Source organism: Thamnophis sirtalis, unplaced genomic scaffold (genome assembly GCF_051295495.1).
Source record: "Thamnophis sirtalis isolate CommonGarterSnake01/CBP01778 unplaced genomic scaffold, rThaSir2_p1.2 scaffold_3, whole genome shotgun sequence".
Taxonomy (NCBI): domain Eukaryota; kingdom Metazoa; phylum Chordata; class Lepidosauria; order Squamata; family Natricidae; genus Thamnophis; species Thamnophis sirtalis.
In genome coordinates, this window is record NW_028261383.1 from 122,452,880 (window position 1) to 122,588,456 (window position 135,577).

The 135,577-nt window shown below is 41.7% G+C and overlaps 2 protein-coding genes, 1 long non-coding RNA gene, 1 other non-coding gene and 1 pseudogene across 6 annotated transcripts in view; 1 reads left to right on the forward strand and 4 right to left on the reverse strand.

The window, feature by feature from the left end:
• Positions 1 to 3,674: 3,674 nt before the first annotated feature.
• Positions 3,675 to 52,360, forward strand: ST6GALNAC2 (ST6 N-acetylgalactosaminide alpha-2,6-sialyltransferase 2). 2 transcript variants are annotated; one of them, XM_014065248.2, is made up of 10 exons: positions 3,675 to 3,913; positions 29,075 to 29,167; positions 30,917 to 30,956; positions 34,546 to 34,720; positions 45,560 to 45,725; positions 45,914 to 46,052; positions 48,507 to 48,610; positions 50,055 to 50,138; positions 50,894 to 50,993; positions 51,357 to 52,360. In XM_014065248.2, the coding sequence occupies exons 1-10, from the start codon at positions 3,792 to 3,794 to the stop codon at positions 51,522 to 51,524; spliced, it is 1,191 nt and encodes a 396-aa protein (XP_013920723.2). In that variant the 5' UTR covers positions 3,675 to 3,791; the 3' UTR covers positions 51,525 to 52,360. The 2 variants fall into 2 exon arrangements, with proteins under 2 accessions (XP_013920723.2, XP_013920724.1); XM_014065249.2 differs by lacking the exon at positions 3,675 to 3,913 and adding an exon at positions 4,321 to 4,436.
• A 5,123-nt stretch (positions 52,361 to 57,483) lies between these two features.
• LOC106547968 (uncharacterized) lies at positions 57,484 to 72,462 on the reverse strand. The gene is made up of 6 exons (XM_087708250.1): positions 72,204 to 72,462; positions 63,215 to 63,360; positions 62,324 to 62,400; positions 61,936 to 62,081; positions 60,625 to 60,739; positions 57,484 to 58,852 (listed from the first exon to the last, which is right to left on the reverse strand). Exons 1-5 carry the CDS (start codon positions 72,460 to 72,462, stop codon positions 60,693 to 60,695), a joined length of 675 nt encoding a protein of 224 aa, XP_087564376.1. The 3' UTR covers positions 57,484 to 58,852; positions 60,625 to 60,692.
• LOC148048154 (small nucleolar RNA R38) lies at positions 62,147 to 62,229 on the reverse strand. Its single transcript, XR_015696178.1, has one exon. It is a non-coding gene; the product is annotated as a small nucleolar RNA R38 (small nucleolar RNA).
• Positions 72,463 to 101,133: 28,671 nt separating the features above from the next.
• LOC106557290 (pseudouridine-5'-phosphatase pseudogene) lies at positions 101,134 to 121,162 on the reverse strand (annotated as a pseudogene). Its single transcript, XR_015695803.1, has 2 exons — positions 121,111 to 121,162; positions 101,134 to 102,175 (listed from the first exon to the last, which is right to left on the reverse strand). The product of XR_015695803.1 is annotated as a pseudouridine-5'-phosphatase pseudogene (transcript).
• A 14,268-nt stretch (positions 121,163 to 135,430) lies between these two features.
• LOC148048155 (uncharacterized) overlaps positions 135,431 to 135,577 on the reverse strand; it is an 18,299-nt gene continuing 18,152 nt past the window's right edge. The window contains exon 4 of the long non-coding RNA XR_015696003.1: positions 135,431 to 135,577. This exon is cut by the window's right edge and continues 115 nt beyond it. This is a non-coding gene — a long non-coding RNA (uncharacterized LOC148048155).

Sequence of the window (135,577 nt, forward strand, 5' to 3'; positions counted from 1 at the left end):
CTAGATATCTTTTAAAATCTTTTAACATTGGGGCTTCATCTCCTTCAACCAATGGTTCCATCAAAACTACCTTGAAGTTCATGAAATAGAGCAGAATATAATATGCCCAGTAAAAGCATGATTTTTTTTTTTTAAAAAGCCAAATGTTATCCAGGCAGCTTTATTTGCTATACCCAGTTCTGGAAAGTACGGGATATTCCAGAAAATATCATAACAGCTGACTGCAGAGTTATCAAAGCTAAACATGGGGGCACCAGAGGTGGTATTCAGCAGCTTCTAACCACTTCTAGAGAACCAGTAGCAGAAATTTTGAGTAGTTTGGAGAACCGCTAAATACCACCTCTGGCTGGCCACGATTCCATCGATTCTCTGCCTTCCAAGTCCCAGTTGATCAGGAGGAAATGGGGATTTTGCAGTAACCTTCCCCTGGAGTGGGGAGGAAATAGAGATTTTATAGTATATTAGCCCCTGCCATGCCCACCAAGTTACACCAAACCCATCAAACCACACCCACAGAATCAGTAGTAAAAAAAAATGAATCCCACCACTGGGGGGGCACCCTATTTCCAGACCTATACTGCCTGCCCCATATTGAAGAAAGTTAGCACCCACCTTCTCCTTAGAAGAATGAAATATTTTGAGAAATATTAAAAAAGGCAGAATATTATATTTCCCTACAGGAGAAATTGAGAAACATGTTTTTTAGAGGGAGAAAGCAGCCCACAGCAGATGTCAGCACTTAAGAGATAAAGAGACAGGTAGCTCTATTCATCGGCAAAGCAAATACTGTAGGCAGAAATCTATTCAAGACAGGATATTTTGAAATTCCCTGCAGCAAAAAATAAAATAGGATTAGCCCTCAGCCACAGTAGGAATTGCCCTTCATTGCATCAGTAGTCCAAACGTCAACCAAACGTAGCTCAGGCAAACACCTAGAGTTTGCCTATAGAGCCAGATATGACCCCTACATGGCCCCATGCGAGTCTGACAACAGGCAATAGAACACATGTTCTTGCACAGGAACAGGAAGCTCAAGTGCAAAGCCCAAGAGAAGGTATAACCCCCACCCAACTCCATGTGGTCAGCTGCCCAGAGCCCATGTGGTTCTCCATCATTAAACCCTCTTTTCAATCAGCCTCCATTTTGTCTCCAGTGCCGTTCTCCCAGCTTGGAACTGAACCAGATAGATACATTTTTCAACAATATGAAAATACCCCCCTTTTACTCTTTCATAATCCTTTTAATCAATATTTAAGTCTGTCTGTTCTAGTTATAACTAGCTCTAGAGTTGCTTATTTCCCTCAAATCGAGGAAGACTATTTTGCCATTAACTTTTTGACAAATATATTGAGACTGCATTTTATATTCTGATTCCATGCTTTACTGTAGTTGAGAACATCAGCAATTCTTACCATCAAATAGAGGGTGAAACACTCAGTTTTCTTCAGGATGAATTGAGGAGTGGATCTGATCCTTAGAGCACTGGAAGCTTCCCTCCCCATAATATATAATAGGAATATTCTACCTGTATTCATCTGCTTGATCTATCCAATAGGACTGTGGAGGGAAAAAGCTGGAAGAGAGGATCTTATGTATACTATTACACACACACAATCTTCCCCTAATTTTTGAAAGGGGCTTTATTTGACTTTAAATATGTGCAAACATATTTAGAAGGAAACAAAACAACCTGATAATGATATTGATTCTGTTATTAGAATCATCCAGAGTTGTTGGGAGTCAGGCGACAGACAAGTTTAATAAATTATGATTATTATGTTACTGTAATAGTTCTAAATGCAAGACTGGTAGAATTAAAATAAAAAATGATCATCTGGGAGGCTGTGTCATCAGCAATCTGACTTCTGATTGAGGATAGGACATAGCCCCTCAGCTCCAATTTAAGATCCCACCCCTTAGGCAATATTAAGAACACCTTCATACCACATCCTTGGCACAGGTTCAGAACCAACTCTATCCTTGTGCAATACACAGCAATTTTAGTAAAAGTTGGGTGAATCTACTGAAGTTTATTTGAAACAGTCCATTGGTATTTTCTTTGTAATGTGCTGGCTCTATTGATCTTCTGTAATGTACAGTATTATCATCTAATGATCTGCCAAACACATGCAGACTCTCACATCTCCAGGAAAGTGTTTTGCACATCTCTCCTGTTTTCCTAATTGGTGGGAACTGTTGGCTTCATTCTGCCTCTTGATTCTTGGATTTTAATCATTTATTATTTATTGATTATATTTATACCTGTGATGGAATGTAGTGAAGAGATGGATCCCCAGGAAAGAAGAGGTGCATTCCAGAGAAGTAAGAAATACTGTAACTCACTCTGTACATCATGCAGGAGAGTAAGAAGGTAACAGCAGCCCAATAGTTCACAGAGTATATTGTAGATTCAGTCTTTAATCTGGGACAATTTTGTCTATAGGTGTCAACAATAAAGCATTGAGCTTGGAAGAATTTGCCACATTTCATTCTTGCTTTTCTGTCTGACAACACCTCCTTCCACTGAGATTCACCTCCTTGGCCTGCTATTTATAAGATATTCTTCCTCTCTACCAGATCAGAACAGCAATATTAGCATGCACCCATTTGCAAAATGGTTACCATGCCTTCATTTCCTTACCGCCATGAAGAGTTTATAAATGCACAAAGAAATAAAGCTTTGCACCCAATTTCCACTCAAATCAACTTGGGGTGGCAATTTTGTTTTTGCAACCAACGAAATACACCCATAAAATAAAAACAAGGTTGGAAACGAGGACATGAGCAGGATATTTTGTTTTTCTTTTTTCTTTCTTGGAACCCGGATTTTTCTTACTCCAAAACAGGTGACAAGTCCAACTGGGGCAACTTGAGTGATGTTCTTTGCATTCTCCTATTGGTCAGTTGTATTAGGGTACTGATTGGTTCATAGGGTGTTTAAGTTAGAGGCTGGCAGAAAATCCCTCAACTTCCCCTTTTCGGCGTTAGGCCTATACGACCGCCGTTCGTTGTTGGGTTTCTAATGACTGCTCTTTTGGGCAAGGCAAGCCGGCATTATAGTATCGGATCATTCACTAAATGACTGCCACTAAGTTTCTCTCCACTGTCTTCTCCCCACCCCCACCCCAACTTTTATGCACTGTAGTAGAGAAGTTGGGTGAATTCACGGCGCAGCTTTCCCTGTCTGGGTGTACCCTAGTCTTGTTTTGTATCGATCCGTGCAAAGTGTGGGTTAAACGGGTGACTCTAGAAAAAACCGCCCGGTTTCTCTCCCAGTGAAATATCTTATTGTACTACTTCTTTTTCAAGGTCGACGTGAAAGACTTCGAAGGGAACGTTTTAAGCCAGCTCCCAGGAGCGTCGCCCCTCTCCACCATTGCAAACGAGTCCGAACCAGTTACTCAGGCGCGGCGTTTCTCCCCGCTCCAGCCCCCCATTTTTTTCGCTCTCTTAGCTAACCGGCAGAAGGTGCATCAAGCAGCGAGCAACAGATGGAAAGGGCAGGGAGAAACCAGGCGAGTCCAAAGTCTTCACTGCGGCGCGGCAAGGAAGACCTTTATCGGCTGAGCTCTGTAACTTTTCCAAAGAGCTGGGAGGAGGAGGGAGGAGGAGGAGGAGGAGGAGGAAATAAAGCCTCCGCTGTTTAAAGCTGGGGGGGGGGGCGTCGCTGGAGAGTGGAGGTGACTTGATTTCTTCCCTAGTCAGGGTTAGGGTGCTCCAGCCTAGCTAGCGAGACGAGTCCCCGCGGCGCAGGAGGCGCGTTTTCCCTCAGCGCGTCCTCCTTTTCCTGAATGGGGTCTCCCCGGAGGAAGAGGCTCTGCCTTTTGTTCCTAGTAGGATTAGGGCTCTCTGTCATTCTCCTCGGACTTCACTACACGGCGGATTCGCCCCTCTGCGCCGGGACTGCGGCCAGGTAAGAAGATTTGGGAGAGACTCAAAAGGGAATCTTTCAAAATCAAAGGCTGGTGGGGGAAAAAAAACCCTTAACGTTGTTGGTGGCTGAGAATGGGAGACTTGTTCGGAAGCCAGGGCAGCCATCCTGGTATTCTGATTAAGATGAGTGAGGGTGGGGAAACAAGGTGTAATTCATTTTTATTTTTTATTTTTTATTGGTGAAAACAAACACATGCACAATCGTGCCATTGAAGTAGCACTTAGCATCTCTGTGGAAGAACAAAGCGCCCAAGGCAGCCAGGAAGGCGGTGGAGCTACTACTTAATGTTCTTCCTCAGCCTCCCAAGGAAGATGTTAAAAGTTTCAAAGTAGGCAGACCCGTAATTCAGAGGGCCCGTTTCGTATTTTTCTTTTCAGCTGAAGGGTTTTGAATATATTGTAAGAGTAATCGGCTTTCCCCCTAACTCTGCGTCCTGCAGATGTGTGTGGACTACAGCTCCCAGAATGCCCAGCCACCATGGCTAAGAGCCCATAAACAGCAGGTAAAGAAAAGATGTGGTAAGGGTTAGAATTGTATTACCTCATATTTGTGGTCTAGCCCTGAGCGAGTAATATATTCCATGGTTTCTTTGCTTGTAATCAAGAATCCATGTAGGTTGAGAAGTTACAAATGGATTTAACACTAAAAAAAACCTTCACCTCGGTGTTGGGAAAAAGATGCAGAAATGTAATAGGATGTGGCTCATGATGTTTCAAAAGATATGGTCAAGGAGAAATCACACATGTATTATCGATTACTTTAGACATATACTTTTTGGGGAAGGATGCCTATTTTATAAACCACGGAGAGTTTAAAGTTTAGACATTTAGTTCAGTACTTCCCAAACCTGGGTAAATTACCCCAAATTGGGTAAAAGAGGTACCCTATGTTCTTTTGGGTAATGACACACAAACCCATTAACCAATCACAACATGGATATTTAAATGGCCTTAAAGTGTTTTGCCTACATTGGGTAAAAAGGAATTTCTGATAATGGGTAATGAAAGAAAATATTTGGGAAGGTCTCCTTTCCTCTAAGATTATTGCATTGTGTATCCTCTTATACATGCCTTCCTAGATTTTGAGCTTCTGGAGTTTTAAAATGAGTGAAATAGTTGATCCAGCATATTTGGAGATCACTAAGACAGGAAAAAAGCCTGAATGGTCTGTGGAGGTTCCTTGTGGACAAGTTAGTCATGTCAGTTGGGTTTTTTAAACTTTGTAAATGACAGTGGCCATAATTAAAATGTTACCATATCCACATAAAGATGTATGAATGAATACTTCCATCTTTCCTGCCAAGATAGCATATGGGAGCAGTGTCCACTCTTGATTCTTAACACATTTTAAAGCAGGATATTCTGAAGAGTGTTATTTTACAAAATGAAAAGTTTGTGCTTGCTCTGATAGACACTATATACATAAATGAATAAAACCACAAGTAGACCTTCATTGAGCCTTTTATTTCCTAGATTTCAGAAAATCTTTCTGTACCTGTTTGCTGGCTCCTGAAAATACATTCAGAGAGGAAAGAATGTCCTCATTCTTACAAAATATGCTTATAGCAAAACCTATCTCAGATCCATCCTGGCTGTACTCTAGTTGTGCCAATTGCTTATAAACTTGGTTTCAACCTATCTAATGGAAGGAAATAACTACAAAAAAACACAACAGCACAAAACAATCTGATCCTAGAAAAACTTGTGAAACAGTATCTCTGAGTGGATTCCAAACTAAAAATGCTTGAGCTTTATGGGAGAAAATCAGTTAATGTAGTTTTGTAATAGCTGGGAAGCACCTACCTTTGAGAGCAATTGAACTTTCAGACTTTGTCATGCTTATCATGTACAGTCTCCGATTGACTCAGACATTTGTCATAGAATACAGAGTGAGTGTTGGAAGGGACCTTGCAGGCCTTCTAGTCCAAGCCCCTGTCAAGCAGGAGATCCTGTACTGTTCCAGAGAAATGGCTGCCCAATTACTTTTTATTGATGGAGCACCTACAAGTTTTGGAGACAAGCCCTTCCACTGGTTAATTGTTCTCTCAGGAAATTTCTCCTTAGTTCTAGGTTGCATCTTTCCTTGATAATTTTCCATCATAAAGTCTTTTGTCTTAAGGAACACTGTTGTCCCCCTTTGAATGGACTTATCCTTGTGGTTCAGAAGAACTTGAAATCATGTTGTATTGTAACTTTTATAGGTATTTTAGGAACCCATTCATGCACAGTGGCACTGGACTAAGGGGATGGCTCATATGTACACAAAGAGGGTGCTGCGTACTACCTGTGGAATGGTTGCCATAGGTTCTCCATCACGGATTAGGTCATCATAGTTTGATAGAATCGAAAGGAATTCATGATTCTTTTTTCAATGTAAAATGAAACTTCTATTTTAAAAGGTCATACAAGCTCATAATATATTTGAAGCTTTGGTTCACTCTTCTACCATTCCATTTTTTAAAACTTCTTAACTTTTAGTAGTAAACAAAACTATTGAGGAGATATGGGATTTCAAGGATGTATTGCATAATCTTCTTATCAAAAAGTTACAGCAAAGCCTCATCCCACAGTTGTCTCAGAACAACGGTAAAATCAGACACAGTATTTATGAATAACCTTGCTTTTATTAAGCTTAAAGTATGCTTCTTTAAATGTGGGAAAATGAGAGAAAATGAGAGTTTGCAGATCTCTGTTAGGATCTTCTGCGAGACTCATGCTTGTTTATTTTCTCCAGGAAAATGAAAAACTTGAAGCTAAGAGCAAGGCTGGGCAACTAATCCAGCATCCAAAGTGGGAACATTACATATGAAATACAAATTGCGCAGGCAGGTTCTTTTATAGGGCTGAAATGCTGCTAAATATTCCATGTTCAAGCCCTACTTAAATAGTCTTCTCATTTTGTTAGTGGTCATAGTAATTGTCATTTTTGGATTACAATCTTAATTGCACTAAAAAAACCTTGCAAAATAAATCAGGCTGAAAGATAGTGACTGGCTCAAACTCATCACTGACTTTCCCTAGTTAAGTATGGATTTGGACCCGCATCACTTTATTCCCAATCTTACATTGCAGAGGACCTGGATATATTTACAGGACCATCTATCTCCAATTATCTCTGACCACCCCACAAGATCTAGCAGGGTTGATGTGTTTGAAGTCCATCGATTTAACAGTGTCACCTAATGGGACTTATTTTAAATAAGGAGGTTAATAGATAAGCAGATAAATAAGCAGGGATTAATATCAGACAAACAGTCAAGCAGAAAACAATACCCTAATTTAGGAACTACCAAGGAGAAGACTACCCCCTTACTAATGCTGGCAAGGCAGGCCACTGTAAATAAACAGGGAGCAAATCCCATACTTATGTTGCTTAGTTGGGTATTCAAATGTCGGCAAGGAAACAACCAAACACAGAGAGCACCAAGGGCTCGCCTTTTTAAAAACTTTCTTGTAACTTCCTAGAGTTATTTGGTGAGTGACAACCATGTCATTTTAATTCATAATTAGAATACATAAAATAAATTACTCTTATCACCTCTCTACCTTTCAGTGTAATATTAAAAAAAATCTATTGCTGAAAAGGTTACAGTAAAATATATTTGACTTCAGTTGTGTTATGTTGAAGTTTAAGGGTTTATAGTGAAGTTAAGAATTGGGAGTAAAACAAAGAAAGTCAACTTTTTTTTGTCTCTTTTATGTCAAAACTTTTAAACTGAAGAAGGCATACAGATTTTGCTAAAGCCTTTCCTAAAGCCTTCTGATTTTTTTTTCTTTCCATAAACTATTCATGATGGATGAAGTAAATTTGGCTCAGAAATTCAGAATTGCCTGAGGTCTGCTAAGAAGTGATTTATTGGTAATTCTTCACTTTGCTGACAAAAGTTCTGTTTTTCCATCTTAGTTCCAAAAAAAGTGTTTTTCATTGTACAATGCATACTTGAAATGTAGAAATCATTGCTATCAGATGTGGGGTAGTGACCAGTCAAAATAGTTTTAAAAATAGGACAAGTCAAGGAAGAATGATCCGCTACTTCTCTTGTAGAACAAACTCTTCAGTAGCAGTTCCTGTTTGTGAGCTTCTTAAAAGTATCTGGTTGGCAATTGTATGATGGGCTGTTGCTGTATTGCAGTTGGATTATTGGAGGAATTATTGAGAAAAAGATCAATTCTTTCCTTAGCGTCCCCTCCCCATGGAGTTCTGTAGGTAAAAGTACAAAGAATCTTACAAAAGCTAAAAGGCAGCCACAGGAAGAGGGGGTTTGAAGTAGAAAAATACTCCTACAGAAGCCCTTTTCATGGAAAGATAAATGATTGAAGTTAATAAGCAATTTCCCCCAACTCTCTAGTGCATTGCTAAAGATATTGGCTAAGGCTGCATCTCACTGCTTTATATACATGATCCTTTCTCTCGCTCATGCATACCTACTTAGCAGTGACGTGCGGTGAGGTTTATGGCTGGTGAGGCAGAAATTTTTTTAGACTTGTGGACTTCAACTCCCAGAATTCCACAGCCAGGCATGCTCAGTTCCGATTTAAAGCGACAGCATTTGTTTTTCTCCTTTGCTAAATAAGTTTTCTTCTTCTTTTTCTTTTTCTTCTCCCTTCTCCTCCTTCCTCCCTCCCTCCCTCCCCCTCTCTCTCTCTCACACACACACACACAAAGTTGCACCAGGGGGATGAAGTTTGAATTCCTCCCCCTCCCTCCGACCCACATGTATCTTTTCCAGCTGTTTCAGAGAGGATTTCAACTCTGCTCTTGCCTGCCATGAAAAGAAAAAAAATGTAAAAGGAAAAAGGAAAGAGCTGAGGTCAGGCTGGGCTAGTTGCTGCCAGAGTCACCGTGGATGACTCTGCTTAACTGTTTAAAAAAGCCTCTTAAAAAGTACCCTCTACAGGAAGAGGCAGGAGAACGACATGCCTCATCTACATCAGGAATTTTTCAGCTTTTAACCCTTGCTTAACTCTGCTCGAGTGATCATAAAAAGTCAGACTAAGCAGTGAAAGTCCATGGTGACTCTGGCTGCAACTAGCTCGCCTGACCTCAGCACTTGTCTTTTTCCTTTTACAATTTTTTTTCTTTTCATTCAGCTTACAATATCCAGCCATCCCATTCTTTGATTCCACCCCCCCATCTTTCACTTTTAAACTTTCCTAAAACCTCTGTTGGTAGAAATGTCCTTCTGGGTTCAGCTCCAAGTGGGGAAAAAGACACTGGAGACAGGGAGGCTGCTTGGAAAGATGGTTTAATGGTGGACAGGACCACATGACTTGAGTTCCTGAACAGAAAAGGAGGATCACATGTTTCAATGTTGGGTGAAGAAGAAAGAAGAGACAGAAGCCCTAGAAGTTCCTGGCTTTAAACACTCTGTTTGGCCCCACCTCTGTTTCCTGTTCCTGTGTAAGAAATGTATTCTGATTGGTTGTCAGGCTCCCATGGGTCCAATTTTTCGTTTCCAGATGCCATATGGTGAGTTTCTCTGGAAGGCTAATCCTTCCTTTATTATGTAAAGTACACTAGCTCAGGCTTTAATGGCTCCTTGACAAGGGGGGAGGGGCAGGGAGCTACTTTGCTTTAAAAGCATATTTCTCCCTTTTCACATCCAGGGAAATATAATATTCTGCCTCTTCAATATTTCCTAGGATATTTAATTTTTCTAAGAAAGTGGGGTTGCTAACTTCCTACACCTTCATATGCCCAGAAACAAGCACATGGCCTTTTGCCAGGCGTGCCATTCCTTATCTATTGCTTTTGCAGACGCCCTGAGCTATTGCAGCCCTATCTTGGTCTCCCAGCTTACTTTTTCCATTCCCTCAAGTCATCCCAGCCTGTTTGCCTCACTGCCATTCTCAAAACCTTTCCTTATTAGGTAGTGGTAATGAGACCTGCCTGTCCTTTTTTTTGTATGTCTGAAAATGCTTCAGAACAAAGCCTCACCTCCAGATGCCTATCACCTTTGCTTCTAAAATGGCCTTCTGGTTCCATTTGGGGAATAAAATAACTGGTGGTTAGATGCCAACCTTTCACTTTGGTGGCATCCCTGCCACCATTCTTTAAAAGAAAGTGTGTATAATGCTTAATGGATTCACAACTAATGGTTAATGGAAAAAATGAAGGAGATGTATAGTTTTGTTTCCTTTGGGTCAACTGTTGATAAATACTGATAGAGTGCTAGAGAAGTGAGGGAGATGAGATTGAAAAATATAATATTTCTGTTAAGGATAATACTTTTATGACAGCAAGAATAGTAAATGTAATGCTTTTTCCAGTGAAAATGTAGGGCTATGAATGGTGGTCATTGAGAGAGAAGGAGGGAAAGGAGATGAAAAGCTTTCAAGTTTTGGATTTAAAGATGATGAGTTCATAGTTCATTGTGTTAAAATATTCATGACTGGGAGAGACAGGAAAGCAAAGTTAGCCAATGAATAGGCATAGCAGCTAAGTCAGCCAATGGGAGCTGAAACAGATCTGAGTCTGTGCAAAGAATTGAAATGGAAACTTAAGCTGTCTGCTGCTCTGAGAAGAAAACTAGCAGTCTGTCTGGGCTTGTCTGCTGAAACTAACTGTGTTTGCCTGTAACTCTCCTGCCTTCTGTTTACTTGGAAGAACCACCTGTTGGTATTGTACATTTATTCATCTATTCATATGTATATAAAGAAGTTAATGAATCCAGCTGAATCAGTTATCTGCTTTCTGGATTTGAATTTATGCAACAAACTGACACATTGGCTATAGGAGGACTGTAGACTGCAAGATGTAACATCCAGACCCTCCTAGATGAAATATGAATAAATACTGGTTTTCTGATTGTGCTGAAGATATATGGCAGGAACTAGCTAACGTACAAAATTATGTAACATTATTCTTATCTGAACTAATTCACCATATTTAAGGTGACCAGATTTTCAGATTGGTAAAGAGGGACACCATTGACCGGGGTGTGTGTGTTTGATTAAAAATTTTATATTTTGTCAAAAGCTCATAAAAGGCGATTAATGACCCCAGGACACTGAAACCATCATAAATACGAATCTGTTGCCAAACAAAATTTTGGTCATGTGACCATAAGGATGCTGCAACGGTCGCTAAGTGTGAAAAATGGTCGCAACGGTCGCTAAGTGTGAAAAATGGTAATTAGTCACTTTTTTCAATGCCATTGTAACTTTGGTCACTAAAGGTTTTCCCCCTCCTCGAGACACCTCACTTCCTTCCTTCATTCCTCTTGCTTATCTACCTTAGCCATCTTCTGCTCTTTCCCTCTCTTCCTTCCTTTCTCCTTCTATTCTCTCTTTCCTCACTCACTCCCTTCCTCCTTTTCTCTTCCTTCCTCCTTCCATTCTTTCAGCTTCCTTTCTTTTGCCTATCTACCTTCTCTGTCTTTCTGCTCTTTCCATCTCTCTCTTCCCCTTCGCTTCTGTTCCTTCCATCCTTTCACCTTCCCTCCTTCCTATTTCTTCCTTCTTCCTTCCTTCTGCCTATCTACCTTCACCTTCTCTGTCTTTCTGCTCTTTCCCTGTCTTCCCCTTTCCTCCCTCCCTTCTTTCCTTTCTAATTCCATCTTTTCTTCTTTCCTCTCTCTCCCTTTTTCTTTCTTCTTTCCTTCCTCCTTCCTCTTGCCTATCCAACTTCATTCTCTTTCTTTCTGCTCTTTCCCTCTCTTCCCCTTTTCTTCCTACCTCCTTCCCTCTTTTCTCCCTCCCTCCCTTCTTTTTCTTCCTTTCTTCTTCCATCTTCCTCCTCCTCCTTCCTCCTTCTTCCTTTTATTCTTTCTCCTTCCTGCCATCTTTTCTCCTTCCATCTTCTCCCCCATCCCTTCTTCTTTTCCTTCCCCCCTCCCTCCTTCCTTTCTTCCTCTCCTTCCCACTCTCTCCTTGGGAGGGGACAAAACCCAAAGGCTAAGGGGGCGGGAGTGGGGGGCAGCAGAGACCAAATAAAGTCAGAAGATCTTATTAAAACTTTCCTATTTGTTGGATCGCATTGCTGCGAATTTATAAACCAAATCAGGGGAACATTTTGCAACTGAGGGTGCTGCAAGGAAAGGGGGGAGGGAGGCAGCCCTGCCATTTCACCAGTTTTGCAAGGAATGAGAAATGGTGTCAGCTCTTCTTCATTCAAAAATCAGGAAAGAAAACCACAGGACTCCATTGGTAGAAATCAAGTGTACTTTTACTAATTATAAATGAATAGAAGCGAAGCTAAGCTAAGTCTGAATATTTAGGCGCGAAAGCGAAGAATATATTATATAATTCATTCCCCTCCCCTTGGCATCCCATGCACAGTCCAATCATAATTCTCCCAAATGTCAGGTGTGAGATAACTTTGAAAGGCATCACCAGGATGGAATGCTGGTCCGTTGGCCTTGGCAGGAAACACGCCTCCTCCTCCACATGCGCAGTAAGGTGGACAGTTCAAAATCTAGAATCTTCCTCCAGCACAACAATGAGCCCCCTCCCAAATACCATGCCCCCCTCCCCGTTTCAATGGCAGCCGAAGCAGCAGCAAAGCGGAGGCTGACAAACGCTTTAATCCGAAGCAACTGCAATCGGAACCGCAGACAGGGAAAGAAAGAAAGATCCTTGTAGCACAAAACCCATCTTTGCATGGTTGTGAGAACATGGGTAAAACAAAACAAAAAAGCACAGCGTCCCTCCGCCCTCTGAATGGGACTCAGCGTGACTCCGATTTGAATAGAAGGACATGGAGCCAGGCGGGGAGATAAGCACCTTCATTTGCATTCTCTGCGACCATGATGCTTTGCGAGGAACAATTCCAGGGCCTCCCCATGACTTTTTGCAGATTTTTACTTTTGTGCTTAAAAAAAAATGGGACTTTTTAAAAACGCCATAGAATGAGCTGTCAGCCTGACAAAATGCAACCCCTTCCTTCGTCCTCCTCCTCTTCCGTCACTAACAGCTGGGGGCTCAGAAATCGGAGCAAAAAGCCAGTCCTCCATCTCTTCCTGGATTCACTCCGAAGTTTCTTAAATCCCCCTTCTATGCATAAACGCTCCTTCAGCCTCTCTCTCTCTCTCTCTGTATCTGTTTGTCTCTCACTCTCTGTATGGCTCTTTGCCTCTGTCTCCCTCCCTCTGTCTCTCTCTCTCTGTCGTTCTCTCTGTGTGTCTGTCTCTCTGTGTCTCTCTCTCTCTGTCTCTCATCCCTCCCGTGTGTGTGTGTGTGTGTGTGTGTGTGTGTGTGTGTGTGTGTTTCTCACTCTGTGTGTGTGTCTCTCTGTCTCTGTCTGTAAGCTGCTGTCGCACCTATCATCCTGGATCAGGCTGAGCTGCCTGTCTTTCTTCAGCACCTCCTGGGAGTGCACATCCATCGTAAAATCCATCGGGTCGTCCAAAGTAGCGGGGCTCAGCAGGACCTTGGCTTAATGCGTGCAAATGCTCAAGTCCGCTGCTCACCGCTCCTCAGCTAGTTGTAAAGTTCTCTCCAGAGATTCTGGCAGGCGGAGGCAGCGCTTGCCTCTCGAGTTTCAGCGAAGGAGATTTTTTTCTGCAGGACGGAGCCTGGGGAATTTCCCCGCCGAAGTAGAAGGTGAGGCTTTCAAACTAGTCTGATCCTGCTTGAAAAGGTTGCTGTGGCAGAGCAAAGGGTGCCCTGGCTGAGGATTCCCTCTTTCAGTCGGTCTCTGGAATTCCCCCCCCTTTTTTTTTCTACAGAAGGAAAGGGTTTTTTGACTGGGCAGCTCGACATGATTAAGGCCGTTCTGCTCCTCCTTTGCGCTGCCCTTCTCTCTCTGATAGCCGCCTGGTTAAAAAGGAGGAGGAGCCCATCGAGGAAGACAAGGAATGCGAGGGGGATCCCTGCCCCCGCGGATGGGCTCTGGACTAGCGGAGCCTCCTCTTCTTCCTTTTTAACCAGGCGGCTATCAGAGAGAAGAGGGTAGGGCGTGCCCATGGCCTTGTGCAGTACCTGAATTCTCGCCTCCTGTTCTTCAGCTGTTGCACAATCCCAAGGGCACGTGCTGCCTGGTTTGCTGAATCCGGCGCGGCTTCAGAGAAAAAAGGCATGCAAGAAATCCCCCCATCCCCGCTGTCTGAACATTTGAATGAAGGAGGCTGCAGGCTCCTTTGTCCTTGGCTATGTGATTTTCTTTCGTTTTTTGCTGCCCAAACGAGTGAATGAGGCAGAGGGAGAATGAAAGGAGATTGCGTCCCTTCTGTCTCGTTGCTCAGAAAATTAACTCTGGGAAGGTCCTTTGGTGGCGGCAGGCGTCCTAGAACCTGCCTGCTAGCAAAGGACCTTCCCGAAGTTGCTTTTCTGAGCAACTGGGAGACAGAAGGGACAAAATACCGGCCGGCTGGGATGGGTATACAGGGCTGGGGGCGGGGCAGGCTTACGTCCGGGTCCGGTCACAAAAATCGGGACTTTTTAAGAATGCCCTGGGATGCGGGACAAATTGTGCAAAATCGTGACTGTCCCGCCAAAATCGGGACGTCTGGTCACCTTAACCATATTGCATCTGTTCAGGAATAAGTTGTACTTCAAGTAACAAAGCAAGATCTGTCTGCGTTTCTTTACTTAGTCATATTTGGAAATGTGCCCTCAAGGATACTTTGAGGCCCTTTAAATATGAATCAGGGATTTTTCTCAGCTACTATATTTTGTAGAGAATAATAGGCAATATCTCTAGCATATCGTCTTGTTTACAAATTTATTTCACGGCCTTCATTTTATCATCTGGCATCACCAAAATTCATAATTTCTACCTACTTGCAGTGATATAATCAGTTCTCAAGAAAAACAATAGTTAAGTATTTAGACCGAACTTTAAAGATGCAAAGTGTGTGTGTGTGTGTGTGTGTACATATGCAAAGTGTATGAATGAGGTAGCTTTTGTTTCTTGGTCTCATGGTTTCTTATGAAGAGAGTTTCCCGCAACCATTTTTAAAATAATATTTGAAGTGCACACTTTAGGGCAATCTTTTGATCTGAGGTACATAAGGTGCCGGAAGGGAATTCAAACTAAAATAGGGTAGTATTAAAACATCCACAAATGTGCTTCTGGTGTCTTGAGAGTAGAATGGAGACTAGAATGTTTCTTAAAAGTTTTAAATGCCTTTGATGTGGTTTTGGTGTTTCTTATCTTCTTATGAGTCATTTAAATGTGTCTCTGAAACATTGACAGCCAAAATGAAGTGTGTTAAGAACTATAGAATCCCCTTTGGCCATGGTATCCGAGTATCTTTAGTCTCTTGCAGCATAATAATAAAAGTCTTGTAGTACTTAGAGAGTTTAAAAAGTCTTTTTTTTTCTTGGTGCTGTAACTTATACTAGCATTCTTCAAGCTAATGTCTTCAGATGATTTGGACTACTACTTGCCCTTTACTGTTTTTCGCCTTCCAACACCTTTTCCCTAGTCTAGATTACCCAACATGTAGAGTGGCCATTTTTGAAAAAGTCTTTCTCTAATCCAATCATTAGAATATATAGACCCAAGTTTCACAGTCTAATTTAAATAGATCTCTTACTCTGTCAATATAAAAGTTCCATTTAAATTGGGAATGGAACTTTTATCTACACTTCTTAATCTGGGAATCACATGTTTATACTTTTTAATTCAATTACTGCAAGTCAAACTGTTAGTTTTCAAATCGCTCTTTCTTCCTGTCAGCTAGAAACCAGATTTTATGCATTTTGGTTATTATCAAGTTCTCTCTCTTTGTGTTGTGCTCTGTTTATACATATATTTCACCAGCAATTACTGAAGTTTCCACATTGGTTCTACTTGGGTCTCATACATACCTATTGGACAGCTTCAACACATTATAGAAGATTTGATTACATGCTGCATGGCACACATAAAGAGTTTTATTTTATTTTTTTATTCATAAACATTTTGAATACAGTGTATTGTCAGGGTCTATCATTTACAAAAGAAAATTGGAAAAAAAACCCAATAAAAATATTAACAAATACGGTATCTGGTAACAATAGTAATAATATAACAGAATGGTTTTGCCTAGATTTCTTTTTATATTACTTATTTATAATTCTGTTGAATATATTGGCATATTTATAATTATAGACCACCTTTATATTTAGTTCATACATAGCAATAATCTTTCTTCATCTAATTTCTATCTCTTATCTCTAATGACTCATAAAATCTATTCCATGTCAAGTAATATTCTGTGTCATCTTGTATGGCACACATAAAGAGTTTTAATGTGCCCTGAAGTGTATCATTTAGTGGCCCAGGGGTCAGGTCCATAGTTCATAGTAGGTGAGGCTCAATCACCTTCATTCACTTACCCACCATTCAGGTTTAGCTTGCTATACATGTAGGCATTGGACTCTTCTTGGAAGAATACAGAAAGAATCCAATCTGGGTCGGTCACCAGGACCAGAGGTTTTGTCTTCCAAGCGTTTGGACTTGTGCTGGAGCCCATCCTCAGGGAAACTAGAGAGAGGATGGGCTCCAGCATGAGTCCAAAAGCTTGAGAGGCAAAATCTCTGGTGCTGGGGACTGACCCAGATTGGATCCTGCAACATTATCCTGGGACACATATATTCGCCTTCATTCATACAGAAAGAAATCCAGGAAGAGGAAGTCATGGAGGAAGAGATATGATACCTTTCTCCCCTGCTTCCATTATAGATAGTCCTTGATTTATGACCACAGTTGGGATCAGAATATCTCTTACTAAGCAAGGTGGTGGTTAAATGAGTCGTACCCAATTTTACAACTTTTTTGTCACAGATTTGTTAAGCAAATCCAACTTCCTTCCATTGATTGTGCTTTTCAGAAGCTCTGCTTTTGAGAAGATTGCAAATGGTGATCAGATGACCCAGGGATATAACAACCATTGTAAATTAATGCTGGTTGCCAAGTGCCCAACTGGGCAAAGCACCACTCACCAACCTAGTAGTATCCCAAAGGCGGCAAACAATGTGAGGGCCTTTGCCCTCCCTCCCTCCCAGCTCCCGGCGCCTTCGGGATATCGCTAGGTTGATGACTGGCGCTCTGCCTGGCTGGAGGGGTGGGTTGTCCAGGGGGCTTATTATCGGGGGAGGGCATATATTTTTGCCCACAGGAAAAATATGGCATGGCCTTATTATCAGGACATATCGTAGTTTCGGGGAAACACAATAGCTGTGTTCCTCGGACATACGGATAATCGAGTGAGAGAGGAAACCAAATCTTTCCATAGATTCCACTCTCTCAGGTTTTGGGAGAAGTAGATTAAGATTTCTACCAAGGCTTCAGTGAAGCAGATGGGGGAATAACAGAATAATAGATTGGATAGACAAATGTTGTCCAATATCTTCTTTAAAATCTCTAGTGTTGGAGCACCCCATAACTTCTCAAAGAAAGTTGTTCCAATTGTTCTAACTGTCAGGAATTTTCTTCTTAGTTCTAGGTTGGTTCTCTCCTTCATTAGTTTCCATCCATTGTTTCTTGTCCTGGCTTCAGGTGCTTTGGAAAATAGTTTGACCCCATTTTCTTTATCTTCAGGGGCTGGAAATTATCCGTTCCTCAGTAATTCTTGCCTGAGTGTTTTAGGTTTCATTTTATTGTCTAATTAAACTGATATGATTTACAACACAAACACTGCAAGAAGAAAAAACTTCCATATACTAACTGAAGATGCAGATTACTTGGAGAGTACCATGCTGTGAAATGATGCCCCACTATAATTAACTAATTAGATTACCATTCTTGCCCATCCTCATTTTAGGATCTGCTAAGTTTGTTTCTGACTACAAAAAATATGAAAAAGTTGATAGATTTCAGATACACTGTTTATCACTAATCATTTTATCTCTGGCCTGTATTTGTTGTGTAATTCTAAGAATGATTCTGATGGAGCAAAACTAATTAGGAATACCAACCTTCCATCTGCCCAGACTCTGATCTCTCTTTACAGTAAACGTTAATCTAAGCGTTTATATCAAAGTTTAGTAGTTCATTCATAGAGTGATTTTTGCAAATGTGTTCATTAAAACCAGTCAGCAACTTAAGGTAGAATATGTGTCTCATTAAATATTAATTCAAAGCATATATTTTTGGGAAGGCTAAGAACAACATGGAGTCAAGAAATATGTCTAAACCAAGTTTTAACAGTATATCGGTGGACATTTTTTCTTAATGGAGATTCTGCTAAAAATCTTATATTTTAGTTCTCGTTAACTTTAAGTTCCCTCTAAAAACATGGAAATGATATGGAAGATACTTGAGAAAGTCAAATTACATTAAACTCTGTTTGCTATCCTAAATAAATTTCTCAAACATTCCCTTTAAGCAGTAATTCTTCCTTCACTTTTGTTTCCTCCAGGAAAAAGAACTTGATCAACTCTGAGAATCATTGGCAACACATAATATCCAGAGGTTGTACTCCAATTTGTATATTTCAACTAGTTGTAATTAACATTTTTCTTTATACATTTGCATAAAGGTGAAGCATACCATCGGAGCAGATGAAAATACTGCAGTGTTTCAACAAGTGTGTGTGTGTGTGTGTGTGTGTGCGCGCGCACACACACACTTGCTTTTATCTGGTGTTTGGGACTGGAAGTCCCCAGAGTTCAAGCCACTATGTTATTGGCCATACCAAAAGCTACCTGGAAAATATTTGATTGGGAAATAACTACTTTAGTGTACCTTGTAATAACTACTGCAGACTACTTTAAACTTTCCATGACAATGAGTGGGAATACTGTGAACTTCCTTGTGTTGAATCAGTAACAAGGCAAATGTACATCAAGGAACAACATCATTGTTTAATTTAGCTGGCTTTCTCTCTGTACCATTTAACCCTTCATGAAATAACCATATCACATATGGAAGAAGCTGGAAGGTCATCATCTTTGAATAACTCAGCATGAAACATGTGTTTGGAGTAGTTAGTTCTCAAAAATCAGATAATTTAGAAATAAGAGGAAATCCTTTAATGGATTTTGGAGCCAACCAGAGTTGATTATAAGATAGCAACTATATAAATATTTTAAATAAGCAAGCAAACAAGCAAGTAACAAAAGGGCTAAGCAATATCTGACCTCCCAGATGATGAATTCCAAATTTCCAACAGCCTCAAGCCTTATGGGCACATATTACTGGCCAATAGAATTTGGAAATCTACTGGTTACTTTCCTAAAATCTAGAGAGTACTTTTGTGTTAATACTTTATACGTTATACATTATAATACAAGTTATAATTATACCACAGCACCATTAGTTAAAACTAAAACTTATTGGTGGGGATGGGTACTTGTTTCACTTTTAGCATATTTTGATAATAATGCCAAGACCTCTGGGAAATGGCCACCCTCTTTTTATAAAAGGGACAGTATTGAGCACTAGCTATAGATCTTTTAATCTCATGGACTAAATTAATTAATTAATTAGCTCTATGCTAGGCAATTAAGTTGAAAATTCCAAGATTGAATCAGGAAAATAGAAGAGAAGCAAGATGGATTTAGAATTGATCAATCCACCACTATTGACTGGGGAATTGGATCTGGGTAAAAACATTCCATCAAGCCTAGAACTTTGTTGATTTCAGTGATAACTTTAGATTTGATCTGAAGAGAAATCCTATAAGAAAAATGAACTGTACTATTTGTATATGAAATATAAAACAATTCTGATGTGACCCACAAAGCCGGCTACATGATCAATTTTCAACACAGAAGAAAGCTAAATATGTTAGTGTGTTAACACTCCTACTTTTTCAGATGCTTCATTTATTAGGCATCTTAAAGATGCCACTACTAACCTTTGAATTAGTTATCAAAAGGTAAAAATTAATGGTCTTTGTTAAAAGACCAAGGATATGTAAACCCAGTATCGACGGTAAGGTTATTGATCTGGTTAGATGTTTAAACCCCCCCAGGTGCAATATTTCATACTGCAGGAAGGAAGGAAGCTCAAGTCAATTAAGTGACCTTGTTGACCAAAGAGAAGTCAGCAGCTGTTCTGCACTTTTTCCACTTGAAAGGAGTTGATTTTCTACCAGCAGCTATAAAGTTGTTTGTGACTAAATCACTAGCTCGGTTTCTTTGGGGAGTCCAGATAGAGCAGTGTTTCACTTTTGCCAACATTAAGAGAGGTCAATTTAAATTTGAAGGCTATCCTTCAAACCAGGGGTGAAATTCCACAGGTTCTGGAGAACCAGTAGCAGAAATTTTGAGTAGTTCAGAGAACTGGCTTGCCCCAGAGTGGGGTGGGAATGGAGATTTTGTAATATCCTTCCCCCAGAGTGGCAAGGGAATGGAGATTTTGCAGTATCCTTCCCCTGCCACACCCACCAAGCCACGCCCACAGAACCGGTAGTAAAAAAAAATGAATTTCACCACTGCTTCAAACCCCAGACTTCTAGTATCTGATACAATATTTAATTGGAAGCTGAAGTGCTGAATTTGCCTGTCCTAAGTTTGTCTGGCTGGTTAAATTTATGTCAAATGCTGTCTGCTTTTGAATATCTTGGGTTTTTTTAAAAAATAAAATAATTGAACTGTTTCCATAGCAGTAGTTGTTCAAACTTTGAGGGGAGGGGGTATTACGGCTTTCTAATTGCTCCTTTTCCTCATCTGTCGACAGGTTTGACAGCCTAGATTTATGTTATTCATTTCCTGACTCCCAACAGTCGACTTCAACCCATTCCCTTCAAATCTATGATCATTCTAATTTTTATACCACACTACTCATCCTATGTTTATATGGACAAATTTGAGAATTGTATTATTGGCGCTATATTATCATTAGCCTATGTTCTTGAAAATTATGATTTGTTGGAAAAATATTGCAGTTTAAAAAAGGGTATTTTGTGGGTATTAAGAAATTTAAACTGTGTGTCCACCTTCTCCCTGTTTGTCCTCCTTTCCAATTGCTCATATCCTCCTTTGCCTGTTCAGATATATAGGTTGGTCTGTCTTTTTTAACATTTACTGGTGGTAGTCAATTCGAATGAAACTTTGTATGTATGCTTGTTCTCCAGAGCTCCTACTACCTATGAGTCATGACTGGCCTACATGCTTGAGTTTTGGATTGAGAAATCATGATTTATGCAGAGCTCCCCCCTCCTCCAAATCCAGAAGTTGGAAGTCCAATCCCAGCCGAGAACCAGCCTCTTGTCTGTTTTGATTGAGCCTAGATACTAGAAAGGGGCCCAGTGTAGTCTAATAGTTAGGGTCTGTCTCTTAGTCCTAGGTAGCAGGCAAGGGCAAACCATTTCCTAAATCTTGCCAAGAAAATTACAGGGAAGACAACACTGACTTGAAAGCACATATACAGATACTAGAAAACCATTGCAGGAGCATGTTTTCATATACTGCCATTTACTTTATTTCTTTATTTCATTGCAAATTGCTCAACAACAATATTCAATAATAGATTTAATTATTCCCTTTTTCATGAACCCATTTCCCCTTGTGATTCTGGAATCCTGGAAATGGTTGACTCTATTGTCTTAAGCTGTGATTTTTTTAAAAAAAAGTGCAGATAGAAACAATGGCTTGATGTTGCCTTTTTAATGGTCTCTTTCTGGATATTCATATGAGTTATTTGCATTGTTTATTTTCTCTCAGTTAAGCAGCCTGTTATATACAAGGTAGCTGGATTCACTAGTAAACAAGCCAACTAAAAATTATTGCAGGTTCACCCATTATCTGTTAATAGGTTGTGTGTCTGCTTTGTGTTTTATCTCTGGGATAAATTTTGCTGCTGTTCTGAGGTTGTAATTACCATCTAAGTGATAATAGAGTGAATTTGTGTTCCAGAGTGAAAACATTTAAATATTCTCTCTAGCTGAGATTAACTTCTAGTGAGCAACACATGAATGTGATTTGGCACTCTGTTCCGGTGTGATATTTTTAACTTCACAGCCTTATAGTCCTGATTCTTCCATTTTTCATCCACTTGGGTTTACCTTGCTTAGATCTAGGAAACTCTATCAAATTTTAATGTATCTTAACTTGAAATAATTCTCAATTTTTATATATTTATAGTCTCCAGGCCTGTGGAGATGGGTTTCTTGAAGTCCATTCTAACTGTTACAGCTTAGGTACTTGACCTTTTGTCAATGTTTGTGTAGGTAGAGCTAGACCAAGTTGTCCAGAAAACCTTTGTGATGGCCAGATGGAAATGTGCACATTATTGTACAAAAATAAATATATTTACATGGGCTTCTGCACTGAAGGCTTAAAACGCTAGCTTAACCGTATCTGAAGCTTTATATGAAGAATCCATGCAGTTACCCAGCTAGGCATGACTTGTCTTGTAAAGCATAGTATCCTTGGTGGAAGTTTTTTGTGTGAAAGGCAAGCTGCCAGATCACTGAGGTCAAACACCAAAGCAGTTAACCAGGACATTCAGGTTTATAAACTAGCTCAGTTGTGTTAGGATGTAGAAATATTTCCCTTAGAGCCATTTACTGCTGGCTCCTACTTATGCACAAATATTCCCTAGCAACATTTTAAAAACGTTGACACCATAATATTGCTCCAGGTATAAACAGCACAACCTTAGTGTAGTGTAGCTTAACTCAGCTTTGCTCAGTATATTTAAAACTTGGCAATTTTGCAACGTGTGGACTTCAACTCCCAGAATTCCCTAGCCAGCATGCCATGTTTGAGAAACCCTGACTTAGCTGTGCCATTGATAAAATGGTATTTTTCCTCCTTAAACCAATAGCATCCAGTGAGAACTATAATATGTGGAAAATATATTCAATTTCACTGTTCTTTATGTTGAAGATCAAGACAGAAGATTGCTGGTGAATGGGGTCATAGCAGTATTTATTGACTACTACCTGATAACCCGCCCTTGTCCTGGTATTTATTTATAGGGGGAAAATGTCTGGACCAAACATAATTTCTAATGTTGGATTTTCCCCCTTGTGGAGTACTGTGAAGCTGCTACCAGGGCAACTCCACTGCACTGTACAGTAGAAGCCATTTTATGGCAGTATAGTAGAAGCCATTTGAAGGCACAACAGGCTATCGTAACAGACACCCCCCCTCCCCCCGGAGGGCTGTTACAACACCCCCACAGTATTTGTTTCCAGAGAGTAAGTCATCTGTGTACCAAGTTTGGTTGAAATTGCTCGAGGCATTCCAGCATTATGCTGGAACATACAAACACAGCCACTTCTATATCTATATAGATTTTAGGCTAATGCAGGGCATCTACCCCTGTCTGGTTCCCAGTGAGCCTCATTTGCAAATGCCACAATTCTGATCTTGTCTCCCTAAAAAGTTGGACACAGTAACATTGTGCTGGAGTTGCACAATAATGCTTCATTGCTCAGCTGGTGTTATATATTCTTTCACTATACAACCGAAGCAGTGGAATAATGGGATCAATAATGCTTCCCTACTCCGTCTCCCAAATTTGGAGGTATGCAGCAAAGAAATGAAGAGGGCAAAAAAATTCAAAGTGTTCTTGTGGCTCGGCTTCCTTTTGTGACTGATTTTTTCAACTTTAGTCAACTTAAATTACAACAGAAAGGGAGGTGTTGATTCATTGTTAGAAAAAGCTTTTCAACAATAAAAGTGGTGTAATCAGTCACTAGGGGGAAATGGTGAGTTCTTTTTCATAGTGTACAGGTAGTCCTCGACTTACAACAGTTCACTTAGTGATCTTTCAAAGTTACGACAGTGAAAAAGTTAATTATGACCATTTGGCAGATTTATAACCATTGCAGCATCTCCAAGGTTACGTGATTTTTCTGATGCTTGACAACTGATTCACATTTATGATGGTGGCAGTGTCCCTGGATCGTGTGATCCCCCTTTTCCGACCTTTTGGCAAGCAAAGTCAATGGGGAAGCAGATTCACTTAACAACCGGGTCACTAATTTAACAACTGAAACAATTCACTTAACAAATGTGGCAAGAAAAGTCTTAAAATGGGGCAAAACTTAACTTTAAAAATTTCTCACTTTGCAGCATAAATTCTGGACTGAATTGTGGTTGTAAGTTGAGGACTATCTTTAATTTTATTATTCTGTAGTAGTGTAAAATATTGGTGGAGAATTAAAATGCCATTCGTTTTTTATTACTCATATCCAATCTGTCAAGCACAATGATTTTACAGCTTTCATGTGGCAATATATGAATGTCTATATGGATTGTAGACTTTGTTGCTGGCCTGAATGGGGTGGGGTGGGGTGGGAGGGTAATCAATGGTGACAAACTGGTAGGCATAACTGGGGTTATCAAAGCCTTACCTCTTTGAATGGTGTGCATGCAACTCACATTAAAAAGGAGCAGGGCTTTGATCACTTGATTCTACCAATCACTTTGACACTGTCGATATTCTCTACTGACGCCCCTGGCTCTGATGTCCGTAATCAGGGAATGGGCTATTGAATAATAAATTAACATTGTTATTAGCAATCAGGTCTCACCAAAGCTAAAAAGGAGTTGAATGCTAAAGCACGCTATTTGATGCTAATACTAAAGAGTGAGCAATGCTGTGCAGCTGGACATGAGAATTCTGTTCACATGCATTGTGGTTTAGTGTTTCTGCAGAATGCAAAATCTCAGATCCAGAGAACCTGACTTGCTTCTCAGAGTGTTGTCTATGGAGATTCTCAAGTCATCCAGGTCATGGTTATCCCAAAGGTGCTTTTTTCAAGAGGCAACTGGACTTTCTGGTTTTTCTTTGAAGACGTTTTGCTTCTCATCCAAGAAACTTCCTCAGTTCTTCTTCCCACCATCCAGTCAGAGCTGAAAAAGCTTCTTGGATGAGAAGTGAAACGTCATTAAAGAAAAAACAAAGACCAGTTGCCTCTTGAAAAAAAGCACCTTTGCGATTCGCAGATTGTTGTGTTTGTATGTTGCAATAATGCTGCCAGACAGCGTTATCGGCTTTGCCAGTTCTGTGTTTAAGTCTGTGTTCTTCTACAGGCAATCAGTGATGCCTGAGCTGAGAATATCAATTATTTGGGTGATGGAGAGCAGTGGTGGGGTGCAAAACTTACTGAATCAGGATTGACGTCTCCCCTTTGTTTTTATCCTTTTCAGCATGATGAAGAGTGAAAAGTTGTGCAAGGCTTTTAATTCTGCAACTTACCGTATTTTTGGAGTATAAGACGCACTGGAGTATAAGATGCACCTTAGTTTTTGGGGAGGAAAATAGGGGGAAAAAATCCTGCCTACCAGGTATTCATCTGGCTAGCATCCTTAGTCTGGTCAGCTTCAGCACATAAGTTTGCTGGTTTTGAGCACGCACCTGGTTGGGGATAAAAAACAGCTTGTAAAGCACAGCTGATTGTTGGAGAGAGAAGCAATGAGAAAAGCAGGGGAAGCCCGGAAGATCACTTCACTCACTAGCGCCTCATTAGGGCTGAAAAACAGATTCTAAAGCACAGCTGATCATCAGAGGAAGCAGCAATGAGAAAAACAAACAAAGCACAGAAGATCGCTTTGCTCATTAGCGCCTCATTAGGGCTGAAAAATAGCTTCGTAAAAAGCTACATTCGGAGTATAAGACATACCCCAATTTTTCAGCCTCTTTTAGTAGGTAAAAAGTGTGTCTTATACTCTGAAAAATATGCTATGTGTACTATCCCATATTAGTAGGTGATTGTGCAGGACAGAAAACTTGGTTAGTTATGGCTTGAGAGATGTGGTTTGTAAATTTCATGGCCTAATGGCATAATGACTTTTTGTGGTAACTGACATTCTACACCTCTTTTATAAGTTAGCCTCCCATGTTAATTTTGTATGGCATGCCTTTTAAGAGGTGAATTTCATTATTATTTTTTAAATTCCACAATACTTTTTTTATAAACTGCTTCAGGAATGTGTGCTATGAGAAGCAGCATATAAATACTTTTGTCAAAAAAAAATCAGTAACAAGCTTCTTTCCTGTCATATCTGCAACCTCAGGAAAATTTACCTTTGAATGTAAATTGTTAAAATTGACGTGTTTCAGATTGTTTCTCAACAGTTGTGCATGCCGTTTTTGTGAACTTGGGAAGTCCTTGGCAAGTTCCAATCATGATTAGAAAGGGAGGCTTGTAAACTTAATGTTCTTTAAAGGGCATTACTGCGAGAAAGTATGTTGAGAAAGAGTTACCCTGTGGTAAGATAGGTAGCCAATAAATAGAATACATAAATAAGATGGTTGATGCCGTCATTTCCCGGGGCTCAATCCTACCGGAAACTACTGTCCTGTAGTCTGCTTGGAAGGAGTAGCTGGAGTACTTATACAGGCGTTCTCCTTTCCTTTCCTTTTCTGGAGAAGTTCTGTCTAATCTATCATAGAGAAGGACTACAGGTAACCCTTGACTTACGGCCACAATGGAGCCCAAAACGTCTGTTCCTAAACAAGACAGTTGTTAAATGACTTTGATTACCTTTTTTGCCACAGTTGTTAAATAAACCACTGTAATTGTTAAATAAATCTGGCTTCCCACATTGACTTTGTCAGAAGCCAGCTAGGAAGGTTACAAATGCTGATCACATGACCCCGGGACAATGCAGCTGCCATAAATGCATTGCTAAGCACCCATATTTTGATCAAGTGCCCATGGGGATGCTGCAACAGTTGTAAATGTGAAAACCAGTCATAAGTCACTTTGTTCACTGCTGTTGTAACTTCGAATGGTCACTAAATGAATACTTTTAAATTGAACACTATGTGCATGCCAGCAATACCAGAAGCCTGTCAGTGGCCACTTTCCAGCTCACCAATAGGGTACTGCAGAAAATGTTAATCGGTGAATGTCTCATTCTGAGCTGTTCAGTTCTCAGAGCAAGAAAAACACAATCCCTTCCCCCCCCGCTTCATTTAGAAAGAAAATTGAGTTAATTAGCTGCTTTGATATGTTGAAAATGTACTACGTGCATTTGTCTGTAAATGTCTATGTTTATTTGCTATAAATGAGAGGCCATCACGTTCCCATTCCTTTGTAGCACTTAAAAGCTTCCTGGAAGTTGTGATGATGAAAGAGAGAATGCTGGTAATTGTACAATCAAATGATTTCCCCAGTGACACTAATAGGGGTTGCATTTTTTTTATAGTGGAGATAAGTCTAAATCAGGGATGTGCAACAATTTGACTTGCCTGGGCCACACTGAATGAAGAGGAATTGTCTTGGGCCACATATAAAATATGTAGTTGATGTATAGAAATCACCTATTCATGTTAAAGGTTTACATTCTTGTGGGCCCGCATTACTGGCTGTCCATGGCAACGTGTGGCGGGCCATGGGCTGGACATGCTTGGTCTAAATAATTCCAACAGGCAAGGTGCCAAATATTGCTAGGGCGAGGGAGAGACTGATATCCCCTCCATACAGAAGGAATTGTTCATACACATATCCCAGACATGAGGCAGTTCCCCCCTCCCCTTTTTTTAAAAGCAACTTGGGACAGTGCAGTCAACTGGTCCCTGGCAGAGACAAAGAGGGAATAAAAAGGCCCCATACGAAATTCACTCTAACTTTACATAGGCTAATGGCATATTGAGGAACAGTTGTAAGGATCATCCAAGAGTCAAGCACCCCAAATCCATCCTGGCTGCATTTTAATATGGAACCAGCAGAATGGTCTACACTTGCCTGGTTCTTTCCAAAGTAAAATTTTTAAAAGTTAATAGGAAGGGAGACTTGTGAAGCCATCAAGAAACCTTTACAGAGCCTTCTGCAGGATGCTGCACCTGTGTTGACAGTGTGGAAATGGGAGGGGGGAAGAGTTGCCAATGGGAACGACAAAGAGCTCACAAATTCTGCAGAGCCTCAACGTTACAAATGGAAAAGGTGTGTCAGTAAGAGAGAAATGATTTCAGCTGTACCATAGTTGAGCCAAAATTAATTAGCTTGGTCAGTGATAGTGGCATGGAAACACAGCTCTGGAACAGAGGATTTGAAGAACAAGAAGTGGCATGGAAGCAGCTTTTGTTTTGATCTGGTCAATTCCATTCCCTCCTTAGCAAAACACTTTATAGACAGTATCAATTGACTTTAGGGAGCCATAGTCAAGGTGAAGTTGACTCAGGCAGGTGTGGTAGATACTAACAAAGTGTTTTTTAGAGTCTAACTAGCTGATAACCCGGCATAGCCCGGGTATGCCTTTTCAGTAGTAGCTCCGACCCTTTGGAACGATCTCCCCGTGGAGATTCGTACCCTCACCACCCTCCAGACCTTCCGCACAGCCCTCAAGATCTGGCTATCCCGTCAGGCCTGGGGTTAAAGATTATAATCCGTCCCCGCCCGAATGATGAATGTTGCTCTATTTTTTTAATTATGTATTGTTCTATACGTCATTGTATGTATCCCCTCCTACATAAGTTGTAAGCTGCCCTGAGTCCCCTCAGGGAAAAGGGCGGCCTATAAATAAACTTATACTATACTATACTACTACTATACTACTATCCCTATCCTACATTAGAGGGAGTCCCCTTGTGGAATACTGTGAAGCCATTACCATGGCAACTCCACTGTGCTGTACAGTAGAAGCCATTGTAAGGCACAACAGGCTGTATCTTAACAGAACCTGAATCCAAAATACACATTATCACTGTCAAAAGTACTGTGACTTGACACAATAGATATAATTCAGTCGTTTTCATTTCAGTGGCCGGGTGTTCTGGAGTTATGCTGTAACACACAGACACACACAGACACCCCCCCTGAGAGGTGTTAGGGGTATCTTACTCCCACAGTATTTGTTTCCAGAGAGTAAGTCATCTGTGTTCCAAGTTTGGTTGAAATTGCTTGAGGCATTTTCCAGAATTATGCTGGAAAATACACACACACACACACACACATACACACACACATACACACACACACACACATATGTAGGTTTTAGTACATTTTCATGGGTTGCTAGCCACTATCAGATTAATTGTTATTCTATAATTGTTATTCTAAATTACATTTGCATATAGTTTGGAGGAAGGAGATACAGAAACATAATTTGAGAAGGGGGTTGTAAAATGGGAGGTCAGAAATGTATGCAGCTACAGAATAGCATGGCTATTTTTCTAGAAATTTAAACAATATTGCTTATCCAGTGTTTATTTTAATATTACTGCCTCTCTTAATTTAATCCATGCACCAATCCAATGGGGTACAGCTGTACTCCATTGTTGTTCACTGCGAAATGATTTCTAACATCATACAAGCCCTTGTGGGTTGCTTTGGTTAAACTTTCCCTCTTGCCTGTTATTTTCCAGAACACAGCAGCAAGAAATATGGGACCTAGAAGATGCAGACATATTGCAAGACGTAAGAAATCGTGATTTGATTAGAAGAGCCATCATGAAGAGGTTAGGCTTCTCATAGAAATGTGGTTTTCTTCTGATAAAATACCATAGGGTTTCAAACTTATCATTTTGGGATAGCAAGAGCCTGCAGCTGACTTCGTTAGCTAAAACCAGCCTTGCATGTTAAATTTTTGTGATCTTTCTATATGGTTAACTGCTACTGTTCTTGTTGCCAAGAGTGACCCATGTTTGTCCTTAGAAATTGATGATCAAGAATTGTTTCTGTTGGAGTAAATACACAAATACGTTATGGAGGCAAGGCATGCTTTCAATAGCTGATCTGATAGAAATCTACAGAATTACACAATTGTATTTCATATTTACTCTCAGAATGCTCTGGACAATTTTAAAGGCTGAAGCCACAGATCAGTTTCCAGTTTAAACTAAACAAACTAACAAGCAAACTAAAACTGGAGGAGAGGGAGAAGGCAATTTTCAGGACCTAATCCAAAGCATAAACCTTTTGGCAATCAACCAACTGGTAAGAAAGAAAGGGAACTCCGCTACGAAGCAGGAGATGTAGGAAGCAAACCAGTGGTGGGATTCATTTTTTAAAATTACTACTTCTGTGGGCGTGGCTTGGTGGGTGTGGCATGGCTTGGTGGGTGTGGCAAGGGAAGGGTACTGTAAAATCTCCATCCCCCCCCCACTCCAGGGGAGGGGTTATTGCACAATCCCCAGTTCCTCCCGACCAGCTGGGACTCGGCAGGCAGAGAATACATAGGGGCAGGGCAAGTCAGAGGTGGTATTTACTGGTTCTCCGAATTACTCAAAATTTCCACTACCGGTTCTCCAGAACTGGTTAGAACCTGCTGAACACCACCTCTGAAGCAAACGGGTCAATTAAAAAGGACTCGGATGCCTATCCACTAACGCTCTAAGTATGAGGAACAAACAGGGCGAATTTGAAGTCCTAGGACATGAGGGCAGATATGACATTGTTGCCATTACCCAAACTTGGAGGGGTGAAACCCATTTCTGGAATGTACTGCTAGAAGGATTTAAATTGTTCAAAAGAAACAGACCTAAAAAAAGAGGAGGTGGAGTTGCATTATATGTAAGAAATAAATATACCTCTAAAAGGATGAAAACCTTCATGAATGCATGTGAGTTAATATAAAAGGAATGACATTGCCATAAGTGTTTACCAAAAACCACCCAGCCAAACACAGAAAATAGATGAACTTTCTGCTAATAAATTAGTTAGATGTTCAGGAAATATACCACAATAATAATGGGAGACTTTTAACTACCCTGACATCAAAAGGGAGACAAACTCTGCACCAAGTGGGAGATCAAACAGGTTCCTGATGAATCTGGCAGACAGCTCTTGTCACCCAAAAAGTAGAGGAAGGAACTAGAGGGACAGCTGGACTTCATTCTTAAATGGTTAAATATTCTGGTTGTTCACCTTGGTTTGAGATTACCACAGGTTTCATCTTCGCAAGTACAATGCAAGCAAATGCTGAATGTATATGATTGTCTACTTAAAAATTAACCATTGTGGGGGTGGGGGGAGATAACAAAATGTACCAGTGTGGTGGATTTTCATATTGCCTGTCTTTTAGCCAATGCTTATAACAGGGATGAGAGTGAAATCTAATATTGCTATTTACATGCAGGTCTTTTGATTTGAATTGTAGGAAGCATAAGTTCCTCAGAAAATGTTATTGTTTCTGTGAATGCAGAATCCATAGTTTTTGAACAATGAAATGCAAGTTTTACTCCTTTTCCTTGTTATTTTATTTTCAGGAGAAATTCAACGAAAGATGTGTCTAGCCCCAAGGAGAAGGTAACAAGCATATCAGCATATCATGCATATTAAAATATCTTATTTGTCAGTTTGTTGTTTCAGTGATAATGCTCAAATGACCACTTTGATGCATTAGTAACCATTTTTTTTTATTATTCTCTGCTATACCTCCTTTAGTATGTACCTCTAGCACTTACTGAAGAAATGAAGGACTTGGGTCCTCTCAGACCCTTGCATATAGGGCTGCATACAGATGTAATTGTACTTTTAAAAATGCATCAGGACAAGGTTCAGCAGTCCATCTGCGTTTAAAAGATAAAGGCCACCCTTTTTAAGACAGCAAAATCCATATTTTGGACAGAGAGGATGGCTGGCTTGAAAGAGGGGTCAAAGTGGCCATCTATGTCAAAACTGATCAGCCCCTGCTCAACAGAGGGAGAGGCATTTAATGATACTCCTTCTCCATTTTACATGGATGAGATGCTTATTGCCCTATATGGTTCTTTTAACAGCTATCCCTTTTCAGAAATCAAAGTCACATTGGTTATTTCCCAGTTCTTGGGAATTGAGGTGTCAAGCTTGAAAAAAAAGTTTCTTTTTTTATTGTAGGAACTGGGATTAAGATTATTGCTTGCAGTTGAATAATATCAGTCTTATCTCTGTGTTAATTAAGCAGATTAATTAACTTTAAGTATGAGTACGGCCTGGCCTAGACTTGACAACTATTGTCCTTGTAGATTTTAACAAAAAATGAAGGCCAACGATTACTTCTCACATATAAGAAAACTTTCCAAGTAGCAGTAGATACCTACCTTCTTAACCATACCAAAGTGAAATAATTCGTTGGGTGATGACCACTGTTCCCTCTAAGGTGTGCGGCTGCGCGGCCACGCACGTGGCTAGAAACCCCCACGCAGAGATTTCTAACTGCCGTGCAGAGATTTCTACCAAAGCAAACGTGAGGAAGTCCTTTGCAGGCGGCTAGAACTGGCCGCCTGCAAAGGACCTCCCCAGACTTGTTTTGATGAGCCGCCCGTGGCAGTGGTGCCTCTCTCCCCACGCGGAGCACCTGAGCTGGCCCCCGCGTTATCCCTCCCCCTTCCTCTGCTGTGCTTTTGAGGCCGCGGGAGCTAGTAGGAAAGCGGCGGAGGTGGAGGCGACGGCAGGGATAACCCAGAGCCCAGCTGAGGTGCTCCGAGCGGAGGGGGAGGCACCACCGCCGCTGCCATGCAGGAGCTTTGCCGGTGAAGGAGAAGGAGCAAGAGGACTGGCGGCTTTGAAATGCAACCCCCTGGTCCTGCCGGCCGCGGATTTTATTCAGTGTAAGCGGGGGCCAAACACATGCTGAGGCGACTTTGCGCAGTGAGGCGGAGTAATTCAACCCCCCCCCCCAAGAACGTGTGTGTGTGTGTGTGTGTGTGTGTGTGTGAGTGAGAGAGAGAGAGAGAGAGAGAGAGAGAGAGAGAGAGAGAGAGAGAGAGAGAGAGAGAGAGAGAGAGAATGAGAATTGGATCAAAATTGGTGGCCAAAGGAGTGGAGGGAGAGAGGGAAGGAAGGAAGGGAGGGAGGAAGGAAGCCCTGCCCCCTGTAAAAAAAACTGAAGATGGAGCAATGAATGAATAAACCATAAAAGCAACAAACAGTTAATGCATAAGTAAGCTGAGGAGCAAGTTCTCAACTAAGGAAGCAATATAAGAAAGAAATATAAAAAGCTCAATATGCCAAAACACTTATTTTAGTCTTCATTTAATTACTTGTATTGTAGTCTGATGTAACATCTTTTTAAAGTTAACGTTAGTTAGAAAAGATAGGGTACAAAACTTAAATATGACTTAATAAAATTGTACATTCATTTTGAAAAATAAATGCAATACTTGATTAATTTCATATCTTTATTTAAAATAGTTTTGGCATGGCATATAATTTTATTGACTCATTTGGAAATGATGTGGATGTTGTATCTGATTCTGAGGTATATATATTCTTAAGTAACATAACATATAGCATATTGTCCAAACTTGCTAGACTATTTAATTGATCTTACTACTTTAAAGGGGGAGAGTTTCATGATAAATTATTTTATTACATTTATGTTGCATTTATATATTATATTTATTACATTTATATTCCACATTATATATTTGTATTGTTATTTTAGTGTATATTGTCAATTTCGATAGATATTATATTGATATATCAATACTGATTTTAATCATACTAAATAACAATTACTGCTATTATTTATCAGCATTACATATTTACAGTTTTTAATATTGAGTTAGTCATATTTTAGAATAATAGCGTTATCTTTTAATAGGATAATTGACAAAATCTAATTCACATGTGATGGGTTGCATTCCAAAGGAATGTGAGAGGACAGGTTGCCTGCAAAATGCCAGGACCCAGGACCCTGTTGGTGCCAGTCTCTCTCTAGCCAGTCTAACAATCTAAAAGCTGAGCAGAGAGCCTTTTTTTTTTCAGGGTGAGCGGAAAAGTATAGTGTTTGAGTGGCACTTTTCATGTCTGGCATTCATCGGGCTGAAACCTCGCTCGCAATTGGCGCTTGACGCTTGGAAGGTTGCGCAAATGTCCAGCAGACGCGACAGCAGTTCAAACTGTGGCTCTCTTAGGTGCTCAGGCATGAAACTGTGCAGCTCACACACTATACTTTTCCGCTCACACTGAAAAAAAATTAGAGGGAACATTGGTGATGACTCGGTGTATTGCATGATCTTTCCAATGTGATTTATTCATAAAGTATGGTTCAGCACAACTACAGCACAATGAGCCTAGAATCGATAAACAGTTAATAAATCAGTGCTATTGTTCCTGTACATTTTCACATGATTTAAACACATTCGGAATATTCTCGCACTCGGTACTGCTTCTATATACTTTTAAGTATGCAGTATACGTTCTGTATATTTCTGCCTACTTTAAGTGCAGTAGGAGATTTCCAGAGATTAAAAACCAAACTCCTGGACAATCTCAAATACTCTGAATGTGTCAAAATGGAATCTATCTTTTAAAAATTTGATCACTTTATTCTGAATCAAGAGTTGGATTTTCTATTATTTACAACAGAAATTGCATTTGGGGTACAAGTAATCCTCGAGTTACAACCAGAATTGAGCCCCAAATTTATGTTGCTGAGACATTTATTAAGTGGGTTTTGCCCCATTTTACGACTTTTCTTGCTACATTTGTCAAGTGAATTACTGCCATTGTTAAATTAGTCACACGGTTGCTATGCGGATCTGGTTTCCCCATTGACTGCTTGTCAGAAGGTCTCAAAAGGGAACCCATAATCATACTGCAATTGTCATAAATATGAGTCAGTTGCCAAGTTTCTAAATTTTGATCACATGGCTATGGGGATACTGGTCATAAGTGTGAAAAACAGTCACAACTCACTTTTTTCAATTCCATTGTAACTTTAAACAGTCACTAAACGAACTGTTGTAAGTCGAGGACTACTTGAATTATAATATAGGTATGCTATAATATATTTGGACCTGTTGTATGCACATTGCTCTGAATGGCCAGTGAAAGTGGTCTTTCCACAAAACTATAGATAGATTGCAATGTTTCCTGCCTTTCAAATTTACTCACTTCTAATCTCTCTCAGTCTAGATCATGCCTCTCATCATTAAAATCCAGAGTGAAGCACAATCCCACATTTGAGAAGCAGTTTGATTTTGATATCCCTGTGTTTATGTGGGAGCAGCACTTCACTCCTGAGACTTGGGGGAGACTGAAGGATCGCAGTGTTCCATATGGTTGGCGTGATGTGCCATATCCAGGTATAGACCCATATAGAGCTTTAGTGGTGGAAGATGGGGCTTTGATGAACGTTGTGTCTTGTTGGACCAAATTGTTTGATTATTGGCCTAACCTCATTGCTGCAACAGATGTCAAAAGGGTTAGCAGACAAACCAGTGTTCATGATTCACGTAAATTTTTCAAGAGTTTTAAACTTTCCAAATTTACAAGACACAGGGCCAGGAGTTTCATATTATATATTTTCTTCAGGGCATCTCCATTCCCTTTTAGAGATTGCGGGGAGGTCTCTCGTGCATACGCAGGATGGGACACATGGGAGGGTCACGTGCGCATTGCATTATGGGTGCAATGCCTTGCCTTATTCAAAAAAACCCATGTACTTTTAAAAAATAGATGCATATCAAAATATCAAAATTGATATTTTCATTTGAAATGATATAGATCACAGAGGACTACTATCCCTAACATGCATCAGAGATCATATTAAAGATTTAAACCACTCTTTGTATTAAAGATGAAGTCTGTCATCATCTGTCTTTGCACATGGATGTAGTTTTCTCTTAAAAGAGAAGCCAGAGGGGCAATGCTTCTCAACCTTGGCAAGTTTAAACTGTGTGGAGGACAATTCCCAGTTTTTCCCAGTCAGCATTAATCACATTTCAAAGTTGACTAGAAACACTGCACAGGGGTCCATGATGAGGCCAGCAGGAAAAGGAAGTTAACACTTTTCATTGCCTGGCTGCCCTAACCAAAAATCCCTCTTCTCAAGAAAAGTTGCAGCTTGAGTCTGTAATGGCTGCAATATAAAGGATAAGGTTTAGCATCCTGCTGTGTACAAATTCAGATTCAATAACCTTGCAACTTTTTAAAACGTGCAGTGAGTGGAAACATCCAGTGGAACTTCGTGTAGATTAAATAGCAGTGGGGCAAGGTAGACTTGTGCTCATACTAGTTGCAGCTCATGCCCCAACTAAGGATCAAAAGAATGTGACACGTGGATCTCAACATAATGCTTTGCTAAGGTATTGACTATTGCAGTAATGGCTAACCTTTTCAGCACTGAGTGCTCAAATCATGCGCGTGTGCACCCATAATGCAATGCGCACATGACCCTCCCATGTGTCCCATCCCACATATGCACGAGAGACCTCCCCGAATGTCCCCCCGTGCATGCACACACTCCCACCTATAACCCCCTCCCTCAGGGGCATGTGCAACACCCAGTGTGCACCCCACCCCGTGCATGACGTACATCTCCCACATGTGCCTTGCCTTCCCCACATGCATGCATAGCAGAGACCTTAAAACCAGCTGGCCAGCGGGAGGCATGCACATACCTCTGTGTGCCCCCTGTGGCATGTGTGACATAGATTCGCCATCACAGTACTATTGGATTCTGGGAATTGCAGAATAGCAGACAGTAGTGACTGGGATGGGTGAATGTGGCTTGTCAAATCAGATGGCTGGTGGCTGGTTGTAGCATACAATTGAACCCCTGCACCTTTTGTACACATATTGATCTGTTGATGGGTAATGCTTTGATCACACTGCCCTAGGCATTCCCTTGCCTGTTTTCATCCCCCTGTGGATGCTGCTACTTCTAGATCCATAGACAAGAAATTGGGGGAAACTCTCAAACTGTGTGCTTTTTTTTCTGAGAATTTTTTTTATTGTTTTAGTTAAACAAAAACACACAAAAAAAGAATCATCTTTCGTTACATCTTGTAGAAAGTGTATCAGTTGGTTACAAATATATTCCGTGGGTTTCTTCCACAATTCTTACATATACTTCATTCAAATCAAGTTGTACATTTTAAGTCAAGAAAGAAAAATTATGTATTTTACTATCCCTGTACCACAATTCTCATTTGGTTACCATTATTTAAAGATGTTTTTATCTAGAATAATTTCTATTTAAAGACATAACCACCTACTGGCATTCATTTGCAGTATCAATAGATCTCCAATAACATTACACTTTTATGACATGTTCTAAAACAAATTGTTTATGGTTCCCTAAAATGAGAAAAGAATGTGTTCAATATCTCTCTGATGTGAATAAAGCTTATTATTCAGCTTAGGCAAGAAATAAACACGCTGCCTTTGATACATTTTAATCTATATATCACAGAGGGATTATAGTACCTCAGCCCCGTGTTGTGAAGATGCAAAAATAAAGTTCCCAGCTGAGCAAGTCTTGCTGCTATTTTCTTTTTTTTTTTTTCTTAATCAAAGATTCTTTTATTACATTTTCATTTTCCTTTATACAATCACTTAAATACTGTGCAGTTAAAAAAAGAAGAAGCAATAAACAAGTCATAACACTTCTATCCTCTATTTGTTTTGTACTAAAACAAAAGGAAAATAAAAGGAAAAGAAAGAAGAAAAGAAAAAAAGAAAAAAAAGCAACAGTATCCAAGTGCATTCATTGTTCTGAAAATTGAGTCTATACTTCCACCCTCCCCCCCACCCACCCCCTGAACCCCCCTCCCTGACCCCCTTCCGACTTCCCAGGTCCCATTCCCGGCATCGTTCTTTATCAAGCAAAGTCTGGAGTATATTGAAACTAAATAGATTAGAAGTTACAAAATAATAAAAAATAATAAAAAATAAAGAACAAAAAAGAAAAGAATAATAAAAAGAAAAAAAAAGGGAGGGGGGGTAACCCCCCCCAAGAAAGAGAAGTCAATATACTCTCTAACATTAAACTCAGCTTCTCATTATTTTTAAAATTTTAAACAATGTCTTTACCTGCTTCCGCATATAAATTCTATACCTCCCATCCTGCCTTTACCCGTGTCCGCATATATATTTTATCCTCATCCATTGCTCCTCTCATATTTACTCCACCCTCGTGTAGACTCTCCAAATAATCTTTCTTAACCTTGTATTCAAATAACAATTTATACAAAAATCAGCTTACATTCTGGATCAAGATAATCTAATTGAACTTTCACTACCCTTCCATCTACCCCACGCACCCGACTCCATTCATCCCAAACCACAATCCAAGAAAACTATGATCTCCGCTCTCCTCGCCCCAAAGAATAGATCATGCGCAGTTTAAATTAAGATTCAAACAAGTCTTATATAAGTCCCATATAATATATGTCCAAATTCAGCACCGCTTCTTTCAGTCTCAATATCTCTTCATCGGTATACAGCTTTGTCATTTTATACCAGACAGGAGTCCTGAAATTTTATTCAAATTAAAAATTTAAGAAGTATTTTAAAGGCATAGCTGGATCTTTATTCTTTACTCTTCTGCCCTTCCGGAAAGGGAAAGCAACACCCGCCGCCTTGTAGCCACGTGTCCCGCTGCTTATCTTCTCCTTGTCTTTCTCCAAGTCCAGATGAATCAGGAAGTCCCACCTTCAGGGTTTTTTAGTAAAAATCTCGGGCTTCGCAAACAGAATTGAGACGATATTTTTGGTTCTCAAATGTGACTGTGATACCAGATGGCACTTCCCATTTATATTGTATCTGAGAATCTCTGAGTTTTTCAGTTAAGAAAGTGTAGTCTCTCCTTGCTCTTAATATTTGAGATGGTATTTCTTTAAAAACAATCAAGTCCTGTCCATCGATTCGCAGCCTGTTATTGTAAAACTTCTGTATTATCGCATTTCTGGATTCTCTTGTGGTGAAATATATAATTATGTCCCTCGGAAGCTGTCGTTGTTTTGCTACACACGAGTTCTGGCGATAAATTTTTTGAATCTGCCAATCAAAGTTAAATCCCGGACTTCCCACCGAACGTCTGAAAGCTTCCAAAAAGGTCTGTTTCAAATTCTCCTGTTCCTTTTCACGCAATCCTCTGACTCTTATTGCAAACGCAGTCTTATTGTAATTTATCATAACGAGTTGTTTTTGAGCATTTTCAACTTCCTGTTGTAACGTTTGAATTTTAGATGTCAAATTAGAATTAGTTTTTTCCAAAAGTTCCAATTTGTCCTCCATTTCAGAAACATAGCCTGTCATAACAGTCATAACTCTGATCGTATCTTCCCTTGTTTGAGCAATCTTGGCGTCCAGTTTATCATATAAGTCCGATAAAAGTTGTTTAATTTCCTGTCTGAACTCTTTAAGGGTTTCAAAAAGAAATTCTTGCGTTAAGAGATCTCCAGTGGAGGGCGTGGGAGGCAAGGGCAGCGATTTTGTAACAATTTCTTGAGATGTATTATTAAGGAAACGCTTAGACTGCTTCGATTTGGGAGCCATTATAAGAAACGCACAAACAAACAAAGTCTCTGCTCCCCTCGGTTTTAAATGGGGTACTATTTATAGATTTTTAACAGTTAATAAGGAGAAGTCTTCAGGAGAATAGAGCTGATTGAGTGTGTCATATATCAAACACAGAAGCTATAAAATCGGCATCTTGTAACGCAGCTGGATAAGAAAGCCTTTTACAAAATTGAAGCTGGTATTTTGAATAGTAATAAGAAAAAAAATTACAACTTCAAGTTAATATTTGGTTTTGAAGCCATTTCAAAATTTATCTGCCTGCTGTTAATAAAACTCTATTGCCTGAATATGCAGCTTTAGGTGAAGAGGCTGAATTCCCCTTTTATTTTGAAGTTAAGGCTTGGCAAAACTTTCAGTGAGTAAACATTGTAACAAGACCGTTCAGCAGATTCATCGCCATTTAACTTCCAGATAAGCAAAGTTAATGAAGGAGTAACATTCTTGTAGAAATAAAGCTAATTAAAAAGCTTCTGCTGGCCTATTGTGAAACCAAAACATGTGATAAGCAATCTCTTTTGTTTTGCATTCTTGTGAATTCTTGTGAGGATTAACAAAAAGTGTTCATTATTACCGGAGAAACCAGCCTGCTCGGCGCCATTTTAAAAGCCTCTAAGTAAATAATTTTTCGGAGGAGAAAAAGAAAAGAAGCTAAAATGTTGATAAACAATTATTGTGCACGGAAATGGATTCAGCTCGTGATAAGATTAAATCAAACAAAACTTTGAGCAGAGTGGGGGAGTCTTACTTTGTCCTGCACAAGGCAGTTTGAAGTTCCCAGCACGGACAGCCGTTCTGCTTTGGGCTAGCCCCCCTTTCCTTGCAAGCACAAAAGCTGCAAAAATCGAAGAGCATTTGCCAGCAAAACAGTTTCTTCTTTCCCTCTTGCCTGAAGGATAAGAAAACCTGATAAGACGTCAGATGGAAGATCCTCTAAACAGGTACGTAGCCAGGAATTCGGAGGCAGCTGATTTTTTGCTGCCACCACCAGCAAGCTCCTCCCAGGAAGCCTTGCTGCTATTTTCTAATGTCCAATTTGACCCAAAATAGATAAAGGGAGCACTATGGTTAGGAATACACCATATCTTTGAAATGTGATCACTGTAGTTTCTGGGCACAAGAGGGAATATACTTTGCTTTACTCTTTATAAGTTCATTTGACTGGAAAAACCTCTTTCTCTACCTACTTGCAGCATCCAAAATTTTGGATTGCTTAGCACCATTTTTGTGTTCATGAAAGCTGTTGTTTTTCTTTAAAGTCTGAGTTCTGGGAGGGGAGAAATCGTAATTGGAAATGCTGGTACTATCCATGTCTTATGACATTTGCCTGTATCAAAGATCCCAGTGTCTTTCTGATGAGTAACTTGAAGAAAAAGGCTTTGACACAACCCACTCTATTGTTGCTTTTTACCCAGTGACTTCTGGGAATTATCTTGCTTCCTGCCCCGTGCCCATTCTTAGTTATTTGCCAAATATCTCTGGCTCATGCCCTGCATCTCTCAGATGGGAGTGAGCAAGGGACTTTGAATGAAGGAGAAGTGAAGCAGCGTAGAACTAAACTAGAGATAGACAACTTTAGGGAGAACATGTGAGAATCCCCAGTGTGTCTGGAGAACTTGGTAAAAGGATTATTTGCAAGGTTGCTACTTTCCCAGACATTTCTTGTGTAAAAGTTATTTGTGACTGATGTACAACAAAAAGAGGTAGCCCCAGTGCCAAGAAAGAGTAGGAAAGAACAAAGAAATACTTTTCACCACCACTCCTTGCAGGACCTCATGCTAATTCAAAAGGAATTATTAAAGCAGTAAAGCTGAAGTTCGGCGCCTGACATTTTAGAAGCAGGAGTGGAACCATTAATCATTTTTGAGACATATAATTCATCAAAGATTGTTACTCAGACTTAAAAAGATTCTTGACACAAAAAGACTGTTCATAGTGGACATCAGTATATCTTTGCTTTAGTAAAAATAGTACTACTTATGTTCATTAAATATGCTCAAACTGTGTTGTTCAGTATGCAACATAGATATATCTGTATAATGTACATTCATGGATGTCTTGTAGGGTCACATAGGAATTAAGTGTTCATTTCAATTATGACTCACACCATCATTCCTAAACTACTTCAATATTACAGGATAAGAGAGTTGGAAGGGACCTTGGAGGTCTTCTAGTCTAACCTGGCTCAAGCAGGAGACCCCATATTCTTTCAGACAAATTCTTAAAAATCTCCAGTGATGGGGACAACTTCCAGAGGCAAACTGATCTACTGATTAATTGTTCTGTCAGGAAATTTCTCCTTACTTCTAGGTTGGTTCTCTCCTTGATTAGTTTCCATTCTTTGCTTCTTGTCCTGCCTTCTGATGCTTTGGAGAATAGGTTGCCCTCTCCCTTCTTGTGGAAGCTTCTAAAATATTGGAACACTGCTAAAATGTCACCCCTATTCCTTCTTTTCACTAGACTAGAGACACCCAATTCTTGCAATGTTCTTCCTTTTTTTTAACCTCCAGACCCCTAATCATCTCTGTTGTTGTTCTCTGCACTCTTTCTAAATCTCAACATCTTTTTTGTATTATGTTGACCAAAACTGGATGCAAGATTCCAAGTGTGGCCTTACCAAGACATTATAAAGTGGTATTAATACCTCCTGTGATCTTGATTCTATCCCTCTGTTTATGCAGCCTAGAACTGTGTTAGCTTTTTTGACAGTTGCAGCACACTGCTGGCTCATATTTAAATGATCGTTCACTAAGACTCCTAGATTGCTTTCACTGTTACTGTTATTGAGCCAGGTACCATCCATTTTGTATACAGGCATTTGTTTTTTCTTGCCTAAGTGTAAATTTAACTTTTCTGCACATTTCTCTCCATGTATATATGGTATATATACCATATATGGTGTGTGTGTGTGTATTTGTGTGTGTGTATGTATGGGCTTAAAGTATGATTGGTTGTGTGGTTGTATCATGATTGGTAGATTGGAATTTGGCAAGATTCTGTAGAGGTGAGCCTATGGAGCTGATTATGGATGTGAGTGGTGTTCCTTCTTTGTGTATCTTGGGGAGGTCATAGAGTTTGGGGCACCTGGAAGATTTCTCTCTGGGGATGATTCTTCGCTGGATCTCTTCACTGATGGGAGAGGCTTTTATTTTGGATTTGGTGGACTCATAGTCAGCTCCATAGGCTCACCTCGACAGAATCTTGCCAAATTCCTCGCCAAACAACTCCAACCCTACGCAGAATCCATCACCTCACACGTACAAAACTCACTCCACTTCATAGAAACAATAAAGAAACAAAACCTACAACACAGCAACCTACTCGTGAGTTTCGATGTCATATCCCTCTTCACCCAAGTGCCTATAAAAGAAGCCTTGACAGCTATCCAGAACAAACACAACCCCCTAAGCACATCCTGGATCTGACCAACCACTACCTAACCAACACATACTTCATCCATAATGGACAAAGATACAAACAGATAGAAGGAGCACCCGTGGGATCATCCCTCTCACCCGTCATCGCAAACTTATACTTGGAACATTTTGGAACTAACGCCTTAGATAAATCTGAACACAAACCCAAACTCTGGCTTAGATATATTGATGACACTTTCATGATTTGGCTACACGGGAAAGAAAAACTGGACAACTTCCTCACACCTCTCAACAGCCTACACCCCAAAATACAATTCACCATGGAAATAGAAGCAAACAACCAACTTTCCTTTCTGGACGTCCTAATCTACAAAAAACCCAATGGCTCCCTAGGACACACCATCTACTAGAAAAAAACACACACCAACTGCTACTTAAACACACAATCCTATCACCACCCTGCACATATCAACTCTGTAGCCAAGACCCTAATCTCCAGACTAGAGAAACATCCCCACAACATGAATAAATGTGAGGATACCTCCCGCCTACCAGACATCTGAAAACCAGCCCTAGTCAACAAATGAACCCCACCACCACCACCACCCAGGTCGCTACAACACAAAAGAACAACGGACACACAGCCAGCACCTCAACTACACAGGATGATACGAAACAGCCGACCAATCTACAAACATCAACTCCGTCTACCAATCAGGATGCAACTACACAGCCAATCAACCCACTTACAGCAACAAAGCCAGCACTCCACCCCCCCACCAAGATTTATAGAAAGATGACAGCTCCAACCACGCCTTACTCGCACAAGCACGAAGCCGAAAATACCAGCCTGAAATGGCAAGTGGGACCTCGCCGAAACGTTGCCAAGACAATCTCAATCTTACACGGGAAAAGACCCAAATACAACAAGACCAGCATACCTACACCAGTGAAAATCTACGAAAACAAACATATATACAAAAACAAACACACACATACACATACATATACACACACATACATACACATACACATCTACATGCAGCGGCATGGGCGTTTCACTCGCCTTTTATTAGGACCTATAAGTTAGATAAATTTGCATCGGCTGATGGCAGTGTTTGGGTGCAGAGTCTTGCAGGCAGTTCATACCAAGGGAACACATTTGGAGCAGTCAATGTCCCATCTTTGAGAGCAGTCAGGCTTGGGTATGTCCCAGACATAGATGCTATCTCCACCCTTATTCAGAAAGGGCGTTGGTACTTACCTGATACGCCTCTTCTAATAAGGTGGAGATAGCATCCGGTCCCACTCGTCTTGGGTGATATATGCTTCATGTAGATGTATCAAGAAGTAGGTTGTGGTCTACTTGGTTGAATGCCTTACTGAAGTCCAAGTATACTATGTCCACATCATTTCTCTGATCCACTAATTTAGTCATTTTGTCAAAGAATGCAGTAAGATTGCAGTGGCCTGTTTTTGACAAACCCATGTTGGCTTCTGATTATAATGTTGTTATATGAGTTTGCCTTGAAACCAACTCTAATTCTGCCATTGATGCAAAATGCAACAATCTCACCTACAAACAGAGAGGGATAGTTTTAGCTGCATTAACATACGTATCTTGCAGGCACTGCATTGTTGCAAATGATTTCATGACTCAATTCAAGGTTCCGGTTTTGACTTAAAAATATTCCTCAATTTATAATGGCAATTGAGACTGGAATTTCTGTGATTAAGTAATAGCACTTAAAGTTATATACTGCTTCATGGGGTTTTACAACCCTCTCTCAGCTGTTTACAGAGTCAGCATATTGGCCCCAACTATCATTTTACTGACCTCAGAAGGATGGAATGCTGAGTCAACTTTGAGCCAGTGAGAATCGAACTGCTGGTACTGCATTCTAACCACTGCATCACAGTGGCTGTATCAATGCAGTCATAAAGTGCAACTACCTAGCTTAGCAACAGCAATCAATCCCTGAAGTAGTCTTGGCTGTTGTCATTAACTGAATCCTGTTGTTGTTAGGTAAGGCAATTTTCTGCCGGCTTCCTACAACCAAATCAGTGGACAAGCCAGCAGAAAGTTTCAAGTCCCAGGCTGGCAAGCAGATAAATGACTAATTCTGGATGGGATAGGGAGCATGGTGAAGCACTAGAGATGTAGTGTGGGTCGGAGAGCATGTGCAAGGGTGTGTGTGAGAGGCCTGGGTCAGTGAGAATGTGGCACAGGCCAGGCAAGTTACGTGGGGGTGTCTTGGGTGGCTGTGTGGAAACATAGAGGGACTGGGGGAGGGTGTTCAGGTGGGGAAGACTTATCTCAGTGACTTGGCGACCTTCCCTGCTGACTTCCTCTTTGACTTTCTGGGGAAGCCAGTAGGAAAGGTTGCAAACTATGATTGAAAAATACTACAGTTGATCATAAGTAGGAACAGTTTGCCAAGTGCCCTAATTACAAACATGATGCTGAGATGACACAACTCCAAGGACCAGTCATAATGTTCAACGCCATTGTAATTTCAAATGGTTTCTGAATAAATGGTCATAGATTGAGGATTACCTTATAGAGCTCAACGCAATCCATAACCACAAAATGGTCTTTCTCTCCCTCAGATTTAGCTTAAAATGTCCCATTTCCAAATGAGATGAAAGGCGTGGGGGAAAATGGTATAAGTGGTTAGATGATAGAAATAGGAAATAAGAATTTGAGAAATGTAATTTGTATTATAGAAGAAGTAGGAAATAGAGATAAGAATGTAGGAAAAGTAGGATTTGCAAAAGTAGGAAACATTATATAGTAATAGAAGAAGAACAAAGACTGTCTGATACAAAAAACGAAACACAGGCTGATAAGCAAAAGAGTGAGAAATAATAGGACTATAAGTGTAAAATTAGAATGTATTGAGAGGGAAATAGTGTTTATAAAGATCCACTGGTAGATATCTGCTGTAAGAAGGAACACGTAATTCTGATATTATTTGTAAGTGTTGTGTATGTTTTTTGTCAATGTGTATAAGTGTTTATAATAAAAAAAATAAAAAAGAAAGGTGTGGGGTCCTCTGAATAGCTTGTATTCAGCTATTGAATTGAGTGTTTTGCTTGTCTCATGGTACTTAATCTCAGTGTAGTTCCCTCTACTTACTTCTCTTGCTGCCTTGAATCTATAGATAGTGTTTTCATTCTCTTGCTGGAGTTGTTGCTCAAACTTTTTCCTAACTTGCATTATTGCATTGTTTTAATCTGCAGTTATTGCATCCACGGTGCAGCTTCTCACTGAGTCTGTCCACAGTCAACTGGTCGATGAAACCAGGTTCCTTAACTGTTGCCTCAGCTGTGCGGTGGTTGGGAATGGAGGAATTTTGAATGGGTCTCGCCAAGGGAAGAAGATAGATGCTCATGATTTTGTCTTCAGGTAGAAACCCTCTTCCTTTGAATGGGACAAAGGCACCATTTTGGGGAGGTTATGGAGATTTAATAAACCCACAAGATCCATGCTCTTAAACTTTCAGAATAAAATCTCAGATGTTTGAGTTATTTACTTAGTTGTGCCTTGTTGACAACTATAAATTCTTGTGTCTTTGCTTCTGTCGTTCCTTACAGGCTTAACGGGGCAGTCACCAAAGGTTTTGAGGAAGACGTTGGGACGAAGACTTCCTTCTATGGCTTTACCGTGAACACTATGAAGAATTCCCTTGTTGCTTATGCAGAATATGGCTTCACACAGATCCCACAGGGAAAAGTAAAAGCACAACTACATCCTTTTTTTCAGTTGCAGGATTGAGGAGTCTTTGATGCTTGCTGAGCTTGTTTGTTTTCTTGCAGACGTTTCATTACCCTAACTAGGTAGCATGTTTTTTATGTTTTATTAGACATTTATAGGCCGCCCTTTTCCCTGAGGGGACTCAGGGCGGCTTACAGTCAAAAGGGAAGGGAGTGTCAGACAATACAAAAAGAAATGTGCACAAAGGTAAATTAAATAATAAAACTCAACATTCACTCAACATTCGGGAGGGGCAAAAGTAAACTTATCCCCAGGCCTGACGGGCTAGCCAGTTCTTGAGGGCTGTGCGGAAGGCCTGGACGGTGGTGAGGGTACGAATCTCCACGGGGAGATTGTTCCATAGTGTCGGAGCCGCAACAGAGAAGGCTCTCCTCCAAGTAGTCGCCAGTCGGCACTGACTGGCGGATGGAATACGGAGGAGGCCAACTCTATGCGATCTGATGGGATGCAGGGAGGTAATTGGCAGAAGGCGGTCTCTCAAATAGCCAGATCCACTACCATGGAGCGCTTTATAGGTGGTGAGTAGAACCTTGAAGTGCACCCGGAGATCGACAGGTAGCCAGTGCAGCTCACGGAGGATCGGTGTTATGTGGGCGAACCGTGGTGCGCCCACAATCACTCGCGCGGCCGCATTCTGGACTAGCTGAAGTCTCCGGATGCTCTTCAAGGGCAGCCCCATGTAGAGCACATTACAGTATTCCAGCCTGGAGATCACAAGGGCTCGAGTGACTGTTGTGAGGGCCTCCCGATTCAGGTAGGGCCGCAACTGGCGCACCAGGCGAACCTGGGCAAATGCCCCCCTGGTCACAGCTGAGAGATGATGGTCAAAAGTCAGCTGTGGGTCCAGGAGGACTCCCAAGTTGCGGGCCCTTTCTGAGGGGTGTAAGTTTTGTCCCCCCAGCCTGAGTGATGGTATGTTGGTCAAATTTTTGGGAGGAAAACACAACAGCCACTCGGTCTTGTCTGGGTTGAGTATCAGCTTGTTTGCTCTCATCCAGTCTTTAACGGCTTCTAGACCCCGGTTCATCATGTCCACCGCTTCATTGAGTTGGCACGGGGCGGACAGATACAACTGTGTATCGTCCGCATATTGGTGGTATTTTATCCCGTGCCTTCGGATGATCTCGCCCAGCGGTTTCATGTAAATGTTAAATAGTAGGGGGGATAGGACCGATCCCTGCGGCACCCCATAAGTTAGGGGCCTCAGGGACGATCTCTGCCCCCCCACCAACACCGACTGCGACCTGTCCGAGAGATAGGAGGAGAACCACTGCAAAACAGTGCCGCCCACCCCTATCTCCCGCAGTCGTCGCAGAAGGATACCATGGTCGATGGTATCGAAAGCCGCTGAGAGGTCCAGGAGAACTAGGATGGAAGCATGGCCTCCATCCCTAGCTCTCCAGAGATCAGTGCTAGTAAGGAGTGCTGTTTGCTGTCAGTTTATATTCTGGTGACTTGCTTGTTTGTGTGGGTAATCTTGGAGTGTTAGGGGTTGGGCTGTTTACTGATGGCTCTTTGTCAATTTCTGCAATGAAACATCTGCAAGAAAACAAGCAAGCTCAGAGAGCACCAAGGACTCCTAAATTTTAACCCTGAGCTACAAATATTCTCCTTAATTGCAGAACTAAGATACTATTAACTTCAGTCACATTTGCTTTAATGTGGGTAGCTGGTTTTGCAGATTATTGCCTGTAGAATGCTTTTCAGTCCAGGAAGGTTGAAGGCAGAACAACAAGTCTTTCCAGCTTCACTTTTAAAAATCTTGTATGATTTTCAGTGGTAGGCTTGATGCTAAAACAGCATTCCTAAATTAAGTCAGCTATTTAAGCATATGTGAAAGCTTTCAAAAACAATCAAATCATGGCTATACAGTGCCCACTTAAGTATTTATTGTACAAGGAGTAAAAACTGGGAACAGAGATAAAGGTAAAGGTTCCCCTCGCACATATATTCTAGTCATTCCCGACTCTAGGGGATGGTGCTCATCTCCGTTTCAAAGTCGAAGAGCCAGCGCTGTCCAAAGATGTCTCTGTCTCTGTGGTCATGTGGCCGGCATGACTAAATGCCGAAGGCACACGGAGCACTGTTACTTTTCCACCAAAGGTGGTTCCTATTTTTCTACTTGCATTTTTACATGCTTTAGAACTGCTAAGTTGGCAGAAGCTGGGACAAGTAATGGGAGCTCACTCTGTTACGTGGCGCTAGGGATTCGAACTGCTGAACTGCCAACTTTTCTGATCGACAAACTTAGTGTCTTAGCCACTGAGCCACCACGTCCCTAGGGGAACAGAGATAGAAAATGGTTTATCTGGGAAACGGTATACATAAATGGCTGGAATTATACATGCTTCACTGCAATATATTTTCCTTTGCCAAACCTCATGCTTACATTTCCCTTTATGTTGATTGTAGGGCATACAATACATTTTCATTCCATCAAATGTACGAGACTATATCATGCTTCGGTCTGCCATTTTGGGCAGTCCTGTCCCAGAGGGCTATGACAAGGGTGATGCGTAAGTAATTCTGCTTGCAGAATTCTTATTCCTCTACTTAATGAACCACACAATATTATTTTAATGTTTTTAAACTTCTGGTTTAGCATGTGACCTCATCATCACAAAGTCTACAGACCACATGAAGCCTTTATAAACAGAAGAACACTGACATATCCCTAAACTCCGCTGAAGATGTTACTTAGCCTGGTAACGAAACGTTTGGAAACCAACCCACAAGCTTGGAGAACGAACCTTCACCTACACCACTTTCTCTCACTTTTAGGGATTGGATTATGCCAATCCTAATCTGCATCCTGTGTTATGTTCCTCTCCTTTTTCAGAAATATCCACTGTATTAAAAACTTTCCACTTACAAAGCAGATTAAACTGTGGGCAGCCCAGTACGTTTCTTTAGATATAGAGTGTTTTCTATACCACAGAGTCACATATGGTAACATAACTGGAAAGGGCATCACAGAGACTGTTGTTGGAATGGGTATTTCTGTCTTACATGCACATATAACAACAACACAGGACATCATGCATAACTCCCCTACATCCCTTATAAATCATCCTGTTGATGAGCACAGGTTATAGAAAGAAAGGGGCAAGAGGATAACTGTCTCTGCATGCCACACTATCCTCTCTTTTGTGCCTCTTTCTTGGGCTGGAAAAAGTGAGATTGTTGAAGAAGTTGATGACAAAATTTAGCTGGATTGGGGAGGCTTGGTGTCCTGATGGGTCAGAGTGAAGGTGTTTAGGTAAGCTCCCCGTTGGGAGAGCGAGTGCATTCAGAGAAGCGTTGTGAGAATTGTGTTGGAGAACACACAAACCAGCATACAGAGACACTGCAGTTTAAATAGGCTTTTACTTTCGTGGAAATAGAGATATCAGAGTCCATCAAACAGTCCAAGTCATACACGGATAAGACAGTCAGTCATCAATGTCTTTCAGTTAAGGGATAATCCAAATAACATAGTCCAGTATCATATAATCAGTTCAGTACTCAAAGTTTGCTAGCAGTTGCAAAACTTACAGTAGCTCATGGCACTCAGATCAGATCAGCCTAGAATCTAACAGAGAGCTAATAGTTGTTCTGGCTCCCTCTTATGGCCGATTGAGGAAAACAGCAACCAATCACATTTTACAGTATGATTTAAAGAAACAGGTACAACATTGCTATATGATTTATATATTGCCAACCCAACTGTTAGATTATATTCCTAACATAAGGCCTTCATGGGCAGCATCCGACGTCCCCTTTTATATCTTGACACTAGGCTCCAAACCATCTTGAATATTTGAAGTCCCCCCCCCCCACTGTGAACACCTGTTGTTTCAGATCTTACCAGGAGTGCTATTGTTTAATCACTTAAATTTATTTCCAGTTGTGGTGTTAATTGAATTGCTTAATCATAGAAGTGTTACTAAAGCTTTGTTTTCCTTTTCTTTCTTTCCATAGCCCTTGGAAATATTTTGGATCTGAGACATCTGCAGGGAAATTCAAGATGCTGCACCCAGAATTCATGCATTATCTAAAAGAAAGGTGATGTTTTTGAGCTTTTTATTGCTGCAACAGAACTTGAAGTTAAGAGCAGTTGATTATTCACTGAGTAGCCATTTATGTAAGAATAGTAGTAGCACTTAGACTTATATACCTCTTTACAGTGCTTTGCAGCCCTTTCTAAGGGATTTACAGAGTCAGCATATTGCCGCCAACAATCTGGATCCCCATTTTACCCACCTCGGTAGGATGGAAGGCTGAGTAAACCTTGAGCCAGTGAGATTTGAACTGCCGAACTGCAGCTAGCAGTCAGCTGAAGTAGCCTGCAGTACTGCAGTCTAACCACTGTGCCACCTCATAACTCTGAAAGTTATGTACCTTTCACATAATTTTTCACATACCTAGGGCAGGGGCAAGGCTGAGAAGGGGATTTGAATATTTTATTTGACTGATATGAACAATAGCACAGAAGCAAAGAACAGCATTGTATTATATACCAGTTCATCCTTTGGATATCCAATATTTGGGTTTTGTTCAAAACACCTACTCTTTTTGACCTGGAAACCCTAATGATGTTTAAAGACACCCCCCCCCCCACCTCCAATAATACAAACATGAAAGCAGGCATTTGGAAACACTCCCTATCAGATTTTGTCAGTTTGCAAACCTTGCATGTCAAGGAGACATGTGAAACCTTCCTATTTGCCAGCTTCTAACATATGAAAACTAAGGAAAGATCAAAGTATTCTGATTTTTCCATTAAAATTTCTGCTGAACCTCCCTCTTTCTCTTCCCAGGTTTTTAAAATCAGAAATGATTAATTCTCAGTTTGGCCATCTCTACATACCCAGCACTGGAGCACTTATGCTTTTAACAGCTCTACACACTTGTGATCAGGTATTCAGTGTCCCTTTTTCCAGTTTTTGATAGCTGACTAACAGACAGTGGAGATTTAAAACTACTGGTAGGGTGAATTAGTGCCTTACGAAAAACAGTGAAATGGAAGACCTATCTTTTCCTTCCAAGGTATACTAATTCCACTTGTATGCTTTGGAGGAAATGGGAATGTTGCTTTTTTGTTTGTTACTCCAAACCATGTGTCATTTGGGCATCTACTTCATGCTGGCTGACATTCCATCTGATGCAGCTTTGTTTCTCCAAGGGAAATTCCTTGGCCATGTAAGCAGCCAGCATGAAAAACCGTATCTCTTGGTCCATGCCTGTCCCTTGCTCAACCTTTCACTTCCTCTCCTTCGTTAGGTCAGTGCCTATGGATTCATCACGGAGAATTACAAGTTGTTTTCGGATCATTACTACGAACAGGAGAAAAAGCCCTTGGTATTCTATGCCAATCATGATATGTTACTAGAAGCCGAGCTATGGAAGAGCTTGCATCGAGTTGGCATCATGAAGCTCTATCAGCGATGAAGATGAGCTGTTCTGTGGGGGTGAAAATCTTCTCTTGACTTTCTTTGTATAAGAGCTCTTCTCATGAAGAGGAGCCCTTTTTTGTGTGTGTCCAGAAATGAAATTGATCAGCAGCACACTCCAGGCATATTGGACAGTTGAGGACTCTGGGAATAATCCCCATTGGATTTGGTACAGACAGACCCATCTGCTGTTAACAGTGGTGCAGCCAGGAGATGCAGCAAAATTACTGCTTTACAGGAGAATCTGAAATAGAGTTTTATTTATTGTAAGCAAGCAATGCTCTTATGCTTTACATTATGCAGATTTGGACGTCACTCCACTATCCTCCATTTAGGACACTTCCAGCTAATCAGTGCTGAGGACCACAGAACTTTGCTCACAACTATCATTTTACAGTCTTAAACGCAGAAGGCCACAGCCATCACAACAGGGCTCCTATTCTCAAACTCAGCATGGCCTGCATCCAGAAAAAATGGCTTTATTGAAGGTGAATAAGTTCTAATAAAGAGGATACTATTCCAATAGTTGTTTCTAGTAAGAAGGGGCATCTTCGCCAATCTGTCTTGGATTATATAGATCTCTCATCCATCACAAACCTGAACTCAGGGATCCTTTGAGGTGTACAAACATTTGGCCCCCTTCTGTTTTCACAATCAAGTGCAATGTTACTGAGTAATTTTTCCACCTCCACAGTGGGAGAGATCAGCCTCTAAATGTTGTCCAGTCGGTAGTCAAGACTATTGACTATTACGATGTTCAAAATCAATCTGTGCTAGGAAAGTTGTGGGTGATACCTCTCTAAATGTTCAGTAGCCTGGATTTCTCTAAAGACAAATTGTGGCTTGGGAAAAGAGACAGTTGCAGATGCAAACCTAACCAAGTGTTCTTATTAAATGTATTTATATATAAAGTAGCAATAAATTTGAGTGTCACTGTTACTCAAAATGATTCAGTTTTCTTTAAGAGGTGGAGAACACATGTTTTGACACCTCTGGAATATCAAAAAGCAAAAGAGCCCCCCAATGAATAAATAAACACAGCCAGTTTAGTCTAGTGATCAAAGCACCAGGCTAAAACCAGAAGGCTGTGAGTTCTAGTTCCACCTTAATCATGAAAACCAGCTGGGTGACCTTGGGTGAGTCACTCTCTCAACCCACAATATCAAGACTCTGGCAACAAACTGGTCAGTCAATTCCTTTCATAATCAATTGATCAGCACTCCATGATCTGAAAAAAAATGAGCCTGCCCTTGTGGGAAAACATTAGAAAGAAAAAAAACAGAGATGAACAAGAGGCTAAAGGATCAAAGCAAAGCATGTGGGCCTGTGACACATGATTATTCTCATAATATAGCCTGTTACAGTTATCCCTTGTTCTAAACAACCTACTTCCCCTGTTGTATGTCAGCACAAGAGTCTGCAGGTGGCCATTATAACTAGCCCTACCAGATATTGTAAAGAAAGTTGGAAGTTTCTCACTTTTCTGGTCTTTAATTTTTCCTCCCTTTGGAGGTTGGCACCTATCAGACCTTCAGCTGATCCATGTTAGGAATGCCCATAATACTATTACAGTATAAGGTTACAGTAATAGAATCTTGCAAGTCTGGATGTGCCCTCACCCTCTCCTCCCATTATCTTCAATGAGAACCAGAGTTCTATCTGAAGTGCTTTCTCAAATTACTTTTCTGCCCCAAACTCAAAGATTTCATTTATCTGACTGGCCTTGGCTGTGGCTTTTTCTCCTATCCCTCAGTATTACTCCTACTCCCCATTACAAGTTCCAGAGTATCACTCTTATTTGTTTCCAATTCTTGCATCCATAGTGTGAAAATAAGACCAGTCTAGGACTCCATCTCAGATGGAAATCTTTGAAACCCCAGTAGGAACCATTTTTTTTTTCATTTTCATTAACCCTCAAAGAAAGGAGATCACAATAGAAAGGAGCTGACTGACTACTTGGAGGACTTACTTTCCCAGAAGACAAAGCCTGATAAGGTCAATTGGCTGAGTCAAGTAGCTCAGATCTAGAATAATATAATGCAGTGGTTCTCCAGACCACCAGCAGACAGGGAGTGTGGGGAATGGTTTCCTATACGTAATGTTATCCTGCCCATGTGCAAATGAACCTTTATATGCTCCCCCACTTGCACAGCCCGGTTCCCAACAGCATGAGTTTATAATGCACTTATAATTAGAATTAATTAATTGTTCTAACGAGACTAGACAAGGGACATGGTGGTTCAGTGGCTAAGACGCTGAGCTTGTTGATCAGAAAGGTCAGCAGTTCGAATCCCTAGCGCCACATAACGGAGTGAGCGCCTGTTACTTGTCACAGCCTCTGCCAACCTAGCAGTTTGAAGGCACATTAAAAATGCAAGTAGAAAAATAGGAACCATCTTTGGTGGGAAGGTAACAGCATTCCGTGCGCCTTCGCTGTTGAGTCTTGCGGGCTACATGACCATGGAGACGTCTTTCACTTTGAAACGGAGATGAGCACCGCCCACTAGAGTCAGGAACGACTAGCACATATGTGTGAGGGGAACCTTTACCTTTAGCAAGACTAGGGTCTATGTTTTCTTCGCTAAATTTTTGAGAGCAGTTAGGATTTTGTCTTTTGCCTTAGTGTTCCTTGCCATGAAATGGCAGTTAATACTGTTGCCAATTTCACACAATCTCAGTGGTTCCATAAAGGTGGATTGGGAGGCTGGGACTGCATATTTCCTACCATTGTGATGTAATAACTTCTGTAATCCTTAATTTATTCTCATTGTTCTGAATCCAGTTGTTCCAGTCCAAGAATTCTCCTAGAGTTTGTTAAAGGATCCCTATCATTCGTACTCTAGGTGGGTCATGCTAGACATGTGCCACTCCACTGCATCTCCTCTCTTTTGGAAGCAAATAGAGAACTGGGTTTGTTTTTGTATGCTGCTAGCATCAGGGGTCCCATTTGGTTACTTTCTGTAAAATTGCTTGCCTGCTTTTACAGCTGCATTGAGACATGAAACAATCATAAAAAGGTCTTGCCTTAAAACCCTTTCTTCCGCTATATAATTTTCTCATTGTTATTGTACATATATTAAAAAAAAATGACACTGTCCCTGCAATGTAACACCACACAATTTCCAATTTCAGGATGCTGAGACACTCCCAGCCCCCAATGGAGCATAGAACTGGCTGCAGATTCTGAATTCCAAATTTTTAAACTTAGAAATCCAAAGCTTTACGGAACAAGGGGCTACAAAATGCATTCAAATTGCGAACTAGTGGAATTTTCAGTTCTTTATGATGTTTTCCTTTATTGCTTTCCCAGTCTTTTTCTCTTCCCCGTGGTATTTTAAATAAGATTTTGAGAAAATTGGAATGACTTATTACAACATGCTGACTTTATGTCAAGTTTTTATAATGATGTGTCTTTATTTACTTCAATCCACTTATTGATTTAATCAAAACTCGATAGAAGTCATTTCCACATACATGTGTGATTATATCTCTTAAAAGGCTGACATAGGGTCAAAGCCAACAGTATTTTTTATATCAAGAAGGTATAAAGTGTTTTTTCTAGGATGAAGCTTCAAGGCCTGTGAATAACAAACTGGAGTTGATCTTATCCAAACGAAGCGGGAATGGAATCCCCCAAAATGGGCTGAGCAATATAATTTATTTAAAAAAAATATTAACAATTACTAAAATTTACTTGCCTTACAATTTCCTATATGTAATCATATTCACCTGCTCTCAGGTTAAAAAATAAAATCAGTTGCTACTTTTGGAAACATTTTGGACGCATCTCTCCAGAGGCCATAGCAGAATTTGTGGTGAGAAACACGTGTCACCAAATAGATTTTTTTTAAAAAGAAAAATGGAGAAGAGGGGAAAAAAAATCTACTGCTACCCAGGTGCATTATGCAATCTGTCATCCCTCTGCCGTTGCACAGGGTGCATGCTTTGTTTCATAGGGTGCACAGCCTCATCTAGAAACGCAGTCATATTAAATGAGCAAGAAAGCATTGCAAAGTGCCGGGCTGGTGGTGTTTGAGGGAATGCACCTAGTGAGAGGGCAAGAGTAACACTAACTGTGGTCCACGGGGGCCAAAATTTCCTCTCAAGCTAATTAAACAACCACTAGGTTCCAAGAAGCAAAAGAAAGGGATGTTGACACAAGTAACCTTGCCAACACCTCACATTGGTTTCTGTAAGGTAAGTTTAAATAGCAATGAGAAGATCAGAATCATGTCTTTGTTCTGCTGAAAAGTAATGGCTAGTGACAGCGGGTTGCAAGCACATAAGGGGAATAGATAGATGTAACCTGAAACGTTTCCCCACTTTGTATAATTGCATAAATGTTGAATGATCTTTCAGCTTTTGTTTTTCATGGGGTGGAGGGTGGGAGAGAGGAATAGAAATTTCTGTCCTCCTGACTGAATAGATTAAATCAAAAAGGCGTCCTGGCTGAAGAAGAGGAGGAAAAGAGGAGAAAAACCTGTGTTTTCCGCTCATTGTAAAATGAATGAGCAGACCCTACCCAGAAAAGGCATTCAGTCCTGCCCATTAGCAGTTTTCTGGGAGTCCTGCTCTACTAAAATAAAAAGAAACACGCAATAATGCAGTATTTTCAAGCCAGCACAGAATACCACAGTCACCGCTGTCCTCATTATCACAAACACAAGAGTTCTCATGATAAGTTTGGCCTGAAGACCCTCAGGCATTATTTAGAGACTGTTCATTGAGGAAATTACTGGTTCCATTTGATTCACAAATGTAATAATCCATTGCCCCCTCCAGTCTGCAATACAAAGATATTCAACTTGCGAAAAGCTTAGGTAGAACAGCACACATATCCACTGTTTTACGGAAGGTTGCACTGGAAGGTTGTAGAGTAAGTAATAACATCAACATGATTAATGCCCAGCGTGCTCCAGAATTGCATTACAAAAGTGTCCAGACTCTTTCTGCCTATTATGGCAAGCACTGAATAAAATAATTATTCACTTGGCTACCTCACCTCCAGATCAGGAGTAGCACATCTCTTGAATCCTAGTTATCTGGGAACATGAAGTGGCAGAGTGATAGTAAAGCTTGAGGGCTTCCTTGATGGACATAACAATTCTATGCCAGATATCTCCACATCATCCAATCTTGCTGTGCTTGGTGTCAACCTTAATGGTATCCAGCCAGTGTTCTTTGGCGGCCTGATTTCCTTTAACCTCCAATTCTTCCAAATGTAACTATTTTCTCCAGTGAATTCCCCCAATGGCATGGACAAAATAAATGGGAGTTTTGCAATTTTGCCTTCCCAGTACATTTCTGTTGTTATCCGTGCCAAACTCATATTCACCTGTTTCTTTAAATGGCAATTTATACCTAAGCTGTAAGAAATTAAGGGGGGGGGGATACCATTACTACATGAATTTCACTCGATCGCCCACCCTTGACAACATGAGGACACGTTATCAACTCAGTACGGCTGGATGCTCTGCAACACTACCAAGCTACCCCTTGCTAACTATACAAATGCAAAATGAGGCTGCAGTCCTGGAATACAAAACCAAGGCAAGTGCTGCTGATAAAATCTTGATAGCCAGCAGTTTGGGAACAGTTAGTACAGGAGTTTCCATTTTGTATGATCTTGCAGAGCCCCAATTGCTCATCTCCAGAGGATCCCCAAACCCCAGAATCACAAATTAAGAACCTACACTGTATTTGCTGGCATAACCTTTAGAGTTGTCTTGAAAAATGCCATGGCGTTGTAGAAAAACGTGAACAAAGTGATAAGAAAACTGTTGACATTGGAGAGGTTGATGAACTCGAACTCTATCTTAGACCTCAAAATAATGGGAGAAAATTTGGCAGAGATAAGAACACCTTTGGCAGAAGCACCAGTGATAACCAAAGACAAGCTGATGGAAAGAACAGTTGAAGGGTTTCGAGTGTTTAAAGATATGCAATGAACAAGTTGCTAAAAGAAGTCCACATAAGATTTACTAACAACTACAGAATACAGATTTTACAAATGGCAAGATATTGGATGGCACTATTTCTAGAAGGCTACAGGATGACGAACTGAAATGTTACAACAGAAATTAAGTTAAACTTAGTTAAATTTTGAGTATTATGTATGACAAAATAATAATATAATTGAATAAATGTTTAATAATGACAATAATGTATCTATATATACTAGAGGGATAATATGGAATTTTATATAAACTGTGAGAATATAAAGATGTAATACCATTGGATGATGTAATAAAATGCCATAATATATAATTTACTTTAAAGTTAGCATGCTTCACATAAAAAGGAGGTAACAACAGTTATACCCAATGAATGTTTTATAATCATAATTGTATATCTATAATTTGATTGATATGAACAATGGAATGTGCTGAAATGAGTAAGTTGACATGAAATTAGAGAACAAGATAAATAATTTTATAGGATATGGTATTTATCTTATATGTGGTTAGATTTAAAAAAAACACATGGAATTGAAAATTATTAAGAGAATGTTACAAAAAATGAATCAGAATAGGGTATAAAAATATTTTATTATTGGATATATTGAAGATGATGCAATGAACTACAATGAACCAATATTTAGAATATTATTTAAAATGAGGAAATAGTGAGTCAAATAAATGAAGTACTATAATAACAATGTATATTAACATTTGATTGACAATATGTGACCTTATATAAAGTTTAAGTGATGACTACGGAAAGGATGCACAAAAACCTTGTAACCAACCAACACTGTACGTAATGAAGATTTTTTTACGTTATGTTTTTGTCTATGTTTAAAAATAAACAACTTTTTATATAAAAAAATGCCATGGCATTTAAAACACAGATAATGCAACAAAAGCAATTACGGTTCTTGCAAGATATGTGCATCAAACATGGAATTTGCTTATACAACATTTGCTTTGAAAATGTATATATTTAGACACATACGGGGGGGGGGGGGAGTATTTGATCCCCTGCTGATTTTGTACAACAAAGAAATGATCAGTCTGTAATTTTAATGGTAGGTTTAACAGTGAGAAACAGAATAACAAGAAAAAAATCCAGAAAAATGGACTTAAAAGTTATAAATTGATTTGCACTTTTTCACCCCTTTGCAAAACATAACTTAGTACTTCGTGGCTAAACCCTTGTTGGCAATCAGAGATTGGACGTTTCTTGTGGTTGGCCACGTCTCAGGAGGGATTTTGTCCCAGTCCTCTTTGCAGAACATCTCCAAGTCATTAAGGTTTTGAGGCTGACAGTTAGAAGCTCGAACCTTCAGCTCCCTCCAGATTTTAAATGCCATGTCATTTAAAACACCTACAGACAATGCAACAAAAGCAATTATGGAATTTCAAACGTGCAATTTGCTTACACAGTATCTACTGTGAAAATGTGTACATTTAGGCACATACCTATGCAGGGAAGCAAGCTTCTACACATCCCACTCACCCGCTCCACTTTTTTTAACGTTCCATATGAAGCTTGGGGAAATGACTTTTTGATTTTTCCTGGCCTTATTTTCCTATCATTTTGGAAAGTAGGAAAGACATGGAACATTCTTAAAACATTCCTTTTAAAAACACAAGAGAATACTCTTCTCTTTAGAAAACCCTAGGTAGTTAACTTCATTCCTTAGTTGTCTTATGTTTTAATTTTCTATTTTTCCTCTTTGGAAGGGTAGAAAAGAAAGCTATGGTGGCAAAAAGGTGTTTCACACCCTTTCCCCACTTGTTCACCATGGGTGTAAAGGATCAGCTGGAAAAAAGATATCAACAAAAAACCTGAATCACAAGGATTCAAATGTGTCTCGGTGTATATCGCACCTGGAGATAGCAAACACCATCCTTGCAGTCTTGAACCCAGTAGTTCTGCTTTGGTTTTGACAAATCTACGCTCTCTGACCAGATCATTTAATTCTGACTATGTTATGAGATATGAGGCTCACCAGATATGCACGATTTAAAATCTGAATCATTATCATTGTCTGTGCCTGACTGGTGCATTGCAGCATCTTTGTCTGTTTCACCTAAGCTCCTTTTCTCTGGAGGGCTCAAGTACTGGCAGATTGTCATCATGTTGCACTGGCCTCAGACTTGGGTAATTGTCTCCCTCTGAGTCAAATGGCTGCCTAAATACTTCCTCTGGGTATGTATGTGTATTCCCCTTGTATTGCTACTATGCTTGCCTGTACATGTGCATGGGGAAGTACAAGGACTGGCAGCATGAATTTTAACCTTGATCATTTGACTGAGAGGGAGACATAAACTGGAGTGGCCATGGCATTCTGAGCTACTGCCCAACTCCCAACTGAAATACATTGAGAAAACTTGGTTTAGAAATATTTTTCTTCACAGACCTAGCCCAGATTTGGGCCATTCCTGTTTTTTTCTGATGACAGCTGCAACTATCACTCCTAAAGTGATCCTGTCCTTTTTGGAATTATTCAGCTAACAGAGCGAGCCTTGGGAAGACCCTTTACAACATTTTTTTCCCTCTGTCCCATTGGGATGGAAAGAATTACAAGGTAGGAGAAAAGCATGGATAGTTTCTATGTAATCAAATAATGCCTTTGCGCAAAGAGATGCTCTGGGAAATCTATGTTCCACTCTGGGTCACATGACCAAGATGGGAAGGGCTTAGAATCAAAGTGTTGACAACATTCCAAGCCGCTGCTTCCAGTGACATCGTCCATCAGGATGCACTTGGTTTTCTCCATAGCCCCTAGACTGGATCTATTGTTAAATCCAATTTTTCTTTTGCCTGCCACTTCCAGACACCAAATTTGGCTTGGCTCTGGTTTTAGAGTGCAATCCTGCTAACACAGAGATAATTGCAATCTTCCTTACCAAGTTTAACTCCACATTTTCACTCGGTTAGATAGAAGGACCCTAAGCATAAACATCTTCCTTTATTTCAAAGACTGGCAATGTACAATCATATGACATTGCCATATTCATGCTAGCCCCCACAAACTGGATTGTTCAATTGTCTGAATTCTTTGTGGTTGACTAGCTTGGTCCTCAAGCTAGTCAACCACAATTTAGTGTAATGAGTCTTTGAAACCCAGTCCATGTCAAAGTGCTACTCACATCCAGATGTAATCTTGTCACATGCATTCCCAACAGGCTTACATGGAACTCTGCTTCCAGGAAAAGTTTCAGAGGTGGGCTGTGCTGCTTGTTACCAGCAAACACTGAGATTGTTCTAAAGAAAAAAAAATACAATTGCTGCGTTTAATTTTAACTATCTCAAGAAGTCAATGTAATCATTTGCAAAGCAATTGTTTCAGAAGACCACTCCCTGGTGAATAGCCTCAGCTGATATTAATTTTCCCTCACGGCTGAATTTTCAGACAGGGATAACATCACATCACAGGCTTGAGTGAACAAATGCCAAAACAACTGAAAAGCAGTTAAAATTCAGCTGGAGAAATAACTCTTAAATTAACACTAACCGATCTTGAAAAACTAAGGCAGAGTGGACTTACTCAGTACAAACAAATGAGCACAGTTACCAACAGTCCCTGGGACCAGGAACTTCCCTACTAAGTCGGATGGTCATAAAGCAGGATGTCACATGACCAGACTTATGATAACCACTCCTGCAGTCCAGTTGCTATTAGGTGAATTCCATTTAGTTACAATGTCTCCAAGTTACATGGCTGCCATTTGTGAACTCCTTCCAGCTTTCTCTTTTGACTTTGCTTGTTGGAAGCTGGAAGTGAAGGTTAAAAATGGTGATCACATGCAATTAATACTAATTGCAAAGCCAGTTACCAAATGCCTAAATCACAATCACAATGATCATGCTGACACTGGAATGGCTGCAACTATGGGTATGGGTTGTAAGTCCCACTCATTCAGCACATCAGTAATTTTGAACAGTCACTGAACAAGTGGTTGTTAAATGAGGACTACCTGCATTTGCATAAAAGTGACCAGAACACCCCAAAGTTGTTGTCCCTTGTTTTGTCTCAATGCAATGTTTAAACCCTACCATTTGATTTATGAATCATGATATTATAAGGATTGTGTAAACCTACCACAATTCAATTTGATCAACTTGACTAAAATACATGGCCCTGAACAGGCTACCAGCAAGCTACCAAAAAGTCACCCAAGATCATGCAAATGTAATTCAGGAGCAAATTTAAAGAATTCCTAATCCTCAAGGAGCACAGTAATACGTACACCTTATTGACTCTCCAAACAAAAAGAATGCATCACATTGGATGTGTTTAAAGAGCATTCCAGCAAGTTTGCTGACATGAAGCACTATTTCCTGCCTTTGATTAATACTTCAATATTTATTAACCTCAGAATGACTATAAATGGAAAGGTTACTGGGTAGTTGTCAGACTTCCCTAACTGCAGCTTTCAAAAGCATCCAAGCACCCATACCTTGGAATGTAGATCTGAAGAGATGCATCTCTAACACTCTTCTCCAAAAAGGGATTTTCTTGGGATTAGAGCTTACAGTGAAGATATGTGACATCTGCATTCCTGTCTGAGTTGACTCCCATAGCAAATATATGCAGCCTTGCAACCTGAGGATCAGTCATATTATCAGAGACAGCTTAATTTTTACAACGTTTGCTTTTACATTTTTCAGGTGAGCTTCAGAATCCACAATTCCACAAAAAGAGTAACTTTCTCTTTTCAGACAGGGATAACTCTGTATCATCAGTAGCTCAGTTCTTTTTTAACTTTGATGAACGTTACCTAACCAAACCTGTCTTTTGAGCAGCAAACAAATCCTAATACTGATGCCTAGTAAATTTAAACATACCTTATGCATGCAAGTTGATGGAGAGTTATGTCCCCCAGTCCACAGATACTTGAGATGTTTCCATGCTGTATGATGTGCTATGTTAGGAAATAAATTATGTTATTATTCATACTCGTGAACAGACACCCAAGACATGCTGGGGAACACACCACCTCTTAACATGACTTTTCCAAATTAATTCCCTTCAGGTACATAAAAATTATGGAACTGCAATCTTATCCCACAAGGGGGTGGGGATAGAGTTGAACTGAAGAATCCACATGAAGAATCTATATACACGTGTACAAATGATAAAACTATTCCTAAAATGAACAAAATACTAGTCACCTATTGTTCTGTGTAACCCCCCCCCCATTTTAAACCTACCATGTTCTTTAAACTTTGCCGAATGGTAGCGTTCCCAAAATATTGGTCTCAATTAAAGGTTCATAGTTACAGAATAAAAACATAATCGGTGGATCCCCCCCCCCCAAAGTTAAAGAAACAATGAAGTTTGTGTTTTACTAATAGAGAGGTCTGCTCTCCATTTCGCTTTTGGAGACCAAGAGGGCTATTATAGATCGGCCCTGCACAAACCAGGGAGACCACGAAGCAGCAGCAAAGACCATTCTGACTGCTGCCGTCTAATGATCGTCGGGATCTTTGCAATCTACGTCTGTTACCCTGACCGCATCATATACACCATCAGAAAACACCCGCCTGCACGAGTTTTCCAGCTCCTAGAAGCGAAATAACCTTAAAAATAACAAAGCGGCAGACGGAGCCAGTCAACCGATTCATCTTCTCTCTCGCTTCCCTCCCCACCCCCCCGTCCTTACTTCGGCTCCGCGTCCTCTTAGAAACAAACCCCGCGAAGGATTGCACTGGATCCCGCAAAAGTCAAGGCCTTACCCGCCATTGGATCGCGACGCTCGAGCGGTAGAAATGAACTCGCGCCTGCGCAAAATGGATCTTTACTTCCTCCGCGTGGGATGGAAGTCTCGTTGTCTCTCGCGCGACTCCAAACACTCCCGGCGAGCGTGTGGCTCCTTCAGTCACTGGGAGGAGTATTTCGATAAGAGGGCAAAGGCGGGCCTTTCTAATGTAGGGGCTTGCTGCAGGAGTATGGTTGCTTCATCTTCGGCAGATGTTCCTCTTTTTAGAGTAGCGCATATTCTTTAAGATTTCTCACAGTGGGCTGGGAGAACAGCTCTATTAATACGTTGCAAAATTATATTAATTATTATTATTATTATACAATTGTATCACAGCGGCCAGTTGTTTTTGCCGGATTTGGCATTGGTTACTAGTCGGGCCCCACCCAGGGGCCTAGGACGTCGTAATGTATTTTCGTAATATGCGTGCAGATCCAAGCAGTGCAGCTTTTTGCATTTGACTGATGGTGATTTTGTCAATTTTTAACTGTTTTAAATGTAATTCCAGTGCTTTTGGAATAGCACCCAGTGTGCCAATTACCACTGGAATGACCACTGCTGGTTTGTGCCATAGTCGTTGAATTTCAACTTTTAAGTCCTGGTATTTTGCGATTTTTTCATGTTCCTTCTCAGCGACCCTTCTATCACCTGGTATTGCGATGTCTATGATTGTGACCTTATTTTTCTCAACCAGTGTGATGTCTGGTGTATTATGCGCCAGTATTTTGTCTGTTTGTATGCGAAAATCCCACAAGATTTTGGCCTAAATGGCATTTGTGCAGATAGCTTGTTCTTGCGCAGCCAGGATTAGTGACTCTGTTTCTTTCTTTAATGTACCTGTTGTTAACCATAACCAAGTTTGTTCACTGTCCACTTTATCTTTTATTTTTTCCAGAAATTGGCCATGCAGTGCTTTGTTCTGCCAACTCTCCATTCTTGATTTTATCACATCTTTTCTGTATTCTTGTTTCGTCTGCTGGGCCTTCAGTAGTTTTTTCTTCTTTACTTCGATTAATAGATGTTCTTGACTTTCTTTTAAATAATCAGCCAGTGCATGTTTTTCTTCTTCAACTGTTTGCTTCACTTGTAATAATCCTCTGCCACCTGATTTTCGGGGCAGATGTAGTCTATCAGTATCACCACGTGGATGTAAACTGTAGTGCATTGTCATTAGCTTCCTGGTTTTTCGGTCCAAAATGTCCAAATCAGCTTGTGTCCAGTTAACTATACTGGACAACAAACTGGTGGGAACATCAGCCTGAAAAAGTCACTGAAAATCAGATGGTCAAGATCTTGTGGGATTTTCGCATACAAAATACTGGCACATAATACACCAGTCACCTGAAAACTACAGACCAATAACATGCTTGCCAACAACCTTCAAATTACTCACAGGCATTATTGCAGATAACATGATGGATTATTTGGAAACAAACAACATCTTACCAGTAGAGCAAAAAGGCAACAAAAGAAGGAGCAGGGGCACAAAAGATCAGCTTCTAATTGATAAAATGATATTAGAAAATTGTAAGAACAGAAAAATGAACTTGAATATGGTCTGGATTGATTACAAAAAGGCATTTGACTCACTGCCACATAGTTGGATCATAAAATGCTTAGAAACAACTGGCATTAGCAAAAATATTACATCCTTTACTGAAAAGGCGATGAAACAATGGAGAACTGAGTTGGCAGTAGGGAATGAGATCTACGGAATGGTTAATATCAAGCGAGGAATTTTCCAGGGTGATTCACTTTCACCTCTTCTCTTCATCATCGCAATGATCCCACTATCAGTAATCTTTAAAAAAATGAAATTAGGCTACCAAACAGCCAAAGAAGCTGAAAAAATTTCACATTTACTATATATGGATGATTTGAAACTCTATGGAAAGTCAGAAATAGAAATCCAATCATTGACAAACACAGTCCGAGTATTCAGCACCGATATTTCAATGCAGTTTGGCATGAAAAAATGTGCCACTGTATCCATAAAAAGGGGCAAAATTACTGCATGTGAGGGAATTGAAATGCCCAATGGCCAATTAATTAAATGCAAAGAAAATGAAGCCTACAAATACTTAGGCATTCTGCAGTTGGATAACATCAAGCATGGAGAAGTAAAAACTGTTGTCAGGCGAGAGTACACCAACAGAGTTAAGAAAATTTTGAAATCTGAATTGAATGGCGGAAATACAATCAAGGCCATAAATACCTGGACAATGCCAGTTATAAGATACACAGCTGGTATAGTTAACTGGACACAAGCTGATTTGGACCTTTTGGACCGAAAAACCAGGAAACTAATGACAATGCACTACAGTTTACATCCACGTAGTGATACTGATAGACTATATCTGCCCCGAAAATCAGGTGGCAGAGGATTATTACAAGTGAAGCAAACAGTTGAAGAAGAAAAACATGCACTGGCTGATTATTTAAAAGAAAGTCAAGAACCTCTATTAATCGAAGTAAAGAACAAAAATCTACTGAAGGCCCAACAGCCGAAAAAAGAATACAGAAGATGTGATAAAATCAAGAATGGAGAGTTGGCAGAACAAAGCACTACATGGCCAATTTCTGGAAAAAATAAAAGATAAAGTGGACAGTGAACAAACTTGGTTATGGTTAACAACAGGTACATTAAAGAAAGAAACAGAGTCACTAATCCTGGCTGCGCAAGAACAAGCTATCCGCACAAATGCCATTAAGGCCAAAATCGAAAAATCCTCTGATGATGCCAAATGCAGACTTTGCAAAGAAGCTGATGAAACTGTTGATCACATACTCAGCTGCTGTAAAAAAATCGCGCAGACTGATTATAAATTGCGGCACAATTCAGTAGCACAAATGATCCATTGGAATTTGTGCAAAAATTATAATATTAAAACAGCAACAAACTGGTGGGAACATCAGCCTGAAAAAGTCACCGAAAATCAGATGGTCAAGATCTTGTGGGATTTCCGTATACAAACCGACAAAATACTGGCGCATAATACACCAGACATCACACTGGTTGAGAAAAATAAGGTCACAATCATAGACATCGCAATACCAGGTGATAGCAGGGTCGCCGAGAAGGAACATGAAAAAATCGCAAGATACCAGGACTTAAAAATCGAAATTCAATGACTATGGCACAAACCAGCAGTGATAATTCCAGTGGTAATTGGCACACTGGGTGCTATTCCAAAAGCACTGGAATTACATTTAAAACAGTTAAAAATTGACAAAATCACCATCAGTCAAATGCAAAAAGCTGCACTGCTTGGATCTGCATGCATATTACGAAAATACGTTACGACGTCCTAGGCCCCTGGGTGGGGCCCGACTAGTAACCAATGCCAAATTCGGCGAAACAACTGGCCGCTGTGATACAATTGTATAATAATAATATAATTTCGCATTTTATTATTTTTATTATATTGCTGTATCTTTTAAACTGTTGTGGTGTATGTTTGCGGAGAATGCTTGGTTGACATGTATGAGGGGATTGAGAGTGCGGACTGGAGCCCCCTCCACTGAGTGCAGTAGCAGAAGTGGATGGGGGCCCAGATCCGCCTCTCGTCCCAGAATGTATGGTATGAATGGCCTGCCGGGGAGAACGCAGGCTACGGGAGGGGAAGAGGGGTCTACGGGTGTGGGAATGGACCGGTGCATCCCGGTCATAGTTGGCAGAGGCAGGTTTGACGGGAGTTACAGGGCTAGCCATTACCGGGGAAGGAGGGTTCACTACATCACAGCGATCCCTCCTTCCGGCCCTGATAGCTAAACTCCAGGACCAGATGGCGAGAGTTGTCAGGGCCCTGGTCTCAGGCTGCTGTTGCTAAATGCCAGGTCTGTGGTTCATAAAGCTCCCCTCGTCCGGGACCTAATATTAGACGACGGGCCAGACCTGGCATTTATTACTGAAACCTGGCTGGGCCATGAGGGAGGAATCCCCCTCACTGAAATGTGCCCAGAAGGGTTTCAGGTGCTCCACCAGCTGCGACACCAGAGAAAGGGGTGGGGGAGTGGCAGTCATCATCCGAGAGTCACTAGTTCCTCGTAGGATCCCTGCTCCGGAGACTGTCGGGTGTGAGTCCCTTCTGGTGAAGTTGGACCTTGGGGGTCAAGTGGGTCTGTTTCTAACGTACCTACCACCCAACTGCATTACAACAGTCCTGGCTGTGCTCCTTGAGTCAGTAGCCGAGCTGGCGTTTGAGTTCCCCAGGCTTATAGTGCTGGGGGATTTCAACTTGCCGTTGTTCGGCGAACGCTCTGATGGAGCACAGGAGTTCATGGCTTCCATGACAGCCATGGACTTGACCCAGGTAATTCAGGGTCCGACTCATACAGCGGGTCACACGCTCAACCTCGTGTTTCTCTTGGAGCAGTGGAGACGTGATCTAGATTTGAAGGGCATTGAGATCTTGCCCTTGTCATGGTCAGATCACTTCCTACTGAGGCTTGACTTTCGGAAACCAATCCCCCACTGTAGGGAGGGGGAACCGATTAGGTGGTTCCGCCCCAGGCACCTGATGGACCCTATGGGATTTCAGACGGCGCTTGGTGAGATACCTGACTCCCTGGCCCATAGTCCGGTGGAGTTCTTGGTCGCTGCTTGGATTACAGTGGTGCCGGAGGCTCTAAACCAGATTGCGCCTTTACGGCCTCTCTGCGGCAATGGATCCAGGAGGGCTCCTTGTTTACCGAGGAACTCCGGGAGATGAAGTGCCAAAAGAGACGCCTAGAGCGATGCTGGAGGGCTAGTAACTCTGAATCTGACCGAACAAATTAAGAGCCTTTATTAGGACTTATCTAGTGGCGATACGGGTGGCAAAATGTGCTCATTTTTCCGCTCTTATTGCATCCACAGAATCTCGCCAATCTGTTTAGGATGGCATGCTCCCTCTTGAAAGGGAGGGATACAGGTGAGCCCTTACAGGGTAGAGCTGAGGAGTTTGTTCAGTTTCTGTCGGATAAAATCCCTCGGATTCAGATGGACCTGGACTCCACTTGGACAGTATCAGCCGAGATGCCAGGGGCGGGTCTTGATCAGATTTCGTGGAGCGAGTTTCAACTTGTCGCTCCTGAGGAAGTGGACAAGGCCATGGGAGCGGTGAGTGCCTCCACCTGTTTACTGGACCCGTGTCCATCCTGGCTGGTCTCGACCAGAAGGGAGGTGACATGTGGCTGGCTCCAGAGGATTGTTAACACCTCTCTCCAGGAGGGATCCCTCCCCCACCCCCTAAAGGATGCGGTGGTGAGACCCCTCCTTAAGAAACCTTCCCTGAATCCAGCCATCTTAAACAACTATCATCCAGTCTCCAAACTCCTGTTCGTAGGGAAGGTTGTTGAGAAGGTGGTGGCCTTTCAATTCCAACGGACCTTGGATGAAGCAGATTATCTGGATCCCTGGTTACGGCACCGAAACTGCTTTGGTCGCGCTGATCGATGATCTCTGGCGGGCCAGGGATAGAGGACATTCCTCTATCCTAGTGCTTCTTGACCTCTCAGCGGCCTTCAATACCATTGACCATGGTATCCTTCTGCGGCGGTTACGGGAGGTGGGAGTGGGAGTGGGGTGCCGCAGGGTTCGGTCCTGTCCCCCCTCCTATTTAATATCTACATGAAGCCGCTGGGTGAGATCATACGCCGGCACGGGATCAAATATCATCAGTATGCGGACGATATTCAATTGTATCTGTCCACCCCATGCCAACTCAGCAAAGCAGTGGAAGTGATATGCCAGTGCCTGGAGGCTGTCAGGGTCTGGATGGGAGCAAACAAGCTTGCACTCAATCCAGACAAGACCGAGTGGCTATTGATGTTGCCTCCCAAGGATAGTCCAGACATTCCACCTCTTAGCCTGGGGTGTGAAATTATACAGAGAGGGCCCACAATTTGGGTGTCCTCCTGGACCTGCAGCTGACGTTAGAACACCATCTGTCAGCTGTGACCAGAGGGGTTTTTGCCCAGGTTTGCCTGGTGCACCAGTTGCGGCCCTATCTGGACCGGGAGGCGCTTCAAATGGTCACTCATGCCCTCGTCACCTCAAGACTGGATTACTGTAACGCGCTGTACATGGGGCTGCCCCTGAAGAATGTTCGAAGACTGCAGTTGGTCCAGAATGCAGCCACGCGAGCGATATTGCGTGTACCTAGATACACCCATGTTACACCCATCCTCCGCGAGCTGCACTGGCCCCCTATTGGTCTCCGGACACGCTTCAAGGTGCTAGTCGTTACTTTTAAAGCCCTACATGGTTTAGGACTTGGCTACCTGAGAGACCGCCTCCTGCCACATACCTCCCAACGACCAACAAGATCTCACATGCTGGGCCTCCCCCGAGTGCCGTCGACCGGACAATGCTGACTGGCGGCCCCCCAGGGGAGGGCCTTCTCTGTAGCTGCGCCGGCCCTGTGGAATGATCTACCCGTAGAGATCCGGACCCTTACCACTCTCCCGGCCTTCCGTAAAGCCACTAAGACCTGCCTGTTCCGGCAGTCCTGGGGCTGTTGATCAATGTCCAGCCCCACGTAGACTGAATGGATGTTGTGTAATTTTAACAATTGTATTTTTTACTTTAAAATTTTTAAATGCTTTTTATCTGTCCGTAAGCCGCCCAGAGTCCCAAGGGAGTGGGCGGCATACAAATTTTATTAAATTGAAATTGAAATTGAAATCTCAAACCAGATTACTAAAACTTTCACCTCCCATTCCCCCCCCCCTTGATCTAAGTATGAACATGTAATGAATTCACGTCTGAATCTGGGGAAGAGTTTTGATCCCATTTTTAATGATCCCTATTGAAGAAATATTTTTTCATAGTTGAGACAGACTGGTTTGACATTTTCAGAAGAATCCAAGTGTTTGAGGCCAGGCAGGATGATATCTTCTACTACGCATACTGTATAGTTACTTTTTGGGCACCACTGTGGGAGGGTGTATATGTTTTTAATCTTATAAACTACCCAGAGTCATTCCTTCACAAATGAAAATTATTTGCCTGCTTATGTTGAAAAATAATACAATAAAATCCCATCAAGCAATTGTGAGAAATGCTAGCAGCACTGAGTGTGTCAATTTTTAATATAGTAAATATTGATACATATAATTCATAAAAACCTTTTGGGGGGTTGTCCATAGTTTATAAATGTGGGAAGAGTTGTAGGGGAAAAACGTTTAATAAACATGGCCCTGGATTATTATTACTATAAGAACACTCACATTTTGCTATTTTCATTTTGGATACATTTTACCACTAGGGGGCACTGCTGCCACACCCAGATTTCTAACTTTTCATTTTACTGCTTCTGATGGCTTTTGCATTATATCATAGAAATTAGGAGGTTTGTCTTGCTACAACATACCCCCCCCCCCAATCAGTTATATATTTGTTTTTAAATAAAAACTGCAGGCAGGATTATTTATCAGCTCATTAGTACTTGCCAAATAGGAAAAAGCTAACAAACGTTGCATGTTGTATAATATACTGACATGGATTTAGCATAATTATCTTCAAAAGGATATGCATAAAATTGAAGAATAAGCTGTTTCCCTTTTATCTGACACTTATCTGACAATTCTTTTGTGAATAACAAAAGAGAAAATTCTCTACAAATTAGGACATGTACGAAGTAGTAACAGCATGAAGTATTTATCCCAAGATTTGGATTGAAATGTGATAGACAAGGGTAATTAAAGAATTTGCAAACAAAAAATCCAGTGATTTGATTTGCAGTATCAGAAGAATGGAAAGAAACAGCTCATTTGGGAAAAATACGATGCATTGCAAAAATTTGTACTGCCATGAGTAAAGTTGTTGTTTCTAAATCACAGACAGGAGAGAAAAATCCAAATAAAATTCTATAATGTTCACTCATTATTGAAAATAGGAGAAATATTGGCTATTCATTTCACCCCATCTCTTTTGAAGATTTGGACATCTTAGTATATATAGAAGTTCTGCATATTATATAAACATGTATGTGTGTGTATATGTGTGTATGTGTGACTTCCATGAATTTGGAAGAGGAAATGAACTTCATAAAAAAATTCATAGTGCCACACTGTGCTTAGGAGAGCTCATACAAATACATCTCCCCTTAGGGTTAGGTGTCTAATGAATTCAGAGAGGAAAACAAATATCACTAATGCATTTGAAGAGGCTTGCTGTGGTTAAGAGGCTCTTAACGTTTCCAATCTTCTTTATTTTCATTTCTTGGATAAATAAATGAGAAAATCCTATTGAGATGAAAATCCACCTAGGGTTAGGGCTAGGCTTCCATGAATTTGGAGTGGAAAACTAATATCAATAATAGATTCAGAGAAACTCAGTATGCTTAGGTTATGTGATTCTGTCTCTCTATGTTGGCACACACACACGATAGATTAGATAGGTAGGTAGGTAGGTAGGTAGGTAGGTAGGTAGGTAGGTAGGTAGGTAGGTAGATGATAGATAGATAGATAGATAGATAGATAGATAGATAGATAGATAGATAGATAGATAGATAGATAGATAATCTCAGAAATGAAAATATAGCTGGCATTTTCTAATTGGCAGAAGATATGCCATATTATTTTGTGTTTATACACAGAAAGACAAAGATAAGAAAAACATAGAAAATAGTATGGCATTTATGCATCTCCTGTAGTTCTGCAAATACCCTACACATTTTCTCCTCCTGATAGCTAGTCTGAATTATTTGCACAGTGGCTCTCTGATACAGCTGCTGCTCCTATGTCCTCCTGAGGCCTGGATTTTCAATCAGAAGTGCTGCTCTGAATGCCACTGGCATCTCACTGTCCTGATTTGCACAGTTTTTGTCCCTCCCTTTTGTTTCCTATGGGTTCCCGTAGTTTAAGTAATGGAAATATTGCAGGAGCCAAAAAAAACTCCAGGGCTCACATTCACTGGAGCGCGTGATATTAAATCTCTCTTACGTCCATGAATCTCCCATCTGAATTGGTGCTTTGGTCACCTTTATCCGAATGCATAGCCTGTTCCCTTTCTTGCTTTTGGGCAATGCAAAGCTGGGAAAGGCGCTGCACTTTGAACTCTTGGAAGCTGCTTTTTGAAGTGGGATAGTCCTGACTTTTAAAAGCAAAGGAGTTGCACTGCTTTGTATGGCTTCCTCTTGCTTCTGAGGCCCGCAGCAGAGACTCCTGTGCTTGCAGGAACCTAATGGTTATAATTGGTTGCTGAATGCGAAGAAGCTCTGAATGACAGAAATCATACATGTCACATTGCCTCTATCTCTCAGGGAAGAGCAGTGTCATCATGGCATCAATTGCCTCTAACTTTGCCCTCACTCTGTGGAACATCGTTCCCCAGAGGTGAGGCTGGCCCCAAGCCTATTCACCTTGAAGGCCTTCAAAACAGCTTTTCCAACTGTTGGAAGAAGTGACCTTCTGGGGTCAGTTCCAAGTGGGGGAAAAGACACTGGAAACACAGAGGCTGCTTGGAAAGATGGTTTAATGGTGGACAGGATCACATGGCTTGAATTCCTGAACAGAAAATGGGGATCACATGCTTCAAGATGTTGGGTGAAAAGAAAGGAGAGAAAAGGGGCTTGCTGAGAGTTCCTGAATTTTATGCCCTCTCTGGCCTTTGATGTTGATCTTGTATTCTCTAGGCTGTGTTTTGAGTCCAAGTTTGGTTGAGCATTGCTTCTTCCCAGGTGCCCTGTGGTGAGATGGGTAAAGGGCCAATACTGTCATGCCTTAATCCCATCACCCTGGAGCTGAATGGGGAATATCTTTGTTATGTAGAATAGACTGGCTCAGGCCTTTTAATGGCCCACTGAAAAAGATGGGGGCTATTAAGAGTGAGTCCGTTTCCTGCCTAAAAACAACATGTTTCTCCATTTCTTATCCAGGGAAGTATAATATCCTGTGTTTTCAATATGTCACAGGATATTTCATTTTTCTAGGAGAGAGATGGGTTTTTACTTCCTACAGATGTATTATATGCATTTTAGTTGTTTCCAACTGTATTTAGTGAGCTGTACAACATATGTTTTCATCAGTCTTTCCAACTCCATATATACCCAATTTTGTTCCATAGAATACACCCCAATTCAGCTTTATTACGTCCCCCATTCCTCCAAATGTGGAAGGTGAGGTAGGGAATCACATACCTGTTTAATTGAATGAGCAGTATCCCTGGATATCACCTTGTTTTATTATGTCTTATGATATCTAAGACAAAAGAAGTGTTTTGTGTGTACATGCAATAAAATGTCTATTTGGATGGGGAAGCAGTGGCCCCTAGTTATTTAAAATTGTTTAAATCTGGGTGTGTTTTTTAACATTGGTAATCTAACTGAGGGATTAACATACAGAAATATCTTCTTTTTGTTAAATTCAAGATTTTTGTAAGTTTCTTCAGCAACCCTACTGAAGTGTTGCATTTTCAATAATTTTGTTTAAAGCAAAGACAGGGAAGGAAGATAACTAAGTTTAGAAACACAAATATTTACTGCTTGTATCATAATTTGTCTGCAGCCCTTACTTTTACTGAGAAAAACACCCACATATCAGTCTTATAGTGTTACAGTATCATGAAGACTGAAAATAGCTTCACAGTTGGGGGTTAATCCAACTTTTTCCCTCAAACTGATCAGTAATAGAAATACATCTACAAATGCTTCCACATAAGGAAGGATTCTGTCTCAGTTTGGAACAGATCAATACACAGATATTTCAATACACAGATGAGCAATGCACAGGCACCTAAGCGTTGATAAATTGAACTAATTTGTTTCAGGTATAGTTGAAACAGCAGCAAAACTGACTTGGTTCATTTGTTCATTTCCTTTTAGCATTGCTTTTCTCTTCGTGAGGAAATCTTCCTTTGGTCCTCCTGGCTCCTGAACTGCAGGCCTGTTAAAAGGAAAGACAGTTGGATAGTTTTGCAGCTCCCTTCTGAAATCCAGACTAGAAGAGAGGAATAATTAATATGTTTGGATGAGCTTCCTCCTTCTCCTCAATAGAGATACGTTAGCAGCAGTGGTGGCCCTCAACATTTATAGCAACGGGTTCTCTGCCTGGTTGCTGGGTGAATGTGACCATGGTAGGCATGGCCTCGTCGGCCTCCTGCACCAGAGGGGGGAGGGCGTTTTCACCCTCCCTGGGCTCCAGAGGCTCTCTGGAGAACAGAAATGGGCCCGTTTCCAGCCTTCTGGAACTTCCAGGAGGTGTGTTTTTCACCCTTCCCGAGCTCCAGAGACTTGTTGAGCCGCCGGGAGGATGAAAATGGCCTCCCCCAGGCTCCAGAGGCTCCCTGGAGGCCCATTTTTCACCCTTTCTGAGCTGCCACGTGAGCCCTGCATTTACTTGGCATCCAAAATGGGTCACATGGAGCCTCCTGGTAGCGGAGGGGTGGCCAGGGCCAACCAGGAGTGGGATTTGGGGATTTGCTGAACCCGCAGAATCTTCACTAGAGGATCGACTGAATTTGGGCAAACCCAGAGCAGCCCACCCCTGGTTAGTAGGCAAAGCACCATGCCACTGGTCTTCTCACATTACATCTGATCTGTTTAAACTGAAGATGTCAGAGACCGAACCTGGGACCTTCTTGTAGGCAGAAAACATTCATGGCTTCCCCAGAAGCATCTGCCTGCCTAATGTCAGACTGACGCTTTCCAAGGCAGCCATCAAGTTTTACACAGCTTCCATGTAAACATGACTTTTGTGCTCTTTTGAAAGAGCTGGGAAATTGAATTAAACAGCAACTTTGGGGCCTGCCAACTCTGTGTGACTTATTCTTTTTATTACAGTTTTCTATTTTGCTTACAAAGAGTTTTCTGTGACTATTTTTTTTTTTACTGTTTTTATTACGGGAGGTGGAAACACTGTGTACTTGATTTCAGTTCCATGGCCATCCATAGGCTACTTCTGGGTGTGGCCAGCTACAAAGTTAACATTAAATTCACAGTGTTGTCATTCTTTTATAGTTTTGCCATGGGCAGAGCCCATCAGCTGCTCCCTCTTGGTCCACCCTGTGCCCCTCGTCTGCTCTTGTCACCTCTCACCCAGGCTATTTCTGGACAAGGGTTTAGCACTCTTTGATAACAATGTTGAATTCATGCTCAGAAATTGCTTGGTTTGGAGTGCCTCCATGCCTATACTCTGTTAGTGGGGCAAGCCTCTCCATTGGAGAGACAAGTTGATAGTAGTTTTGCCCCTGCCAAAATAGGAACTGAAATCAGGCAAAACAACTTTAACTTCCCCTATCCAATGGTATCTTGGTACTCAATTGTTTTGAAACTCATTGAATTTGGTACTCAATGTATTTTGACATGCAAATTTTATCCTGGTACTCATCGTTTGTTTGGTACTTGATGCATAAGTTAGAACTTATTGCAGTTCACTGCCTTGTAACTCATAATATTATTAGTTATGGGAAAAATTAGTTTGGTACTCATCATTTTTGGTACTCATCATGCCTCCTGGAATCAATTAACGATGAGTACCAAGGTACTGCTGTACTTAAATTGATGCCCAGCACCAGTCACTGATCTTGTAACTGTGACAGAAAACGGGAGTAAATTGTGTGTGTGTGTGTGTGTGTGTGTGTGTGTGTGTTGCATTTGTGCTGATAAATAAATAAAGGGAGACTAGTATAGATCTATTTCAAGCTATTTAGCTCTCATCAGCTAGCCATACCCTTACTGGGAACCAAACCTGGGCTGTATTACATATTAGGCAGTTATATTAGCCACTAAGCCACAGGCTCTCCTCCTTTATTAGCTGAGTGGCTAATATTACTGCCTAATATGTAATACAGCCCAGGTTCAATTCCCAGTAAGGGTATGGCTAGCTGATGAGAGCTAAATAGCTTGAAATAGATCTATACTAGTCTCCCTTTATTTATTTATCAGCACAAATGCAACACAAACGTAACAAGGCAACATAAAAAAATGGCTTTCTGCCTCGATGGCTCCCAGAGTGAGCCGATAGACAAAAAAGGGAAGTAGTATGCTCCCTCCCATATTTGGGCATACCGGGGGTTGTGACACAATACTATATATATATATATATTTAGTGTGTGTGTGTGTGAGCATATTGCTGACTATGCCTTGAGATATATTGCCAATGGAAATATACAGTATCTTCTGTTTCTTTTCAGGAACATTCACTGTTACACCAAACTGAGTCAGTGGGTCAGTATGGGACCTGGAAATTGCATAGCAACATTTCAGAGCAGTTCTCCTGCCGTGACAGTCATCTCCTGAAACACAAGACCAAGGGATAAGTGACATGAGATGAATTCAGTGGCCTCTTGGCAATAGCACCTTCAGACATCAGTGCACACAGGCAAAAACAGACTGAAGGGTCAGGGGAAACAGAAGCACTGGAGCATCACACTTACATGGCCTACAGCTGAGGTGAACAGCTAGATGTTCAGCTGGAGCTCAGTGGTTCAGGCTCTTGGGGAAGAGGGGGAAGAGGAAAAAACAAGCTAATTCAGTGCTTCGTTCACCCTTTTAAATTGTTTTCTCAGCAAAACAACAACAAAATCTTGACATGTATTTTTTTGTTGTTGCCACCTTTTCTGCTAGTTTTTTAAAAATGTGATGGTTCTGGAACTGTGGACCCTGATGAGAAAGCCAAGGACTAGAAATGTGAATCGATCTGCCACAGCTTTGATCCTAAACAATTACTAGAACTCTATTGGGCAATTGTGCAAAGCTGCTACAGATTTTGGAGCTTTCTCATTCATACACAGCCCCCAATTTTCCTCTCTGATGGTTTTGACAAGGGATAGTCTACATGAGCCTTCCCCACTCTGGATTAAACAGTTCCCATCAGATCGGGACAGGGCTGCCACAGCCTTCCCTCCCCTTAAACTTCTAACACATTGGCACAGAAGTACTGTATTCTTTACTATGTCATACTTTTCATTGCATGGTTGAAAATAATGGGTTGCTCAATTACAGCTGGCGAGGGGCTCCAGCAATTCAAACAATATGTGACAGGGGCAGCAGCAATGTAGCCAAGATGGGGCCATTTTGGTTTGCCAGCTGGACTATTTCTAGTTGAATCCAACTACTTTAGCATTCCAAGTTCTTTTTATCTCAGTAGTGCACAAATCATCTTTGTGTCCAAGATTAGGAAAGACAAAAGAAAGCAAACAAACCAATAGGATTCAGAAGGCAGCCAATTAAATAATTTGTTTAACTTCTGGGAACAGTACAAAGCTATAGGATTCTGTCCAGATGCAATCTAAAATGAACCATTTATGTGAAGGCAGCAATCAAGGCATTTTATACGTCACCATTACCACAGACCACAAGAGGTCCCAAGGTGTGCATTTCATCATGCAGTACAGTTGTTTGTTTGCAGAAAATTCTGGAATCTTTGTAATATTCTCTTTTGATGTGGTCTGAAGCCTAATTGTAATTTTCTGAATAAGGCTCCCAGGATTGATTGGGACTTGCAAGCCATGTGGACGAGTCCCAGTAAGGATTTGCCAAAGATCCTGCTGTATCCATAAATCAATGAATGAATGAGTGAATGAATTAATATGCCATAATGTCACTGAAGGTTCAGCTTCATGAAAATAATTATTTGGAATGAATGCTTCTCTTACCATCCAAGGTTCTGTCTGTCGTTGATGAAACATCTGTATAAAATACGAAGTGGATCCTTCAGGGTCACTGTTTAACTTTGTTTTCTAAGATTCTGTTTGCTTTGCCTGGACATTACTTTCTAAAGACAGAAGAAAACATTTTAATATACTAAGGCAAAACAATTTTTGCCTTAGTATATTAAGAAAGAGCAACAAAGATGATTAGGGGACTGGAGGCTAAAACGTATGAAGAATGGTTGCAGGAACAGGATATGTCTAGTTTAATGAAAAGAAGGACTAGGGAAGACATGATAGTAGTGTTCCAATATCTCAGGGGTTGCCACAAAGAAGAGGGAGTCAAACTATTCTCCAAGGCACCTGAGGATAGAATAAGAAGCAATGTGTAGAAACTAATCAAGGAGAGGAGCAACTTAGAACTAAGGAGAAATTTCCTGACAGTTAGAACAATTACCCAGTGGAACAACTTGCCTCCAGAAACTGTGAATGCTCCAACACTGGACATTTTTAAGAAGATGTTGGATAACCATTTGTCTGAAATGTTATAGGGTTTCCTGTCTAGACAGGGGGTTGGACTAGAAGACCTCCAAGGTCCCTTCCAACTGTTATTCTGTTCTGTTCTATTCTATTCTATTTTATTCTATTTTAGTCTAGTCTAGTCTGTGCTTGGGGATAGAAAGGGATTAAATCCAGTCCATCCAATTGTTGTTTATAATGATTAAATATACAGGGCATCTGAAGTATCCGACAGGCTAGGCCTCCTCCGAATTCCATCTACCGGCCAATGCCGATTGGCTACCACCCGGAGGAGAGCCTTCTCTGTGGCTGCTCTGGCCCTCTGGAACGAGCTCCCCGTGGAGATTCGGACCCTCACCACCCTTCAGGCTTTCCGCAAAGCCCTTAAAACCTGGCTGTTCTGACAGGCCTGGGGCTGACGAGTTCCTGTCCCCGCTCGAATTGTGTGCTTGTTGATTGTTTTTAAATTGTTGTAGTTGTTTGTCCGTTGTTTTCCTCCTGTTTGTATCCCCCCCCCCTTACTTTGGTTTGTGAACCGCCCTGAGTCCCTCCTGGAATAGGGCGGCATAGAAATGCAATAAATCAAATCAAATCAAATCCCCAAGAAATGGGATACAAGAGGCAAAGAATTCTCCATTTAAAAGTTCCTGGAGTCCAGTAGGAAAGAAGACTAAGTAGCTCAAAATCTATCAAGTAGGTGTTACAGGTGGCCCGCAACTTACACCCATAATTGAGCCCAGAATTTATGTTGCTAAGTGAGAAATTTGTTAAATGTGTTTTGTCCCATTTTACGACTTTTCTTGACTTTGCTTGTCGGAAGTTCGCAAAAGATGGTCACATGACCCTGGGACACTGCAACTGTCATAAATATAAACCAGTTGTCAAGCCTCTAAATGTAAATCACATGACCATGGGGATGCTGCAATGGTCACAAGTGTGAAAAATGGTTCTAAGTCACATTTTACAGTGATATTGTAATTTCAAACGGTTACTAAATGAACTGTTGTAAGTTGAGGACTACCTGTATAGATTAATTATGATAGATGCCTGATCCACATGACCAGGTTGCCCCAGAGAAAGCGGGGACTATTTTTCAATTGTAGAAACACTCAATGTCACCCTCTATGTACCTTTAATCCACAAGGAAAGCAGTATCCACCCATACTTTTCTGCCACATAACCCTTTTTGACAGCCAATTCAGGAGCATTATTTACTTTATCTATTGTGTTTCACATATGTTGGGTGTAAGCAAATCACTCCACTCTGATTGGCTATTGGGCACTGTGGCAGGAATGCCACTTCCTCCCCCCCCCCCCATCACTGACAGCTCTTCTGTGTTGTAATTTCCTCCAGGGCTACTCTGTGCATGAAATAAGGAACCCTTGGGGGAGGGGTTCCCCCAAGGGACAGTTTACTGATTGAAAGAGAAAGATTGGGCAGGTTCGGTGAAGGAAGAATGAATCCAGTGGATCATTTTTTTTATTTCCCAGATGAAATCGACAAGAATACTGACATTTTCCCCTAAAGTGCAAGTGAGAGAAATAAATAAAGGTACAATTGTGTTTTAAAAAGAATCACTCTTCCTTCCTTTCTTGTTCAGATTCACCAAGAGAACAATAAAATGGTGGGCTGTGCCTCTACTCCAGAAATATGGGGTGGAGGGTGAGAATAGTGAGAACATAAAAGTGGGAATTGGCACTGATTGTATTTTATGAGGGCATTGATTAAAGGGGTAGCAACAGGCAAGCCGTGAGTGAACTGGTTTGGCAAGGTTTGTTGTGAAAAAGCAATACAAACCCTTATTCTTATTGGGCATGTTAAACTGGAGGAGGACCTTTCCAAATCAATTAAGCATTTGCTTCCATAATTCCCTGTCAGCATGGCCATTTTTGAAAATCCCAAGAGTTGACACAATGTGTTGGGAAAGCAACATAGTGGGAGAAATGGCTGTGTTCTCTGCATCACTAAAAAAGGAAAGTTTACACCAGGGATTCTCAAATATTGTCAATTCCCCCAGACACAATAACCTTTGTGGTCTCCATGAATAAAATAAATATTTTCACTGAGTTAGGTTTATTTATTTATCAGCACAAATGCAACACAAACGTAACAAGGCAACATAAAAAAATGGCTTTCTGCCTCGATGGCTCCCAGAGTGAGCCGATAGACAAAAAAGGGAAGTAGTATGCTCCCTCCCATATTTGGGCATACCGGGGGTTGTGACACAATACTATATATATATATATATATTTAGTGTGTGTGTGTGTGTGTGTGTGAGCATATTGCTGACTATGCCTTGAGATATATTGCCAATGGAAATATACAGTATCTTCTGTTTCTTTTCAGGAACATTCACTGTTACACCAAACTGAGTCAGTGGGTCAGTATGGGACCTGGAAATTGCATAGCAACATTTCAGAGCAGTTCTCCTGCCGTGACAGTCATCTCCTGAAACACAAGACCAAGGGATAAGTGACATGAGATGAATTCAGTGGCCTCTTGGCAATAGCACCTTCAGACATCAGTGCACACAGGCAAAAACAGACTGAAGGGTCAGGGGAAACAGAAGCACTGGAGCATCACACTTACATGGCCTACAGCTGAGGTGAACAGCTAGATGTTCAGCTGGAGCTCAGTGGTTCAGGCTCTTGGGGAAGAGGGGGAAGAGGAAAAAACAAGCTAATTCAGTGCTTCGTTCACCCTTTTAAATTGTTTTCTCAGCAAAACAACAACAAAATCTTGACATGTATTTTTTTGTTGTTGCCACCTTTTCTGCTAGTTTTTTAAAAATGTGATGGTTCTGGAACTGTGGACCCTGATGAGAAAGCCAAGGACTAGAAATGTGAATCGATCTGCCACAGCTTTGATCCTAAACAATTACTAGAACTCTATTGGGCAATTGTGCAAAGCTGCTACAGATTTTGGAGCTTTCTCATTCATACACAGCCCCCAATTTTCCTCTCTGATGGTTTTGACAAGTAAACCAGTTTTGAAGGGATAGTCTACATGAGCCTCTTCTGTGTTGTAATTTCCTCCAGGGCTACTCTGTGCATGAAATAAGGAACCCTTGGGGGAGGGGTTCCCCCAAGGGACAGTTTACTGATTGAAAGAGAAAGATTGGGCAGGTTCGGTGAAGGAAGAATGAATCCAGTGGATCATTTTTTTTATTTCCCAGATGAAATCGACAAGAATACTGACATTTTCCCCTAAAGTGCAAGTGAGAGAAATAAATAAAGGTACAATTGTGTTTTAAAAAGAATCACTCTTCCTTCCTTTCTTGTTCAGATTCACCAAGAGAACAATAAAATGGTGGGCTGTGCCTCTACTCCAGAAATATGGGGTGGAGGGTGAGAATAGTGAGAACATAAAAGTGGGAATTGGCACTGATTGTATTTTATGAGGGCATTGATTAAAGGGGTAGCAACAGGCAAGCCGTGAGTGAACTGGTTTGGCAAGGTTTGTTGTGAAAAAGCAATACAAACCCTTATTCTTATTGGGCATGTTAAACTGGAGGAGGACCTTTCCAAATCAATTAAGCATTTGCTTCCATAATTCCCTGTCAGCATGGCCATTTTTGAAAATCCCAAGAGTTGACACAATGTGTTGGGAAAGCAACATAGTGGGAGAAATGGCTGTGTTCTCTGCATCACTAAAAAAGGAAAGTTTACACCAGGGATTCTCAAATATTGTCAATTCCCCCAGACACAATAACCTTTGTGGTCTCCATGAATAAAATAAATATTTTCACTGAGTTAGGTTTGGGCAAGTAATAAATATACTACTTTTATTAAATATATTTTGGAAAAAAATAGATTAAAAATGAACTTAAATCTATGTCAGATAAGATAATGCTAGTGCAGCAACTGTTTAGCAACTGTTGAAATAGCAAAAAAATATTGTCCTTCCCTAACATTTCTACAGATATTCCAAAGATTGTGGGTAGATTGCTATATGTCACAGGGATTGAAATTGTTTAAAAGAAACAGTCCTTATAAAAGAGGAAGTGGAGTTGCGCTATATATAAGAAATAATTGCATCTCTTCAATAAATAACAGTAGAACAATGATAGCAATAGCAATAGCACTTAGAGTTATATACAGCTTCATAGTGCTTTATAGCCCTCTCTAAGCGGTTTACAGAGTCAGCCTGTTGCTCCAACAATTTGGGTCCTCATTTTACTGACGTTGGAAGGATGGAAGCTGAGTCAACCTTGAACCTGGTGGGATTTGAACTGCTGAAGTGCAGCTAGCAGTCAGCTGAAGTAGCCTGCAGTACTGCACTCTAACCACTGTGCCACTCCGTCACCCTGTACTATATTAAAAATATAGTACAATCCTCCTGAATGCTGCTCATGAACCCTCACCCTCTGGGCTCAGAAGTGAAAGGCCCCAACCAGGCAGTCCAGGAGCACTCATAGAAGCCACTGACTAAGGAAAGGCATCTAGTTTGCTTTGCTTTTATGGCAGTCAGTCATATAATTTCAAGCATTCCTGCCAACAGATGTCTATCATCCTCTTGTTTTTTACCGCGAAATCAGACCCAGCCACATAAAGTACGCTGCAGCTTAACAATCTGTGGTGCTTTCAGCTGCTTCTGCCCTTCCACATTTGAAAGCATTTTCCTTTTTCCCCACAGCTGTCATCTGAAAGAGACTCCCTTGCCAAAGACAGAGTGGGAGGGAGGGGAAGGCTTGCTTCATGAAAGATGGCTGATCTTTTCTGGCATATGCGTTTGTGTAGGAGAGAGAGAGGAATAACTCTCCTCTTCCCTCCGCACCCTCCAATATTTATCCAGAAGATAATGCCCTGAAATCATCATGCAGCATAGCCATTTGGGGATAAGAGCTCTGCTCATCTGAGCTGTTTGTATCAAGGAACACTCTGGAGGGTTTTGAATGAGACTTCTGCTTTTGACTAGGTGCTTTCGTTTGGAAAGCCCACTGTTTCCTCCTCTGTTGTCTGTCATCCTCTGTTTCCTGTCATTAAACTTCTTCATAAACAGTGACCTTTCAGCCATGCAGATGTTTGCAAATAGAGAAATGTCCTTCCCAAAATGGAGATTGGAACCATTTGCAGCAATAGGAGGTAGGGAAGCATTGTTAATGATTAAAACAGGTGGTATGAGCCAGGGCTGAAATGCTACCGGTTCGCCCAAACCAGTAGTAACAAAAATGCTACCGGTTCCAGCGAACTGGTTTTTCCGATGATCAGCTGTGACGCACCATTTATATTAGTTAGAAAGCAGGATTTCGTGCTCACATTGCTGCTGAACCAGTAGCAAAGGTAAGTGGATTTCACCCCTGGTATGAGCCACAGGTGGATTTTGAATAAAGACACACATATTTTTATTTTCACACTTGTTACAGAACCATCTAATAATGCATGATTCTCAGACAGAGCCATAATACTGTATCCAAGTGACAGATGGTTGCAAACTACCTTTTTTAAAAGGTGGATCACAGCATCATCAAAATCATCCCAGAATAACAGGAGTTGGAAGGGACCTTGGAGGTCTTTTGACCAACTCACTGCTTGAGCAGGAAGCCCTATAACATTTCAGACAAATGGTTATCCAGTCGTTTCTTAAAAACTTCCAGTGTTAGAGCACCTACAACTTCTGGAGACAAATTGTTCCACTGATTAATTATTTTATCTATCAGGTTGGTTCTCTCCTTTATTAGTTTCCTGTCATTACTTTTGTCCTGCCTTCAGAAGCTTTGGAGAATAGGTTGACCCCGTCATCTTTGTGTCAGCCCCTTAGATATGCTATGATGTTACCCCTTAGTCCTTTTTTTCACTAAACTAAGCATATCCAACTCCTGCAACCATTCTTCATATGTTTTAGTTTTCAGTCCCCTAATCATCTATGTTGTTGTTCTGAGCAATATTTCTAGAAATCTTTTTTATCTTCTGGCAACCAAAACTGGATGCAATATTCCAAGTGTGGTCTTATCAGGACATTTTAACACTTTATGCGATTTTGATTCTATCCCTCTGTCAGTGCTGCCTAGGATCCCATTTGGCTTTTTGGCAGCTGCAGTACACTGCTAGCTCACCTTTAAGTGACTGTCCACTAGGACTCCAAGATCCTTCTCACACTTACTGATACTGTGTTCATTTGGTTTTTATTGCCTAAATGTAGAATCTTACATTTCTCACCAATGAATTTCATTTCATTAGATAGGACCCAGTGTTCAATTCTGTTGAAATCCTTCTGTATCTTGAGTTTATCTTCTGGGGTGTTGGCTATTCCTGCCAGCTTAGTGTTACCTGAAAATTTGATGAGTTCCCCTTCTATCCCCTGGTCTAAATCATTAATGAAGGTATTGAAGAGTACTGGGCCTAAGACAGAGCTTTGGTGTACCTGACTGCATATTTCCCTCCATGTAAATGCAGTTCATTAAGGACTAAATGTTGAATGCAGTTGGTCAGCCAGCTATAAATCCATCTGGTGGTGCTGCTGTCTATCCCACAGACAGCACTGTGTGTTCCAAATAGCATCCAAAAGTAAATCAGAATCCAAGGCAAAGCATTGCTCAAAGTTCCAATTTATTAAGAGAGCCATGTTGGCACATCTGGGAAAACATGAATCTGAAAGCTTCCCGGTTTTCCCCGCCCAGTTGAAAGTTCAAGATCTTGCCCCCACATCCAAAATTCCACCACATGGTCCAATCTCCCACTGTCATGCTGGCAGTTCCACCCATCCAGATCCAGTCAGGTGCAGAGGCAAAGGATGACCTTGGCTTTCTAGAAAGAATTTTGTTTTTGGCTACACAGTAGGAAACTCCCTACAATCCCCCTTCCCATTTTCCCACAATAGAAAAAGGCATAGTAGAATAATAGAAAGTGTGGCAGGCCAAAGATCCAAAAGAAAGCTGCAGGACTCACACTGCGATAGTCTGTCCTTGAATTCACAAGCACCAGTCATCTTGATTAATGTTCAGGTACCTGTAGAAGCGCCTGCTTCAAATAAAGCTTATCTGTGAAGTTCATGCAGCCTGTTGATGATGATGGTATTTTCTTCATGGGGAGATCCAGGGGAAGGGGTCAGAAGTCAACTTTATTTGGGGTGGTCTTCTGGAAGACCCACTCTCAAAATTTCACATGATACCATCCCTCCCAAAATTTAGGAAAGCAGTGAAAATCGAGCTTTTCACAATATGAATGGTAAAACTCTATTAGTATACTGCCAGATGGTGATTTGTAATTTTCATAATCAGTTTTATTCTGTGTTAGTATTTTTGCACGTGGAATTCTGGGAGTTGAAGTTCCAGACATTGTCAGGAAACCACTGGGAGTTTGTTGGTATAAGAAAGTAGATGAATTATGTTTTTCAGAGATGAAAAGCTGATTGAAAATATTTATGATCTTTGAATAACTTGTCTTTGTTATCAAAACAAAGGATGTATGCCAAGAAGCAACAAGAACATATCAATAATGGGATTTCCAATGACTAAACACACCCCACAGATTTCTCTTTCCTTTCCAAGGGAATGCCATAGATGCCACCAAAAAAATGCTGAAAAAATATTGAGATGATAAATGAAAGTACTGTTCCACACGAAGGAAAATGATTGCTAGATGTTGCCCACAGCATTGCCTTATGGTCACTCCAAGGAGCTTCTTATGCATTTGGAACAAGAACAGAACCATAGTAAAAACATAATGTCTTTTGTGAGCAAGAAATGAGCAAAACTTTAAAAAGAATACCTGCAGGCATGCTACTAACATTTTATACTCCAAGGTCCTCTCTCAGATTGTTCAGAGAAACAGTCAGAGATTATTCTGATTAGGAGGTAGAATGTGGATTCTACTAAACAAAAAATTGTAGAGGAAACATATGCATTCCACCTGCCTATCACATGTCTTACTTTTTAAAAATCAAGTTGTGGATAACAACCCAAATTTAGTATTTGTTGTTTATGGCCTATTTAATTATTGTTGTGTATACTTTACTAGCAAGACATAAATATTATTATTAAGTTTATACTCTACTATCCTGTTTATATAAGCAGTCAAATGGCTTTTCAAAAAAAGTGACTCACAAACCATATATAATGTGTGGCCCAACAATTACACACACACACACACACACACACACACACACACACACACACACACACTCTATCACTTTGGGAGAATATGAGGAGCTGAGAAATGGGTGGGTGTATTTATGTGTTTGATTTATGACTTCCTATCTTGGTACAACTCTGGACAGCTGCCAGTAAAATGGAAACAAAAAACAGCAGCCGCCCAAAACAATGAAAAAGGAAATTATAACAACGATCAATAGGCCATGTGCCAGAATGACAAATACTGCAGAGCTCTCCATCTTGCAAACTGATAATGAACAAGCTTTGTTTGGGATATATTCAAAGGCCCTTGTAGCCACGGTTGCCATCAGCTTCTTGAGCAGGAGCCATAATTCCAAGAGAATTGCCACATTGTGTACTAACTCTGTTTGGAGGAGTGTGACTCCCTTTCAGAGTTAAAAATGGAATGCATCCATAGTTGGGATGCCACAACTCCACCCCCACACACCCCCTGCCTTTTACTTTTCCAGGGTTGGTTTGAAGCCTCTTCTTCCCCTTCCAATTTCAAACTAAGAAAGAGCCTTGACAACATCACTTGGTCTACTCAGAGTATAGAAGTACAGTTGAGTATCAACAGCACAATCATTATACTTCACCTCAAGCCAACCCAAGACCTTGCCCAGTGGCTTCATATAGAAACTAAATAGAGACTTGAAACATCCAAGAGTCTAGATCTAGACTCTCCCTCCCCCCCCCAATATCAGCTGGAACTGTCCCTGGAGATAGGAGAGAACCACTGTAACAGCATGCATTCCTTTCAATCTCCTGAGCCAGTCCAAAAGAATGCTATGATGGATGGTACTTACAGCCATCACAAAATGAAGGTGAGCCAGATGGATGCCCCACCACCATCTTACTTTTGCCAAAGGTTATCAACAAGCACTGATCAATACAATCTCAGTGCTAAAGTCAAATATTAAACCCAACTGAAAAGCTAATCCATCCCATCAGGCTCTTTGGAGTTGCCCACCAACCTCAACAACCTTCTCTAAAAAGAGAATGTTGGAGACTAAACCAAAAATCAATTCTGTTATTTTGTGGCTTCTTGAGAAGAGGGAAGAGAACTACCTATTTCAAGGCAGGCAGAACCAAATCCTCCCTCAAAGAAGCATTATCCACCACAATGATCCAATTAAAAGTCATTTCCCGGAAGGCCTTGACTAAGGAACAGGGATCTGAAACACAGATGGGAAAACTCAGAGCTCTGTGTATCTTATTCACCTTATTAAAATTAGCAAAATCAAGCTCCTTCCAGACAAAATTGTGCCTCAAGCAGTTACTTTGGATCTGTACATTTAGGCTTCAGTTCTTCAGTCATCAAAAACTGGGTGATTTTATCCAACAGCTGCCTAAACTAGTTCTCACAGTGGTCCTGTAAATATTGAAGTCTGTTTTAAGGGACCAGGTTACTGGGGTTTATGACAAGTTGCCACATTATGACAAGTTAGTTTTATCTATTTAAATAATTAAATAGAATTATAAAATTGTTTTGTGGTGAGTTTTCCCATAGCCAGTTGGCCGTGATTTAAGATTTAAGATTTAAGATTTAATTTATTTGTATGCCGCCCTTCTCCGGGAGGGACTCAGGGCAGCGAACAATTCAAAAGGGGAAAGGGGATACAAACACAATACACGTAATTAAAATACACAAGAGTCATACAGCCATACAAGTCGAGAGGGGAGGGGAACTCATCAACCCCAGGCCTGCTGGCACAGCCAGGTTTTGGTGGCTTTCTGGAAGGCCTGGAGAGGGGTGAGGGTCCGAATCTCCGCGGGGAGTTCATTCCAAAGGGCCGGAGCTGCAACAGAGAAGGCCCTCCCCTGGATGGTAGCCAGATGGCATTGGCTGGTAGACGGAACCCGGAGGAGGCCGACCCTGTGCGATCTAACGGGTCTGTGGGAGGTAATTGGCAGCAGGCGGTCTCTCAAGTACCCAGGTCCAATACCATGAAGGGCTTTATAAGTTACGACTAGCACTTTGAAGCGTATCCGGACACCGATCGATAACCAGTGCAGCTCGTGGAGGATAGGTGTAACGTGGGTGTACCGAGGTGCACCCACAATCGCTCGCGCAGCTGCATTCTGGACGAGTTGTAGTCTCCGAATACTCTTCAAGGGCTGCTGAGTTAGCCATGGTGAATTGGATGTGACCACAGCAATTTGACAGCAGTGAGTTGTCCCATTCCGAACTTACTGAAACACAGTCACTCCCCAGCATTCCACAAAAAAACAATTGCTTTGCCATTCCTATTACAGCAGTGTAATCCTTAGGAAAGGCTCTAACCTTTGCTTGCTCAGATTCCTTTTTATCTTCCTCCAATGTTGTATTAGGCATCTCTAATGCTATTTCATCAGCCGACATTCTTCTGAAAACCAGGTGGCTTTCCACAATCAAGAGACATAAGAGTTCATTCAAGTGAAATCCAATCTATGGCTCTCCACCATTTCATTCCAAGTGTCCTGTAAAGCCAGGTTGAACTGTGCAGCAGAATCCCGGAGACAACAATACGCTCCCTCTAAAGCAGGGGTCCCCAAACTTGGCAACTTTAAGATTTGTGAACTTCAATTCCCAGAATTCTCCAGCCAGCATAGCCAGGTTTGCAGACCTCTGCTCTAAAGTTTGAAGAGTCCACCAGGTGCCTGGGCTGACTAAATGAATAATCCTATCTCCATGCAGCAGCATGCAACTGCAAATAATTCCAACGCCAAACAGAAACGATCTGCCCATGATAGGAGACAAATCATCAGATCCCCAATTCCAGATCACATAATCTCTTCTCCAAGATTAAAAAAATAACCAGATTTAATATGTGAGTTCCATTGTGGGTCAGGGCCATGGTTGCCATTAACTTCAGAGCAGCCTCCACATCTCCACCCAAGGAAGGAGAATGGAAATCCAGCCCCCACACCCCAAGTATCATAAAGCTGGACAACTCCATTGCCAAACCAATTTTTTTGTTGGTTCACATTATTTCTGAGATTGCATTCTCAGCTCAGATAGAAATGTCGCTATGGGCTAGGGAAGCTGGTACATCATCAAAATACCCTCTAATCTGCATAGCCCAACTTCACAGAGTCTCCCAACTAGCTATCTCCAGAGCAGTGCTTCTAGAAGCCTTCAGGATTTCTCAGGTAACTATAGCTATAGCCACAGTCCTGCTCCACCTTGGAGGTACAGCTGATGCCGCAGAGAGAACCCAGCTGGGTGTATTTTTAAGAAAAGAAGTCTTCCCACTTCACCAAGTCAGGTTTTACCAATGCATAGAAGGCTGGCTCCCTCATCCATGATTACGTTGTAGAGTTTTATTACAGACTAACCACATATGAGAACCAGGGCATCAAGAGAAAGCACAAGGGACTGGAAGATGGTTCTAAATACTGCAACCCCCAACTCTCACTAAGGCAGAAGCAAACAGTTAACATAAACTCACAAATTCCTCTTACCAAAAGCCTGCCAACCCACAGATCTAAAAGCCATCAGAGTTATTCTATTACTCTACTGGTGACAGAGTAAGAAATCTAGAGCCAAAACAAAAGTTATAGGCTCCAGTCCATTTAAGCGTATGATGCAAGATGAATGCAATTGACAAAATGGCCACTGATCCAAATAGCTGATCTGACAGCAATCAGAAGACATGGGCTGGTTCTTTCGAGAGCCTGCCAGTCTGCTTGCACTGACGCTGGCCTTATCTGTCCTGTACTGTCACTCGTCTGTCCTGTACTGTCACTCGTCTGAAAACAAAAAGCAGTCTAGAGTGTAACCAATTTTTTTGCTGGTTCCCATTATTTGTGAGATTTCATACTGCCTTTCTGTCAAAGCCTTTGTTGTGATTCACAATTTAATAATAGAACAAATAGACAAGTTACAAAAGACAAGAACAATCCCTTTAAGAGCTGGTAATTCTGCTGGTTTCTCTCAAGACATGTGGGTCTTAAGGAGCTGTAGGCAAAGGAGAGAAAGGGTTACCCATCCCCCATTTAAAAATCTGTTTAGAGGGAAGGAAATTTATAGAGGACAAGAGGCAGGCAAGAAAAAGGTTTGGCACCTCATTCTGTGTTCTTTCTGATCATTTCAACTGTCTTCCCTGGAGGTAGCTTCTCCTGGCCTCGTGTGCCAACATTAAAACAGTATATTGCTTGGTCTACATGTGGTAGGAACATGAACAAGAAAGAAGAATCAGTCTAATGCTTCCAATTTAAAAAACAAACAAAAACCAATGGGACTGGTGGTTGCCAAACGCAGCTGAAACAAAAATCTTAGGCTGACTTGAACATTACACAAAAAAATGAAGAGATGGAAGGAAAAGGCTACAACACAGCATGTGCACATAAAATTAGTCTTAGCCAGGATACAAGGGTCAACAGAGACACCACATAGGGCCAAACAAACAGAAGTGAAGTGCTGCCATCAGCCCACACAAAAAGATGTATTTACTATTCATTAAGCTCTGTTTATTGGCTATTTACAGTGGTGAGTGGAATGCCCTGGAAAAAGTCACTTTTGTCTCTTGTCACTTGAATACTGGCCTTGTCTCATCCCAACCATGATTTACACAGCTTTGGCCCATTGCTTTTCATCCTGCAAAACATCATCCAGCTGCAGAACACACATAGCAGTGGGGAGGGCATGAGAACAAGGCATTATTTTAGCCACAGAGCATGAGCTAGATTTCACTAAGGTTCACTGGTAAGGTTGGTGCCTACTCTTTAAAAAGTTACTGAGTGTTTTAAGAACTGTAGTAATTGCGGTTTAGAGACTCTTGTAAAAATCCTAAGAATTTGTTCTAGAAGTCCCAAACTACATTCTTGAGCTTGCATGTAGATACTTAAGCTTACAGTCCCAAGAACAACTCATTTTAAATATATTTCACAGGATTGTTGTGAGAATAAAATATTTCTTTTTAACAGGATGTATGTAATGAAATACAGAAATTATTATATGTTTGTTGAGTGATGTACCTCTTCTAAGGAGATCCAAACATCCGGTTTGCATGTTAGGCTGTTTTTCGGCATCTCCAGGCTCCTAGAAAGCCTCTGGAGCTTGGGGGAGGGGGGGGGGGAAAAACAGATCTACCAGGCCCACCAGAAGTTGGGAAATGGGTCGTTTCCAGCCTTCAGAATGCCTCTGGGGGGCAGGGAAGGCTGTTTTCGCTCTCCCCAGACCCCAAGAAAGTCATGTGTGCATGCACGGGACAAAGAGGGTGGGCTTACACTCATGTGTGCAGGGGGCATGGCATGGGGGGCATTAAATGACGGGGTGGGCTTTGGATTATATATAAAGGTTAATAATAATAATAAAAAGAATTAAGTTAGATTCAGTTAAGTCTTGATTACTAGGGAGAAAAATGATATGATGCAGGATATAGTCAAATAAAGGAGTGATAATGATAATAACGTATGTATGTATGTATGTATGTATGTATGTGTATATATATATATATATATATATATATATATATATATATATATATATATATGTGTGTGTGTGTGTGTGTGTGTGTGTGTGTGTGTGTGTGTGTGTGTGTGTGTGTGTATGTGTACAATATAAGGAAATGAGATGTAAATTGTAAACAGTGATTTGTAAAGAAGGATAGAAAACTTTGTTATTAAATATTATGGATGTTTAGCTAGAATTGGACATAAGGATTTAGTGTCATTGGAGGATTTTAGAAATAGTAAATGAAATGCCAGTATGTGATTATGTATTAAATCTTGATATATTTTATGAAGGATGTTTAAACAATTATAGTCAAATGAAAATGAAGGTATGATGATGGTAACATGTATAAATATTTGAGTTAAAATACTTGAGTTAATATGAATTATGCTTGATGACTGTGGAAGAGATGCACGAAAGTCTTTTGTAACCAACTGATACACTGTCTACAGTATGTAAAAAAGGAAGATTTTATGTGTTGTGTTTATTTTGAAAATAAAAAAAAATGTTATAAAAAATGACGGGGTGGGCATGCGAGTGTATGCGATAGCGCGCATGCACATGCTTTTGGCACTGGAGGTGAAAAAGGTTAGCCATCACTGATCTATACCATTTTTTTTGTGTGTGTGTAAATATGTTTATTTTCATTTTCATTTCATACAGTCACATATATACTGTGCATAACCGGGGCCATATAACATTGAACAATAAACACAGCCATTCTTGTCAACAATACTCCCCAAAATACAAACCCAATATACCACTTCAACCCTCCATACACCCTTTCTTTCACCCCCCTCCAACTTTCCTTTCTCCCCTCCAACATTCCCCTCTACCCTACTTCCCCTCCCCCTCTATCACTCCTCTCTCCCAATACACTCCCTCCCTGCCATCTCACCCTCCCTCCGATCCTCTCTCCCACCCTCTCTACCCCTCTTTCTTCTTTCCCTCTGCTCCTCCCTTCGGTGTATTTCTACTATCTATCAATATATTCAGCTTCTTATTTTTACACTAGAATTAAAAAAGCAACAGTATACAAGTGCAATCATGTTACTTTAAAATCTAGCACATACTATATTTCCCCCCTCCCCCCTCCCCCCTAGGACCCCACCTCCCTTCCCCCCCCCGACTTCCCAGAGCCCGTACATGGTATAGCTTTTTATCAAACACAGTCTAAAATATATTAAAACCAAGGAAATTAAAAAAAAAGAAAAAAGAAAAAAAGTCAATAAAATCTCTGCGTTGAACTCAGCTTCTTGCCTTTACACAAACTTTAAGCAGTTTACATTATTCCTAATCTTAGTTGTTTGATTACCTGCAGGATTTCCCCAGAGGTTATTGGTTGGTTCAACTTTTGCCTGTACCCTTCTCTAACTAGGGGTATTATCTCTTTATCTAAGTATCTGTCTATATCTAAACCCTTAATTTTGTCCCCTTTGTACAATTCTGTAAAAAAAAATTCCCGGAATGCCTTTTAAATCTCCTCCTATTGAAACACCTCCTTCCCTCTATAACACAATTTGGATACATTTCAAATTTTTCTTTTAATTTCCTCTTCCAATTCTTTTCGTTTTTGCCCTTGTTTATGTCTATGTATTTTGTTTATATTCATCAGTACTCCTCTCATATACGCTTTACTTGCATCCCCTACAAATTCCATGAATGTACCCTTATTCATATTCAGAACAAAGTATTCAGATAGCAATTTTTTACAATCATTAATATACTTTTCATATCTAAATAAGCTCTCATTCGACCTCCAAGACCTTCTTGCCTGCACTACCCTTCCCAATTCCGTCCAGACTGGGTTATGATGCGAAAGGACCCTTGCCGCAATCTTTGTCTTCTTCACCCTAGAAAATAAATCATTAGTGATTAGTATAAAATCAATCCTTGAAAGGGATTGATGTCCATCAGAAAAAAGGGTCAAGTCATATGCCTCTGCGTTTCTTTCTCACCAAACATTTCTCAATTCGAAGTCGTCCATCAAGTCTTTTTCCCTTCTAGAATTAGGTCTAATGCGATATATCTTCCAAAGGGATCTGCTTCAATTAGTTCAGCCTTAAAGTCTTTGCTTAAGTATACAACTATACCATTTTTCTTTTCCGTAGCAGAGGTCACAAAATATTGACCAAGTTCGGGGTTGAACAAATATTTTTGATCAGTTGATTTGATATGAGTTTCTTGCAGACAAATTATATCGTTCTTGAACTGTTTGAGATAGTGAAATATTTTCTTTCTCTTCTGTAGAGAGTTCAGACCACAACTCCTTGATCAATGGCCGGTGATTATTGAGGTTGTTGCATTGTACCTTGTTTTCCCATTCTGGTAGTCATATGGCTAGATCTTTGTTCCCTGACCCCTTGCCCTTCCGGAAGGAGGAAATGGTGCTTTTTGTCTGGTAGTTGTGTGATTTGCTGTTTATCTTGTCCTTCTTGTGGTCTTTCTCCAGATCCAGATGATTCAGGGTGTCCCACCTTCAGGACCTTGTGATAGAAATCTCGGGCTTCCCATACAGAGTTGAGACGACATTTTTGCTTATCAAATGTAATTATAATACCAAATGGCACATCCCATCTATACTGTATCTGATGGTTTCTGAGTTCTTCCACTAGAAAAGCATAATCTCTCCTGGCTCTTAGCATTTCGGGTGGTATTTCTTTCAAGACAATCAAGTCCTGTCCGCCAATTTGAAGCCTGGTATTATAAGACTCTTGTAGTATCATGTTTCCGAACTCTCTTGTAGCAAAGTATATAATTACATCTCGGGGGAGTTGCTTCTGTTTTGCCACCCAAGAATTAACGCAATAAATTTTTTCGATCTGCCAGTCAAAGTTGGACCCCGGTCTTTCCACCAGACGGTTAAAAGCCTCTGAAAAAATCTGCTTCAAGTTCTCCTGTTTGTCTTTGCGCAGCCCCCTGACTCTTAATGCAAGCTCCATCTGTCTGTACTGTATCATAACAATTTGTTTTTCAGCGTTTTCAACTCTTTGTTGCACCACTTCAGTTTTGGAAGTCAAATTAGTGTTGGCTTCATCAAGAACCTCTAGCTTATCTTCCATTCCAGAAACATATTCTGTCAATACAGTTACAAGTCCCAGCATATCATAATTTGTTTTGGCAATCCTAGTATCAAGCTTATCATATAAGTCTGCTTTAAGTTTCTTTATCTCCTCTCTGAATTCTCTGAAAGTTTCAAAAAAAAGTTCTTTCGTTAGCAAATCTCCAGTAGGGGGCATAGAGGGTGGAAGCTGTGACTTTGTGCCAAGTGTGTGAGATGTACTCCTAAGAAGAGGTTCCCCTGGATTTAATTTTGATGCCATTATATCTTTTCTTCAAACAATTATTCAACAATTATTCAAACTCTACCGGCCCGCTGTGTAGCTTACGAGGAAAAAAAGTATTAAGTCCCCCCTTTATTTGTTCTTAGAGGTTTTTCAAAAGGTTTCAGAAAAGGGCATTGTAACAAAGCAAGTTTCAAAAGATTAGCATTGTAACAAAACAGTTCAGCATATTCATCTCTGTTTGGAATGTCTCTATATTAACAAGGAGTCTTTTAAAACTTTTAAAAGTTGATAAGAAAAAAATCTTGTAAGCTCTTCAGAGAAGTGAAACTAATTAGTAAGAAACTGCTGGCTGGCTGTTCCTTTGATCTTTTTTATCACTGTTCTTTGCTGGATAGTTAGGAATGTGGCACAATTGCCATTTTAGGAGCTTATTTTTTAAGAAAAAAAAAACCAAGTGCACGAAGGAAGCTCTTGTAAAAATGAAGCTAGGATTTTTTTTTAAAAAAAAGGCAGATAAGGTTCTCAGGTACGGACTCTGCTTGTATTAATCTCAAATAAATATATCAAAAATTGTCCTAAGTGGAGGATCCTTACTTTGCGCCGTAATAAATACAGCTGGGATTTCTGGCACGGAGATGTGATTCAGCCTTCGGTTGGCCCCCCTTCCATTCGCAGCAAAAAAAAAAAAAAAGCTGCAAACTTCAAAGAAAAGCTCTTACCAGCTGGATCTCTCTCTCACTCTTCTTTGCCTGAAGAATGAGGTATCTACCAGGTATTTAGGCAGATAACGCGACCAGAAACCCGGGGGCAGCTCGTTAAGCTGCTGCCATCAGCAAGGTCCCGCCCCGGAAGTCTACTGATCTATACCATTATAGGATACTTCTGTGGAACCTCAGCAAACCAGACTCAGCGGCTTTCGATACCATCGACCATGGTATCCTTCTGCGACGACTGCGGGAGGTGGGGGTGGGAGGCACTGTTCTACGGTGGTTCTCCTCTTACCTCTCGGACAGGTCGCAGTCGGTGTTGGTCGGAGGGCAGAGATCGACCCCTAGGCCCCTGATGTATGGGGTACCGCAGGGTTCGGTCCTGTCCCCCCTCCTGTTTAATATCTACATGAAACCGCTGGGTGAGATCATTCGACGGCACGGGATAAAATACCACCAGTATGCGGACGATACGCAGCTGTATCTGTCTGCCCCGTGCCAACTCAATGAAGTGGTTGACGTGATGTGCCAGGGCCTCGAGGCTGGTAGGACTGGATGGGGGCTAACAAGCTTGTATTCAATCCAGATAAGGCCGAGTGGCTGGTGTGTTTCCCTCCTACTAACTTAATTGGCCAAGTGTTCCATCTCTCAGTCTGGGGGGTCAAACCGTACGCCCCTCAGACAGGGTTCGCAATTTGGGAGTCCTCCTGGACCCACAGCTGACTTTTGAATACCACTTGTCAGCTGTGACCAGGGGGGCATTTGCCCAGGTTCGCCTGGTGCACCAGTTGCGTCCCTACCTGAACCGGGAGGCCCTCACAACAGTCACTCGCGCCCTTGTGACCTCTAGACTGGACTACTGCAACGTGCTCTACATGGGGCAGCCTTGAAGAGCATTCGGCGACTTCACCTTGTCCAGAATGCAGCCGCGCGAGCGATCGTGGGTGCACCTCGGTTCACCCACGTAACACCTATCCTCCGTGAGCGGCACTGGCTGCCTATTGGTCTCCGGATACGCTTCAAGGCGCTAGTCGTCACTTATAAAGCCCTTCATGGTATTGGACCTGGGTACTTGAGAGACTGCCTGCTGCCAATTACCTCCACCAGACCGATTAGATCCCACAGAGTAGGCCTCCTCCGAATTCCATCCGCTGGCCAGTGTCGACTGGCGACTACCCGGAGGAGGGCCTTCTCTGTGGCTGCTCTGACCCTCTGGAACGAACTCCCCATGGAGATTCGCACCCTCACCACCCTCCAGGCTTCCGCAAAGCCCTTAAAACCTGGCTGTTCCGACAGGCCTGGGGCTAAACAACCGTTGCCCCTATCTCAAATGGTATGATTGTTGCGCTTTTAAATTATGTATTGTTTTGTGTTGGTGTCAAATTGTCTGTATCCCCTTTCCCTTGCTCAACTTGTGAGCCGCCCTGAGTCCCCCTCGGGGAAAAGGGCGGCATACAAATGAAATAAATGAATGAATGAGACTAAGAAGTCAGAGAAACTTTCAAGATCGAATGTTGAGCCCTGGAGGTATTTGCCAGGGGCAATCTGAGTCTCTCTCTCTCTCTCTCTCTTGTGGTCTCTCATCAATAGTTTAAAGAGGTTCTCAGCAGAAATATAACCAGCACCTTCCTAGAATCGGCTGTGGCTCTCTTTTGCCCTTCCTGACTGTGTGGCATGAGAAACCAGCTCTCTTCCATGGGTAGTGACCTCTGCCAAGGGCTGGCAGCATAGAGGGGAGTTTATGTGAATGTGAAGAAGATAATCTAGCAGCTCCCTTGTCCCTTTTTGTCAAACAGGGGCACCTGCCATCTCCTTCAACCCTTCTACATCTTCTCCTTCAACCGAGTGGCCTCCACATGCTCAGCAGGGATTCAATTTGCAAACTTTCATCCTCTGCTGAGTTTTTTTTTACTCCCAAGGAGGCTGGATTTCCCTTCCCTGCACTCAGCAATGGGTTGAGTTTAGACAGTGCACCCAGGTATGCATGATGCCTAAAGGCCTAAATTAAAATACAGTCGTATTACAAGGTCCTGTATAAAGCAAATAGCAAGGCAAATTGAAGGGAAGACTGTTAAGGTATTGGAGGTAAACCATAATTTTGGTCAGACTCGGTACTTTCTGATGCAACAACAGTTGAGCAGAATTTTCTCACCTTCCTGGACTGAATGGTGGAAAATCTGCAAGTAGGAAGCAGAATGTCTATGGAGATTCTCAGTCATCCAGGTCATGGTTGTCCAGAAGGTGCTTTTTCAAAAGGCAACTGGAGTTTCTTTGCTTTTGCATGAAAACATTTTGATTCTCATCCAAGAAGATTCTTCAGTTCTGAAGAAGTTTGCGTCTGTTTGCTTCTGAACTGAAGAAGCTTCTTGGATGAGAAGTGAAACCTCTTCAAGAAAAGACAAAGTCCAATTGTCTATTGAAAAAGCCCCTTGGAGACCAGGAAGCAAATGTTTTCTGCACTTGACCATCCCAGGTGGTCTGAAACTCTTTGTTTTTCAGGACTCTGAATTCATTTTTAGCCTTATGTCCTCCCTCTGTGGCAGTAAAAATACAATAACAATAATTGAATAACTGGAGAGATAGGATGACAACTAACAGAAGAATGAGGCAGATAATCTTCCTTCAGGTTCAGAAAGGTTTTTAGATCAAGGGTGCGAACAGGAGAATGTGACAAGTGGTGACAGTTTGGGAAAACAAAAGTGAAGGAAACATTTTGAAGGTGTCAGGAAACGTGAAAGACAGCATTGTGGTGGCAGGTGCTTCTGGGCTTTCAGCTCTTTGTATTTAAATGCTTCTGGGAGAATATTAGAGGAAACTTTCTCAATTTTTAGTTTTGCTGATTGGAGTATTGTGGAAGGTGTCATTCAACACATCGTAAGGGCTGCAGGTTGAGGGAATAATAGATTAAAGGAAAGAAGTAATTGGTCAAATGGATAACCTGTAAGATTGCAGAGGTGGGGGTGGGGGAGGGAATCCCAGTTCTAGCTTCACATTGAGTCCTAGCCATTCCTTCCACTTTCATCTATAATGCAGATCAGAGGTGGATTCCTATCGGTTTGGCCAAACCGGTAGTGGCATGCCGGCCTGGGTCACAGAATCGGCAGCAACCCAGGCTGGACGTGCCTCGGAACCAGTTCCCTGGTCAGCACCACCGCTGCCATCTTTTTTTTTTTTTTTTGGAGTTCTGCACATGTGCAGAACAATTTCTGTTGAACTGTACATGCGTGTGCGAAATGCATGCACGAGTGAACCGGCAGTAATGCCAATCAGAACCCACCCCTTATGCAGATATTGCTATAAAAGACCATACTTTCCAGCAACCACATAGCATGCACATAATCAGGAAAGATTGCAGGAATTGGGTAGGTTTACTTCAATGAAAAGAAGAACTAGGGTTGACATGATAGCAATGTTTTAATATCTAAGGGGCTGCCACAAAGAAGGAAGGATCAATCTATTCTCCAAAGCATCTGAAGACAGAGTAGGAAGCAGTGGATGGAAATTAATCAAGGAGAGAAGCAACCTAGAACTAAGAAGAAATGTCCTTACTCAGTGGAACAACTTGCCTCCAGAAGTTATAAATGCTTCAATACTGGAAATTTTTAAGAAGAGATTGGACAACTGTCTGAAATGATATAGGACAGTGATGGTGAACCATTTTTGGCTCCTGTGCCAAAAGCGGGGGGAGCACAGGGAGATTGTGCACTGGCGTGCCACAACCATAATGCTATGTGTGCGCCCCCATGCGTGTGCATGCGCATGTGACCACCAACCCCCCCTGCTTTTGCTGTGGTTTTTTTCGCCCTCCTCAAGCTCCAGAGGCTTTCTAGGAGCCTGAGGAGGGCAAAAACAGCTTCCCCTGCCTCCCCGGATGCCCTGCGGAGGCCTCAAGAGCTTCCCTAAAGCCTCCAGAGGGCAAAAAACTACAGGGATCTAGGGGGAACCTGGAAGTTTGAGAATGGTGACTTCTGGTTTGTCATTGAGCCGACTTTCGAGCTCCAGAGTCTTCAGGAGGCTTCCCTAAAGACTCTGGTGGGTGAAAAACAGACCTATGGACAAACTGGAAGTCACTTCTGGTTTGCTCGTAGGGCCAGTTTTTGCCTTCTGGAGCCTTCAGGGAAGCCTCCTGAAGGTTCCCGAAGGTTCCGGAGGGTGAAAAATGGACCTTCGGAGAACCCGGAAGTTCAGGAATGGTGACTTCCAGTTTGTCTGTAAGGTGGATTTATGATGGAATAACGGATAGGTAGATCATGCATGAGACTGAACCACAAGTACTGGTGGAGGGGGAGTAACAATACAAATAAATATGCTAAGTAGAAAAACTGAACGTTCTAGACAAAAAAGTAACTTATTTGTTAAGTAGTGGACGATTGAAGAGGCAGAGACCGATCTTCGATTTCAAACTTTATTGCAACAAGCAATAACTCAACAATAGTCTGTCTGACAGCTTGCCCTTTTATAGGGAGCAGTCAGATGCCTCATCCAATCAGATTCAACTGTTTCTCCTGCCTAAAGGGTGGACCTGAGTGAAGCCTTCATCCTTCGGCTTCACTCCCTTATTGAGTATTCAATACTATTTATCACTTCCTATGCTTATATCTGCCTTTTTCACTCTTTCCCCCATTTACTATGACTGCTCCAACTACCCTGGACTTTCTCTCCTTCCCTCCCTGTAACGATTTACTCGGTAGTGATTGTCAAAAAATGCAGATTTATAATTTGTGTGGCTTATCTTACCAGCTATTTTGTTAACAAAAATGACCTTTCAGTGGAGCCATTTTGGAATAGTGCCTATTTATTCCCCACCTCCAAAAGTTTCACTAGTCCAAAACTATTTCTCTGCTTCCTATTACTTTTATTACAGAATATGGCATAGAATTCAGTAGTACTGTGTAAATCCAAGCAATTGTGACTCATGCAATGTTATAGATAACAGACCATGGTTAATCATATTGGAATCAAATTAACATGAGCAGTAAGTTGATTGACTGTATCCTATTGTGCGAGGATAGGGTATCAATTGGAGACAAGATTGCAGCATTCCCAAGCTAGGAATATTGATTGTTGTGATGAATCGCAAGCAAAGATACATGTTATTTTGTATGGAAAACTACTAAGTTACATACACTCCCATGCAAGGCACCAGTTTATTCCTTGGCAGGGTATGAGCAACATAGGAATAATAAATTCAACTCATCTTTTTCTACCTACCAGTGGTTGATTTCGATATGTGAATTATCCAGGAATAGAAAGCATTCTTTTATAGTACCACTTAAGAATCTTTGGAATGTTTTTAATACTGGAAGACATGTCCTCCAGTCAAAAAACCTGAATCGGTACAGCAAATATCAATCAAACTTTGGCAAGCCATACATTTCTGGCTTGAAATCACTCATTGATTGTAGGATATGGGTGGCTTCTTTTGTTAGTTCTTTTGGCAAACCACCATCGGGGACCATGATTACTTGCATGCCGGCAGCCAGGGCCGCTTTGACCCCGTTCGGGGCATCTTCAAAGACAAGGCACTTTGCCGGAGGTACCGGCGGTTCGAACCTCTTGGCGGCAACCAAAAATATATCAGGCTGCGGCTTGCCATTTTTTACTTCAGGGTCATCTCCTGTCACAATGTGATGGAACAAACTGAAAAAGGGCTTCAGTTGCCCCGTTTTCATCTCAAATACCTCGCGAACAGAGCTAGTGCCAATGGCGATGGGGATCTTGTGCCCGTGCAAATGGCGGACCAGCTTTTCCACGCCAGGCATTAAGGCAGAGGTGGGATATAGTTCTCGTTTCTTTTGGGAGGTCTCGCGGAGGATTTCTTCAACGGTTAAGGGCAGGTCGAAGAGCTTTCGGAGAATCTCCAGGGCATTCACCTCTTTCATCCCCATGATCTGGGACCTTTCCTTCCAAGTGTATGTCTTCCCATAGTGGCTGCAGAGTTCTTTCATGATGTTGTTGAAGATATCCTCGGTGTTTATGAGGGTGCCATCCAGGTCAAAGATGACATGAGTGACGGGCTGTAGCGGCTTGCCTCCATCGGAGGAAGCAGCCATCCCAGCCTCTGCTCTCGACCCACTCTCCTGCTAAACTTACCGCCAAAAGACACAGGAAACAAACTATGCCTGTGCAATGCTGTTTCCCTGTCTCCGCAATGGATGCCTCATGCACGCTGGGTCTTGAGTGTTCGAGAATTCGAGGTTCAGCCCTCTGTTTCAACCCTTTGCAAAGATTGCCATTGGATGTGTATAGCGTTCGTGTCTCCTTCTGCAAAGACGTTCTAATAATCCAGAGGAAAGAAGAGCTGGCTGTAGTATCAAACTCTGTGGTCCCAGCATTTGGTTAAAATAAAGGAGAAGAGACATTAATTAAATCAGTTTGCTTTGGAGGGCAGATGTAAAACAAGCTACAAGCCCACTCTGGAGATGAATGGACCCATGCCCCTTTTCCTGAATTTGGTATGAATGGATCCAGTGCTGTAACCCAGACTTCCCCCATGTAATGCAGCCGAAATTGCAATTCTCACGCTTGGCTTGAGTGGTGGGAAGCAAGTTTCAACATATTTGAAAGGCCCCGGGTTGGAAAGACTGGTACAGATAGTCTTCAAGTTACAACGGTTTGTTTAGTGACCATTCGTTACAATGGCACTGAAAAATGTGACATGACCGTTTTTCATGCTTATCACTATTGCAACCTTCCCCAAGGTCATGTGGTTTTCATTCAAATGCTTGAAAACTGGTTCATATTTATGATGATTGCAGTGTCCTGGGTCATGTGATCACCTTTTTTGACCTGACAAGCAAAGTCAATGGGAAAGCCAGATTCACTTAACAACAGCATTAATTGCAGTGATTCACTTAACAAATGTGGCAAGTAAAGTTGTAAAATGGGGCAAAATTCACTGAACAAATTTTTTACTTACCAACATAAATTTTGCGCTCAATTGTGGTCATAAGTCAAGGACCACCTGTGTTGTGTTTTATTCAAAATCGAGGTCTCACTATGTACTCATTTTATTTATTTAGATTTTCATCCTGCCTTATTTATTACTTCATGAGTAATTCAAGGTAGCAAACATATAGGATACTCCTCCCTCCTATTTTCCTCACAACAATTATTCTGTGACTGGCCCAAAGTCATTCAGCCAAGGCAGAACAAGAACTTAGTCTCCTGGTTTCTAGACCAACACCCTTGCTGTTACACCAAATTAACTCATATATATGCCATACCCAGGTAGTTCTCGACTTAACAGTTCATTTTGTGATAATGGTACTGAAAAAAGTGACATGGCCATTTTTTGCAGTAATGGCCTTTGCATGCGTGGGCGTGGCCAGCCAGAGGTGGTATTTACTGGTTCAGCAAACCAGTTCAAATTGCCACTACCAGTTCAACTGAACCGGTCCGAACCGGCTAAATGCCATCTCTGAAGACCTTCAAGGTCACCTCCAACTCTGTTACTCTGTTAAGATGGAACTGATGATCAGCAATATCTAGCAGACCATATGTTCCCCATTCCTTGATTTAAAAAGGGAGACAAATTAATTTATTTTTATCCTTCTTTCTGCGAGTATTTAGCGATTCATTTGATAGCCACTTCTTGTGTTCGGTTTCCACCATTATCCTTTCTCCCCATCAACTGTAGATGATTAAAACTTGCAACTAGAATTATGCAAGTTCCACTTCTTAGAGCTCTGAAAACAGAGGCTCACACTGATCTGAATGTAGGGTTTGTACATTTTTGGCATTGAGTTTTCTCTTCTCTTCAATGAAAACATTTTGTTTTACATCATACAGAGCTGCTTTCTGAGAAGCTGATGGAGCAGAAGGCTTTTCCCTTTTCCACACAACTATTCAATTGATGATTGTTTTGTGGAGCTCCAACTTCGTTCACATCCCAAAAACAGAACTGACAACACTTGAGGGAGTCCCACAAACACACAAACTGAGGGCAAAAATGTACGATGGTGGGCACAGTCTAAGCCAATGTTTTACTTTCCCATATATCAACTCAGCATTGTCTGCTGTAATTGCAAATTCTCCCTCCTAGTAAAACCGCCTTGGCTAAATGAAGTCTGCTAGCAAAGCAACTTTCTGATGCTTCAGCTGCTTGCTCCAAAGAGTGGATAGTTTCATTTCCCTCCCCCAACCCAGACACACAGTTGTTTCCCAGAAACAGCAATTTTGCTGACTGCCCATCATTGCTATCAAGAACATACCAATTAAGCTGTAAGGGGATTTGACTCAGGAGTTGTATTTCAAGCAGGTTGCATCTGCTGGAAAAAAATTGGCTAGAACCATCCAGCTACATCGCCCAGTCCAACTCTCACAATCTGTCTTCTTATACACTGTACTTTAGCTAAAGGGCACAAGCCACAAGCACAGAGATAGAAGAATTAGAGAAAGCATGTAGCCAAATAACACCTCTTGATTACTCCTGCATCCTTCAAGATTGATGTGCAATCCTCAGGACAAGACAAAAGCCCCCTACAGCCAAGCTGCTATGAACTAATTAAAAACAGGGGAAGCTCTCCCTCCCAGGGAGAATGGATGGTTAAACAAACAAACAAATACTGATTGTAATTGTCTGTCTGCAAAATATTGTTAACGGAGATTGGCAGTTACCATTTCAGATTTTTAATGGGGACTTTTGCAGCTTTCCCTAGACATGCCAGGAACTAACCATGTCATTCACAATTAAGAACTGTCGTGGTGCATTGGTTAGAATGCAATACTGCAGGCTACTTCAGCTGACTGCTAGCTGCAGTTAAATCCCACTGGCTCAAGGTTGACTCAGCCTTCCATCTTTCCAAGGTGGGTAAAATGAGGACCCATACTGTTGTGGGCAACATGCTGACTCTGTAAACCACTTAAAGAGGGCTATAAAGCACTGTGAAGCGGTATATAAGTCTAAGTGCTATTGCTATTGCTATTAAAGTTGTTTTCCTTTAATTTCAGTTCTGAAGGATTCTTGATACTCTCTCATCATCAGTGCTAGTAAAGAGAGGGGTTTACTCTCAGTTTATATCTAGCAGGGACGTGCAGTCACTAGAGGCAGGGGAGGCGGGGCCTCACCAGTCTCCTGAGGGAAAGGAAGAATTTTAAATATTTTTTAAAAAATAATTAAAGCCAGGGTAGTTGCTACCAGATTCACAGTCACAGTGGCTTGGTGTCTGCTCTCAGTGTTAACTATGGGAGGAGGCCAGAGAACTCGTGGCCTCTTTTGCCTAAGGAATTGTTCGCCTTTTAAAAGTTAAGGCGGAGTTAACAAGCGAACACTTTCATATGCAAAAGAGGCACTGATTCTCCCGCCTCCTGATCGGGGAGCAGCGAATCATGCTTTAGGAGCACGCTTACGTTAGCACGCTTACGTTGGGCGGACAAGAGGAGAGTTGAGAGAGTTTCCACAGCTGGAAAAGGTGGATCGGACGGAGGGAGGGGGGGATTCAAATTTATTGTAATTTAATTTGTAATTTGTAATTTAATAAAAAATTTGATTTTTTATTGTGAGGTTTGTGTGTGTTTTTTTTCTTTCTTCACAGCGGTGGGATCGGAGGAGGCAGGGGGGTGAGGCGGCGGAGCACGGAAGCGTCAGGGACATTCTCGCCACTGTGTTTCAACAGGCCAGGCATCTCGCATTTATGTCCGCCATAAACACGAGACACCTGGCCTGTTGGACACAGTGGTGGTGGTGGGAGGAATTGGCTGGGTGGGCTGGCTGGCTGGGGAGGGGAGACCCCTTTAAAGCCCAGCATCGAGTGGGGAGGAGGAGGAGAGCGGTGAGTCCAGGCAGGGAGCAGGTCGGGCGGGGGTGGGTGGGTTGGCTGCAGGCCGGGGCATCAGGATTGTTTGTATGAGGAGGCAGGGGGGGCAAGGCGGTGGAGCGCGACGGCGGCAAGAAGCATCTCAGATGGAGCCAGGACACCCGGAAGGCAAGCCGGCACTTAAAGGCATGCTGAAGTTCCGGCTTGCCTTCCGGGTGTCCCGACTCCATCTGAGATGCTTCTCGCCACCGTCGCGCTCCACCACCTTGCCCCCCTGCCTCCTCATACAAACAATCCTGATGCCCCGGCCTGCAGCCAGCCCAGCACCGAGCAGGGACGAGGAGGAGGAGGAGGAGGAGAAGACTGGTGAGTCCAGGCAGGGAGCAGGTCGGGCGAGGGGTGGGTGGGCTGGCTGCAGGATTGTTCATCGGAGGAGGTGGGGGGCAAGGCGGTGGAGCACGATGGCGGCGAGAAGCAACACCCCCGCCACTGTGTCCGACAGGCATCTCGCGTTTATGTCCACCATAAATGCGAGACGCCTGTCGAACATAGTGCTTCTCGCTGTTGCTGCAGTCTTGCCTCACCAACGGTAACCGTCACCGCACGTCACTGATATCTAGTGTCTTGTCCTATCAGTGTTGGTGGGAGTGGCCTTGAGGATTCTTTGGTTGGTCTATTTACTGTTAGCAAACCTTGCTTCTTTCTAGCGCTGATGATGTTACCTCGTTTGGTAATGAAACATCTTCAATAAAACAACCAAGTTCAGAGAGCATCAAGGACACCTCATTTCTACCCCGATCTACAAATATTCTCCTAAGTCCAGTTTTGACTGCCATTGCCAGAGCCAGGTGCTTTAGAGGAATGTAGTAGAACAACCAGGAGACCTATCAGTTAAAACTTACAACTTAACAAAACTTAAAACTTACAATTGATCGCTTCACAGAGTCATAATCAAAATATTGTCCTCCTCCTTCTATTGTTATATAATATTGTTACTTCTTAGTTTCATCTCATGCCAGTCTTGTTTGCTATTCTGCGATTACATTCACAATTAAGAAATGTCAGGATTGGATGCCTAATTCAATCTCTTCAACTGGGATATCCAGCCTGTGGGAATAGTACCCACCATTGCTGTTCAGCACAAGTTCATTTGATTCATACTGGTGGGATTTGGTCCACTTCACCGTAACCTGCCTTTCTCCTTAGAAAAGTGTTCCTCGACCTTAATATGTGTGGCCTTCAAAGCTGGCTGTGGGATCCTGGGAATTGAAGTCCACACATCTTAAGGTTGTAAAAGTTAACAAACACTGCTTAGAAGTTATGGTATCTCTAGTGAAGAGGCATGTGGAGAAATCTTCGGAAACTGCCCTTTGCATCCTTTGACAAGATGTGGGCAATGCCTATCGCAGTTCATCTGATGCACATCTTTCCCCATTGGGCAAGCTTACTAGATAACAAACAAGACAAACACAGACTACAACAGATAGTTAGAACTTCAGGAAAAAATAATCACAACCAGCCTGCCGTCCAATGAGGACCTATATCCTACACGAGCCAGAAAGAGGGCTGTGAAAATATCTACCGACCCCCCACATCCTGGACATAAACTGTGTCTTCTCCCCTCAAGGGACACTATAGGGCATTGCACACCAAAACAATAAGAAAGAACGACAGTTATCCCCCATGCCAACACTCTGTTAAACAACTAATTCTCACAAAACTATCAAACTATCTAGTGGAGCTGTTTACTATTATCCTCTTCATCCTTCCTCTTACTTATTTCCTTATCTTCTTATGACTATAAATTTGTTGCTTGTATCTTTACTTTGCAACTTTAATCAGATTTGTATGCCGCCCACTCCCTAGGGACTCTGGGCGGCTCACAACAAAAGGAAAAACATAGAATATTAAAAATACAATTATTTAAACTAAAATCATCCATTCAATCACGTGGGGCTGGATTTTAATCAACAGCTCTAGGCCTGCCGGAACAGCCAGGTCTTGGTCGCTTTATGGAAGGCCGGGAGAGTGGTAAGGGTCCGGATCTCTATGGGTAGCTCGTTCCATAAGGCCGGCGCAGCTACAGAGAAGGCCCTCCCTCGGGGGGGCCGCCAGCCAGCATTGTCCGGTCGACGGCACCCGGAGGAGGCCCAACCTGTGTGATCTTATTGGTCGTTGGGAGGTAAATGGCAGAAGGCGGTCTCTCAGGTATCCAGGTCCAATACCATGTAGGGCTTTAAAAGTAACGACTAGCACCTTGAAGTGGGTCCAGAGACCAATGGGGAGCCAGTGCAGCTCACAGAGGATAGGTGTAACATGGGTGTATCTGGGTACACTCATTATCGCTCGCGCGGATGTATTCTGGACCAACTGCAGTATTCGAGCACTCTTCAGGGGCATCCCCATGTAGAGTGCATTACAGTAATCCAGTCTTGAGGTGACGAGGGCATGAGTGACTATTCGAAGTGCCTCCCAGTCCAGATAGGGCTGCAACTGGTGCACCAGGCGAACCTGGGCAAAGGCCCCCTGGTCACAGCCGACAAGTGATGTTCTAATGTCAGCTGTGGATCCAGGAGGATCCCCAAATTGAGGCCCTCTCCGAGGGGTGTATAACTTCACCCCCCAGGCTAAGAGGTGAAATGTCTGGACCATCTTTGGGAGGCAACATCAATAGCCACTCGGTCTTGTCTGGATTGAGTGCAAGCTTGTTCGCTCCCATCCAGACCCTGACAGCCTGTTTTATTTAGTATCCTAGTATTGTTTTATTTAGTATCCTAGTATATCCTATGACTATCACTTATGATTATGAATATATTTTATGGTGATCATGGTTTATCACTTGTTGCTTGTATGCACTGGAGACAAATTCTTTGTGTGTCCAATCACATTTGGCCAATAAAAAAATCTGTTCTACTCTATAAATCCATAGGACGTGATCTATTCAAGCAGCTTTTGACAATCTGGCTGGCTTCACCCTCATCCCCCCCCCTTTTCCTTCCCACCCACCCCAATTTTATACATTTGGAGAGCCTGCATAAGGCTACATTTTCTCTTTACTTCTAACTCAGCCTCTTCTCCTCAGTAACCTCAGTTCCTTGCATCATCTCTCCCTGCATCTCTTCCCAAATCAAAAGTGGCAGCTGTGATTTATAGGTTACCATGCTGAGAGGCTTCTCAGTTTCTATTTATTTGAAAAGCAAGGCTTGGAAGAGAAAGCCAGAGGATTCCAAAGTCCTGCATAGCAGGCTAAGAGGGGGAGAAGGGGAAGAGGCCACAGGAGACGTCTCAGCAAAGGGAGGAGGGTGGGACCAAGGCCTCCCCGTGCACGTCAGGGATTGTGGAGGTGATAAATGGATCCCAGACAGTTGCTTCCACTGAGGTCTTGACCTATTGCTGCTAGCAGTTTGTAGGAGACAATGGGTGTTTTTTCGTTTCAACCTCATACCAATGCAATGCTGTTCAAATCAGCTGGAGAGAGGAAACAGAGCTAACTTTTTGTAAGACCATTAGATATTTGCTTTCTCACTCTCAGCATACACAGTACAGTACAGTACATGGCTATTCCTAATTTTATCATGAAATCACATATATCCAGTTCTCACTCTTTCTGAGGCTGATCAGCCACCCTTGTTCTCATGATAACAGCCCCAGTTTTTGTCTAGCAAAGTACATACACCTTTCTGTTTTCATAATCCCTTATTCACCACAACAGAATCATCAACAGAAGCATCCTGGCTCACCTAACTGAAACAAATGCCAGACTGAGCCCCTTCTAGTTTAGCACTAAAAAAAGGACATGGAAGCAGGGTTAGGCAAGTCATTTGCAAAGTTTTCTCAACAGCCTTTTTTTAGTTCAGATCACACTCACTACTCACTACTCACTACTCACTACTCACTACTCACTACTCACTACTCACTACTCACTACTCACTACTCACTACTCACTACTCACTACTCACTACTCACTACTCACTACTTACAGACTGGTTGGGTGGGAACCCAGACATGTACGGTGCAGAAGTGGCATTATCACTTCATGTGATCTTGATTCAGAGGTGGTATTCAACAGGTTCTGACCAGTTCTGGAAAACCGATAGTGTTCTCCAGAACTGGTCAGTACTGGTCTATTTTGAGTAGTTCGGAGAATCAGTAAATACCACCTCTGGCTGGTCCCACCCCCCACCTAGTGCCAGTGAAAACAGAGCTCGGGGTTGGTGAGGTGCGTGCAGCCCTTGCAAGCTCCATTTTCCCTGGCAGAGGCAAAAGGGGCCAATCATTTGTTGTTTCCAGGGCAGCCCCGCAGGCCAGATCTAAGTACCCCATGGGCCGGATCTGGCCGCGGGGCCTTGAGTTTGGATCACAAGCTGTTTGGTTTAAGAACTCACATAGAGGCCAGAGCAAATATATTAAAACAATAATACCTGCTAGTGCTCATCAATAATTAAATGTGACGCTTTGTGTATCAGAAAAGTTTTTGAACTATCTTCACACTAAGACTTACATAGAGCACACAACCACCTCATCAGAATATTACTACTAAATATCTTAAGTTCAAAGCACAGTGAACATACTGATGGAACTTATGAAATGTTTTAGGCCATAGTTTCTTCTTGTAAATCAAAGAGCAAAAGTTGAAAATTATTATTTTGGCAGCTTGTTTTGGAAGTTGAGTATCTCAAATATAAACGTAATAATAATTTTATAGCATTTAGAGGCATTGTCCCAATGAACAATATACGCTCAAAATCATTATTTTGTTCATTGTCTAGCCCAATGATCAAGGGCGTACTTTAGCCTTACAGCCAACTGTTATCCATTCTTATCTTGAACTTGTATTTATAGATCCTCCCTTAATTCATCATCAGCTACAAATATTTCTTTAGGGAATTCTTTACTAGAAATGGATCAGACCGAAATGGATGAAGAAGCTTGCAGGATGGCTGCTATGGGGAAAGGCCACAATCTGCCACCATCACTTTTACAGTCCTTCCTTCCAATATAGAAGTAGAGCTTTTACAAAATAGTATGTTAATGCAGCAGTTCCTATGACAGATCAGAAAAAGATCAGTGTGGGTTTGATTGAAAGCCACACTGCCCTTTTTACTTTCCCACCCAGGTGGTGAGTAATGGCACTCAAGCAAGTTCCTCCAAACCAGATTGAATGCCAGGCAAAAATGGATTAAAACAGCCACCTTCAAGGCTCTGCATTGTTCTAAATTTTTAAAGGCTAACACAACAAATGTGAAACTGGCAGAATACAACTGGAATCTAAGATTATTGTTTTGTTCTGTACTGTTTTATTTTATTGAGGAAATTTATTTGCTGCTCATATCACTTTTTAATATGCACTGGAGCATATGATGGGAATTTCGCCTATCTGTGCAAGAATGATTTATTTAAGTGATATTCAGGCCTCATGAAAGTATCTTTGGGGACTGGGTCTGCAAATATCCAGAGTAACTCTATCAGATAATCATATCTATAAACTGACTATAAGATGAAGGGATGAATTAAAGCAGAGGTGGTATTCAGCAGGTTCTGACCAGTTCCGGAGAACCGGTAGCAGAAATTTTGAGTAGTTCAGAGAATCAGCAAATACCACCTCTGACTGGCCCCACCCCATCTATTCTCTGCCTCGCGAGTCCCAGCTGATCGGGAGGGAATGGGGCTTTTGCAGTAACCTTCCCTGGAGTGGGGAGGGAATGGAGATTTTACAGTACCCTTCCCCTTCCACGCTCACCAAACCAAACCACACCCACCAAGCCACACCACGCTCACCAAGCCATGCCCACATAATTGGTAGTAAAAAAAAATGAATCCCACTATGGGTACAGTGGCATAATCCTGGTGGCAGTTTTGGAAACTCCCAGTAACTCTCTCATCTATTATATTTTTATAAAAAATAGGAGAAATTTTCTAACAGTGAGAATAACTAACTAGTGGAATGGCTTGCTTTCAGAAATTGTGGATACTCCATCATTGGAGGCTTTTAAGAGGCCGGACAACCACCTGTCTGAAATGGTATAGGTTCTCCTGCTTGAACAGGGGGTTGGGACTATAGGACCGCCAAGGTCCCATCCAACTCTGTTTTGTTCTGTTCTGTATGTAAGAAGGTGCACGCAGCAAAAAAAAAAAAAAAACCAACAAAACTTCTGCTCAGCATTCACCATTCCTCTTTTCTACCAGGGTTTTTCATATTATCTTTCTCCTTACTGTTCCCATGTTATGCATTCCATGGACATTGTGTGTAGGTTTATTTGGAAGCAGCATTGGATATCACTCTAGAAGGAAGACTTGGGTCTCCTATCTAAATTAACATTTAATGATATTTCTAGTTACATTAGGAATTGTAATTAGGGCCATTGCTCCCATCTACCAATATCATTTTTTAAAACAAGCAATCCTCATCCAGGAATCTAATTCAGGGAAAGGAAATTTGTTCCTCTCCCAATATTATGGTTACATTGCCCATCATCCATAGCATTGGTTCATGATAGCTGGTGGGGGAGGGAGGCATCTCCTTTATCTCTTGAGCTACTATCATTTCAAGTATGACAAGCGCATTTCTACCTGATACGTAAAGTATATCTGACATGACCCACATAGGAGAACCTTGGGTAGTAGACTTAAGCTCATTATTTCCTCTGCCTTGCTAGGATGACCAAATTAAAAGTGACTGAATTAATGATAAGGAAAGAATGAGTGATAGAAAGTCTGAAGGAAGTTAAAGACAGTGCGCATGTGCGAGTCTGTGAATGGCTGGTAGCTTCCTTGCTCCGGCTGGGCAGATGGAAAAAATGCCGAAAACATCAGACTTTTTAACAGCAAACCCTGCAAGAAAGGACTAAAAGCGGTAGGGCATAACTTTGGGGATCCAACCGGGTGATCAGCTGGGGAGTCGCCGTTCTTGACTTGCTCCCTGGTGTGTTTCTAGCTCGCGTGGCTTCTTCTCTGGCTTCTCTCTATCGGGCAGCGAAAATGGCAATACCACGCTAACGGCGCCACTGGCGATTTCCCAACAACGCTGTGCTTCTTGTGACTTATTTTCGGACTGAGGAAACCTGGGAGAACTTTTTGGGACCGTTTGAACTGCCAGCGAGGGGGTGGCTGGTTCAGATGGGGCCAACTGAGATCGGGCAGCTGCCCTTGCTGCCGCCGTCATAGCCCTTCCAGCCCCCCCTTCCTTTCTGTTTTTATCGCGTCTGGCTTATGGCAGCCTGGCGACCTTTGTCCTTGCTTTTGTGACTGGGAGAGCCCCTGGATTTTTCGGAGGGGTGTCGGCTCGCTGCTTGTCTTCAAGGAGTGGGGGTGGCTGATCCGTATGGTGCTGGAAGAGGGTGGACATGTGACTGTGCTTATCACCACAACCCCTTCGGGCACCCCCCCTCCACTCGACCAGACTCTCTCTGCACTGTGGCCTCTCCTTCGCCCTTTTTGTGGCTGTGGGGTCTCTTGTTCTTTATTATCTCTACCATCTGGTTCTCCCTGCTTATGGACCTTAGTTGCCTATAGACTCTGGACCCTTGGACTCCCAGACTCATGACCTGGTTTCCCTGCCATGACTACTGCCGCCACTATTACTCTAGAGACACCAATTCACCCATTCAGACTTTTTTTCCCCTTAGTCATACCATCTAGGAAAGAACACGAACGACTCCTTCTATATTTCCCTACCACTGGACCGGACTGGACTTTCTTGCAAACCCACTCACAAATTTATCTGAACTTGCACATCTTTTAACAACTGCACAATTTTCTTTTGTGTGGGGAGTGCATGTGGTACGTATGCAGCACTGCAGGCTACTGCTAGATCAGCAGTTCAGCGGTTCAAATCTCACCGGCTCAGGGTTGACTCAGCCTTCCATCCTTCCGAGGTGGGTAAAATGAGGACCCAGATTGTTGGGGGCAATATGCTGACTCTCTGTAAACCGCTTAGAGAGGGCTGAAAGCCCTATGAAGCGGTATATAAGTCTACTGCTATTGCTATTGTATGTGTTTGATTGAATGTTCCCACAGCTTTTAATTTAATGATTTTTTTCTTAGCTATTGTACTGTATTATCGTATTTTAATTAGTGGGTATGTATGTGCAGAATGCTTGGCCGGTATGGATGGGGAGACTGAGAGTGCAGCCTGGAGCCCCCACCACTGAGTGCACAAGCAGAAGTGGATGGGGCCCCGGATCTGCCTCTTGTCCCGGAATGTATGGTATGAATGGCCTGCCGGGGAGAACGGAGGCCACGGGAGGGGATGTGGGGTCTACGGGTGAGGGGATGGGCTGGTGCATCCCGGTCATAGTTGGGAGAGGCAGGTTTGATGGGAGTTATAGGGCTAGCCATTACCGGGGAACGAGGGTTCACTATGTCACAGCGATCCCTCCTTCTGGCCCTGCTAGCTCCACTCCAGGACCAGATGGCGAGAGTTGTCAGGGCCCTGGTCTCAGGCTGCTGTTGCTAAATGCCAGGTCTGAGGTTCACAAAGCTCCCCTCGTCCAGGACCTAATATTAGACGAGGGGGCAGACCTGGCATGTATTACTGAAACCTGGCTGGGCCAAGAGGGAGGAGTCCCCCTCACTGAAATGGGCCCAGAAGGGTTTCAGGTGCTCCACCAGTCGCGACCCCAGAGAAAGGGGTGGGGGAGTGGCAGTCATCATCCGAGAGTCACTAATCCCTCGTAGGATCCCTGCTCCGGAGACTGTCTGGTGTGAGTCCCTTCTGGTCAAGGTGGTGCAGTGGTTAAATGCAGCACTGCAGGCTACTGCTAGATCAGCAGTTCAGCGGTTCAAATCTCACCGGCTCAGGGTTGACTCAGCCTTCCATCCTTCCAAGGTGGGTAAAATGAGGACCCAGATTGTTGGGGGCAATATGCTGACTCTCTGTAAACCGCTTAGAGAGGGCTGAAAGCCCTATGAAGTGGTATATAAGTCTACTGCTATTGCTATTGGTGAAGTTGGACTTTGGGGGTGAAGTGGGTCTGTTTCTAACGTACCTACCTCCCAACTGCATTACAACAGCCCTGCCTGTGCTCCTTGAGTCAGTAGCCAAGCTGGCGGTTGAGTTCCCCAGGCTTATAGTTCTGGGGGATTTCAACCTGCCGTCGCTCAGCAAACGCTCTGATGGAGCACAGAAGTAGCTTCTCTCGGAGCAGTGGAGACGTGATCTAGATTTGAAGGGCATTGAGATCTTGCCCTTGTCATGGTCAGATCACTTCCTATTGAGACTTGACTTTCGTAAACCAATCCCCCACTCTAGGGAGGGGGAACCGATTAGGTGGTTCCGCCCCAGGCACCTGATGCACCCTATGGGTTTTCAGATGGCACTTGGTGGGATACCTGACTCTCTGGCCCGCAATCCGGCAGAGTCCTTGGTCGCTGCTTGGAATATAGCGGCGGCGGAGGCTCTAAACCGGATTACGCCTTTACGGCCTCTCCGTGGCAGTGGATCCAGGAGGGCTCCTTGGTTTACCGAGGAACTCCGGGAGATGAAGCGCCAAAAGAGATGCCTAGAGCGACGCTGGAGGGCTTGTAACTCCGAATCCGACCGAACACAATTAAGAGCCTTTATTAGGACTTATCTAGTGGCGATACGGGCGGCAAAATGTGCTCATTTTTTTGCTCTTATTGCATTAGCAGAATCTCGCCCAGCCGCCCTGTTTAGGATAGCCCGCTCCCTCTTGAAAGGGAGGGATGCAGATGAGCCCTTAGAGGGTAGAGCTGAGGAATTTGTTCAGTTTCTGTCGGATAAAATCGCTCGGATTCAGACGGGCCTGGACTCCACTTGACAGTACCAGCCGAGATGCCGGGGGAAGGTCTTGATCAGATTTTGTGGAGCGAGTTTCAACTTGTCACTCCTGAGGAAGTAGACAAGGCCATGGGAGCGGTGAGTGCCTCCACCTGTTTACTGGACCCATGTCCCTCCTGGTTGGTCTCGCACCCTCTAAAGGATGTGGTGGTGAGACCCCTCCTCAAGAAACCTTCCCTGGATCCAGCCATCTTAAACAACTATCACCCAGTCTCCAATCTCCCATTCGTAGGGAAGGTTGTTGAGAAGGTGGTGGCCTTTCAACTCCGACGGACCTTGGATGAAGCAGATTATCTGGATCCCTTTCAGTCGGGTTTCAGGCCTGGTTACGGCACCGAAACTGCTTTGGTCGCGCTGATCGATGATCTCTGGCAGGCTAGGGATAGAGGACATTCCTCTATCCTAGTGCTTCTTGACCTCTCAGCGGCCTTCGATACCATCGACCTTGGTATCCTTCTGCGGCAGTTACGGGAGGTGGGAGTGGGAGGCACTGTCTTAAGATGGTTATCCTCCTACCTCTCGGACAGGTCGCAGTCGGTGTTGGTTGGAGGACAGAGATCGACCCCTAGGCCCTTCAAATATGGGGTGCTGCAGGGTTCGGTCATGTCCCCCCTCCTATTTAATATCTACATGAAGCCACTGGGTGAGATCATATGCCGGCATGGGATCAAATATCATCAATATGCGGACGATACTCAATTGTATCTGTCTGCCCCTGCCAACTCAGCGAAGCGGTGGAAGTGATGTGCCAGTGCCTGGAGGCTGTCAGGGTCTGGATGGGAGCAAACAATCTTGCACTCAATCCAGACAAGACCGAGTGGCTATTGATGCTGCCTCCCAAGGATAGTCCAGACATTCCACCTCTTAGCCTGGGGGGTGAAATTATACACCCCTCAGAGAGGGCCCGCAATTTGGGTGTCCTCCTGGACCCGCAGCTGACGTTAGAACACCACCTGTCAGCTGTGACTAGAGGGGCTTTTGCCCAGGTTCACCTGGTGCGCCAGTTGCGCCCTACCTGGACCAGGAGGCACTTCGGATGGTCACTCTGCCCCTGAAGAGTGTTTGAAGACTGCAGTTGGTCCAGAATGCAGCCGCGTGAGCGATATTGCGTGTACCTAGATACACCCATGTTACACCCATCCTCCGCGAGCTGCACTGGCTCCCCATTGGTCTCCGGACACGCTTCAAGGTGCTAGTCGTTACTTTTAAAGCCCTACATGGTTTAGGACCTGGCTACCTGAGAGACTGCCTCCTGCCACTTACCTCCCAACGACCAATTAGATCGCACAGGTTGGGCCTCCTCCGGGTGCCGTCGACCGGACAATGCCGGCTGGCGGCTCCCCGGGGGAGGGCCTTCTCTGTAGCTGTGCCGGCCCTGTCGAACGATCTACCCGTAGAGATCCGGACCCTTACTACTCTCCCGGCCTTCCGTAAAGCCACCAAGACCTGGCTGTTCCGGCAGGTCTGGGGCTGTTGATCAATATCCAGCCCCACTTAGGCAGAATGGATGGTGTGTAATTTTAATAATTGTATATTTTATCTTAAATTTTTAAATGCTTTTTTATCTTGCCTGTAAGCCGCCCAGAGTCCCAAGGGAGTGGGCGGCATACAAATTTTATTAAATTGAAATTGAAATCTACAAGGAACATTGCATTGAAGTACCTGGGAATTAAAATGAAGGGAAATGGACAGGAAAATCCTTTAAAGAGCTCACCATAACCAGAACAAATGACAATGTCTTATTCACTATTAAACAAGGAGGCAATACCTCTGAAAGCGCAGATCAGCATTTACTACAGTTAAAATAATTGCAAGAGGCATACATTCTTCCAGAATTTCCACTTGGGATTGAAAACACAGATACAACTGATGGAATTTGACAGCAGTTTCTCATTACAACTGGAGAGAGTCTTGGGGACAACTTGTTATAAGAACCAAGAGGGTGATTTAATATACAGGAAGTATCAGTACTGTATCACCCAACCTTTCAGTGCTCCTCATTCCCAATGAGATGTTCGGAATATGCTTATATAATGCCATTGCTGTTTAATAAGCTCACAGGGTAAATAAAATGATAGGGAGTATTGCTTGGGCCTGTCTATCTTTCTATCTATGCATCCAATTGATTTGTAAAGCCACATAATTTGCAAACTTACAGTTTGCAGAAGCATAACAACAACGAAAAGCAAGGAAGTAAACAATATCATGAACATCTGGAACAGAAAAAAAAACCAGAATAATTTAATAATAAAGTAACTGAGGCTATCAAACACATATCTCATTCAAGACTTTTCATTCTGGATGGACTTATCCAGAGGTGGGTTCCCACTGGTTCGGCCTGGTTCAGCCGAGTATGTATTAACTCGGTCTGCCATGCCCCTGAACTGGTTCTATCAGTGGCAGTGCCATCTTGATTTTTGATTCTGTGAATGCGCAGAACAATCTTCATTTCAGAAATTTATTTTTTTCCCTTTTCTAACATGCACATGAGCAGACCTTTTTAGGTGCAAATGTGCCCGTGCAAGAAACTGGCAGTAATGCTGGACTTATCCCATATCATGGCCCAATGCCTGTTTTTTCAGAGCTTTTCAGAGGCTGACAAAACACGTCTTCTGCATCCTGCCAGGTAACACTGTCCTAGAAGGAACCTCAGCAGGTCCGCTCTGCTAGATCTCATGGAGTGAGCAGAGATAATTGGAGATAGATAGCCCTGCAATTAGTCACAACCTGTGCCATGAAAAGCTTTATAACCAGCACCTTGAATTGTATCTAGCAGCTTACAGGGAGCTAGTGCACCACATAAAATAGCAGTGTTACACGGGCATACTGCAGTATGCCTACAACTCAGTGGTGAGATTCAGCCAGCTCTCACCTATTCGGCAGAACCGGTTGTTAACTTTTTAAGCTGCGCGGAGAACCGGTTGTTGGGAAAAAAAAATCTCCTTTTGTTTCTATTCACTTTACAGGGCTAATCCTGTAAGAAAGGCAGGAAGAAAACATTCTGGTTTATTTCCAGCCTAAACTTTATTGCCCTGCTTATAGAAACTGCCTCTCCCGTTAACCCTTATTACATTGTAACTGCTAAGGCGAAGTGCCCATTGACATGAGTGACGTTGAGTTGGCCACGGCCACCCAGTCACATGACCACTGGGCCATGCCCACCCAGCCATTCATTAGGGCAGAGAACCGATTGTTAAATTATTTGAATCCCACCACTGCTACAATTCCTTGTACAGCTACATTCTGGACCAATTGAAGCTTCCATGTGACTTTCAAGGGCAGTCTCATGTCGAGTGCATCTCCACTGGTAGGAGGTCAAGGAGAACTAAGATGAATACATTACTTCCATCCTGATCCAACCAAAGTAACTTCTAAATGTGAACCAGGCCAGTATTATGTCCCAGCCTGAAACACAAAGTCAGTTATTCAAAAAGGCCTTCTTCGTCAATAATTTGCACCATGGACACAAAGACTCACTGTTCTAACTCTTCATCCAGATAGCTTGCAAAGACTCCCCACCCCACACCCAGGACCTTCTCACACCCCCTGACTACTCTCGAAAAAGCCCATCTTCACCAAACTGGAAAGGGAGGATTTCTTTAATCATTGACTTCCTTTTTCTTTTACAGAGAAATTATCCTCTAAACCTCTCAATAGCATATTTGGGCCTTAGAGATCAAGATGGCCCTGTCTCCAGTTACTGAAAGTTTTATTTATCTTCTCCCATAAAAAGTGCCATGACCGTAACATAGAAAACATCCAGCCTCACTGGTTTGACAATGTCTGGGTTGTCTGCAAAAAGTAATTAAATAAGCACAAGAATTTATGAGAAACGGAATATTATGGAAGCAATCTGGTTAAGTAGTATTCCTTCAGTTTTTTCTAGTGCGTATACCGAGGGCACTGTTCTGCATCTACCTCCATAGCAAATCTGAATTTTATCGTGTGTCATGCCTTTATGGACTGTAATATAGTTACAGCAGTAGTAAGTCTCCTATCAGGATTTGTTAATAGCATCTAGATTTAGAGGTTGTTCTTCTGAGAAAACAATTCCCACTCATATTCCACCCAGTTTCATTTTTCCTTTTGCTGAAGTGGCATATGTAATAAACTGCTCTAGTACCAACTTAATGACATACTTGCAAATGATGCTTTTAGCAAATGCCATGATTTTATATTTTTAATATATGTCTTAATGCCATAGAATTAAAGGCTAATGAGTACCAAATCTCCTTTCCCCAAAACTCTAGGGTACAGGTCAGTAATGGTATCTTCTTCACTACCAGTTCGGTAGCGAGAGAGCTCACGTCTGGGCATGCGCAGAACAGTGGTGGGTTCTGGATCCCGTTCCAACCGGCACAGTTGGAACAGGCCTGGTGGTGTCCACATGGATGCGTGCAGCACGCACACATGCATCTTAACGCCTCTGCGACGCTCCAGCTGCTCTGCAGAGCATCGCACAGGTGCTGTATGTGCAATGTGCGTGCGCAGAAGCACGGAAGCCTTAAAAGAGAGGTAAGGAGCTCAGGCAGGCAAGTGGGCCATCTGGAGCACTGTACCGGAATGGTATCTGGTGCTCCTGGTTGGCTCCGGTACACCCATACCGGGGCGTATTGCCTGCAACCCACCACTGGCGTCTGGGTGGGCGGGTGGAGACTTGTGCCACTGCCACTACCAGTTTGCCTGAACTGGTGTGAATACTACGCAGGTAGGATTGTCGAACTTTCAGCCTTAGGACTAGATGCGACACATGCTGGTCAGCCCACACCTAGTTTAGCGAAGGAAAAAAAGGTTGTGATATATCACATGACACCGCCATGATGACACAAGTTTGACACCCCTGCTCTTGGGCATCTTTTGAACCCTAGTCAGGTTTGGGTTAGTCTCATTGTTCCTCTGCTACTAACTATTTTCCAGAGGAAAGTCAATATACTTGGAAATATTTCAATAACATCACTTCTTGCTTATATAACTTACAAGCATAACAGCTGGATTTGTCCCTTCCTATTAGAAGCTGCTTAGAAGATAAATCTATTGTATCTCACAAGACATAAAATATAAATTAGTTTTTCAAAAGCTACAAGGTAGAACGCCTTTTAAAACTTTAAATATTATTAGGCAAACAGTTACATTGGAGAACTGTCCCAACCACAGTTGTTAAACTTTGTTTTAAAAAATTCAAAAGAAAGAATCCAAACAGTATGCAGGGAAAGGTTGGTCTGCTACAAATGAAGCTTTTTCCTGCCAAAATATTCATAAAAATACTGGAAAGATCACAAATTATTTTCATTATTGATCACAATCTCTAAAAAATATGTGGTCTCAATGCCAGAACTCAAGATACAAGAGGGATACCAAACATTTAATACCATCACAAGCACATGCAGAGAGGAAGAGATTGTGAGAATTTAGCATAGAAAACAAGTATAAGTAATACACTGCAAACTCCCAGGTAGAATTTTATACTTTTTTGTACCAAAAGAGCAGTTCTTTTCAGAGTCAAACATGCCTGTGCTTCAATCATGTTGGTCATCTACAGTTTTCTGGAATTTTCCAGCTGTAATTCAGAGACTGTAAAAATTAAAAAAAATCCAGTTTTCCTCACCCTCCATCTAAAGACTTCTCCTGAATTCTACCTTTGTTTTTTAGAAAAAGAATTACTTTTCTGTATCTAGCAAAAGGAGAGACCTCATTTTACCTGTGGCTAGAAGCTATGTCTTCCATGTGGGGTTATGCTTTGTATGTATCTGAACTTGATGCCTGACATTCACAACAATATTTGCATCACAATGTCCAATGCAAGAACAGAGGTCACAGCATTGCATTATGACATCATCACACAGTTTGTCCCTCTTTGGTGACTAAAATGACTCACTTTGTGGCTTCATTTGCACATACTGATAAATGATGATTTTTAATGTCATGGTTTGCTAAACAAACCTATATATTAGGTCACAATAACAGGATTGCTAGGTTCATGTACCAAGCCAAAATAAATAATCTTGCTATTTAACCTGTTGTGAAGATACACCCAATAGGCCCTTCTGTGTCACTTTCCCCAATCTGGTACAGTTAGTCCTTGATTATGACCACAACTGAGCCCAAAATATCTGTTGCTAAGTGAGACATTTGTTATGTCAGTTTTGGCCCATTTTATGACCTTTTTTTGCCAAAGTGATTAAATGAATCACTGCAGTTGTCAAATTAGTAACATGGTTATTAAGTGAATCTCGACTCCCCATTGATTTGGAAAAGGTGATCACATGACAATGATCATATGTGTGAAAATTGGTCCTAAGTCACTTTTTTCATTGCCATTATAACTTCAAACGGTCACTGTTGTAAGTTGATGACTACCTATGCTTTTAAGATAACATTTTAAAAGGGATGTTGGGAGCCATATCTAGACAGTTAGTGGAAGGGATTTATTCTATGATCCAAGTCTATGGATGAAATGATTACTCTTCCAAGACAGGGGATAACAGGAAGGTATGTTGCACTAAAGTTTATGATGGCTTAATGCACCTGCCACCCTTGTGGACAAAATATAACTTTTATAAGCAATTTGTTTCTAATAGCTAACTAAGAGCCGTTGTAAGCCATTATAGTTTTGATGGCTGAAAATCTGTATGTATGAAATATGGTAGATGTTTCTTTGTTGACATGGGAGTCTGATTAACTCATAAACAAGGGGAGGGAAGAGACATTCATTGCAAATTCATTCATCCTCCCCGACTATTAGATTCGGTTTTGGATGAATGAATGCACTCCATGCAAAACCGGGCTGGTGTGAATCAAAGGAAATATTTACTCAGTGATCAAAAGGCAGGTTGCTGAATTAACTGAGAATGGCATATTGAGAGTTGTTCTCGCTGAAAGTGGTAGGCTTTTCCCCACTTGCACTTAGCCACGATGGAAACTTAGCCTGACATCTTTTGTTGGTTGTTTTGTCCTTTCAACCTGACTTAGCTCAGGGAAACAAGTTCTCCTCCTTTAGCAGGATTAAAGTGATGTTTCTGCCCTGCCTATCCCAACTCTTATTTCGGTACACTCTAAAGCCGTGATGGTGAACCTTTGGCACGTGTGCCACAGGTGGCACGTGGAGCCATTTCTGAGGGCACACGAGGCGTTGCCCTGTCAGCTCCAGTGCACATGTGCATGCTGGCAAGCTGATTTTCAGCCTTGATTATCAGCTGTTTTTTGCCCTCCAGTTTGCGCATTGGGCAGGTTTTTGTCCTCTGGAGGCTTCGGGGAAGCCTCCTGAAGCCTCCAGGGGGGGGGGGGGGAAACGGCCCAATGGGCAACCCAGAAGTCTATTCCTGAAATTCTAGTTGGCGTGTTAGGCCGTTTTTCACCCTCCCCAGGCTTCAGGAGACTTCCCTGAAGCCTGGGTAGGGTGAAAAACAGCCCAACAGAGCCCAACGGAAGTTCAGGAATGAACTTCCAGATTGCCTGTTGGGCCGTTTTTCTCCCTCTGGAGGCTTCAGGAGGCTTCCCCGAAGCCTGCGAAGGGCGAAAAGTGGCCCAACCTGCCTCCCGGAAGTTCAGAGGTTTCAGTGAGGCCTGCGTGCATGCGCGGAGGGGGGAGGGTTTTGCGCCCATATGGAGCGCATTGCATTATGGGTGTGGGCACGTACGCGTGCGATCCCCCTCCACGTTCTTGGCATGCCTTGAGAAAAAGGTTAGCCATCACTGCTCTAAAAGAAGACTGTCCTGCCTTACCTTGTGCTACCTAGAGGGAAGTCAGGTGACTATAACAATTGGGATCAGAGTCAATAAATGTGGGATAGGAGAAATTAACAATGGGAAGTTCCATCTGATAGAGTTTTCTGGGTGAATGGAACTTTAACTCAGAGGTGGAGAAAGGTTCTACTTTCAACATGTTTCTCTTTGTTTTTGATTTTTTTTTTCATTTGAAAAACAAACCCACAGACATTTTGGGTATCAGCTCCCATCCACTTCAGACAACAGAGCAAAGGCAAGGGCCTGCAGGGCTTGTAATCCAGAACATATGAGGTTCTGTAACGAGAACTTGTTACAACTTCTGGAACTTGTTTAAACTTTGTTAACTGTAATCATCAGTGTTGCTATGAGAACACCAGGAGGCGATGAGGCGTCTTCTTGAGATGAAGTCCTGGCAAGGGTGATTTGCTACTCACCTCAGAGGAATGGAAATTATGCTAAGGAACCTGGTTGTGCAATGATCCCGGCTCAACGAGAGACGTGCTTAGACTGGAGGTTATGACTTTTGATAACAACCAAGCTGGAGATGTTCCTAGAATTGTATTTGGGTGGTGAATTGGAAGGATTTGGAGATTCTTTAGTGAGTGAAATAATCTCTGGATAACAGCTGGGATGGCTGACTAGACGGAACACCCATGCTGTGTTTTAGCCTAGACGCCTAATGGGACAAGTTAAAGACAGGGCTTCTTCTTAGGGCACTGATCCCAGATTTCTCAATCTCCGTGACTCCAGGCTCTTCCTGTTGATCTTCCTGAATTAATGGAGACAAGTTAATCCTTACTTAGACAGTGAGACTCATGTGTGGATTCCCATCCTTCCTCTCTAATTCACTTAAGGCAGGGAAGTTGTGAACGGCCCATATTTTATAGGAATAGTTGCAAATTTACAATGAACTATGCAATGTATATGGGGGAAATTTGTAACCAGGCAGCCTAAGGACTAGTGTGCCCTCGTACTCCATTTTAAATTCTTCATTATCTTTAAACTGACTGCAAGTAGCAATGCCTACCTGATCTTGGTTGACCTAAAAAAGCTAAATAAGGTTGGACCTGGATAGTTTGCATGGAGGATTTCTGGGCATTCCTGGCTTAGACAGGATGAAGTCAAACAAACATCCTGGAAGAAAGTAACGGCAAATCACGTCTACCTTGTTTCTTTAAAAAATATGCACGTGTTCAGATGGCTATCAAGAGTCAAGCTTGATCTGAGGGTTCCTTTGTGTATGTGTGCCTTTGAATCAGTATTTACTCCTGAAGACTGTCTGGATAAACCCCTGCAGTTTCCTTGGCAATGCTTTTCAGAAGTGCTTTGCCATTATGTTCTTCCTGGGGCTGAAAGAGAGTAACTGAACCAAGGTCATCCAGCTAGTTTATACATAAGGCAGGATTTGAATTCACCATCTCCTGGTTTCTAGCCTGATGCCTTTACAACAACCAAATTGGCTCTCTTTATCTTTACTGTGTGTTTAAGTCAGATTTGGATAACTCTTCAAACTAAGGGGTCTTTCAAACAGGAGGCTAAATACTGTGTTATGGGCTCCTCTTTTTCATTTCATTGGGTACTTGTATAAAATCATTTCCCATAAATTGTTCTTCTGGTTTTATTAATATATCCAAGTAAGTATCAGCCAAAATCAGTATTTTTATGAAATGATCTCTAAATCCAACAGCCTGCAGTTTGAGCTACTCCCTTGGCTCTTATAAGCCTCCATTTCAGGAAAGTACATCCAGTTATATTCATTTCTATCAATATCCATAATCTCTCTAATTCCCCAAGTTGTGTATCCTTCCTGACATCACTGGTTAACATTCTGCCCTGGATGGCTTATTAGTACAGATTCATTTTATGGGAGTTCACTTGCAGGGTAACATTTTGCATGAAATGGATGTTAGTGTTAGATCCTCTGTTAGCAGTAATCAGTGCTCAATACAATCTTGCAAGGAAGCCCCCTGTCTTCCTACTCCATTTACAGACTTTGTGTGATTGGAGCAATCTGGCCAAAGAACTCTTTCTTCAGACCCTGGATAACAAGCAATACTATCAGTGGCCGGTTGGAGTGCACAAGTATCTCTAGATCAGGGCTGTCAAACTCGTAGCCTGTGGGCCAGATGTGTCATGTGCTGGACACACCCACGACTGGTTTAGTAAAGGGGGGGAAAGTCCCAATGCATCATGTGACGATGCTGTGATGCCGTGATTTTAACACCCCTGCTCTAGATGAATGTTATCCCCACAAGGTAGTCCAGACAAGCAGCATAACTAGATGTACTCTTCTCTAATTTAAGATTCTTTTATTCTCTGGTAAACTAGGGAGGGTCACTTCTGAAACATTTTCCATGCCCTCACTCATTCTGTGAACCGAGACATCTTTTATCCGCTGGTTTTCCAGTGTGCATCTTTTCCCACTGTCTTCCAAGGTTATTCTCTAGTCTATAACATTACACTGGATTGCTGAGTGAGCAGGAGAACAGGTAACCATTACCCTGATTTCTCATTAAACGTTCTCTCCAAAGAACTATGCGCATTTGCATCAGTAATGTTCAGCCTTGGCAGAATTTATATGTTCTTTCCCCTAAAACACTGAAGGTCCTTAGTTTTAATCAACCCTATTCATCCTAGCCAACTTACACTTGTGCCACAGACTAGACTACAACTTTATTCTTCCTGGCTCTCAATTTCCAATAAACTGGGCGTGCTTTTCATTCAAATGTAATTTTCACATCTGTTCTGTTTCATTTCTGTCCTTAAACTACATCCGTATTCTGTCTTGTTTTTCTGTCTAACCTCAGATAATCCCTCCCCAGAAACAATTTCCTTTTCTGTCTTGCCAGGCCTTGTCAGTAATTCTATCCACTAGGGATTTTGTATCAACACTGACCACTCACACTTTTATGGGAATTGGAGCAAAGGAGAGAGAGAAAGACATTAATGGCTGTTGGAATCCATGGTTGTGCTTCTCCAGCTATCCTCATAAACAAGAGCTCGTATAAACCTTGCATTCTCCTATGATCCTTAAACATTTAGAGTTTCTCATTTACTATAAACATGTTCCTCTCCACTAAAGCAGGAATAGCATTAAATGGGATAGTTAAAATGTTTGGAGGCCTGGTGTTAGTCTACAATGGCTGGTTTCTTCCTCCCACAGTTGCATTTCATCCTTTTTGGTTCTGCCTGTTTTTTTCTGAGCAGCTAAAGGGAATGCATTTAATTAATTACCTCTCGCATCCTCCTCTCCATCCAAGAAACTGGAAGAGAAAGGCTTAGTCCAGCATGAATTTGGATCACTTTCTCTTGGCCAATTTACCCATTAGGGTTGTTGTTGTGAGGATTAAAAAAAGATGCTTTCCATGGAAGCAGCCCTGAACTCCTGGAGAAAAATAGAGTAACAATTCAAATATTACTAGCCTCACAATATTTACTCCAAATGCTAGATCAATCGTCTTCTCATAAGTCTGCATAATTTCCCATTCAAGGAATGACTGGTGAATCAGACCTGACAATATCGGTGACCTTCCATCAGAGGAGGCTTTTTATTTGTCCCGAGTGTCAGTGGACTTAAGAAATGAAGCAGAATCTTCAAGCTTTGTGGCGGTTCTCCCCCCCTCCAACCCCAAGTCAAGTGGGAAGGCAGGAGAATTCACCTTTGCCCTTTGCATGGAGCTGGCTGGGAGGATTAATGTGAGTAATGGGAGGATTAATCTGAGTATCTGATCAAGGTGTAATCACCAGCATGATAAATGAGATTATGGCTTTGAATTATCAGCCTCTCTCTTTGGAACTGCATGTTGAAATCATAAAAAATGTTCGCTAAAAAATAGAAGTCAAAGTCCTATGTAGGTACTGGTAATATAAATGAAGCCAGTTATCATGTTGCTTTGATGAAAGTCATTCTTTTGATAAGGAACTCTCTTGGTAGATTAATCTAACTCAATTTTTCTGTCTGCAGATTAGTTTAATTATTGTCATTGCACATGGTATAACGAAATTAAATGCTGTCTGAATTCAATATGGTTACTCTCCTGGGATGGAAGCTGTTTTTCCAGCCTATTTTCCCTTGTTTTTATTATTCTTCTGAGTGTGGTATTGTGGTAAAAGGGTTGGAGTAGGATCTGAGCAAACACAGACTCAAATGCAATATCAGCTCTGCAGGCTTGGTTGGATAATGTGGAGCCAGGCATTTCCCTCAGTCCAAAGGGTGTTTGTTGTTGTTGTTGTTGTTGTTGTTGTTGTTGTTGTTGTTGTCAGAAAAGCAGGAGAATGTAGTGTTATACATCACTTTTTGCTCCTGGAGGAAAAGTAAGGTCTAAATCTGACAAATAAAAGCCACACTGGTTGAGTTTCGTCAAATACCAAATGTGCCTCATAGGGCTATCTTAACATATGATCCCACTGATCCTATAGAAGGCTGTTATGTATGGAACAGGCTTTTCCTCCCAACCTTACATAATTTTTTAAAAAGTGCAACTAAGAAAAAAAGAGGAACAAACCAAAAATAAATTCGAAAGTATTTACAAGTTATGTAAAACTGAACACATATTTTCAAAGTAATGTTAGATTAATTCTACGTATAGGAGTAAAGATACTCCTAGTTCAATTTTTTATTAAAGTCTACTGTTAAGAATAGCCACAAATATAGCAAGCATCATGAATCAGAATAAACAAATTTATTAATATAAATTTTTACCTAGTGTAAGAAAGTCTCTCTTTATTACAATCAGGCACGATTTAACATTTAAAAGCCTTATATTAAGAGAAGCTCATTTCAGCTGTAAGTTCACTGAATGTGCAGAGTTACAACCTATAAATAGTTCCAGGATACGTTCGTACCATTATCAGAGTTGTTTTAAAATACTAAGTTATTTTGGACATTGCTTATAGCTTAATTATTAAAGGACATCTTTTGACTTCCGTGATTGCTAGTTCAATTGGCAAATTACATTCTGTACTTCTAGGCAAAAGCTTTGTAATTTCATCTTTTCTGATGCAATATATTGCATTAAACCAAAATGATAACTAAAAGAAGATAACAAAGATAAGTAAGAAGATATAAGAAAATGCAATATAATGGCGGACAGAAAATGCTATCTTAGTATCTCTCTCGATCATACATTCTTCTATTCATAGAAGAGAAAGCAAATATGGTCTGGCTGATGGATTGATGTTGCAGGCAAACCAGACCTCCAGGATTCCAGTCCTGAACTCAAGGTCTGCGCTCTAAGCCTCTGTTTTTCAGCAAGAAGCACTTCCGTCCTTGGTACCTTGAAATGGGGTAAGTTGCCTGGCTAAAAAAGCTAAAAAAGTTGGGCAGGACAATTGGGAAGGAGTACAAATTGGGGTGGCGGTGATAAGGAGGCCACACTAATTGTTCAACTTTCTTGGCATCCTCAATAATAATGAATGGAATGGAATGGAATGGAATAGAATAGAATAGAATAGAATTCTTTATTGGCCATGTGTGGATCGGACACACAAGGAATTTGTCTCCAGTGCATAAGCTCACAGTGTACATATAAACAGCAAGTAATAAATTACCATGAAAAATTGCAAAAAAAAAAAAAGTACATAGGCCTACATGTATATGAAATTATTTTTCCACCACCAGAAAGATTGGTTTTTCAATCACAGAAATGTGCTACAGCAGTTAGAAGGCAAAAGCCTTCAGGGTGTAGCTAATTAAGATTGTGTCAATTTCAGACAGGGTACTAATCAAGGTCACCCAGTAGAGCTTGTTAATTTGCAGTTAGTCCTTATTAGGGAAGCCCTGAGCAGTAGAGCACAGCTGCTCAGGAAGAGGTTAGTTTGTAGATACGCAAAAAGCCAGGCAAGATTTGATGTTAAGACTATGCTTGCCAGATGGGAGGAAATGAGGACAGAAAGAAGAAGTCCTCTTCTTGCTGGTGGCCTGGAAATCTTGCTTGTTGGATGAAGAGAATTTCTGGGAAATGGTCCAGTATAATTTACCATTTCTTCTCACTGCACTGCTTTCTCTGTAAAAGCGTTATGCTCAAGTTCCTTCAGTCTGAAGAGTAGGATATCTGTTATTTTGTTAAACCAAGTTACAGGGAGGAAAACACAGAGAGGGATGTAGTTTGGGTATGGCTTGCAAGTGGAACCAGCAATGATGTGGCAAAATTCAAAGATAAGAAAGGAACAACAAATCTTAGCATGTCCTATATGGAGACTTCCAAGATTTATTTCACATTGGATAACCATCATATCAATAAATCTGTCCAGCGTAAAAAACAGATACAGAATATAAAGTATACAAAGAGACTGCTTCCAACCGACTGCGAGGCAAATTTTGAGTCAGTCATATTGCTAATACTGCACTTCAGTCCAAAGAGCTCACAAATTCAGAATCAAGCCTCTTTTTTTGTTCAAATAAAACCACAATCACACAAATGTTCAAGCAGATGTACAACTATGAGTTGCCTCTTTTTTCCTAGAGATTCTCTGGGGATAAAAAAATGCTGGGCATAAGTACAGATTTGCCTTGCAATTATGCACCCAAGCCTTTTAAAACGTTAATGGAAAAAGAGAATGAAAACTCTGCTCTTGTTCATTCAGACATCCCATCCACATTATAATAAGAAGACCAGTGGTGGGAAGGGAGACAATGAGAAGAGGCAAAAAGGGGGAGTGGGCAGAAAAACTGGGAAATAAAAGCACCTTATGACCCATCCCAAGGCCTCTTATCCTAGATCTCTTCAACTCTCGCTCTTACACCATTGCCTTGAAATGTCAGAGGATGCAGAAATCTATGTCATGTTTGGCTCTGCAGTATAGATAAAGAGAAATATGGCCTAGAGTCAAGATCACCCTTATTTCCAGTGAAGGTTTTCCAGCTAAAGGTTCAACTATATAGAGTTGCTTGGTGATAGAGTCTCCCAAAACTCAAGCAGACCCAATGGTTGTCAAAACAAGAACTTGGAAAGAGGCCAGCAGTTCCTTCTCTGAGGCCTATTGGCCCAATATAATCAACATCAATGTTGTTTTGTTTCTTTCTCATAAAAAGTAGCTGTGGTTTTTGGGTGATGGGAAAATAGCAGAATGGAGAGTTGCCCATTCCCACTCATCAGGAACCTTCTGGGACAAACACAAATCTAACTCCAGACAGTAAAGGCTTGGAGTGGGCCAGAAATCCTTGCTCAAAAAAAGCAAATCCACCCACTATTAGGTCAGCCAGGGCAGCTTTCCCAGCAGATCTTCTTCCATGAAATACTATGAGCAGAATGTTGTCTCTTTTCAAATAATGGGATGTTTCATGTCTAAAAATGGATTACTTGGTATAGCATTATTCTTGGACAGAAAATATGATGGTACCTGGCGGCAGAATTGGACTGAAGATAAACTGGTAGAGCTTTATGTACTCTAAATGTTTTAAGTAGAATATACTAGTTTTTGTCCATTTTTCAATATATGTATGAGCCCCCTGTTCCCAAATAATGCCATCCATGCTTGAAGTCAAGACCATCCAATTATTTTCCATGCCCTAATTAGAAAGCTGTCATTGAGATGGCCCCACTGCAGTGATTTCCTTTCATCCTCAAGGTAGAAGGAAAAATGCCATTTTGACAACTGTTTCCCCCCACAGTTGTTCTATGCCTCAGAAATAGGACTCATAAAGTCACTGTGCTTTCTTCCAGATGTCAGGGATGCTCTCTGGAAAGCTGCCAGGATGGGACCAAGAGGAAAGAGAACAGCAACACTGCCATGAGGAGGAGAGAAAAGAATGCCACCTCTGCCCCTTTACTCTATCCCTCTGCTCACATATGTGGAACAGTTTTCCCACTACTGCTTTTCATTTTCTATCCATTTCAAATTGAAAGAAAAGGAAATACCACTAACTTTTCTGCACCCGCTTCTCAATTCCTTCCAGCTGATTCTGAGCAAAGTCTTGGTGTTGGCTCACTGGCTTTCTATCAAGCTATTTGGATAAATTGATTTGGGGTATTGCCCCAATGTATATTCTGGAATTTTCTTGCAGCTGTGTCCTTATAACTTTTGTAGTTAGTATCCACATATGAGAAAGAGAGAGAAATGAGAAATAAAATCCTTAACATATTATGCTATGTTTTCTAGAATACAGAAGCAGAACTGTAAGATAAGTAAAAGTTACTAGTGAAGTCTTGCTATCTCCTTACTGGTGGGAATAACGACTTCACGGAGGGATCAAATTTTGATTTTCCATATCCATGTGATATTCCTCTGACTTATACCACAAAAAAGAAATGAAGGAGACTGCCCTGGAGAACCACAATACAGTAGAAATGGCTATCGACAGAGACAAGGAGCTCAATCACCAGATAAGAGAGAATGGTCCTTCAACCGGCCATTGGAGCTCAGCAGTTCATTGACCTTAAGAAGACAATTCTGCAAAGTGACACAGAATACCTACCTACATTGTTTTAGAAAATTTCATTTTCCTGCTAGGTCATCTTGAATTGCCTTCCATCTGCCTTAGCAGCAGTTAGGCACCAGATGTCAGCTCAAGAAATAACATGTAAACCATCTTGGAATTGGGATTAGAAGGCTTATAGTGATGAGCCCAGGGAACAATCTATGTTCAGAGCAAAAATAAATAATCCTGTAACACCCTGCTGGCAAAAAAGGGGGCGCATTGGGGGTCCACATGTGGCCCCCATGTGCCTTGTTTTCACCCTCCATGATCTCCTGCAGCATTTACCTGGCCATTTGGAGCCCATTTACGGCTGTTTTTGGACAGTTTTTTAGGCCATTTATGGGGAGATATTCAGCCCATTTTTGGCCCCAGTTTTAGTGCAGTTTTAGGCCATTTTTGGAGCCATTTTTGGGCTCTCTTCAGGCTGTTTTTCAGGTCATTTTTAGTGAGCAGAGTGCTGCTAGAGGCCATGGAGAGTGAAAACGAGGCAGCCCCCCCTCTGCGCATGCAGCCCATTTTAGCTACCAGAGCAGTGGTGGGTTTCAAAATTTTTTAGAACCTCTTCTGTAGGTGTGACCTGCTTTGTGGGAGTGGCTTGCTGGCCATGTGACCAGGTGGGAGTGGCTTGCCGGCCATGTGACCAGGTGGGAGTGGCTTGTCAGCCATGTGACTGGGTGGGCGTGACAACTTGTAAAATGTGGTGAAACTCACTTAACAATGCTCTTGCTTAGCAATCAAAATGTTAGCTCAGAAACTCAGACATTTGAAGCATGCAAGTCTTAAAGCTGTCAAGTTACAAGACCCTCGCACCCCTAATGCTTTAAAAAAAAATCCAGGGGTGTTCAAACTTGACAACTTTAAGACATGTGGACTTCAACTCCCAGAATTCCTTCTCTCGGTCTTCATCTTGATGATGTGCGGATGGGCGGGGGGAGGGAGCTGGACGTATAGAAGAGGTTAGAACTGGCAGGAACCCACCCCTGCACCAGAGGCACCACAGGCTTGTCCTTTCATATTACCAGGCCAGCCCCATGGGCCGGATTTAAATACCCCCATGGGCCAGATCCAGGCCGCAGGCCTTGGATTTGACACCCCTGGTATATACACACACAACATTTAAATTAACTAGCATGGAATCATAAAAACATTTTTCTGATCATCAAATTTGTTCTAATTTAATGGGATATGAATGCTGTGCCTTAAAGTATGATAAAGCTGCAAAATACAGGAAATGTTACAAAAGACAATGCAAAGTACTTCTCTTAGGCTTCACCAACCTTTTCCAAAGTCTGTTTATAAGCTTCCGTGGTCCAGAGTTGACCAGTCATATTTCTACTTCATAGAATTTCTCTTCCTTCAGCCTTTTCAGCTTCTGTTCCCTATTCCCAGCCTCTCTTTAATTAGGTGCTCCTTCTGTGTCCTCCCCTCTCTCTGTGTTTGCTAGTAATCAGCTACAAAAATGAAGAAGGCCCCAACAGAGAAGTGATTTTGATGACAGACATTATTTCCGGACCAAAAAACCTCATTAAGGATATGGAATGGGAGTTGTAAAGACTTAATGAAATGTTCCTAGAGGGGCAAGAAAATCTTATTACAAGAACTTGCTAGTCATTAAGTTTTTTTTTTTAAAAAAATCCTGAGTTAAAAGAAAAGTTAGGAAAATGTAAGAACTGAAATGTAAGCTTTTATTAACTACTTCTTGGAGTTTATATTATTTACTATGTATGATCTCTATTGCCTCACGATCAAACACTTCCTCCAATCTTTACAAACTACGGTATATATCAGGAAATGTCGTACTCGGAGTCATTTTCCTGCTAGTGTTATTGCTCCCTTTGATCTTTAAAAAAATATTTTAATTCAAAATAAATAAGTTGGCTTGCTGAAAGCAAATGCAGTAGACTCTAGCATTACAGGAATTTGATTGTACATAATGCAGTCTATACAGATAGAGAAAACGCAGAAAGTATACAGGATTATCCCATACCATAATTGTGGGCCCAGAAAAGATGATGGGGAACCTCATTTGCCTGCTTTTTGGCTGATAGGTACTTTGCAGTTGGGCACTGTCACCATGGCAACCCTTTTAGGAAGAGATCACACCCTTGATACCATTTTGTTAAGGTATTCATGACATGCCCTCAACTGCATTCAGAATGTGCTTACTCCTTCCAAAAGTTAACCTGTCTTCTGGATCCGTGAAACTTTAGCACCGCTGTATAAATCTCGAGTGGAAACAATTCAAGCCTTCCCTAAAGATACTTTAGTTCTTCCATTCTCTTAAGCAAATGGTGAACTAACATGAATAGTACTCCCACTGCTGAGTGGTATTGCTCTTCTAGCTGCTGTTTAGATTTTACATTTCAATGGCTCTGAGCAAAGTGAATTCAGGGCAAAATATCTGGGTCAAACGTTTCCTAGTTGAGTGTGAACATGTATTAGCTGAGTGATACCTAGCTATGCATCTCTATTTATTTAAATCCCTGTATTGGATGTCTTGGTAGTCTTTCTTCCCTTGTTTTCATTTTTGTAAGAAAATAGTCTTCCCATCATTCAAAACACCAGTTCTGGAATGTGCCATATTGCTAATGGCTTTTCTTCCATGTGATAGTTCTAGTTATGTTGCAACTACAACTCCCAGTACTTCCAGTAGCATGACCCCATTGACTTGGGATTTTAGGTACATCCGTTCTAGAATGCAGCAAGTTAGAGAAAGTGGAATTAATGTTTGGGATCTGATCAACTTGATGGTCTGTTCCAACCATATGGAGGTGCTCTGGCCTAGGCTGGGGAAAGTTGGAGCAGTATTTATTATTTGTGGTGGAACTTCCAGCTAGAGTGGGTAGAAGTGTGAAGAGGGGACTAAGCTTAGAATTCTTGCACAGCAGGAAGTGGTGCAGAAGCCTGAAGTCTTATCTGGCAGTTCTCAAGAAAATGCAGTCAGATTTCTGCAAATAGGCATGCAACAAATAACTAACTAACTTTGATCAGCTCACGGTGTCATTCTGGTTCCTTGTGCCTGACGTATTTCTTATATATAAGGAAACTGAGATCCAAAGTTAGCAAAGTAGATGTTTGCATGTAACATCCTGGTTGAATTTAGGCCTTAAGTACCTGAGCTTTTTGACTTCTTGCCTGCATTTTTATCACACTATTTTTCCCAGCCACCAGTCCATTTTTTCAAATATACTTTTTATTAAAAGTTTCAAGAATAGTAATTAGAAGAACTTATATACACTAGATAGAACAGAGGAGTTTTTAAAGAAAAATAAAAGAAAAAACCCTAAAAGTGCAATAATTGAAGAAAGTAGAAAAAAGAAAGGTATAAAGAAGTAGCTTCCAATATTCTTCACAGCTGTTATAAGTACAATTATATTCTAACTCCTCTTTCTAAAATTATATCTCTCTTCTTCAGATTATGACTTTCTTCTTTCTATAATCTATCCTGTCCAATCATCAAAACCATAAACCTCAAGTTGATTTTCCCCATTTCAAAAAGTCTGTAGATGTATCCAGTCACCAATATATGTACTTAGCCACCATTCCTATCTTTATGTAAAATATAGTTTGCTGTTTCTGCCAAATCTGCAAGCTACATATCTTTATACTGAGAAGGGAAGGAAGAAACTGTCATGTGCAGGAAGAGGGCATGACGAAGGAATTGGACCTGTTTCAAGTTCATATGTGAACCCTTCCAAATTCATATGTATAGTACCCAACATGCTTTCACATGAATACTGAAACACCTCATAGTGCCCAAAACATGCCATCAAATGGTTGAGTGACTGAAAACTCCAGTCACACCAGTAAATCCTCCGTTTCATCTGGTAGCTTGTACTCCTTGTTGATCCAAGAATAATTCAAGGGTTTTGACTTTTGTTGGGCTCATGGGACTATTTATTTCTTTATTTCATTAGGGATTTACATCTTGGGAAAAAATTAAAACCACAACACATGTAATTTTCTCAATTTAGGCCATGGAAAATGTTTCCTCCAGGGTATCTCTTCCCATTACTTTGCA

Excerpts from the sequence above, each read along its gene's own strand:
- ST6GALNAC2 (XM_014065248.2), top strand. The coding sequence starts at position 3,792 with ATGGGGTCTCCCCGGAGGAAGAGGCTCTGCCTTTTGTTCCTAGTAGGA. Across the intron at positions 34,721-45,559 it reads GCGTGATGTGCCATATCCAG|TTATTGCATCCACGGTGCAG; the intron begins GTATAGACCCAT and ends TTTAATCTGCAG. Across the intron at positions 46,053-48,506 it reads CACAGATCCCACAGGGAAAA|GGCATACAATACATTTTCAT; the intron begins GTAAAAGCACAA and ends TGTTGATTGTAG.
- LOC106547968 (XM_087708250.1), bottom strand. The coding sequence starts at position 72,462 with ATGTATGATTTCTGTCATTCAGAGCTTCTTCGCATTCAGCAACCAATT. Across the intron at positions 63,361-72,203 it reads GGCTATGCATTCGGATAAAG|TGACTGAAGGAGCCACACGC; the intron begins GTGACCAAAGCA and ends TACTCCTCCCAG. Across the intron at positions 62,401-63,214 it reads GCGTCGCGATCCAATGGCGG|CACATCATACAGCATGGAAA; the intron begins GTAAGGCCTTGA and ends TTCCTAACATAG.